General features: G+C 35.0%; 1 protein-coding gene and 1 pseudogene across 2 annotated transcripts; both read right to left on the bottom strand.

Moving 5' to 3' along the window:
- Positions 1-12,649: 12,649 nt before the first annotated feature.
- LOC143246704 (uncharacterized) lies at positions 12,650-59,080 on the bottom strand. Its single transcript, XM_076493790.1, has 4 exons — positions 58,740-59,080; positions 18,600-18,803; positions 15,579-17,487; positions 12,650-13,750 (listed from the first exon to the last, which is right to left on the bottom strand). The coding sequence occupies exons 1-4, from the start codon at positions 58,786-58,788 to the stop codon at positions 12,976-12,978; spliced, it is 2,937 nt and encodes a 978-aa protein (XP_076349905.1). The 5' UTR covers positions 58,789-59,080; the 3' UTR covers positions 12,650-12,975.
- Positions 59,081-86,578: 27,498 nt separating this feature from the next.
- Positions 86,579-135,769, bottom strand: LOC143246702 (two pore potassium channel protein sup-9-like; annotated as a pseudogene). Its single transcript, XR_013026100.1, has 3 exons — positions 135,528-135,769; positions 134,476-134,795; positions 86,579-87,861 (listed from the first exon to the last, which is right to left on the bottom strand). The product of XR_013026100.1 is annotated as a two pore potassium channel protein sup-9-like (transcript).
- Positions 135,770-144,179: the final 8,410 nt, after the last annotated feature.

Here is a 144,179-nt window from a genome sequence, read left to right as displayed (position 1 = left end):
CTGCAGGGCGTTCTTCTTTTAAAAAGAAAAGAAGATAAACGTTCTGAATACAGTAGTAACTGTGGGGTAATTACACATAACACGTCTGAATTTTGACATCAGTTACTATCACTAAAATAGCCACGCGATCACCACAAGTAAGATGACTTTGTTGGATTAATTACACTCTAGTAATAATCATAAAATCAAAATATCCACCATAATTTATTGGGTAATTCAGTTCTTTTCAGCAAAGAATAAATCACACAAGTTAGATACACAGAATAATTTGTTGGGTAATTCAGTTCTTTCCAGCTAAAGATAAACTATAAATTCAAATGTTCGATATGAATCGAATATAGAACGATACTACGTAAGAACCTAAAAGTCGAATAAACATAATAAAACAATTTCAACGTATTTGAATTTAGCTCTCTCGAGCAAAATGAATGAAGTTTCTTTTTTTAAACATAATTCTTGTTAAGTTTTCATAGAGTCATAGCAGATACATAAACAATGATTATTGTTGGGGTAACGGTGGTGGAAAGAAGGGGTGACATCATTAATTATTTTGGGTATTTTGTGTTTCTAGTCTACACTTTCCCATTATTTACTATCATTCATCACTCAACTTCGTTGGGTAATGTTCAACCTAGCATTACTCTTATTAAACAAGTATAAGCTATGCATGACGGCTTTAAATTTTGTTAATGTATTTAAAAAATCTGAATAACCGTGGGAACATTTGTTGGCAGCGGTCAGAAGTGACAGTCGTGAAATATGAACACGTTTAACACTTCCTTTGTAGGTCGAATACAAGTTTTGTACATCATGACTGTTGTGCAGTGAATTTTATTAGTGATCAAGAAACAGATACGAAATCTCACGCGCGCATAATTATTTTTACAAAATTTAACGTGTTTTTGAAAATTGTAGAAGTTGAACATTTTTAAAAAATGGATTTTAGTATTCAAGTAAGCTAGTCGTGTGACTGGCGAAACATCTATACGGTCATATTAGAGCGGAAGTTATCAAATGATTACTTTAATATTGTTTGGTGATCGCGGAATGTTTGATGAAATTGAAAATTGATCGTTTTGGAAACGGTTGTGTAACAGCCCTTTCAGGCGCCAAATATTCATACATTCAGATGAAGAACACGTGTTATTATCAGAAATTTAGGATCTCCAAGACGGAGATAATAGCTTTTACTTAATGGCATCGAAAAACATACATATGGATCAGATTGGAGGTTCAGAACCATCCAGAAAGGGACCTGCAACAAATCTTACCCTAGGTATGGAAAGCAAAGTGTGATGTCGTTTAATAGGTGATGATTCATGAACATAAGGGTCAGTGGTAAAAGGATCTACATGTTCGAGGAAATAGCAAAAGGCCATAAAAAGGATAACCGTTTGGTACCAAAAGTAAGAGCTCAATAACACATACGTCAAGCAACTGGTGATGTTTATTCTGTCGGTATAGAGATATATTGTGAAGTTACACACACACACATACTGTACGAAATAATTGTCCTTGTACATTAGACAAATTATAAAGAGCACTTACGGAGGGATGGTGTGTTTTCGACCCAACATTCTTAACACGGTAATTTTTGCAGTAATAACTATATTGTGGGAATATTTTCAAGATGCACAGTCGTCAGATGGGATAGGACATGGTATGACGTACTCAACCCAGTGTGGGTGTTTTCAGTATTAATAAACTAGAATGGTTAAGTGATCAATGAGTAAATTCGGATCAAACATTTCATTGGTAGATTAGAAGCTGTCTGACACATGGGTTGTCCCTTGTTCTGACTTTCACTTATGTCATTGGACCAAATTTCACATCGTGAACGTTTGACGCATAATTAAAAATTCACTGGTTATATTTGATTCCACATGTATTACCCATTAAACAGGTGAGAAAAATATCCAATGTCACCAGTTATTACTTACAGCCTACACCAATCATGCATTAAACACAGAGAAAATATCTAACGTCACTAACTAACCTCCCCCCCTCCGGACAACCTTCAAGAATTAGTCATAAACACACATAAAGATCATAGTGTCGTGAACCGCCCATTACAAGTTCCACAAATAATATGTTGAACAGGTAACGAAATTCACAGTGTCATTTAGTACCCTAAATGGAGTTAAGCCCGCTCCCCAGTGGCACAGCAGGATGTCTGCAGATTTACAACGTTAGAACTCGGGTTTCGATACTCTAGGATGTCAGAACAAAGTGTGTAGCTTTCTGTTTAGCTTCAACCACAATTCGGCTCTTTTGTTCAAAGGCCTGGCATGGCCAGGTGGGTTAATGCGTTCGATTCGTAATCTGAAGGTCGCAGGTTCGAATCCCTATCGCACCAAACATGCTCGCCCTTTCAACCATGAGAGCGTTATAATGTGACGTTATAATTCATTGTTAAAAGAGTAGACCAAGAGTTGGTGGTGGGTGGTGATGACTAGTTGCCTTCCCTCTAGTCTTATACTTTGCGCAAAATTTATAAACAAACAGACAATTCACACAGACAATAAAATATTGCTTTTAACGCCTTCTGTGTTACATGAATACAAATCTGACGTCTTGCCATGATTGAGACAACTTTGTAACAGAGATGACGTCCTGCTCTACCAATTCTGTTTTCAAACAGTATCTGATGACAAGTGTTAACAGGAGAGCTAAGGGTGTAATTAACGCTCTTTAAGAACGGGCATCTAACCCCTTTTTTCCAGGTTTGTTGCCCAAATATTTTAGAAAGTTAATTTAGGTGAACTGTGAGATGTTAATGACATCATTGACCCGTCTTCCTCTATGATAAACAAGAAAACCTTGATAAGAATCGTAATAACCTCGAAGGGAAACGCCTTGAAATTCTCAAGAGTACAAGTTTTTTGATGCATCAATTATTTTAGTACTTTTTTCGTGCACCAGTTTCAGAAAAACGATATATATAACATAATAAATTTTCTAAGACAGAAACCAATTCTTGCCTATAGGTGGTGCTCAACAAAAGTTCTGTCCAACCGAATGATATCTAATAGCAAAATGAGATTCGTCCTATTTGCCCGACACAGCCGGGTGGTTAAAGTGTGCTCGACTCGTAATCCGAGGATTGTGGGTTTGAATTCCCGTCGCGCCAAACATGCTCGCCCTTTCAGCCGCCGGGGCGTTATAATGTTCAGGCAATCCCACTATTCGTTTGTAAAAGAGTAGCCCAAGAGTTGGCTGTGGGTAGTGATGACTAGCTGCCTTCCCTCTAGTCTTACACTGCTAAATTAGGGTCGACTAGCGCAGATAGCCCTGGTGTAGCTTTGCGAGAAATTCAAAACAAACATTCGTCCTTCACCGTTTACCTCTAATTTCTGGGCAAAGTGCCAAATTGAATTTCACCTCGGTTCTACATGCTTTTCGCGTAAATAAAAATCAAACAAACTTATATAGGAGAGAGAAGAGTCTTACGTTGTAATAAATAGTGTATTCGTTTGTTTGTTGAAACTTGCTCAAAGCTAACTGAAAGCTGTCTTCGCTAGTCGTCTCTAATTTTGAAGCGATATATTAAAGGGAAGGCAGCTAATCATCACCACCCACCGCCAACTTTTGGGCTCCTCTTTACAAGTGAGTAGTACGATTGATTTGATTTGTTTTGAATTTCGCGCAAAACTATACGAGAGTTATCAGCGCTAGCCGTCCCTAATTTAGCAGAGAAAGACTTTAGCGAAGGGAAGTAGTCATCATCACTCACCGCCAACTCTTGGGCTACTCTTTTACCAACGAATAATGGGATTGACCGTCACATTATAACGCCCCCACGGCTGAAAGGGCGATCATGTTTGGTGTAACGGGGATTCGAACCCGCGACTCTCAGATTACGAATCGAGTGCCTTCCTCGCATGGCCATGCCGAACTACAGTACGATTGACCAGCATATTATAGTGATATTACGGCCAACTTGTTTGGTTACGTGATTCGAACCTTCGACCCACAGATTGCTTGTTTTAACAAAGATTGGTTTATTTTACTGTAGTTCAGTATTGAAACAATCAAGACACCATTTTTCATCAATGCGTTGTTTGTTTGAAGTCAAGCACAAAGATACACAATGAGCTGTCTGTGTTCTGCTCACCACGGGTATCAAAACCCGGTTTTTGCATCATAATCCGAAGAAATACCGCTATGTCACTGGAGGGAGGCGTTATTAATACGTAAAGTACTTTTGCAGACCTCTCCTCTTATTCTTTTTTTCGTTTATCTTAAAGTTGCAGATATAAACGCCATATTTACATTATCGTAATAACGTGATTGTAGGATATGGATAACATACAAAGCACGTGATTTGGAAACCGCGTCTTAAGTTGTTAACTGATTCACACATACAATTTTAGCAGAAAATACCTCCGAGTTTGAAGATATAGCGCAACAAATATTATTAGAATGTATGATACAATTAGGCCCGAGGAAGTCAATTTTAAAGTTCCTCATTCGATGATCTTACTACAATAGAATTGTATCGATATGAAAATCTCTCGAACAAAAGCTGATTTCACATTTCTTCTTTCTGGTCAAATATAATATGTTTTTTTTTTTTACTTACTGGTCAGTTCTAGGAGTTATCTAGATGAAGCTTTGGCGTATTAGTTAAACAACTTTTATTTGCTGTTTTTGTTTCACTACATTACTACAAACATTACTCTTTTAGAGTGTCAAAGATTTATTTACAAGCTGTTGAAGCATATTTTAAATCTGATATGACGTCATGATACAAGGGTTTAAAAAAGGTGATTCAAAGGAACAAACTTGCGTAATTTTATCACTTTATTAAATCAAAATATTTCTGATTTATAAAATTCCGCAAATTTATGCGAAACACATAAGGCTATTATTGTTTGTTTTTTAGTTTCGCGCAAAGCTACACAGGGACTATCTGCGCTAGCCGTCCCTAATTTAGCAGTGTAAGACTACGGGGAAGGCACCTAGTGATCATCACACACCGCCAACTCTTGTGCCACTTTTACCAACGAATAGTGGGATGGACCGTCACATTATAATGCTCCCACAGCTGAAAGGGCGAGCTTGTACGTTTTAAATATTTATGTAGTTAAACAGTACGGGTAATAATCATTTCGAAGTTTTCTAATGGTTTAATTTACAAATTATATTTACTACAAGACGTAAAAATGTACGTTGAATAATTTTCTAGAACTTAAACTATCTTGTGAGCAACCCCTAAGTAACTGCATTTCGTTTCTGGTATTTATAAGGTAGTCACGATAATCTAATTATGGCTAGAATTTACGAGAATTTTTGTGTGTGCATTAGGAATGATGACAAGAGGTTTCTGACTTAGGTTTACGATGTACAGAAACATTTAGATGTCGCTATTTAAATTATGGTTTACCGTTCTTAAAACTATACTCAGAACAAAAGAATTTTTTGAACGAGACAATCCACAGAGAAATCTCTTTATTTATCAATTACATGCCCTTTACAGAAATCTGTAAAACCTTTAGACAGATTTGGAAGTTACGATTAACTGATGGCCATAGATAGCAAGCAATTAAATAACAAACCTTTTTCTTTGAACTTGCTAGATATATTCAACAGGCTTTATTTATATGAGAATAACAAACTGTTGCGTAATGTTAAAATAATGCTACCTCTATAGTTTATGAAAGTACTGTTAAGTGACGTACTGGACTTCGTTGAGTGACGTCATAATACGCCTAGTCCCTGTAAGTTTCGGGTATTTTTTAGTAGCATCAGCAAGTCTACGCCTGTATGATCATTAAAATGCATGCGACGTAACTGTACGCCTTCATCTGTACCTTCGTGCATCTGTTAAGTCACAGTACCCCTAACCCTTGTAGCTCTTGGAATTTGTTAAGTTACGTCACAGTACCCCTAACCCTTGTAGTTATTGGCATTTGTTAAGTTACGTCACTGTACACCTACCCTTTGTAGTTGTTGGAATCAGTTAAGGTATGTCACAGCACACCTATCCCTTGTATTTGTTGGAATCTGTTACGTTACGTTACAGTATACCTAACTCTTGTAATTGCTGGAACTTGTTGAGTTACGTCAAAGTATACCTAACCTTCGTAGTTGTTGGAACTTGTTAAGTTACGTCATAGTACACCTACCCCTTGTATTTGTTGGAACCTGTTACGTCACAGAACACCTAACCCTTGTAGCTGTTGGAATCTACTAAGTCACGTCACAGTACACCTAACCCTTGTAGCTGTTGGAATCTACTAAGTCACGTCACAGTACACCTAACCCTTGTAGCTGTTGGAATCTGCTAAGTCACGTCACAGTACACCTAACCCTTGTAGCTGTTGGAATCTGCTAAGTCACGTCACAGTACACCTAACCCTTGTAGCTGTTGGAATCTGCTAAGTCACGTCACAGTACACCTAACCCTTGTAGCTGTTGGAATCTACTAAGTCACGTCACAGTACACCTAACCCTTGTAGCTGTTGGAATCTACTAAGTCACGTCACAGTACACCTAACCCTTGTAGCTGTTGGAATCTACTAAGTCACGTCACAGTACACCTAACCCTTGTAGCTGTTGGAATCTGCTAAGTCACGTCACAGTACACCTAACCCTTGTAGCTGTTGGAATCTGCTAAGTCACGTCACAGTACACCTAACCCTTGTAGCTGTTCGAATCTGCTAAGTCACGTCACAGTACACCTAACCCTTGTAGCTGTTGGAATCTGCTAAGTCACGTCACAGTACACCTAACCCTTGTAGCTGTTCGAATCTGCTAAGTCACGTCACAGTACACCTAACCCTTGTAGCTGTTGGAATCTGCTAAGTCACGTCACAGTACACCTAACCCTTGTAGCTGTTGGAATCTACTAAGTCACGTCACAGTACACCTAACCCTTGTAGCTGTTCGAATCTGCTAAGTCACGTCACAGTACACCTAACCCTTGTAGCTGTTGGAATCTACTAAGTCACGTCACAGTACACCTAACCCTTGTAGCTGTTGGAATCTGCTAAGTCACGTCACAGTACACCTAACCCTTGTAGCTGTTGGAATCTGCTAAGTCACGTCACAGTACACCTAACCCTTGTAGCTGTTGGAATCTGCTAAGTCACGTCACAGTACACTTAACCCTTGTTGCTGTTGGAATCTTCTAAGTCACGTCACAGTACACCTAACCCTTGTAGCTGTTGGAATCTGCTAAGTCACGTCACAGTACACCTAACCCTTGTAGCTGTTGGAATCTGCTAAGTCACGTCACAGTACACCTAACCCTTGTAGCTGTTGGAATCTGCTAAGTCACGTCACAGTACACCTAACCCTTGTAGCTGTTGGAATCTGCTAAGTCACGTCACAGTACACCTAACCCTTGTAGCTGTTGGAATCTGCTAAGTCACGTCACAGTACACCTAACCCTTGTAGCTGTTGGAATCTACTAAGTCACGTCACAGTACACCTAACCCTTGTAGCTGTTGGAATCTGCTAAGTCACGTCACAGTACACCTAACCCTTGTAGCTGTTGGAATCTACTAAGTTACGTCACAGTACACCTAACCCTTGTAGCTGTTGGAATCTACTAAGTCACGTCACAGTACACCTAACCCTTGTAGCTGTTGGAATCTACTAAGTCACGTCACAGTACACCTAACCCTTGTAGCTGTTGGAATCTGCTAAGTCACGTCACAGTACACCTAACCCTTGTAGCTGTTGGAATCTACTAAGTTACGTCACAGTACACCTAACCCTTGTAGCTGTTGGAATCTGCTAAGTCACGTCACAGTACACCTAACCCTTGTAGCTGTTCGAATCTGCTAAGTGACGTCACAGTACACCTACTTCTGTACCTCCAAAAATACTGTTAAACAATATCTAAACGCTCCCCCATCCCTACCCCCTAATCAAGAGGAGACAAAGATAACGTCACGGTTCGCTTACCCCTCATAACTCCTGGAAACATTTAAGTAAAACACAGTGAACTTATTTACTACCACGTTTACATTTAAGAAACTGATAGTTAATATTACAGTAAAACGTATTTCTGTACTTGTTGGAATTGGTATTAAAAACGTAATTTGGTGTACACTCTTGTCACCGTTACGTAACAATAATATAAAACTGGATACATCTCTACCTGCCGGAAATGTTGTTAACAAAGTTTCAGTGTATATAAACACGTATGAGTTAGATCACGACACACATACACTCTTGTAGGCATGATAGAGCTAAGTTTAGTTCATCAAATCCTAACTCTGTCATGGATTAAAATATTAAGGGACACCAATTTAACGTATGGATAAAAATGTTAAATAAGGAACATTTACGTGTAGCTACGATCCATACGTTTCTATAAACCTGTACTTGCTGATAATAGTATTAAGTAACGTTTCTATAGATCTGTACTTGCTGATAATAGTATTAAGTAACGTTTCTATAGATCTGTACTTGCTGATAATAGTATTAAGTAACGTTTCTATAGATCTGTACTTGCTGATAATAGTATTAAGTAACGTTTCTATAGATCTGTACTTGCTGATAATAGTATTAAGTAACGTTTCTATAGATCTGTACTTGCTGATAATAGTATTAAGTAACGTTTCTATAGATCTGTACTTGCTGATAATAGTATTAAGTAACGTTTCTATAGACCTGTATTTGCTGATAATAGTATTAAGTAACGTTTCTATAGACCTGTACTTGCTGATAACAGTATTAAGTAACGTTTCTATAGACCTGTATTTGCTGGTAATAGTATTAAGTAACGTTTCTATAGATCTGTACTTGGTGATAATAGTATTAAGTAACGTTTCTATAGACCTGTACTTGCTGATAATAGTATTAAGTAACGTTGCTATAGATCTGTACTTGCTGATAATAGTATTAAGTAACGTTTCTATAGACCTGTACTTGCTGATAACAGTATTAAGTAACGTTTCTATAGATCTGTATTTGCTGGTAATAGTATTAAGTAACGTTTCTATAGATTTGTATTTGCTGATAATAGTATTAAGTAACGTTGCTATAGATCTGTACTTGCTGGTAATAGTATTAAGTAACGTTTCTATAGACCTGTATTTGCTGATAATAGTATTAAGTAACGTTTCTATAGATCTGTACTTGCTGATAATAGTATTAAGTAACGTTTCTATAGATCTGTACTTGCTGATAATAGTATTAAGTAACGTTTCTATAGATCTGTACTTGCTGATAATAGTATTAAGTAACGTTTCTATAGATCTGTACTTGCTGATAATAGTATTAAGTAACGTTTCTATAGATCTGTACTTGCTGATAATAGTATTAAGTAACGTTTCTATAGATCTGTACTTGCTGATAATAGTATTAAGTAACGTTTCTATAGACCTGTATTTGCTGATAATAGTATTAAGTAACGTTTCTATAGACCTGTACTTGCTGATAACAGTATTAAGTAACGTTTCTATAGACCTGTATTTGCTGGTAATAGTATTAAGTAACGTTTCTATAGATCTGTACTTGCTGATAATAGTATTAAGTAACGTTGCTATAGACCTGTACTTGCTGATAATAGTATTAAGTAACGTTGCTATAGATCTGTACTTGCTGATAATAGTATTAAGTAACGTTTCTATAGACCTGTACTTGCTGATAACAGTATTAAGTAACGTTTCTATAGATCTGTATTTGCTGGTAATAGTATTAAGTAACGTTTCTATAGATTTGTATTTGCTGATAATAGTATTAAGTAACGTTGCTATAGATCTGTACTTGCTGGTAATAGTATTAAGTAACGTTTCTATAGACCTGTATTTGCTGATAATAGTATTAAGTAACGTTTCTATAGATCTGTACTTGCTGATAATAGTATTAAGTAACGTTTCTATAGATCTGTACTTGCTGATAATAGTATTAAGTAACGTTTCTATAGATCTGTACTTGCTGATAATAGTATTAAGTAACGTTTCTATAGATCTGTACTTGCTGATAATAGTATTAAGTAACGTTTCTATAGATCTGTACTTGCTGATAATAGTATTAAGTAACGTTTCTATAGATCTGTACTTGCTGATAATAGTATTAAGTAACGTTTCTATAGATCTGTACTTGCTGATAATAGTATTAAGTAACGTTTCTATAGATCTGTACTTGCTGATAATAGTATTAAGTAACGTTTCTATAGATCTGTACTTGCTGATAATAGTATTAAGTAACGTTTCTATAGATCTGTACTTGCTGATAATAGTATTAAGTAACGTTTCTATAGACCTGTATTTGCTGATAATAGTATTAAGTAACGTTTCTATAGACCTGTACTTGCTGATAACAGTATTAAGTAACGTTTCTATAGACCTGTATTTGCTGGTAATAGTATTAAGTAACGTTTCTATAGATCTGTACTTGGTGATAATAGTATTAAGTAACGTTTCTATAGACCTGTACTTGCTGATAATAGTATTAAGTAACGTTGCTATAGATCTGTACTTGCTGATAATAGTATTAAGTAACGTTTCTATAGACCTGTACTTGCTGATAACAGTATTAAGTAACGTTTCTATAGATCTGTATTTGCTGGTAATAGTATTAAGTAACGTTTCTATAGATTTGTATTTGCTGATAATAGTATTAAGTAACGTTGCTATAGATCTGTACTTGCTGATAATAGTATTAAGTAACGTTTCTATAGACCTGTACTTGCTGATAACAGTATTAAGTAACGTTTCTATAGATCTGTATTTGCTGGTAATAGTATTAAGTAACGTTTCTATAGATTTGTATTTGCTGATAATAGTATTAAGTAACGTTTCTATAGATCTGTACTTGCTGGTAATAGTATTAAGTAACGTTTCTATAGACCTGTATTTGCTGATAATAGTATTAAGTAACGTTGCTGTAAATCTGTGTTTACCGACAATATGGTTAAAGTAACGTTGCTATACACCTGTATTATTGACAGTAGGGTTAAGTAACATTGTTATATTTCTCGTCTAAAATGTCAACTTTGGCACAAAACACTGCTGAGACTCTAAACAACTTAACACTTTCTAACTAGTTAAGTAAAATATAATTTAACAACTTTTCGCCATTTATAACGAATACACACACACACACACAAAGTAAGTACTACATAAAATTGCACGTATTCTGCAAAAATCTCTTCCTTTGGCTCAACGCCCTCTATAACAAGATAATGAATGTGTGCCCGCCTTCTCTTTCCTTTGTCAATAAGCATCCACTCCACAAAGACAGGTATTCCCAAAGTGTTTACCTTGAAGTGCCCTAAAACTTTAAACACTCTGGCTAAGGATCCCACCTAGTAATTTAATAAGAAAAATTTAAACAATAGCCACTTTGAGGTGCCGTACTTTCACTTCAATTTGTTCTCTGATAACTAAAAACGTCAAGCATAACTAACATCATTTAGTCATATCTATTGTAATAAATAAATTATCCACTGAAAATATTGCTATGTTCGTCGTGAGAAAAGTTTTAGAGAACAGATTTCTACATGTGCTGAGACCCCTTTCTCCTGATAAATTGTCTCGAGGACCCCAGCTTGGGCGCCACTACCAAATTCCTGTTGCAGGCGACCACGTATGTCTGCAGTCACTTCTTAATATTAGACAAACCCGCAAATGTACTGGTCGTCAATTAACCAGAGATGCTAGTCTTTCATATTGTTTATTTTTAAAAAATTATTCTTACTTGTAGTATAGAAATAATTCAATACCTATCAATACACCATATTCAGTAGTATATTGCAGTGAAGCCTATTTCTGATATAGACAAATCATTTCCTAGCTAAGCCTAATCTTTTAATATATATGCAAAAACGGCTCGTTTGGGTTGAGAAAATATTTTACGTCGTTTTTCTCACCCCAAACGAGCCGTTTTTACATATATATTTCTCTACAAGTGGGGTTTTCTCGACATCACTAATCGTTTAATATTTTTGTTTAGTTCTGTACATTTTATTGTAATAATTCTTGAAGTAAGTATTTAAAAATACTGAAAACATAAATTTATATTTTCAAAATTAGGTAGTTATTGTTTACAGAATGATTTTTTTTGTTATTTTGTTTTGTTTTCACAAATGTGCATGTTTTATCCTAAAATCTTACGCCTAACTGAAAAAATGTTTAACGGTGTTTAATACCCACACCAGCCGTATTGACGGCCGTTTTTATTTCAAGTGGGTTTCTCGTCGTCACAAAATATAAAATCTATTTTAATACTGAATAATTATCATAAAAAATACTAAAATTACTTCGAGTTTTATGTACTTTCTTCTAGAATGAAGAGTGTGATTTACGTGCACTTTCATTGTGATAATACTTAAATAAAACTTGAAAAATCCTAGGAGTGGAATTTAAAGTGTTTAGGTCTAACAAACGTATTTTTATCCACATGTCATTTACATTTGTGAAATACAGAAGCAAACTTCGAAACAATGTCTTAACCTTAAGTTGATAGTGATATTAAAGGTTATTGTGGTTTTACTCCTTATGAAATGTCACCAGTGTTCCTGATGGAAGTGGGAGGGTCGAGATCGAGAGACTTCCTGGGTCACAGCTGTGACCTTAATCACTTGTCCATCAACAGTAACAACAGAGAGATTATCTTTCGTTAAATCCTTGACCTGTTTTAGTACTTGCAAAATACAGAACGATTTGTTTGTTGAGTTACCAGGAAAAGTAATAGGACAAAGAAAATAGACGGTCAGTTTTTACTTTAAATATATCCATACGAAACAGAGGTTTCTTGCACTGTTCCAAATCAAAGAAAGAGCTGAAATACGTAAAACGTTAACCCAAAACATAAGAGATAAAAAAAATAGCAGGTTTCTAAGTAAAGGGCATATACAACAGTAGATAGAGGGCGCTGGACTCTGTCTAGTACCGAACCTTTTTCACTACAAACACGTAGGGCTCTAGCACTTTCACGAGAATGTTTATAATATCGTTAGATATTTTACAGTACTAACCACAACCATATTCAGTTACAAATCGATTTTTTTTTTTTTTACCCATCTTCCCTGTAACCAGTGTTCCCCACCCAGGGATAATGCTTCGGACATTTCTGACAGGTCTTCATATATCGTATGCCTTCTTTGTCCCACACATTGCACACTGTGGGATTGCTGCACGGAGGGGAACGGTCATTTTTTTTACACTGCCAGGGTTCGAAACTGTTTAATTTAGACTTGGGTGTGGGTTTTCGCAGCCACTGGATGAGCTGCCAGTTGGTGATCAACCAGACGTCGTCTTTGCTGAGGATGTCGTCCAGGAACTTCATGAACCCTTTTCTGTGGTGAGCGTTAGTGAACCAGGCCGAATGATAGAATAAACCGAACGGAGCCCGGTTGGTGTTGTAGTGACGGTTGAAGTTTTGGCTTAGAAATTTGACAATTCCTTCTTCATCCTGAGAATTCGAACAGGCATCGGCCATGGAGCAGCGACCACCCTTCAAGTCCACCCACATCACCATTCCTATCTCCCAGAGTCCAGGAAAGGACTTGTTCGGGCAAGGAGTAATCATACATTCGTGGTTGATAGCGTAGTCCAGAGTGTAGGGCCAGAACGGTGGGTTATTCTCGAACACAGGCATTGAAGAATCGTAGGTGAAATTGGCATCGTATAACATCTCAAACATATTGTTCCCACCGATCTGTAGGAAAGGTGCCCTCATTCCTCGGATGTCCTCCATCTTAACTCCTCCATAAAGATGGAGGATCTCACGTTGGCCCTGTACTTCTTTGAACCAACTGCTTTTGGAAAACTTTTCACCATAACTGTGACTATTTGAAACGAAACGAAAAACAATTTTTTGTGAAAATATTATAATTATTATTACTTATCTCCACTAGTAACTTATATTAAGTAGTATCATAGTAAATATTTCAAAGCTAGGGAAAAATCGGACCAGTTAAATTAAATAGATACGGCTAACTCGTTTTGTTTTTTTGAATTTCGCGCAAAGCTACTCGAGGGCTATCTGCGCTAGCCGTCCCTAATTTAGCGGTGTAAGACTAGAGGGAAGGCAGCTAGTCGTCACCACCCACCGCCAATCCTTGTGCTACTCTTTTACCAAACGAATAGTGGGATTGACTATCACATTATAACACCCACACTGTTGAACGTCTGGTGTGACGGGGATTCGAACCCACGATCCTCAGATTACGAGTCGAGCGCCTTAACCACCTGGCCATGCCGGGGCCCGAACTTGTTTTTAACCTTTAAGAAGGCAAGAATTCCTTCCTTCCAACGTAACAGAATTAAAAACTATGGTTTCCCCTTTATTATATTAGAAATCTTCTTTATAATACTGAAACTGTTACAGCTGATTTAAATAAGGGGTCTAGGCATCGAAAAATGTAGCGAAACTTGAACCTGTTTTATCAGACACCCAAGGTGTTCTTTAACGAAGGTTAACAAAGTTACACACAGTTATCCAAAATATTCTTAAACACAAGTTTCTCTAAGGTATATCTTAAACACATGTTTAACCAAGGTATATCTTAAACACATGTTTAACCAAGGTACTCTGCAACACGTCTTTACCTAAGGTGTTCTTAAACACTGGTTTCTCTAAAGTATTTCTTTAAGACATGTTTAACCAAGGTGTTCTGTAACACGTCTTTAACCGAGGTGTTTTCCCCCAGCTAGTACAGCGGTGAGTCTACGGATTTACAACGCTAAAATCAGAGATTCGATTCCTCTCGATGGACTCAGCAGAAAGCCCGATGTGGCTTTGCTATAAGAAAAACACACACGCACACGCCGAGGTGTTCTGGAATTATTTTCGCGACTTGCCCAAGTTAACTCGGGATAATCATTTCCAAAATAACCAGGCACGAGAGTACTTTGTTTAGTGTCGCTTATATTATTTTATTTATTTGTTTCAGAAATTTGGCAAAGTTACACAACAAATACTTGCATATAGCCCTTCTTAATTTTGAAATTGTAGAATAGGTAGTTAGCTAATTAACATAACTACCGCGAAACCTAAGACTACCCTTATCCGACCGAGCATATGTGGTTATTATCTTCACTTTTATAACGCAACCAAGCCACTAAAGTCTGGAGTTTCCTTTTTGTAGCAACGACAAGTAATGAAAATAGGAGACCTGCACCTGCTTTGTGTTCGGATAAATTACCTTACTTTGACCAGTAAGGTTTTATTAATATTTAGGACAGAAAAAGTAGTGCAATAGCGTTTTGAAATTGTATTCCAACACGCAAAATTAATAAATAGAGAACGTTAACATGCGCAGGAAGTATTTAACTTAAGTTTTGGAGATGTCGGATTTTTCTTTTCTTATTGATTCATTGTTTTCCCAAGAATTGCTCATTTCAATGAACGTTTGATCTTTAAATGTAACTGAAGGCGTTCGGGATCTTCTAACCATATGTCTTTTAAGACAGTATTTGTCTCTCAATGATTTGCTCTAGCCTTCTAACCATTTGTCTTTAAGACAGTATTTGTCTCTCAATGATTTGCTCTAGCCTTTCACAGCAAGACTTTCGACTCAGATTTACTTATATAAAATCTTAAATTTAATATTAGATTATGGAAACACTGACCAATAGTATGTAACTTCAGAAGGAGAAAATGCAATAACATACCTGATGGAGTGGGACGCCATCTCGTGGCCTTCAGAGTAGAGAGTTTGAACTTTCCCATAATCTGTCCACTCGTGAGACACATAAAAAGTTCCCAATATGGGACAACCATTAGGGTTTCTTCGTCCAGTAAATATTTCTTTGTATAAATCGTAATTTAAATCATTCACGGCATCATCAAATGTAAGAAGAACCACTTGTGGAACCTCGCTTACCGGGAGGTTCTCTGGGATGTCTGTTCCTCCGCAACGGCAGTCTGGAAAACGGCACGTGTTAGGGCTACATCTTATTGCTGCCGCTAGAGGAGTTGGTGTAGGATACATGGATAGGGGCCTGGCAGGGAGGGTAGGTAAAGAATCTACACTCTTAATGTGCGACTGAGTAGTAGCAAGTGGAGTTATCATAGTGGGCGTGGTACCATTAGTAGTTGTAGAAATGGTTGTTGTTGCTGGCTTAGGAATCGAAGGTCTACTTGGTTTATGGGAACTGACCCTAGAGTGTGAAACCTCACTTCTTGGTTCGTAGTCATCAAAGTACTTGTAGTTGTATTGGTAAGAATCATCAGAGTTCTTGTAGTCGAAGAGAGGAGAATTACTATCCACAAGAACACCTTCCGCCAGTGGGGTATTGGAATTTTGTGATGAAGTATATTTGTTTCTGGGTTGATTATAAGTATGTTGATTGGGAGTATTTGGCAAGCTCAAAATGGTAGGATTAGTGCCAAACTGAGCGTCCAAATTATCTGGACCAGATAAGGACTGTCTTGGTCCACTATAAGCAGGACGGTGGTTCCTAGAAGGTTGGTCGTACAGTTCGTGAAACCTCTCGGGAGGGGTAGTGGGTTTCGAATTTGGCGTTTTGATGTCAGGATCTTTGGAATGACCATTGTTATTCAATAAGGAATCCACAGTGTCAGGATCTTTAGAGTGACCATTATTTCTTGATAGAGACGAAATTGCATCTGGATTTTTACTTTGTCCATTATTTCTAGATAGTGGTCGGAGTACATCTAAATCTCCGTGTTTACCATTGTTTCTACTAAACGATGGTAAAGCTTCTTCATTGGCTAGGAAGCTGGATTCACTATTGTAAATTGCATGTTCGTCAGAGTCACGAGGGATATTTCCACGGTTGCTAAAGGATGAAGCAACACCAGATTCGGGACTGTTGCTGTAAGCCAAAAGAGTGTCCGGATGTTCCTTATTCCCGTTGTTAGTGATGATATCTGAGAATATTTGGGAACCATCAAAATTATCAAGAACAAGAGAAGGATTATTTTCTTCTATCCTGGAATATGGATTTACATCTAAATCCTTGGATTTACCATTATTTTGGGTTCCACGTACGACTGGTCCTCTAGGTAGCTCTTTGCTATTGTACATCTGATCGTCCACGTCTATGTCTATAACTTTACCATTGTTGTCCAAACGTGGTTTAATAAACAAATCATGATCAGATACAGCTGTTGACCGGTTACTTCCAAAGTCTTCACTACGAACTCTTATTTGAGGTTTAATGTCAGAAGGCATAACTTCCTTATTTTTGGAAGAGTCTTGGGTCCCATGATATCTAGGATCATAACTGTTTTGGGATGACTGGTTGGTCTCATCCAGACTTTCAGGGTATTCACTGGCATATTGATTCTGACTGTTCTTCTGTTTCAGAACAGGAACCTCCGAAGAAGGGGGATTTAAAGGCAGAGGAAATGTTGGAGGTGGTGTAGTATTATTTGTAGTGGTGCCTGTTAGCAACCTAGTTATGTCTAGTCGCGAGGCAGGTATTCCCCTCTGTGGCTCCCTAATACCGGATGCTGGTCGTTGATCGCGAGACGATCCTTCCTTACGCCTGTTACTTAAGAAGACATCACCATTTTGTCTCAAACTCTCACTGTCCTGTTCGTTTGTCGTAGATCCTAAACGTATGATAAAAAAAAATCCTTCATGAACCACTTATCTTAAAGGTATTTCAAAACATTAACATACATGATGGGGTTAGATAATATTTAATTATCTGAGTTCACATACAAACGTTCAGGACGACCTCCAACACTGACGGAACATTGGGAGTGAACAATTTATCCAACAATTTTACCATAATGGACGTAGCGTATATGTAAGTATCGATGTATGTTACCCAAACTCACACTTTTAGTATTCAACATTCATACAATTAAAAAAAGTTAATTAGGCCCGGCATGGCCAGGTGGGTTAAGGCGTTCAACTCGTAATCGGAGGGTCGCGGGTTCGAATCCCGGTCCCACCAAACATGCTCGCCCTTTCAGCCGTTGGGGCGTTATAATGTGACCGTCAATCCCACTATTCATTGGTAAAAAGAGTAGCCCAAGAGTTGGCGGTCGGTGGTGATGACTAGCTGCCTTCCCTCTAGTCTTACACTGCTAAATTAGGGACGGCTAGTGCAGATAGCCCTCGTGTAGCTTTGCGCAAAATTCAAAAACAAAAAACAAAAATTAATTGTGGAATGTGCAAAAACCACTTCTTTATAATAGAACACAATTTAAAATAAAGCTGTTTCTCTTCACCGTGACATCTTTGTTGATGTAAGAGAGGAACCGAATTTCGTAAAAACTGTTATTTTTCCAATAAACGGTTTCACTTTTAATGTATAAAAACTTGCAGTTTAAATCAATAAGATGTACAAAATGTTGAACTCTGTACATTGGATACTTTTGATGTAATGAGTTACGATGAAAGTCAGGTCTCTTTCCCTGTGTATTACTTCCCATAAAAAAACATTTTTACAAATTGTCCACTTTATAAAATTTTGTTTCACTGTGGTGTGAATACCACAATTAATAATTACTAATACTAATAGCAGCCGTATGGGGGCGTTTCGTCTTTTCACTTTTTAATATCGAATGGAACCATGGAGTGGACTGTAAGGTTGTATATTATACTGTCCTTTAGTGGTAAACATAACTTACTGATACAATTCAACGGCTGTTTATAAGTTAACGTAACATAGTACTACCACTAAACTTGTTGTTTATGACTAAACATAACTTACCACTGCCACACTTGCTATTTGACGGCCAATCACAGGTCTGTAGCTCAGTGCTGAAGTATAAGCCTCCCGTACAGCTCTCGTGCAGAGCGTCTCCGAATACACAGACGTAGTACTTACTACAGTCCTCTGGGTCTGGGTAGTAGCCAAACTGATCACCGCAACTAAACAGTGGTTCAGGTTTGCCACTAAACGTTGGCTGCATACCTTATAGAAGAACACACCAAACTTAAAATAATAAATAGAGAAGAACACATAAAACTTAAAGTAATAGATAGGGAAAAACACACGAAACTTAAAATAACAAATAGGAAAGAACATACAAAACTTCAATAACAGACAACAGTGCAAAACACCTGTATATTGTCAGTAGTCAAACTATTAAATAAAGGAGTTATCTAGACAACAGTGTAAAACACTTGTGTACTATCAGTAGTCAAACTATTAAATAAAGGAGTTATCTAGACAACAATGTAAAACACCCGTATATTGTCAGTAGTCAAACTATTAAATAAAGGAGTTATCCAGACAATAGTGTAAAACATCTGTATATTGTCAGTAGTCAAACTATTAAATAAAGGAGTTATCTAGACAACAATGTAAAACACCTGTATATTGTCAGTAGTCAAACTATTAAATAAAGGAGTTATCCAGACAATAGTGTAAAACATCTGTATATTGTCAGTAGTCAAACTATTAAATAAAGGAGTTATCCAGACAATAGTGTAAAACATCTGTATATTGTCAGTAGTCAAACTATTAAATAAAGGAGTTATCTAGACAACAATGTAAAACATCTGTATATTGTCAGTAGTCAAACTATTAAATAAAGGAGTTATCTAGACAACAATGTAAAACACCTGTATATTGTCAGTCGTCAAACTAATAAGAAAAATGTTCTTTTCTTCTGCACTAAAAGTTGTATTTTTTTGTATTTCTTGAATTATGTTTAAATATCCTAATTTATCAAAGTGAGTTGCTATGACAGCGCGATCACGTGTTCATTTGAATTAATTATGTATTATTATTATTGATTTGAACATTCTGTTGTGATGATGAACAACTGTAGGAGCGTCCTCGATTCTCCTACTGGTTCTGCAGATTGGAGTAGGGAATTTCTGTACCTGACCTTGAGGAGGGTCACCTGATTGTAGTCACACGCTTCCTTCTCAGCATAGGTAACTTTCACCAGGATTAACCGTCTAAGTAGATTCCCGGAATTTTGACCACCTGATGGGAAGGGGTGGCAGAACAAGCTAATGTCGTGATTTTGTTTTTTTCAAGAATGTGGTTTACTCCTGAAAACAGCCCAGCCTTGTACAAAGTTGAAAACAACGTTATTACAGTCAATAGAAGTCTTGAGAGTTATTCCTCTGTCTTCGAGGATGATCGGTTAGACTAAGACTCCTTTTTAACTTGCCACCATTTTCTCATCCAAGCTATAAATAAACACCCCTAAATATATTATTAACGACTTTCATATTGTTCTTTACCAGACCTGTTATTTGTGTGGCAACATTATAAACTCCGCGTAAACAGTAAAGGATCCTATTTGAACAACAAATGTGTCATCGGTGAGATTGACCGACCACAGTTTTGTCTCAGAATACAGCCAAGAATATCGTGAGAACAGTAACCCCTGCTATGTTGAGGAAAATGTCTTACAGACCATGGCGTCGCATAATATTACGCAGCAAGAATGAGGGACAGCACATAGATACACTGGATACATAAGATATATGGATGGGTAGGGACTTACGGGCCACCTTGTACACAATGTTTCGGAACATTTCTTACCGAGCTAGAATCGATAATACTGTACGATAAACCATAACAAATTTTAAAGGTTTAAATAATATATTAATATGTAAGTTTTCCAGTTCTTTAAAGCTGTTTCCCGCTAATACAGCAGTAAGTCTACTGATTTAAAACGCTAAAATCAGGGATTCGATTCTCTTCGGTGGACTCAGCAGATAGCTTGATGTGGCTTTGCTGTAAGAAAGCACACATACATCTTTCAGGCTGAAATTACAACACTAACTTAAGCGCGTAAGTTTGTTTTTACGCTAATACAAATTAATTTAATGATAATATAATAATAAATTCGCAAATGAGAAGTTACAAAGAACAATGGTTTGTCGTTTTCAGGTTGAGTCAGTAGCTTTCTGAGAGGTTCGGTTAGTTTTAGAGTCCTTTCGTACCTGAAGAAGACAGAACAACGTTCTGTCAAAACATGACTTAGTTTACCAAAACATAAACCGATTCATTATTTTCATAAATCGCTGACTTATTGCGCATGCGCTGTAGATGAGAAAGTGTGTTTCGTCAACAGTAACTTTTGATTTGTCAAGTTTTTGATCATATTTAGTCTCTGATCTGCTCAATTGGATTGACATCTGGGCTTTATGGAGACCATTGTATCAGTTGAATGACTCCAGTCACTTCTTTCTAAGCTAAGTAATTTCTACATAGGTTGAACGGGGGTTTGGGGTCATTGTATCAGTTGAATGACTCCAGTCACTTCTTTCTAAGCTAAGTAATTTCTACATAGGTTGAACGGGGGTTTGGGGTCATTGTATCAGTTGCATGACTCCAGTCACTTCTTTCTAAGCTAAGTAATTTCTACATAGGTTGAACGGGGGTTTGGGGTCATTGTATCAGTTGAATGACTCCAGTCACTTCTTTCTAAGCTAAGTAATTTCTACATAGGTTGAACGGGGTTTGGGGTCATTGTATCAGTTGCATGACTCCAGTCACTTCTTTCTAAGCTAAGTAATTTCTACATAGGTTGAACGGGGGTTTGGGGTCATTGTATCAGTTGAATGACTCCAGTCACTTCTTTCTAAGCTAAGTAATTTCTACATAGGTTGAACGGGGGTTTGGGGTCATTGTATCAGTTGAATGACTCCAGTCACTTCTTTCTAAGCTAAGTAATTTCTACATAGGTTGAACGGGGTTTGGGGTCATTGTATCAGTTGAATGACTCCAGTCACTTCTTTCTAAGCTAAGTAATTTCTACATAGGTTGAACGGGGGTTTGGGGTCATTGTATCAGTTGAATGACTCCAGTCACTTCTTTCTTGGCTACGTAATTTCTACATAGGTTGAACGGGGGTTTGGGGTCATTGTATCAGTTGCATGACTCCAGTCACTTCTTTCTAAGCTAAGTAATTTCTACATAGGTTGAACGGGGGTTTGGGGTCATTGTATCAGTTGAATGACTCCAGTCACTTCTTTCTAAGCTAAGTAATTTCTACATAGGTTGAACGGGGTTTGGGGTCATTGTATCAGTTGAATGACTCCAGTCACTTCTTTCTAAGCTAAGTAATTTCTACATAGGTTGAACGGGGTTTGGGGTCATTGTATCAGTTGAATGACTCCAGTCACTTCTTTCTAAGCTAAGTAATTTCTACATAGGTTGAACGGGGGTTTGGGGTCATTGTATCAGTTGAATGACTCCAGTCACTTCTTTCTAAGCTAAGTAATTTCTACATAGGTTGAACGGGGGTTTGGGGTCATTGTATCAGTTGAATGACTCCAGTCACTTTTTTCTAAGCTAAGTAATTTCTACATAGGTTGAACGGGGGTTTGGGGTCATTGTATCAGTTGAATGACTCCAGTCACTTCTTTCTTAGTTAAGTAATTTCTACATAGGTTGAACGGGGGTTTGGGGTCATTGTATCAGTTGAATGACTCCAGTCACTTCTTTCTAAGCTAAGTAATTTCTACATAGGTTGAACGGGGGTTTGGGGTCATTGTATCAGTTGAATGACTCCAGTCACTTCTTTCTTAGTTAAGTAATTTCTACATAGGTTGAACGGGGGTTTGGGGTCATTGCGTTCTTGACAGTAGAAACCTTTACCAATAATACACTAACAATCGGGTATACCATGACAATCGGGTATACCATGACGGATCTGATGGTACTTGTACTGATCTGTTATTCCACCTATTTTACAAATAACTCCTCTAGACTCAGCAGGAAAACATACCTAAACCATTACACTGTCTTCCCCATGTTTGTTGGTAGGTGATATAAAACACACCTAAACCATTACACTGTCTTCCCCATGTTTGTTGGTAGGTGATATAAAACACACCTAAACCATTACACTGTCTTCCCCATGTTTGTTGGTAGGTGATATAAAACACACCTAAACCATTACATTGTCTTCCCATGTTTGTTGGTAGGTGATATAAAACACACCTAAACCATTACACTGTCTTCCCCATGTTTGTTGGTAGGTGATATAAAACACACCTAAACCATTACACTGTCTTCCCCATGTTTGTTGGTAGGTGATATAAAACACACCTCAACCATTACACTGTCTTCCCCATGTTTGTTGGTAGGTGATATAAAACACACCTAAACCATTACACTGTCTTCCTCATGTTTGTTGGTAGGTGATATAAAACACATCTAAACCATTACACTGTCTTCCCCATGTTTGTTGGTAGGTGATATAAAACACACCTAAACCATTACACTGTCTTCCCCATGTTTGTTGGTAGGTGATATAAAACACACCTAAACCATTACACTGTCTTCCCCATGTTTGTTGGTAGGTGATATAAAACACACCTAAACCATTACACTGTCTTCCCCATGTTTGTTGGTAGGTGATATAAAACACACCTAAACCATTACACTGTCTTCCCCATGTTTGTTGGTAGGTGATATAAAACACACCTCAACCATTACACTGTCTTCCCCATGTTTGTTGGTAGGTGATATAAAACACACCTAAACCATTACACTGTCTTCCTCATGTTTGTTGGTAGGTGATATAAAACACATCTAAACCATTACACTGTCTTCCCCATGTTTGTTGGTAGGTGATATAAAACACACCTAAACCATTACACTGTCTTCCCCATGTTTGTTGGTAGGTGATATAAAACACACCTAAACCATTACACTGTCTTCCCCATGTTTGTTGGTAGGTGATATAAAACACACCTAAACCATTACACTGTCTTCCCCATGTTTGTTGGTAGGTGATATAAAACACACCTAAACCATTACACTGTCTTCCCCATGTTTGTTGGTAGGTGATATAAAACACACCTAAACCATTACACTGTCTTCCCCATGTTTGTTGGTAGGTGATATAAAACACACCTAAACCATTACACTGTCTTCACCATGTTTGTTGGTAGGTGATATAAAACACACCTAAACCATTACACTGTCTTCCCCATGTTTGTTGGTAGGTGATATAAAACACACCTAAACCATTACACTGTCTTCCCCATGTTTGTTGGTAGGTGATATAAAACACACCTAAACCATTACACTGTCTTCTCCATGTTTGTTGGTAGGTGATATAAAACACACCTAAACCATTACACTGTCTTCCCCATGTTTGTTGGTAGGTCATATAAAACACACCTAAACCATTACACTGTCTTCCCCATGTTTCTTGGTAGGTGATATAAAACACACCTAAACCATTACACTGTCTTCCCCATGTTTCTTGGTAGGTGATATAAAACACACCTAAACCATTACACTGTCTTCTCCATGTTTGTTGGTAGGTGATATAAAACACACCTAAACCATTACACTGTCTTCCCCATGTTTGTTGGTAGGTGATATAAAACACACCTAAACCATTACACTGTCTTCCCCATGTTTGTTGGTAGGTGATATAAAACACACCTAAACCATTACACTGTCTTCCCCATGTTTGTTGGTAGGTGCTATAAAACACACCTAAACCATTACACTGTCTTCCCCATGTTTGTTGATAGGTGATATAAAACACACCTAAACCATTACACTGTCTCCTCCATGTTTGTTGGTAGGTGATAGAAAACATACCTAAACCATTACACTGTCTTCTCCATGTTTGTTCTATGTATTCAAGTACTTTTCATCTTTCTTCAGCTGGACAAAAACCCACGTTTTGAAGGAAGTATTTCAAACTTGGACTCCTCCGTTTATAACACACTTTCCCAATTATCAAGTGTCCAGTTATGTATTGTTATCGAATTATGTATCTTGACAATACTTGGAGAATGAAGTAAAGGATTTTTTTTAACTGCTACACAACCAAATAGTTGATTCTCGTTCAGTCTTCTTGCTACTGTAAAACTGGACACTTTTCTATCATTTGGTACATGGTAGTTTATCTCATGCTTGAGATCAGTAGCAGTCTTCCTTTTGTCCTGAAGACTGTATAAACAAAGATATTTAACATCAGTATAATTCAGTTTAGGTGTTCTATCTTTTCCTTTTCTATCTCCAGATTCACCTGTCCTGGTCTCGTGATCAGTGGTGTACTTGACAGTGTTTAGGGACCATTTCAATTCTACAGTAATTAGTTGGAGAGTCCAACCAGCATCATGTAAAGCTTTCATATGAATTTTCTGCTCTGATAACAATTCTCTATGCTTTTTGAGTCGTTGGATGACAACTAAACCTAATACATAATGCTAAACACTGGTTTTATCAAGGTTTATTTGTGGAGTGCTGTTAAATTGATTTCTTCTACCATATACCGGTACCACATGTTAGCTTCTTACTATATAGTTAAGACACTGTATGTGGTACCATGACAGTTACTTCAGACCCTAATTTTGATCAGTATGTTCATTCAACAGAAACCTTATGACATGTTCTTGGTACAAGTATATGGTAATTACAAGAATGATAAGTATTCTCACTCTGATTCATTAAACTGTCAACATGGATCAGTGGATCATTACCACAGTGATGAAACTTATATCGTGCTATTTGTTGTGTTCACCGAGAGGAATCTAACCCCTTAAACTTATTGTAGACTTACCGCCGTACCAGGGAACACTTTACGTTATGTAATAACATGTGAAGAATTAGTCCCGTAAGTTAAAATACAAAAATTCTCTTGTCCTATCATTTCTGCAGAATACTCTATTTTTAGCAAGAGTGGAATCATGAAGTGAATATTTTTGAACCACGTTTGTTGCTTACTTAACCAATACAGATATATATAGAATATAACTGGTCTTCCATCGTATATATTTCAAACGTTGTTAGTGTCTATATATCGACTTATTAGGATACTACAAAGGGTATTTTTATGGTTTTTCTTCAGAAAATATGGAAGTAAAATATGATGACTGTTCCCCAAGATAATAAAACTACACTTTCCTGAAACTCTAGTTCGTAAATCTATGAGTTTAGTAATCCTTCGAAGAATACTTATTAAAAATAAAGGGAAGAAAAGTCAGAAGTTAATAAATATTGAAAATAGATTAATTTATAAATTTCTTAAGATTCATGATCCCCTAACGGATAACACCAACAACTTTATTTCTTAAAATTATTATTCAAACAAAATCCACAAAACTTTCTCTTTCAGCTTTGGAAAACCAACTCAAAGTATTAGAAAACTAACGAAACTGATTAAACCTCAACACATCCTATTGTAAAACAGCAATTCAATCTATTCAAAAGCTAACCGAACCTGTTAGAAAACTAACCCAAGGTACTGGAACACTGACGGAACTTGTTCAAGAAACAGCTCAACCTGATTAAATAACCGAATCTATTGGAAAACTAACGTATATTGTTGGAAAAACAACTCAGTTTATTGAAAAAAATACCGGTATATATATATATATATTAGTCAAATAAAGTGTTAACCAAAGATCAAACACCAGTATTCATTCAATAAAGTGTTATCTAAAGATCAAACACAAGTATTCATCAAATGAAGTGTTAACCAAAGATCAAACACCAGTAGTCATCCAATAAAGTGTTATCTAAAGATCAAACACCAGTATTCATCCAATAACGTGTCAACCAAAGATCAAACACCAGTATTCATCCAATAAAGTGTTATCTAAAGATCAAACACCAGTATTCATCCAATAACGTGTCAACCAAAGATCAAACACCAGTATTCATCCAATAACGTGTCAACCAAAGATCAAACACCAGTATTCATCAAATGAAGTGTCAACCAAAGATCAAACACCAGTATTCATCCAATAACGTGTCAACCAAAGATCACACACCAGTATTCATCCAATAAAGTGTTATCTAAAGATCAAACACCATTATTCATCAAATGAAGTGTCAACCAAAGATCAAACACCAGTATTCATCAAATAACGTGTCAACCAAAGATCAAACACCAGTATTCATCCAATAACGTGTCAACCAAAGATCATACACCAGTATTCATACAATAACGTGTCAACCAAAGATCAAACTCCAGTATTCATCCAATAAAGTGTTATCTAAAGATCAAACACCAGTATTCATCCAATAACGTGTCAACCAAAGATCAAACACCAGTATTCATCCAATAACGTGTCAACCAAAGATCAAATACCAGCATTCATCCAATAAAGTGTTATCTAAAGATCAAACACCAACATTCATCAAATGAAGTGTTAACCAAAGATCAAACACCAGTATTCATCCAATAAAGTGTTATCTAAAGATCAAACACCAGTATTCATCAAATGAAGTGTTAACCAAAGATCAAACACCAGTATTCATCAAATGAAGTGTTAACCAAAGATCAAACACCAGTATTCATCAAATGAAGTGTTAACCAAAGATCAAACACCAGTATTCATCAACCACATTCCTCCGGTAAGTTTACGGACTTATAACACTAAAATCCATGTTTCCGTGTTAAGCCTTGCATGGGCAAGTGGTTGAGGCACTCGACGTGTCATATGAGGATGGTGGGTTCGAATCCCCGTTACACCAAACATGCTCGCCCTTTCAGTCGTCGGGACGTTATAACGTGACGGTCAATCACACTATTCGTTGGTAAATGAGTAGTCCAAGAGTTGGCGGTGGGTGGTGGTGACTAGCTGCCTTCCCTCTAGTCTTACACTGCTAAATTAGGGACGGCTAGCGCAGATATCCCTCGTGTAGCTTTGCGCGAAATTTAAAACAAACCACAACCATTCAGTATGATAGATCTAGTAAAGTATTTGGTCTATAGTAAGAAAGAAACAAACAACAATATAATAATGCCCATCCAACATGGTATTAATCAAACATGAAACTCGATTTTTCATAAAGAAGATTATTTGAAAAGCAAAAATTGATAACTCAAGACCCATAAAACAACAAAACAACGTCAGTGACAACCTTATGAGACAGTTAAAACCATGGTGAGCAAGCTTACTTCATGTTGGCTTCTAAAGATATAAGTATGCTAGCTTAATAACCATTTATATGTTTCGTTAAGTAAAAGCTCTTACTGTGTGTCTTACCAGAAAACACGAATAGCATTTAACACCCTGGTAAGAGTTCAGATTTACAAGACGACTAAAGAATTCAGATACTTCTGTAATTACGGGCCCCGGCATGACCAGGTGGTCAGGGCACTCAACTCGTAATCTGAAGGTTGCGGGTTCGAATCTTTGTCACACCAAACATGCTTGCCCTTTCAGCTGTGGGGACGTTATAATGTGAAGATAAGTCCCACTATTTGTTGGTAAAAGAGTACTTCAAAAGTTGGTGGTGGATGGTGATAACTAGTTGCCTTTTCTTTAGTTTTACTCTGGTAAATTAGGGACGGCAATTAGCGCAGATAGTCCTAGTGTATCTTTGCGCGAAACTCAAAACAAACCAAACCAAACTCCTAGCAACTAACTGTAACTCCTGCAATAAACCTCTTACTAAAATCTCAAACAATTCTACTGACCTGTACCCACACCTCTCTTCACTCTGTATCTGTTATTTCTTTTTTGTCTCAAGTAAATGAATCATACAGAGATTGAAAAACTCACCCATAAAGACACTTTCGTTTTCTCTCATTTTATTTCTTGTGGGTATTTATATACAAAGCACAAACATGTACAATAAAAATAAAAGGCTAGAAATAGAGATCAGCTCGGCTAACTGAACTCTTTTAATCCTCGTCATGGGTTAATTATTCTACATTCGGGAATAACCGAACTGGGGCGCTTTGTTCAAATGGGTCATCTCTTAATCGTTCGGTTGGTGGTATACACAGACTACGTCCGGTTAGAACGGTTTGTTGTTTGTTTTTGAATTTCGCACAAAGCTACTCGAGGGCTATCTGTGCTAGCCGTCCCTAATTTAGCAGTGTAAGACTAGAGGGAAGGCAGCTAGTCATCATCACCCACCGCCAACTCTTTGGATACTCTTTACCAACGAATCGTGGGATTGACTGTCACATTATAACGTCATCACGGCTGAAAGGGCGAGCATGTTTGGCGCGACGGGGATACGAACCCGCGACCCTCAGATTACGAGTCGCACGCCTTAACACGCTTGACCATGCCGGACCAACCGGTTAGAACGGAAGCTTTGCATATTTATACCAATGTAAGAAATAAAATGTTTATTTTTGATACCAGTTTCGATTAGAAGTCACTTCATACGTAATAATGCTTCTATTTATCACTATTTTATTTTTTTTATTACGAGTTAAAGCAGAACAAACACTTACGTTATTCAGTATCTGAAAGCCAAGGACCAGATGTTGTCTGGTGCAAGGAATCTTAAATTGAAGCTCCCCCTCACGGGTAAAATTGAAACGTATATCCAGGATAACCATGAGAATATTAAAAAAACAAAACAAATACAGCAAAAATTATTTATTGCATTCAGTATTAAGACTATTCTAAAAATAATAGTTAGAATCAACTAATCAACAGCGCCCACCGCCAACTCTTCAGCTATTCTAATCGAATGGGGACTTAACCATCATTTATAAAAGGTAACCTTGACCCCCAAATAGAAGAGCAACAATTTGAGGTCGTCCGGATTCGGACTTGGAATTATTGGGCTTGTGCTCGGTTTACGAAAACAATGTTTACCTCTACCGACAGGTGTCGCCTAATAATATTATATTTATTCTATCGACCTACACTGAACCTACAGTGTAATTTATAAATCTGAATGAAAATTACGTTATCAGAAATATCCTGTAACAGGCGCACAATAAATAAGGTTCGCAGTTCGAATCTCAAGTAATACGATAAAAAGTCGTAAAACTGTACGGAGATAAGTCATTCTTATCACGCGCACTTTAAATAAAGCATAAGTCAATGAAATATGTTAAAATATTTAATATCCCGATAACATCATGGATTGGTTTTAGAATAAATATTTTAAACGTGTACTAAACAATATTTATCGGCTGACCATTGTTGTCCACTTCCAGTTGTACAGTCTTCAGACTTATCACGGTGGCATTCTGGTTTCAATACCCATGAGGGAAGAGCACAGAAAGCTCACTGTGTAGCTCTGTGCTGAATTACAAACGTTTGAGTATTGGATATATTTCAAATACTCACACAAGGTCCTTTGAATCTTAACCCTAGAATAATACGTTAGTGAGTTTATTTAGTCCATTTAATGCGACTGCGCTAAAATTGTACCCTGAACAGGAAACTAACAGTCGATTAACTAAGCACAAAGCTACAGAATGGGCTAGCTGTGCTGTACCCATCACAGGTATCAAAATCCGATTTTCAGCGTTGTAAGCCTTCAGACTTTCCGCTGTGCCACTGGAGGGACTTTATGAAGTTGGTAAGCGGAATCAAAGAAAGTTCCGCTTGTTTTGTTATAAACTGTTTGATAATCGATGAATCTCGCAATGTTTTTAAGGGCCGAGCGTATATTGGTCGTAACTTTACTGGACTGTGAATGTGGAGGTTCATGGTTCGTGTCTCGTTTTCGCACAATGCGGTCGTTAAAAGAGTAACGTTAAAATGCGTCCATTCGAAGAGACATCATTGGTGTTTATCAAAAGATGGCAGTGGGTCGTGTTGATTAGTTGTCTTCCCTGTAGTCCATCGTTTCAAAATTAGGAGACGATTAGCGAAGATAGACTTCGAGTAGTCTCGTGATAAAGTAAAAAAAACAACAAAAAACTTACAATATCTTCATGATTATAAATATGTTTGTTTGTCTTAGTGCAAACCCACACTGATGAATCTGTGTCCACCGCGAGGAGTCGAACCCCGGACGTACATCCGTAAACTTACCGCTCTTCCGCCGGGAAATGTTATAAGTATGAATACATATGATAAATATATTTTGTATCATGAAAAATTATCTCGCACAAGTGGCAGAATCTTCTGAAACAACCTTCTAGCCCTTCTGTGGCGTCCTCTGGTGGATCAGCGATAAATTTACGAACTTTAAAGTCCTAAGTTTGATTTCCCACTGTAGATCTTTGTGACAAAAAACATCTAGTTAATGAAAGAGTAGTTCATGCACTATAAGTTATGTTACAACGTATCGAAATTTGTTCAGGAACATTAATGTTGTCTTGATATAACTTAAACATGTGTTACAACAAAAAAAATATTAATGTTGTCTTGATATAACTTAAACATGTGTTACAACAAAAAAATATTAATGTTGTCTTGATATAACTTAAACACGTGTTACAACAAAAGAAATATTAATGTTGTCTTGATATAACTTAAACATGTGTTACAACAAAAGAAATATTAATGTTGTCTTGATATAACTTAAACATGTGTTGCAGCAAAAGGAACATTAATGTTGTCTTGATATAACTTAAACATGTTTTACAACAAAGGGAACATTAATGTTGTCTTGATATAACTTAAACATGTGTTAGAACAAAAGAAATATTAATGTTGTCTTGATATAACTTAAACATGTGTTACAACAAAGGGAACATTAAAATTTTCTTGCTGTGGTTTCTACTAATACAGGCCTAACATACAACATTAAGAGTGTCACAACAGAACGAATATTAAACTAGGCTTTCTATAACCCCCACGAACAGCATGAGATCCCAATCAGAAGAAAGATGCATTTCATATTCAGACTGCGTAATGACAAACAGGTTTGATACAAAGCATCTGAGTTAAGATTAACCCCACCTACACAACACTCACCAATTGATATTTAACGTTTCTCATTTCTAACAGCTTTCACCCTATCTCGCTGGGCTTATTCACTCCTTGCTGGGCGGAGGTTAATGACCCTAGCGGACTGTAATATATGAAACCAGATAGTCACGTATAACAACAGGTGCCCAAACGAACTGGCAGCATGCGGATGAAAGAGCCAGGAACTGGGACAAAGGTTGTCACTAGGGCACAAGACCACGCAGAAGTAGGCATATCATCACAAATGGCCGACTTATACGTAGTACAAGACATTCGCAGATAGCGAGGTGAAAAACGAATACTTTCAAACGGTGTTTCTGAAGATCTATCTGTCCATTGTTTCTTCAGAATTCCCATCACACGAGTAGAGCAGAGAATCTTACGACATCAAGTAAAAAGTTTCAGTGACGTCATGTAGGTTCGTAAACGATTATCAGAGATCGACTCAGGAAACCGCTTTTTTTGTCACGTTTCGTGAGATTTTAACAGCTGAAGTTTCTGCTATTGGATTTTAACAAGCCAGTTCATTCTGTGAATATGATCTTATCTAAGACATTACTTTAACTTGTTAAATTAACGGTTAAAGTTTTGTTCGTTTGTTGTCATGCACAAATATGCTGTTCCAACCGCGGGCATCGAAACCCGATTTTTAGCGATATACGCCTTTAGACTTAACCTCTAAATCTTTAGGAACAACGATTAAATTTTTCGCTTTTGTGGGATTTCAACAGTGAAAGTTTCTGATTTTGTGGGATTTCAACAGTGAATGTTTCTGATTTTGTTAGATTATATCTGTGTGGTGGCAACGGGAAGCGAACCATGAAACTACAGTTCTATAGTTCAGAATGTCAACGATAGGTGCCGCCCTAGATCCACTTCGTTTAATGCAACAAGAATTCTGCACGATATCTCACGTTGTTCAAATAATACATAAAATACGTTAGCAGATAAAATGTTATGTTATCATTAACCATATTAAATAGTTTATGTCACGTTTTATAGTAAGTTTAGTGTTCCATTAGTGTAAACAATAGTAAATAGTTTATGAAATCATTTTATCCACAACTTTATCAAGGACTTAATGTGGTAAGTAGTTTGAACGTAAACAAATTGTTTGTCAAAGAAATTGAGAGTGAAACTTTTATGTGTTAAACAATTTTAGTGTAAAAACGTGTGTTAAACAGTTTGAAGGCAAACATATTATGACCTAACCAGTTTGCATAATAACGTACAAGAAAACAAGCGATTTCTTGTGATGTTATAAATAATATACTGAAAACTAATAAAATGGGTTGAGTACAATGTATTACAACTATTTTCAATATGCAAATAGCGAATCACTTGAAAACCATAGCCAATCTAAAGCCGAAGTGGAACAGAATGTATAAGAAGTAAATTTTGACATTGTTTATCGTACGTAAATAGCGTAGTGGTATTCAATTTGAAAGGTTTATAATATTTATTTCTGACGCAGAATAGTTTTATACAGTGAGACCTTAAAGATGTGTTCAGATTTTGGCTTTAGAATCTGCAAGACAAGAAGAATATAGGTTGTATTTAATGTCATTGGAAAAATGAAATATGGATCAACTTGGGGTACCAAGACCATCCATAAAGAAACTTACAACGATTCCTACTCCTGCTGCATTAAGTAAAGTGCAGCGATTTGTAACAGTGAGAATTCAAGAACATAAAATTCAGTGTGAAAGGTTATCCACGTGCCACAGTGGCAATATAAACAAGAAAAATCTTAGTTTTGAAAAAGACGCAAGTCACGTGTATACAAGTTGATTCCACAACATATCATCTGAACTATCTCATATCTCAAGTAGCTGGAGAGTGTAACGGATATTAACGCCATGATGGTAAGGTTAATTCAAGGAATAATTGGTGCTAAGCTACATGAATAACATTATGTTATTAATTCATACCAAAACATAACTAGAGTCTAGACCACTACTATGTCTGCCATATCATAGCCTATCTCATGAGCTTCAGTATCAGGTGAAAAATTCGTCGGCATTGTTTATGGTAGGTATAATGTGGTAGGAGTGTTAGAAGATACCAGAATAAACCAACCGTGCTCTGATGCAGGGTTCACAGCGGTCCCTGTGTCCCTATCAATTTTACCCTTATTCCTAACCCGATTACTTCTATAGTCATTCCAAGGGAATGTATCCGAAAAAAAATGGAAACCCACTCTTAGTATCCGAGTACACACGCAAAGTTTAAACTCATGGGTAGGAACATGAACACAGTTTTGTAACTGACCTTTGAGGAAGGCCGAGGTCGCATAATATGACGATAGGCTAATCCAGCAACCTTGAAAACCTAAACTTAGACTTCCATCGTGTCTGGAATGTTTGTACCATTAGATAAGGGTACCCCTAAGATAACCCGAGTCCACCTGCCAAGTTTTGTTCCGCAAACTCCAGAGTTAAAGGTTGTTGTTACTTGGCTCCGGGAATGATAATATTCTTCTAGTTAACGTCCCCCGCTGGTACAGCCGTAAGTCTACGATTTACAACGTTAAAATCAGGGGTTCGATTCCCCTCGGTGGAATCAGCAGATAACACCATGTGGCTTTGCTGTACGAAAACACACACACCTTCCGGATAATAATAAGTTTAATTCAAGTAGAAATAATAAAAGAAAGTAATTCTAATTTCGAAATATATTAGATATAGTTTGTAATAATTACATTTTCTCAGTTAGTTTACATTACAACACTTGTCGTTCATGAAACTAATACTGCCAGAGCTAGGGTTACTGTTATGTCTGTTCTATCCCAGGAGGCGTGATGAACCCTCATATTGAATGAAAAGCCTCACATACACTTTATATTTCACATACAGTGTACAACTTTACAGAGGATTATTGAAAGACGTACAGTCATCAGATAGAGAAGGGTTGGAGATTACAACGTGGCCTCTAATGACGTACCGATGTTACAAAAACGTTTTAATATAATATATTTGTTTATTTTTGATACCCTTTTACCAACGAATAGTGGGATTGACTGTAACATTATAACGCCCTCGCGGTTGAAAGGGCAAGCATGTTTGGTTGTGATCGGGATTCGAACCCGCAAACCTCAGATTACGAGACGCACGCCTTAACACGCTTAGGCCATGCCGGGCCCTAGTAGACCTTATTGAGAATGGTTAATATCCGATAACTTGATACACAAAACGACAGAAAATGTTAACAAACTTAGAAATGTAGAATCGGTCTTAAAAACGTCACGGTGTCCATTGTTGATAGACGTAACGCTAGAAACTTCTCACCATCTTTTCGTCACCTCTATAAATGAAAACCTTTTCGGAAGAGGGTCAGGTAGAGGTTATAGATGCCTCCCAGACCTAGACCGGTTTTGTTCTATCAAACTACGCGATCTAAAGACGAATCAAACCACAATAACTGTTTAATATGAAGCTCACGCATTTCCTGGTGATTTCTTATAAACCTTCTACAGTTGTTGTGAGGCAGCAACCTTCGAGTGTTCTTTTCTAAAGCTACACTACACTAAACCTCCTTGACCGCAAATTGGTCTAAGGTTTTGTTCCACTACTTGTTTCCCAAAAATAAGACACGCCGATATCTACATAGGAGTCCACACCAAGATAATCCCGGGTTTTACTTCTAGCCATCATTTCAGGACACTAAGAGTTTCGTTATATTATTCTCCACTCACCACTGTCGCAGGTTCGAATACCCGTCGCGCCAAACATGCTCGCCCTTTCAGCCGTGGGGGCGTTATAATGTGACGGTCAATCCCACTATTCGTTGGTAAAAGAGTAGCCCAACAGTTGGCGGTGGGTGGTGATGACTAGCTGCCTTCCCTCTAGTTTTACACTGCTAAATTAAGGATGGCTAGCGCAGATAGCCCTCGTGTAGCTTTGTGCGAAATTCAAAAAACAAACAAATAGCCAGCTCATAAAATCCCCCTATCGGCAGAAAAGTAAGCATTTACATGTGTGTTTATTCAGTAAAACTTATTTTAGTAGAAAACAAGACCAAGTAGATCCTAGCTGTTCATTCAGGAATTGTCTTTTGGAAGAACGAGGTTTTCGGTAGAATAATATATCACATGACCGTGTCTACCTCGTAGCTCGTTGTCTGAACTACTACAAAGTAAAATTATATCGAGAACAGATCCAAAGATGGTACACGTGACACAAGGAACGCAGTAATAATTTGAAAAGAACAGAACAGTTTCTCGGAAAACACGGTTTATGCAAGGTCATTGCTACAAATAGAGGGTGCTTTTAAGAAGAAACAATGGTTCTGCTGGGGTACCAAAGTACACCCTAGTGGGTTAATGGGTATTCATGCCTATTAAAGTGACGAAAACCTCACCTTTCTTATTGTACACACACCCTGCTAGGTGTAATGGCTTTATTTTCGTATCTAAGAGGGTCTTATATGATATACGAGTGAAGTCGTACTTAGAAGACTTTCCATCTGCCAGTACGAGATACAAACGCCTATAACTGAGTTTTTATTATATGTTGAGGGTTAATCACTGGCTTACTATCCTTCCACGTGTGTTTGCTACACACGTGAAGAAGAGAGCTATTCTACTCAATGTGTGTTATTTCCAAGTTAAAACCCTGTCTTTAGTCCTTGTCATGTTTTTAGCCTATATTTTCTCTCTCATTTTCTTTCCACTGCGGAAATGTGATGACTTTTAAAGATCTACATACCAGCCTCACAGGTTTTATAATATTTTTTTTTACTATCTACACTGTGCTGACGACAGGAATCGAATGATGGGCTAGGTACTGATAGCCTATAGTGCAGCTTTGTGTTTATTTGAACACACAACAACACGGCCCGGCATGGCTAAGTGTGTTAAGGCACTCGACTCGTAATCCAAGGGTTGCGGGTTCGAATATCCATCACACCAAACATTCTCGCCCTTTTAGCTGTGGAGGCGTTATAATGTAACGGTTAGTCCCACTATTTGTTGGTAAAAGAGTACCCCAAGAGTTGGCGGTGGGTGGTGATGACTAGCTGCCTTCCCTCTAGTCTTACACTGCTAAATTGGGGATGGCTAGCGCAGATAGCCCTCGATTAGCTTTGCTCGAAATTCAACAAACAAACAAACAAATTTAGTAGTCTGTGTACAGTTAACTTTAAGGAAAAACAAGTGTTTAACCTTCTTTTGGAAGGTTTAACACTTAAAGAATGGTTTGGGGATAAAAACAAATAAAACATAACCTTGAAGGCTGTGACTTGTTAAACTTCCGAAATTCACAGTTTAAACTTTTTATATAGTGACAAATAACATTCACCAACAATTGCCTCTCTTATTGTAACAGAACGATTATATTGACGTTAAAAACGATAAAAAAAGGTCACCGTTGGGGTCGCTGCGGTGTTCACTAAGGAAGATGGCAATACATTTTTAACTTATACACGTTAAAACAGTTTGTTTAAACGATTTTCATCGATTTTCATCATCATAAACTTCCTTCTGACTCTATCGATGTCTCAGATTCCAAGATGTCTGAGAAATCCTAAACGCGACCAAACCTAGAAATATGTTCTTTTCACTACAGCTTTCATTGGTTGGAATTATTATAGAACTTTGTTTGACGATTTCAGTTTTTCGAATGAAAGTATACGTGTCGTAGTAACCACAACTCACTATTTGTGATAAATTATTTTAAATGTAGATGTTTTTTTACATGTCTCTTAATTTCACTATTACACGTTAAAAATTAAAGGTAACGTTTGAGATCTGTCTTATGATTATTATAGTTTAATATTTAATAAACCATCAGTTGTGTTAAGTTAAACGGACGACTGAACTCGTGGCAAGTAAAAGAAACTTTCCTTGTCTTATGTCAAGTGAACGAGGCTTCACACCCTTGTACCAAGTGAAAGAGACATAATTTAGCTTGTATCAAGTGAACGAGGCTTCACACCCTTGTACCAAGTGAAAGAGACATAATTTAGCTTGTACCAAGTGAACGAGGCTTCACACCCTTGTACCAAGTGAAAGAGACATAATTTAGCTTGTACCAAGTGAAAGAGACATAATTTAGCTTGTATCAAGTGAACGAGGCTTCACACCCTTGTACCAAGTGAAAGAGACATAATTTAGCTTGTACCAAGTGAAAGAGACATAATTTAGCTTGTATCAAGTGAACGAGGCTTCACACCCTTGTACCAAGTGAAAGAGACATAATTTAGCTTGTATCAAGTGAACGAGGCTTCACACCCTTGTACCAAGTGAAAGAGACATAATTTAGCTTGTATTAAGTGAACGAGGCTTCACACCCTTGTACCAAGTGAAAGAGACATAATTTAGCTTGTATTAAGTGAACGAGGCTTCACACCCTTGTACCAAGTGAAAGAGACATAATTTAGCTTGTATCAAGTGAACGAGGCTTCACACCCTTGTACCAAGTGAAAGAGACATAATTTAGCTTGTATTAAGTGAACGAGGCTTCACACCCTTGTACCAAGTGAAAGAGACATAATTTAGCTTGTATTAAGTGAACGAGGCTTCACACCCTTGTACCAAGTGAACGAGGATTCACACCCTTGTACCAAGTGAACGAGGCTTCACACCCTTGTACCAAGTGAAAGAGACATAATTTAGCTTCACTTCACACCCTTGTACCAAGTGAAAGAGACATAATTTAGCTTGTATTAAGTGAACGAGGCTTCACACCCTGAAAGAGACATAATTTAAATTGTATTAAGAGGCTTCACACCCTTGACCAAGTGAAAGAGACATAATTTAGCTTGTATTAAGTGAACGAGGCTTCACACCCTTGTACCAAGTGAAAGAGACATAATTTAGCTTGTATTAAGTGAACGAGGCTTCACACCCTTGTATCAAGTGAAAGAGACATAATTTAAATTTTATCAAATGAAATAGACATGATTTAACTTCTATCAAGAGACATGATTTAATTGTTTCAAGTGAAAAGTCATGATTCAGATGATTTAGCTTGTATCAAGTTATTAGATACAACATTCATCACGTCAAGTGAAAAAGGCATGCTTAGATTGCTTTCAGTGAAAGTGGCAAAACGCAGTTATTTATACAACACAATAAATATTATTTGGCTTCTCCAAAACGTATGGGACATGAGAAGAAATCGTCACTCCAATAAATTATTAACACTTAAAACTGATGCGACACACTTTACGTTTGAGCAGAGCTTGCCCCACAAATTACCGGTCTGGGCTGTGGACCCCAATATCGTTGGTTCACTTTCCATTAGCGCAAACATAAGTAAATAGATCGTGATGTACACTTTATTGTAGGTACACTACAAATGTGGTCTTATTACTCAATTAGAGTCAGAGGTGCATGAAGTTGACTATCTATTGTCAATGACAATTAGTCCTCTAGTAGCTTTCTGTGAACAACAAACTACATTCAGTAAAATAGTTATGACATTATCTATCCTAGTTACAAGTGCTACGACCCAGCCGATCTTAAGTGAATAGATGAAAATATAGCCCGCTTCAAGTGAAAGAATGAGTTATTTGAAAACAAATAGATATATTGACGGAAACTCTCGAACCTACTTCTTGTAAATAAACCTGGCCTATCCTCAAACGAGGGTTGTGTTAAAACTTAAAGATCTCGGTAAATAGACATTACTTAACATCGAGTGAAAGTGTTGTCAAGATCATGGGCGCCCCCAAAAAAAGGACAAGAGGGGGCCTTTACCTCTTACATTTCCCATACATTTGCACGTATATTATGACTTAAGCCTAACATCATAGCTAAACTAAGTATTTTTAGCAATTTTTTATCACAATTGTAATAAATTTATGTTCGCATTTAAGCACACACACAAGACATATTCTGGGCCCGGCATGGCCAGGGGGGGGTCAAGGCGTTCGACTAGTAACCTGAGGGTCACGGGTTCGAATCCCCGTCGCACCAAACATGCTCTCCCTTTCAGCCGTGGGGCGTTATAATGTTACGGTCAGTCCCACCATTCGTTCGTAAAAGAGTAGCCCAAGAGTTGGCGGTGGGTGGTGATGACTAGCTGCCTTCCTAAATTAGGGACGGCTATCGCAGATAGTCCTCGTGTAGCTTTGCGCGAAATTCCAAAACAAAGAAACAAGACACATTATTTTAGTCTTTACTTACATTGTAAAAGGTAATCCCGTACACACCTGTTTCACTCCCCGCCCCTCTCGAAAATATTTCTGTGGGCGCCCATAATTAAGATATAAATTAACCTCAAGTTAAAATTCTGATAAAAGGAGAGACACGACTTAGCCTCAAACAAAAGTGTTTGTTGAATACATTGAGTATCCTTAGCATATTAAGCGAAATGTTTTAAATCAATGTTCGAAGTTATTTGAGAAAGGATTCTGTTTATCGCTAAACCTCCCACCAAATCGTTACTTCGTACATATAAAGTACTAACATGTCGAAGAGCGTGGGATTTGTCCTACGCTTCTAAAAGGTTAGCAATCCAAGAACGTTTAAGCCTTAAAAGAACCTTGTCCCTCTTTTGGTGACCTAGTCATTTATTTATTTCTTGTAACAAACAATCACAAAGCGCCCTCACCGGGAGAAACTGAAAATACTCCTTAATGGCGTGTTTCAAGTAACAGCCTTATTAGAAAGTTATTTAGCAGCAAATTTAGTTTATTTACAACGAACATCTAAGACTTCCCAATGTTATAAAGATTTAAATTTCCTGTTTATTCAACTGCCTGAAGGCATAATTAGAGATTCACTGAGAAGTTCCTCCATCGCCTCGACTGACTGAACTTGCATGGTTTTCCGTTGTAATTTCTTGTGCGTCGTGGGTGTTTGAATACGAAATACGCTTCGGGATATCGTGAAATGTACTTGAATCAAAATAACTGTACAGGCAGAACTCGAACTTAAAAAGATCGATATGCATCTTCGACATCTTGAAAAAGTATCCCACACGGTTAGATCAATAAAAGTTTAATACGTTTGATATATATTTTATGTAGTGCTATATAAAGTAAAATTATATCACATATATATATATATAAGGTAAAAACATAGCTTAGTTGTTAAGCGATGGATATTAAAAACAAAAATTTAACTTTCGTGTTAAATTTGATTCTGGGATTATGATACGTGTTGTGAGTTATTCCATACACTCGGATATTTATTATAAGCCCAGAAGGCCCGGCTCAGCCAAGCGCGTTAAGGCGTGCGACTTGTAATCTGAAGGTCGCGGGTTCGCATCCCTGTGGCGCCAAAGATGCTCGCCCTTTCAGCCCTGGGGGCGTTATAATGTGACGGTCAACCCCACTTTTCTTTGGTAAAAGAGTAGCCCAAGAGTTGGCGATCGGTGGTGATGACTAGCTGCCTTCCCTCTAGTCTTACACTGCTAAATTAGGGACGGCTAGCGCAGATAGCCCTCGTGTAGTTTTGCGCGAAATTCACAAACAATCTATAAGCCCGGAAATTAGAAGATATTCAACTATGGGCTATAAACTGTGTTATCGATTCTAGAAGGTATGAAGCTGTGCTATAGATTCCAGAGGATATTAAACTGGGCTACAAAGTAGTGTTATAAGGTGTAGAAGATATTCATTGGTGAGCTATAAAGACATGGGTTGTAGCAGACACTGCTGACATTGTATACCTTACATATCAATTTCTGAGATGGAATTTTAAATAAAGTAGAACTTAAATATTTTGAGAATACCCATGTAAATATAACTTAAATAAAACAATGTCTATATGTTTTTACAATACAGTGTAAAATATCATCTTTATTAGAATCAATTTTGGTTTTGAACACCATTGTTCTATGGAGAATAAATTCCTATTAAGGCAATCCGTGACTTTCTTAGTGAGTCCAGTAGATTTGTTAGAGTTCATTAAACTCTTGGAAATATGTATATTAATAGTTATTAATTAATATATTTTTATTACTGCTTTAATAAGAGTGGTAAGTTGTACAGTTTGTACCATGTTTTGAGTATGTGATATGTATCTTGTAGTAAATATTAACTTCCATCATTTTGAAGTTAATACGTGATATGTATCTTGTAGTAAATATTAACTTCCATCATTTTGAAGTGATTTTACATTTTAGAAACATGTAAGTTGAAATCTCTAACAGCAACAAAAATAGTTTAGACAACATTTTAAATGATGCTAGTTATTGACAACTTAAGTTGTCAAAATAAATGCTATTAAAACACACAAAACCTGTTTCACTATGCAGTTTCTTTAGGGACTAGATTTTAAAAGTTATTTTATAACTATATTTATATATGTATTACACTGTGATATTATAACTATATTTATATATGTATTACACTGTGATATTATAACTATATTTATATATGTATTACACTGTGATATTATAACTATATTTATATATGTATTACACTGTAATATTATAACTATATTTATATATGTATTACACTGTCATATTATAACTATATTTATATATGTATTACACTGTCATATTATAACTATATTTATATGTGTATTACACTGTCATATTATAACTATATCTATATGTGTATTACACTGTCATATTATAACTATATTTATATATGTATTACACTGTGATATTATAACTATATTTATATATGTATTACACTGTCATATTATAACTATATCTATATGTGTATACACTGTCATATTATAACTATATTTATATATGTATTACACTGTCGTATTATAACTATATCTATATATGTATTACACTGTGATATTATAACTATATTTATATATGTATTACACTGTGATATTATAACTATATTTATATATGTATTACACTATAATATTATAACTATATTTATATATGTATTACACTGTGATATTATAACTATATATATGTATTACACTGTGATATTATAACTATATTTATATATGTATTACACTGTGATATTATAACTATATTTATATATGTATTACACTGTCATATTATAACTATATTTATATATGTATTACACTGTGATATTATAACTATATTTATATATGTATTACACTGTGATATTATAACTATATTTATATATGTATTACACTGTCATATTATAACTATATTTATATATGTATTACACTGTGATATTATAACTATAATTATATATGTATTACACTGTGATATTATAACTATATCTATATATGTATTACACTGTCATATTATAACTATATTTATATATGTATTACACTGTGATATTATAACTATATTTATATATGTATTACACTGTGATATTATAACTATATCTATATATGTATTACACTGTGATATTATAACTATATTTATATATGTATTACACTGTGATATTATAACTATATCTATATATGTATTACACTGTGATATTATAACTATATTTATATATGTATTACTGTGATATTATGACTATATATATATATGTATTACACTATATATGTATGTACACTGTGATATTATAACTATATTTATATATGTATTACACTGTGATATTATAACTATATTTATATATGTATTACACTGTGATATTATAACTATATTTATATATGTATTACACTGTGATATTATAACTATATTTATATATGTATTACACTGTGATATTATAACTATATTTATATATGTATTACACTGTGATATTATAACTATATTTATATATGTATTACACTGTGATATTATAACTATATTTATATATGTATTACACTGTGATATTATAACTATATTATATATATGTATTACACTGTGATATTATAACTATATTTATATATGTATTACACTGTGATATTATAACTATATTTATATATGTATTACACTGTCATATTATAACTATATTTATATATGTATTACACTGTGATATTATAACTATATTTATATGTGTATTACACTGTGATATTATAACTATATTATAACTATATGTGTATTACACTGTGATATTATAACTATATTTATATATGTATTACACTGTCATATTATAACTATATTTATATATGTATTACACTGTCATATTATAACTATATTTATATATGTATTACATCATATTATAACTATATTTATATACACTGTGATATTATAACTATATTTATATATGTATTACACTGTAATATTATAACTATATTTATATATGTATTACACTGTCATATTATAACTATATTTATATGTGTATTACACTGTCATATTATAACTATATCTATATGTGTATTACACTGTCATATTATAACTATATTTATATATGTATTACACTGTCATATTATAACTATATTTATATATGTATTACACTGTCATATTATAACTATATCTATATGTGTATTACACTGTCATATTATAACTATATTTATATATGTATTACACTGTGATATTATAACTATATCTATATATGTATTACACTGTGATATTATAACTATATTTATATATGTATTACACTGTGATATTATAACTATATTTATATATGTATTACACTGTGATATTATAACTATATTTATATATGTATTACACTGTGATATTATAACTATATTTATATATGTATTACACTGTCATATTATAACTATATTTATATATGTATTACACTGTGATATTATAACTATATTTATATATGTATTACACTGTGATATTATAACTATATTTATATATGTATTACACTGTGATATTATAACTATATTTATATATGTATTACACTGTCATATTATAACTATATTTATATATGTATTACACTGTGATATTATAACTATATTTATATATGTATTACACTGTGATATTATAACTATATTTATATATGTATTACACTGTCATATTATAACTATATTTATATATGTATTACACTGTCATATTATAACTATATTTATATATGTATTACACTGTCATATTATAACTATATTTATATATGTATTACACTGTCATATTATAACTATATTTATATGTGTATTACACTGTCATATTATAACTATATTTATATATGTATTACACTGTCATATTATAACTATATTTATATATGTATTACACTGTGATATTATAACTATATTTATATATGTATTACACTGTCATATTATAACTATATTTATATATGTATTACACTGTGATATTATAACTATAATTATATATGTATTACACTGTCATGTTATAACTATATCTATATGTGTATTACACTGTCATATTATAACTATATCTATATGTGTATTACACTGTCATATTATAACTATATTTATATATGTATTACACTGTCATATTATAACTATATTTATATATGTATTACACTGTCATATTATAACTATGTTTATATATGTATTACACTGTCATATTATAACTATATTTATATATGTATTACACTGTCGTATTATAACTATATTTATATATGTATTACACTGCGATATTATAACTATATTTATATATGTATTACACTGTCATATTATAACTATATTTATATATGTATTACACTGTCATATTATAACTATATTTATATATGTATTACACTGTCATATTATAACTATATTTATATATGTATTACACTGTCATATTATAACTATATTTATATATGTATTACACTGTGATATTATAACTATATTTATATATGTATTACACTGTGATATTATAACTATATTTATATATGTATTACACTGTGATATTATAACTATAATTATATATGTATTACACTGTCATGTTATAACTATATCTATATGTGTATTACACTGTCATATTATAACTATATCTATATGTGTATTACACTGTCATATTATAACTATATTTATTTATGTATTACACTGTGATATTATAACTATATTTATATATGTATTACACTGTGATATTATAACTATATTTATATATGTATTACACTGTCATATTATAACTGTATTTATATATGTATTACACTGTGATATTATAACTGTATTTATATATGTATTACACTGCGATATTATAACTATATTTATATATGTATTACACTGCGATATTATAACTATATTTATATATGTATTACACTGTAATATTATAACTATATTTATATATGTATTACACTGTCATATTATAACTATATTTATATATGTATTACACTGTGATATTATAACTATATTTATATATGTATTACACTGTCATAGTATAACTATATTTATATATGTATTACACTGTCATATTATAACTATATTTATATATGTATTACACTGTCATATTATAACTATATTTATATATGTATTACACTGTGATATTATAACTATATTTATATATGTATTACACTGTGATATTATAACTATATTTATATATGTATTACACTGTGATATTATAACTATATTTATATATGTATTACACTGTAATATTATAACTATATTTATATATGTATTACACTGTAATATTATAACTATATATATGTATTACACTGTCATATTATAACTATATTTATATATGTATAACACTGTCATATTATAACTATATTTATATATGTATTACACTGTCATATTATAACTATATTTATATATGTATTACACTCTCATATTATAACTATATTTATATATGTATTACACTGTCATATTATAACTATATTTATAGATATATTACACTGTGATATTATAACTATATTTATAGATGTATTTTTTTACAAAAATGATAGTATCTTCCTGTGATACTTATAAGAGAAGAAACACTGAGACAGTACCAGTCTATGATAAACATATAAAACATCCCCTTGTGAAGGATGTGTAACCTGGCTGTGGCATTCAATTTAAATTGTATTTACCTTAATTTAACTATATAGTTTGATTTACTACCTCTCAACCAGATCATTTATACACCTACATGCTAACGACTACAAAAGTTAGGTTTCGATACATTCGCCACAATATAGATATCTCATTGTTTAACTTTGTACTTAATGACAATAAAAATAAAAACAAAGCAATTTGTGAATTCCATTTTAAGTAGATTATTACATAGTTTCACGATTATATGTTATTTTAAAGATATATAGATATAAATGTACACACACGTACAGCGAGAGAGAGAAATAGTGATGAACGGTCTGGAGTCCAGGATTTTAGAATTTGAGGAGCGAAAGAGTGACAGAAAGATATGTTTGGGATAATTTTTTTTTTTTGCTGTCTTATTCTCAAAAAAAAGGCAAGAGAAAATAAAATAGAAATCTCTAAAGTGTGTGGTTTTGAATTTCGCACAAAGCTACTCGAGGGCTATCTGTGCTAGCCGTCCCTAATTTAGCAGTGTAAGACTAGAGGGAAGGCAGCTGGTCATCACCACCCACCGCCAACTCTTGGGCTACTCTTTTACCAACGAATAGTGGGATTGACCGTCACATAACGCCCCCACGGTTGAAAGGGCGAGCATGTTTATCGCGACGGGGATGCGAACCCGCGATTCTCAGATTACGAGTCGCACGACTTAACACGCTTGGTCATGCCGGGCCATTCTAAAGTGTGACTTTTATTTTTGCAGAATGTTCACGGGAAGTTTTATTTATATTTTAATAAAATCCAACTCATTATGACGTCTCACCTTTCGCAGCTTTTAAATTTCTCGGTTCTTTAGCTGATTGGATCCAAATTGAAGGGGACTAACTATGCGATTGGTTTATTGGTTGTTGTTGTTTTTTTTATATTTCCGGCGGCCTGGATCATGAACACCTCGTCTTTTCTAGACTTAAACGTTTAGCGGAAATTCTTGGAGAGACGGATATCCCTCGCCGCCCCCTACCGTTGGCGTCGTTTATGATACATTTATTGTCTTGGTGTGATTTATTTTAAATTTCTCGCAAAGCTACACGATGGCTATCTGCGCTACCGTCCCTAATTTAGGAACGAAAAACTGGAGAGAAGGCAAATAGTTGTTACCACCCACCGCCAACTCTTGCGCTACTCTTTTACTAAATAAGAGTAGGATTGACCATACATTATAACTCACGACTGAAAGGACGAGCATATTTGGTGGGAGGGGGTTTCGAATCCGCGACCCACCAGATTTCGAGTCGAGTGCCCTAACCACCTGGCCATGTCGAACGTAATTATCTCAGGATAATATGAAAGTCCAACCAGTTGAGAAATAGCTCTGGTCCCAAAGTTGCCATGGAAACATTGCAACAAGAGACTCGATTCCTGTTATAAGACTGAAGTTGTGGATCCCGCTGACAGCTAGCTTATTAATTATAGTGGCAGATTGCCAGAATTGACGACCTTGGCGATAGGTCAGACGTCTTTACAACTCATCTAAAAATTAGCTTAAAACCCAGGGTGAGACTCCGCCCAACTTCTCTGCTACGTAAGCAAACACTCGCTTCGATACATGGCCCAGATTCAGTCGTTCCAACCCAACAATGTACCCTAATCCGTGAGTAATTTGTAAAAGTGCGGTACCACATGTTAACCCATTTTCATCAACCAACCGTTATCTTGCAACTCAGCGATATACTCACTATTACCCGGTCGCTGATAAATAGTCTTCTAGAGACAAAAGTTGCAGAAACTGCAAGTGGTTAGTTAAGTGTATCTACAGACGGACGAGTCCGACCTTGACCCAGTTCCGACCAGTTCGCGATGGGGCGAGCCACTTAGATACCGGCTGTATATCTGAGGGCATAGTAACGTTCGCGTACTGGTTCTTAGTGAGGTGGAATTGTGACTTTTCAGTTAAATTATTCATTATGTTGTAATTATACAGACCGACAAAGTGTAAACTAAAATATTTGACATCTATATAATTCTATATGTTGACATCTATATAATTCTATATGCTGATATCTATATAATTCTATATGTTGACATCTATATAATTCTATATGTAGAAGTCACAATGAAATTAAAATAGGAGACGTATACTCAATTACCATTACGAAGAAAGTACTTCACTGTTGTTTACACATGATTTTAGTAAAATAGAAAGGGTGTGTGGAGGGTGCACTTATAGTGGAATAGAAAGGGTGTGTGGAGGTTGCACTTTTAGTGGAATAGAAAGGGTGTGTGGAGGGTGCACTTTTAGTGGAATAGAAAGGGTGTGTGGAGGATGCACTTTTAGTGGAATAGAAAGGGTGTGTGGAGGGCACACTTTTAGTGGAACAGAAAGGGTGTGTGAAGGATACACTTTAGTGGAACAGAAAGGGCGTGTGGATGGTTACCTTAGCAGTGAAAGCCGGGTGTGTGGAGGGTGCACTTTTAGTGGAATAGAAAGGGTGTGTGGAGGGTGCACTTTTAGTGGAATAGAAAGGGTGTGTGAAGGATACACCTTTAGTGGAATAGAAAGGGTGTGTGAAGGATACACTTTTAGTGGAACAAAAGTGTGCGGAGGGAGTGCAACACTTAGTAGAGGCTAAGAAGTGGCGTGATGGAGAACCCTTAGTGGAACAGAGCGGTGTGAAGATATACCCTTAGTGGAATAAAAAGCCGTGCGTGAAGGATACACTTTAGTGGAATAGAAAGGGTGTGTGGATGGCGCAACCCCTTAGTAGAGCAGAGGAAGTGGCGTGGATACTAACTTTAGTGAACAGAAAGGCGTGTGTGAAGGATACACCTTTAGTGGAACAGAAAGGATGTGGAGGGTGCACTTTTAGTGGAATAGAAAGGGTGTGTGGAGGGTGCACTTTTAGTGGAATAGAAAGGGTGTGTGAAGGATACACTTTTAGTGGAATAGAAAGGGTGTGTGGATGGTGCACTTTTAGTAGAGTAGAAAGGGTGTGTGGAGGGTGCACTTTTAGTGGAATAGAAAGGGTGTGTGGAGGGTGCACCTTTAGTGGAATAGAAAGGATGTGTGGAGGGTGCACTTTTAGTGGAATAGAAAGGGTGTGTGGAGGGTGCACCTTTAGTGGAATAATAAAATTCATCGAAACCACGAGAAGAAAGGGTGTGTGGAGGTGCAGTTTAGTGGAATATACAGGATGTATTACTTTTCAACCTAACGTATAAAATACAGTAATATTACGAGAAGAAATCACAACACTAGCAGTAGGTATTATACAGTAATATTAAGTAGTAGTAACGGATATTATACAGTAATATTAGGTAGTAGTAACAGATATTATACAGTAATATTAGGTAGTAGTAACAGATATTATACAGTAATATTAGGTAATAGTAACAGATATTATACAGTAATATTAGGTCTCAGTAACAGATATTATACAGTAATATTAGGTCACAATAACAGATATACAGTAATATTAGGTAGTGGTAACAGATATAGAGTAATATTAAGTAGTGTTAGGTAACAGTAACATATATTATACAGTAATATCAGGTAACAGTGACAGATATTACACAGTAAGATCAGGTAACAGTGACAGATAAAAGCTGTATTTATCCATATTGCTTACAAATTTAATGGAATAACTAATACTGGACTTCTGTCAGTACATTCAATTCACCAAATGTACAAAGAATGACCATATTTGGATCATCTCTGTTTATAAGGAACCAGCACTCGTCTTCAAGTGTTTAAGTGTTAGATCGTTAAATGTTAAATTACGTTCGTTAAAGGATAACCGAAAGAACCATTTGTTCATCACTGTATTAGGACCAGCATTTCTAGCTTGACCTTAAGTGCTGGTTTGTCAAGGACATCAGCTTTATAAGTGACCACAGGTTAAAGCAACCTCCGCTTCTGAAACTTATCAGATAATTGTCATATGGCTCTTCCTCCAGTCCTCCATCACTTTTTGTTATATTTCGTGCTGAAAATAACTGGTATTCAGGACTACATTTAAGTACATTTTGTTAGTAATTGAAATACAACGCTAAAATCAGGGGTTCGATTCCCATCGGTGGGCTAAGCAGATAGCTCGATGTGGCTTTGCTATAAGAAAAACACATACAGTAATTCAAATTGATGTCTATTAAAGAATAAACATTAGAACATAATGTTCTGCATGCAATTTGTTTCTGATTTAGGTTTAATAAAATTTATACGTTTAGGCCTTTCAATTTACTACAATAAATGATTTGTCTGTTATAATTATTTCCCCATATCCAACCCTAGAGGTCAGCAGCGAGGCTCGAGGTTTATAACAGTAAAAACCTGGATTTCGATACCTGTGATGGCCGCTGTGAGGATAACCCATTCTTTAACTTTAACATTTCATTTAAAAATGCAAAAATAATTAAATTTTTTAAGAACCTAAATTTCAATACCAATTCACCTTCTACACGGAACAGTTTCAAAAACAGAAAAAAGATAGAAAGACAAATAACCCTGTTTTCAAACAATAATTTTTATATTGGTCTTTTTCGAATGTTCAAACTTCGTATGTAAAGTAAAAACATTCAGAAATTATTGGCAGCTTTGAAACTTTAACCTTTGGTTCTACTCATAAAGAGACACCCTTACAACGAGCTGGAGAACTTGAGGGATCCAGTAGATATTTGAAATTATTGTTGTTCCGGGTTGTGTCAAAGTACAGGATGGACTATCTGCACACTTTCCACTGCGGGGAACTGGATTCCGGATTTTAGTGTTAAAGGCTATAACTTACTGCTTTCCCATCAGGAGAGATTTGAAAAGATGAGACATAAACTCTCAAATTTTTAGGGGGCGCTAAAATCGTGTTTTACATGGGAATACGATTATAAATTGAATTCATTCTTTATGTTCTTACTTTCCATACAATAAAATAGTGTTCGATGAGCTGTAATTAAAAACTGGTCCACCCATTATGTTGTCCACTTGATTAACCTTCTGTACAAGTATAAAACTGGACGATAGATTTATTGTACGATAACTGCAAACAAACGTGTCCCGTGCAAGCATACTGAGGAAGCCAGTTTGTGTTTTAAATAACTATTTATAATCAGCGAATCAGGGAGTCAACGAAAAGTTAACGGATTTACATCTTTTGTATTCTTCCGCTGTGGAAAAAAAAACGTAAATAAATATCGTGTATCTTTGCGCTGAAAAGCTAGGGAGAGAAGTACAGAAAGTTACAAAGTAGTTTATTTTTCAGTCGAGATCGTGAATGATAACCAGAGAAATTTCTCTGATACAGACGGACAGACGAAATATTGAGCGACAAAGAGCGAGAAGACGGTACTTCTTTTTTAGAAAATTTATCAGTTTTGTACGACACACGAGGGTGATCTAAACACACAATAGTCAGATGTTTGTCTGTCAGACTTTGAATTTCATGAACGGTTAACTGTAGGATGAAAAAAAATATGTATATCAAAGTGCTTATTTTTAGGAGCACTTTACAGTAACATTATTACAATTCCTAAAGTTTCATTTCGATATCAACATAGATCGTTTTGTATGTGATGAAAAAAGCTGAGAAAAATTTATTAAGAACAGAAATGTTTCTTTTTGTTAAGATTTTTAGGACAAACGATATCTCGTCAGTCGACTGATTGAAAGAAATATTTTAAAGATAGAAGCATGAACGGAAAAACACACAAAGAAACGAATGTTTTTGAGTATGTATTTGCTGTCAATATTATTTACATGTATGATTTTATTGTATCATGTAGAATACATTTGTTTGAAGTATTTGAATATCTTCCCTTTGACACTTCTTACAGAAATATCAACTGTAAAAAAATTGCTCATTTCGGTAGCAGCCTTTTCTTGCGTACAGTAAACTGACAAGGAACGGTGGCATCTTTCAAATAAAAATTCCCGCAACTCCTTAGCGAACCTGAATGCGCCTAAATATTTTCTTTTATTTTGGTATTAATGCATTGCACCTAGTGTTCTTTGCTGAAAAGCAGACGCAATGCATTTTTCCTTATTGAAATGCCCTCCAGAGGCATGGCGATATGTTTGCAGACTTATACTGCAAGAAAACGGGTTTCGATATCCGCGATAGGTAGAGCATAGATTGCACATTATGTAGCTTTGAACTTAATACCAATCAATCAACCTGAAATACCAAGCGGAATGATAAGACGGTTGTAAACGGCCCACTAGACAATCATATTAAGTATGCATTATGATTTAAGGGATTGGGTTGGCTACATAGTTCTGATTTATTCATCACTATTTTGGCATGGCCAAGCGTGTTAAGGCGTTCGACTCCTGATCCGAGGGTCGCGGGTTCGAATCCCGCTCGCACCAAACATGCTTGCCCTCCCAGCCGTGGGGGACATTATAATGTGACGGTCAATCCCACTATTCGTTGGTAAAAGAGTAGCCCAAGAGTTGGCGATAGGTGGTGACGACTAGCTGCCTTCCCTCTAGGCTTACAGTGCTAAATTAGAGACGGCTAGCGCAAATAGTCCTCGAGTAGCTTTGTGGGAAATAAAAAAAACAAATCATCACTATTTTTGGAAAGTTACCATGGAATTGTTCCTAGGGGCATCTGTAACATTTGTTATAGCTATACTTTTGTTTTGATACGGTACCACAAGATGGCGAATATGTACCAAGCTATATAAGAATCTCGTGCACTTTTTATAAATTACTGCGAAGCTAATAAGGCTGTGTGCCACCATCCATAAGACTGAACTACTAACCTGAGAAAAGGTAGCTAATCAGCAGCACCGCATTACACTTAGTGTAATGTCACTTATTGTCACTTTTATAACGCTTCAACAAATAGGAAGAAGAGAGGGAAAGTTGTTGTTTTTTTCTTGTATTGTAAGAATTCTATGCTGGCTCCGAAATCCAGAGCTATACCATAGAGCCAACCAGCACCATGTGTTGTGTATGCTAAACATTTCATTAACTATATATGCAAAAACGGCTCGTTTGGGTTGAGAAAATATTTTACATAGAAGAGCGAACAACGTTTCGACCTTCTTCGGTCATCGTCAGGTTCACAAAGAAAGAGGTAACTGACCGGAAGCTGACCACATGTTTGGAAGGGGTTGTGTAACTGAGTGTCAGAATGTAGAGGGCGGTGTTAGATGTTTGAATATATAATTTTTATTTATTTTATTATATTAATATAGGTATAAAGGCGTTCCTTTATATTGGTTTATTTTGGGTTTAAGTTGTTGTATAAGTAAGGCTTCTTTAATTTTGCGTTTGTTTGACTTCCAGTGTTCGAAAACGTGTGAAGGTGACTTTTTATGTTCTTTGAATCTGGTTTCCATTTTTCTACTTGTTTCTCCAATATAGAAGTCGTGGCAGTTATCACATTGTATTTTATAAATAATGTTGGTGTGGTGTTTGTCAGTGTAGTTTTTACATAGTATAGACCTCAGTTTTGTGCCTGGTTTTTGAATAAATTTGGTATTAACTGGAATGTCATATTTTGTTTCTAATTTTTGCCAAATGTTGGTTATTTTTCTGCTGATGTCAGGAATATATGGTATACAGCAGTATATGGTTTCGTGATTTTTTGATTCGTGAGCTGTATTTACTTCAGTTGGTTGATTTTGCTTTCTGTCTGCGTGTGTACGTATAATGTTTTCTACGGTTTGTGGAGGAAACTTATTGATGTTGATGAAGTATTGTTTTATTTTGTCTAATTCATCGTTAATTTTATCTGATGAGCATAGTTTTATGGCTGTGTTTATTTGGTTTCTTAGTATGTTGAGTTACACAACATGTGGTCAGCTTCCGGTCAGTTACCTCTTTCTTTGTGAACCTGACGATGACCGAAGAAGGTCGAAACGTTGTTCGCTCTTCTATGTAAAATATTTTCTCAACCCAAACGAGCCGTTTTTGCATATTTATTAGTAGACATCTACCTGTTGTACAGAAACGTGGTAGGTAGAACAGTACATTGGTAGACACGTACCGCTTTATTGGAAACAATAATTTAAGACAACAGTGTATTAATATACACCTTTCATTTTTATAAATAAACGTGTTAAATAACAGTTGATAACAACAATACATTAATATACACCGTACCCAAAACCACCAGTAAATTAACAATGATTTATGTAACAAACATCCAGGCTCCAACACGTGGATTTTTATATTTACATTTAATTCACGAAGTAAACATTTTATCGGCACCTTAGAAAAGGCAGTGTAGTAGAGAGCGAGAAAAAATAGTGCAAAGATAACCTCTCATCTATTGTACAATAACCACGAGAGATTTTACAACGTTTTTCTACACGTTAATTTAATTATCAAATGAACTCCTGTTCAGACCAAGTAAGTAAAACGACTTTATAATCACCCCTAATGAATACGAAATATGTTAAATATACATGTAAAAAGAGCAACATGATATGATATCTAACACTCAGGCGTGTGTGTGTGGATAAACCACAAACAGTAAACACAACTCAGGTTGTTTCCTCTCAGACTCCTCAGGCGGGTTTGGAATAAATAAACAAACAAATTTTATTTTCGAGATTTCTTCGAATTATGAGTCGGGTGGTTAAGACGCTCGACTCGTAATCTGAGGGTGGTGAGTTCGATTTCCCGTCACACCAAACATGCTCGCCCTTTTATTCGTGGTGGCGTTATGATGTTACGATCAATCCTAATATTCGTTGGTAAAAGAGTAGCCTAATAGTTGGCGATGGGTGGTGATGACTAGTTGCCTTCCCCCTAGTCTTATACTGTTAAATTAGGGACGGCTAGCGAAGATAGCCCTCGTGTAGCTTTGCACGAAATTCAAAACAAACATAACCCTACATGTTGTAGTTCATTTACCTAGTGGGAGGGGATGTTACATCACCTCCGGAAGTTCACCTAGACATGATGTTAATATGGGTATAGTTTTTCGGGGTCGCTGAACCAGAATCCAACAATGAGTTTTGTTATCCTGTCCTCATTTTGTTCATATACCCCCCCCCCCTCCACACACAGACACAGACGCTCACAAGCTTGTAGGACCAAAGGTAGATTTATTGGTGTTTTTAACGAAATTTAATGTCAGGGTATCACCACCTCCACAGCCCTTGCAGTAGGTTCATAAGTAGTTAGGGATAATGGTGGAGGGATAATCGGGCTGTTGGAGTCCCTGTAAGTGATGAGGAAGTCTTTAAACACTGCAGGGTATTTTATTCATTAAACACACTGTGTAGTCCAGATGTATACACAACAGAAGGAAGATATAGTACACATGAAGATCACCGTTATCATATACAGTTAACAACATACACAGGAAGTAATCAGAAACAGCGCCTGTAAAGTGTTAATATAAACTACATTTATAAAGTAGCCAAATGTCTGTCCTTTTGTCTGATACATGCCCTGAACAGTTAGTGGTCGGAAAACGAAAACAAAAATGCTTATTTTCAAGTGCTCCATTATATTATAACTATTATTTTATCGTTTTTTTGTTTTGGTTTGGTTTGTTTCGAATTTCGCGCAAAGCTACTCAAGGGCTATCTGCGCTAGCCGTCCCTAATTTAGTAGTGTAAGGCTAGAGGGAAGGCAGCTAGTCATCAACACCCACCGCTAACGCTTGGACTACTCTTTTACCAGCGAATAGTAGGATTGACCGTCAAATTATAACGCCCCCACGGCTGAACGGGCGAGCATGTTTCGTGTGACACGGGCCTCGTTTCTTGTAGTTTCTAAGGTTTCATGTTGACATCAAACAGTAAATGTTTGATGTGCTGAATGGTCAATCTGAGAAAAAAAGAAACCTTATCAAGAAGAAACGTTTTGTTCTGTCTGATGCTTAGATGAATCAACTCCCTGTAATCAAACATATTTAACTTTTCAGTCGAGAGGGCGTTATTATGTGGTGGCCAATCCCACTTTTGTTGGTATAAGAGTTGGCAGTTGGTGTCGTTCATTAGCCACCTTCCTTCTAGCCTGTCACTGATAAAATAAGAATGACTAAGCATAGTTAGTCCTCAATTAGGTTTGTGCAAAATTAAAACCAACCAAATAAATTGTGTGTGTGTGTGAAGACATTTAACGAAAATAAGAAACGGGGCGTTCTCCGGGAGCTGACTTAAAGAAAATTTTCGAATATTTTTTGCTCATTTCATATATATATATATATATACATATACATATGGATGATTATATTATACCCTGAAGAATAAATTAATTTGAGTATCTTCCCATAGTACTTTGTCACTTGTCAAAAAGCGTTCATATGGTAACTGTTTTCTTGCACTCAGTAAAATGACAGAAAATGGTGGCATCCAATGAAGAAAAATATTTGCTACTACTCAACGCATCAAATTCCAAACATTTCTGCCAACAAGTGAGTCTCCTCTGCTTAAAAACAAACTCGATGTAATTTTCGTTAGAGATAAAACACATGAAATGACAAAAAGACAGTTGTAAACAGTTCACTAGAAAATCATATTACATATTACACATATGTCTAAGATCCACGTCTTGGGGTTGACTATAAATTCACTTTTTATCCACGAATATATTTAATGTTCGCCCCCAGTGGCTCAGCTGTATGTCTGAGAACTTTAAACGTTAATATCCGGGGTCCAGTATGGCCAAGCGTGTTCCGTAATCCGAGGGGCGCGGGTTCGAATCCTGGTCGCATCAAACATGCTCACCCGCGGGGACATTATAATATGACGGTCAATCCCACTATTCGTTGGTAAAAGAGTAGCCCAAGAGTTGGCGGTGGGTGGGCGCGAAATTCAGAACAAACAAGCTACACATCTTCTACTAATTCATCACTATTCTTAGCAACAAACCATCATCTGCTGGTAACCCAATAGAGCTGTGAACACGATAGTGAATTATACAGTTTAAATGTCTTAAGCCTAAATTCTGACATAACTTTAAATATGTTTGGTGTACCCTTCATAATATTAAGTGTTGTTTTATTATTTGTTTTCGATTTTGATACGCCGAATGGTTTTTTGTATCAGTGAGTAATGATGGTTTACTCAAACTGTGTTAAACCACGTGCCTTTATAAAGAGGTACTGTCAACTGCTGACATCTTTTGGACAATAGCGAAACCACATCGAATATATACATACTAAATTATATGCTAGAACGTACTCTCGTCTGAACATGCCCACAGCCGATTGTTTGGTGACTGGAAACTTAGTGAAAAAATCAGAGGGGAAAACACGGATGGAAGTTTTGATAGCAGATAACTTAGTTTCGACACATTTGTGTAGTTTTCAGCTTCACGTTGTCTTCTGGCAGGAAACCAGTCGACAGTGGCTACGTGACGCTAGAATCTCGAAATTCATAGCACGTGGTGAGACAGTAACACCAACATTAGGCAGTAGCACGTGATGAGGTAGTGATACCAAATAGCAACTCGTGATGGTAATACCAAACAGTAACACGTGGTGGTGAAGTTGTAACATTAATTCATAAAACGAATCAAAGTATTAACATAAGGTACTAATATGAAGTGGGTTAGTAACTATTAGTAAGAGTTACTTGGTGAAGAAATAACACGTAGTAACACCAGCACGTAGTAATGTAGTATCACTAGGTAGTAACATGCGAAAACACAGCCAAAACGAAATTGCTTCTATATGACTCATACAACTAAACGTGTATGTATTTTTTACCATTAACATCGTAAAGTTTCTATCCAGCAATCACAACTCCCTTGATTTTCAACAAGTGTACCTTTACGAAGTTTGGTAATTTTCTGATACTATGACACGACATTTAAAAACATTCCATTCACATGTTGTTGTTTTCATATTTTGTAAGTGGTAACAATTTTTTTCACAAACCGCAGTTTAAACGCAATAGTAGAACAATTTTGTTAGAAGATAAACGAAAGAGGTCGCTAGTGGTGGAATTCGATATTTTTCACAAACATTTTTCCCGAAATAAATAAATAGCGCCAGAAATCTGTCACCGAATTATTTGTCACATGTTGTTATCAACTAGAAGTGAAAGGAATGTTTGTTAGAATACCAGTCTGTTTTAGTTTAAGTCTAGTAAAATTATTAACATTATTAGAAATTATGTTACACAATGCTAATGGAAGTAAGGTTTCAAAAGAAGTTACCAGTTTAATTACAGAATGTCTTTTAATGTTCGTACTGATTTTGTTTAAAGACAACAACAACAAATTAATTCTAATTTTTATTCTACTTGATTAATATTAATCGGATATAAACATATTTCCTTCAATTCTGCTTCGCAAAATATCGTGTACAGTAATTCCCCTAACTCTAGTTCCAGTATTATTCACTAGAGGGACTTACGAATAACAAAACGAGCAGCAGTTGACAGACAGCGAGCGTATCGTTGTAGCGAAACTTTAGAATTCAGTTTCCAGTTTTATTGAAATTTGTAACTTTAACGAAGCGATGGGTAACGTAATAGTTAATAGTAATAATAATAATGTAGAATATCATATCTTTGCAGTAAACCATATAGATATATATAGATATTAATTTCCATACCGAAAATATGAAATGAGAAATAAAGTAAACAGCAAACAACAAGAAAACTTACAGTTACCTGAATAGCAATAAGCTGGAATAAACTTACTCATCTAAACACTTTCGAATTCCCTCTGACGGCCGTCAGATGTCACTGTTCTAATGATATCTATAAAGAACCACTCACCATTTAAGAAGTATGTCAAAAGAAACAGAACTCCAGCAAACTGTTGCATTTTTTCACGATGTAGTGAATCGTCCGAACAGGTGGAGATTTTGGCTGTCACTTCGTTTTCGTCAAGTCATTTGCAAGACAAGTCGCGAGCTAGGTGCTAAGCATCTAACAGTTCCACGTTTTAACCGTCTCTTCTTTCTCTACATAAGAATGCTACCAAGCATATACAGCTGCTATTGGTAGCAGAGGGCTGAGGTCCGACCGAGTGGCCGACACTGGTAAAGTAGGATGCAGAATTTACAGCGACACCTGACGGCGAAATAACGCGACTGCTGGACCCATCTGATGGTGCACAGCGCCACGTAACGGTATTTGATAGAACCGGTTTCTGTGATCTCATTAAATTCCGTTAGAAAAACTGACGTCACGTTCACGTGACAACTGCAGTAATTTTATTTTTTGCGCCCTCTGGTTAACACGAAATCCCCCGGAGCTTCTGTATTCTGGTTTACTCTTAGAAATATTAATCTCGAAATATTTAGTGCACTGAAATGCAAGATGAACGTTCTAGTTTCACGCCATGATTTGCAAGGCTTCGTATCACGGATCAGTAGGTTTAAACCTTCCGTTTATCACATCAGTCCTTCTGTTGTAACGTCAGCTAACAAGGCAGAAGCGTCAAGTTTACTATCACTATATTAAAATGGGTGTGGTTACACTCTAACATCACGACCTTTTCAGATCTTCCTTTTATTTGTCAGCCTATTTAAGTAAACTGTAGACAAATTAAACAGGTGATGTTTACACCCTAAACAGAAAAACTGTGCTATTTAATTACACACTAAACAGGAAATTATGAGTTACTTAGGACCCATTAAACAGAGAAATGTTTTTTAAATGTGATTTAATCGAAGGCTTAGTATGTTCACGATAACACAAATGTAAAAAATGTGCACCAGTTACCATAAAATGTAGCACAAGTTTATTTATTTATTTATTTAAAAACGACGGTTGAATAAAAACAAGAGAAATGTTCATTGTAACTCATTTCCAGATAGGGATATTTTCTTTTATCCATTAAAACAAACAAACAAACGAAAAACTGAACGTGTTAATTTCGAACAACATACAGATACTTCATATTTAGCCCATATCGTTTTATACTGAAATATATATTGTGTTATACACCACTTGAGACTCATTTCTCGGTAGGCAGTTGTCAAAAATTGTGGAAATGGATCTCAGCTTCTGTTATTTCCCTGAGTTATTAAAAAATTAAAAAGACGGGATTAGTCTAGAATACATTTTACGTCAGAAAAGTTCGTTATAATAACCTTTAGAATCTGTGAATATGAGAGAAACCACCATGAGCTTTTTTCAAATTTTCATCACAGCTCACAGACTAAGGAAACACCTGTCCAGTTGATCAGCTTCAGTACACTTAGAACTGGTACAGCCTGGGCATCTAGTAGTGGCTAACGCGTGCGCAGTATATCAAACTAACATTTTTTTTATTATTATTTTTTTTACAGACACAGCTACATATGTCTTATTATCGATAATCTAACGTCTAATTTTAATTTATTTTTCAATACGTTATTGTAAACACATATTAACAATATTACTAGCATATATTTGACATTTAAAGGTTGTCAGTAAATAATATAACGTTTCCGTTACCGCTAAAATAAAAACACTAACATTTAATTTGCAGTAGTATAAATGTCACACGAAACATGCTCGTCGTGGGGGCGTTATAACGTGATGGTCAATCCTACTATTCGTTGGTAAAGGAGTAGCCCAAGAGTTGGCGGTATGTGGTGATGTCTAGCTGCCTTCCCTATAGTCGCGGGTTTGAATCCCCGTCGCACCAAACACGCTCGCCCTTTAAGCAGTGGGGGCGTTATAATGTGACGGTCAATCCTACTATTCAAAAACGGCTTTTTTGGGTTGAGAAAATGACCGAAGAAGGTCGAAACGTTGTTCGCTTTTCTATGTAAAATATTTTCTCAACCCAAACGAGCCGTTTTTGCATATATATTTCTCTAAAAGTGGGTTTTCAACATCACTGAATCCTACTATTCGTTGGCAAAAGAGTTGACCAAGAGTTGGCGGTGGGTGGTAATGACTAGCTGCCTTCCCTCTAGTCTTACACTGCTAAATTAGGGACGGCTAATGCAGATAGCCCTCGAGTAGCTTTGCGCGAATTTCAAAAACAAACAAACAATATTACCTTGCACAGTTAAGAATATAGATTCCTGTATTACCAATAGGCCCCTGCTGGTACAGCGGTAAGTCCTCGGATTTACAAGGCTAAAATCAGTGGTTCGATTCCACTCCGTGGACTTAGCACATAGCTCGATGTCGCTGTGCTCTAAGAAAACACTCACACGTTACCTATAATTAACTTTTAACGGTATTAAATCGCTTAAATCGTATTATTAACATGCAATTAACAATATTAATTCACAACGTATTCTATCAACAACTGACAATACGCATTTTCAAGCAAATTTCAAAAGTTTGTATGATCACCTACAATACTATCTGGTTAACGCATTTCATACAGTTCAGTAAGTTATAATCAATACGTATCTTGCTATTTCTGACGGGAACGATTCTTGACAATAACCTTGCAGCATAGTTTCCATTGCGGAAGACTCTGTCGAAAGTCTGTCACGTTCAAAACGCAACACACCTCCCTGCATGTTTCCATAATCTATTTCTTGTACGAGAACGAGGGTTTCCCAGCTTATGTTTTAACAGTCAGATCGCATAGAAATCCATATGTACTGCATCAAACGACATTAGCGGTATGTCTTAATATATAACAGCATGAATACTTGTTTCACTCATCTAGTTTTATGAGGTATGTGACACTTGAATGGCTATCTTGTGGAAGCAGCTAGTGTACACGAGACACGCGTATCCACTTCTTTCTAAACGGAAAACCGACTTGATTATCTTGCACACACTGTTGCCTGGGGTACATGGATAGGTTTTTGCCATTTATCATTGTGTTCGTGGATTCTCATCTGTTACAAGACGCCACACTATGCTTACTATATTTCATGTACGACTTACCCGAGGTTTCCCTTGTTATGGTCCTTGTTTACCATATTGATCCATACTACTTTTTTTTCCCATGTCATTAAATGCTAAGGCACTCTATTCGTAATGTGAGGCTCGTGAGTTCGAATACCCGTCACACAAAACATGCTCACTCTTTCAGCTGTGGAGGCATTAAAATGTGATGGTCAATCCCACCATAAGTTGGTAAAATAGTAGCCCAAGAGTTGGCGGTGGGTGGTGATGACAAGCTGCCTTTCTTCTAGTCTTACACTGCCAAATTAGGGACGCCAACTGCAGATAGCCCTCGTGTAGTTTTGCGCGAAATTAAAAAAAAAACAAACACACACTAAATACAAAAGGAAATTCTCGTCCTCCGATCTGAATATATCTTTATGATCTGAGTGTATGAATATTTTGCGACGGAAAGAACTGTTATACATTATTCTTAAAAGCGCCAGAAAAACGTCAAATATAGTTCTAATACATGTCGTTCCACCCTAAGCTAAATCGTTTTACTGTATCTTACTCGATTCTCCGTAAGTCTTTCATAATTAACTTGTTCAGTGTCTAGCTGACCTTCATATCATAGGTAAAGAAAAAAATATAACACACCAAATAAGGACAAAGAACAAAAACAAGCTGACGGTTTACAGTTTTTCCACTCCATTTTCCTCTAGGAAAACTGGTTATAAACGCGATTTGTGATTTTTTAATTAATAAATTTTTATTTATTAATATCATTTATTTATTTTATTAATTAATAATATGCGTTATTAAAATCATGCTAATTTGAAAGTATTCAAATAGAAATACGATCTTGTGAAAACTCCTAACTCGAGCAGCTATTAGTAATAACTTCCATAATAGCATTTCCTAGTAATAAAAAGAATTCTAATTGAAGATTGGACTTTTTCTTATTTTTCGTCTTAATAAACGTTACAACAAAACATATTTACCTACAGGATATTCAATATCTTACCGAATTAAAAGAGGTTTCTGCTTCGTGAGATAGACATTGAAGTTTTGGCGCCATCTGTTGTCTTAAAGGTACACCTTAAATGTAATAGCTTAAAGTCCGTGTGGCATCACGGGTTAGGTAATACTATAGACCTTCCGAAGGCCTTCATTTCTCCTAAACGGAAGTTCCGAAGTACGAATTTAGCAACTTATTTAGACAGAAACTTATTCTGAAATACGATTTTGGTTTACTATCGTTCAGTGAAAAAGTTACTTATATATATATATATATATATACAGCACGTGTGTATGTTTTTGTGTGAATTATATTTATGTACGTATATTCTATTTTTTTCCAGACTAAGCTGCCTTCCCTAATAATCCCACCCCCCACAGCTCGTTGCTAAATCAGCTAGTTTAATTTATTTAAATTTCTTTTTAAATTTCGCGCGAAGCTACACGAGGACTATCTGTACTAGTCATCCCTAATTTAGCAGTGTAAGAGTAGATGAAAGTCAGCTAGTCATCACCACTCACTGCCAACTCTTGGGTTACTTTTTTACCAATGATTAGTGGGATTGACAGGCCCGGCATGGCCAAGCGCGTTAAGGCGTGCGACTCGTAATCCGAGTCGCGGGTCGCGCCAAAAATACTCGCGCCCCCAGCCGTGGGGGCGTTATAATGTGACGGTAAATTCCACTATTCGTTGGTAAAAGAGTAGCCCAAAAGTTGGCGGTAGGTGGTGATGACTAGCTGCCTTCCCTCTAGTCTTACACTGCAAAATTATGGATGACTAGCACAGATAGTCCTCGAGTAGCTTTGTGCGAAATTCAAAACAAACAAGTGGGATTGACAGTTACATTATAACGCTCCAACGGCTGAAAGGACAAGCATGTTTAGTGTGACGAGAATTCGAACCCGCGACCCTCAGATTATGAGTTGAGCGCCTTAACCACCTGGCCGTGCCTGGAATCGAGCCCAGGCCTCACAGGTGAGAGGCAGGTGTCCTAGTCACTGGGCCACATGGTATGTTCTGTTAGGAGACAAGCTATCAGATTTATACAGTACTGGGCTCTGCATAGCCAGGTGGTTAAGGCACTCGACTCATAATCTCAGTTGTAGGGACGTCATAATGTAACGGTCGATCCCAATATTCGTTGGTAAAAGAGTAGTTCAAGAGTTAGCGGTGGATGGTTATGACTAGCTGCCTTCCCTCTAATCTCACACTGCTAAATTAGGGACGGCTAGCGCAGATAGCTCTCGAGTAGCTTTGCGCGAAATTAAAAAAAACCCAACAAACAAATAATACATACATGAGGAATCGGACACAGAATTTGAACATTGTCAGTTCATCAACTGACACCTGACTTTAACCTATGTTACTCCCCCCCCCCCAAATGTCATATCGTATGTCTGCGCAATCACACCGCAAGAAACCGGGTTTAGAAATCTGTGGTTGACAGAGCACAGACAGCCCATTGTGTAGTTGTGTTATCTAGTTATTTCAAACTGTTTTAATGTTGTGATTGATGTTAATATTTATAAACAGAAAACCTTAACGACTTTTCCATTGTTATGTGTATGTCTGTGTTTTCTTATAGCAAAGATACATCGGGGTATCTGCTGAGACCACCGTGGGTTATCGAACCCCTGATTTTAGCGTTGCAAATACGCAGGTTGTTATGTGGTCTACAATACTACTTACTACAGCTAACACCTTACTGCTTGTTCCACTGTTATGTGGTGTACAATACCACTTACTACAGCTAACACCTTACTGCTTGTTCCACTGTTATGTGGTCTACAATACTACTTACTACAGCTAACACCTTACTGCTTGTTCCACTGTGATGTGGTGTACAATACTAGTTACTACAGCTAACACCTTACTGATTGTTCCATTGTTATGTGGTGTACAATACCACTTACTACAGCTGACATCATTCTGATTGTTCCATTGTTATATGGTCTGCAATACTACTTACGACAGCTAACACCTCACTGATTGTTCCATTGTTATGTGGTCTACAATACCACTTACTACAGCTAACACCTTACTGCTTGTTCCACTGTGATGTGGTGTACAATACTAGTTACTACAGCTAACACCTTACTGATTGTTCCATTGTTATGTGGTCTACAATACCACTTACTACAGCTAACACCTTACTGCTTGTTCCACTGTTATGTGGTGTACAATACTACTTACTACAGCTAACACCTTACTGATTGTTCCATTGTTATGTGGTGTACAATACCACTTACTACAGCTGACATCTTTCTGATTGTTCCATTGTTATATGGTCTGCAATACTACTTACTACAGCTAACACCTTACTGATTGTTCCATTGTTATGTGGTCTACAATACCACTTACTACAGCTAACACCTTACTGCTTGTTCCACTGTTATGTGGTCTACAATACTACTTACTACAGCTAACACCTTACTGCTTGTTCCACTGTGATGTGGTGTACAATACTACTTACTACAGCTAACACCTTACTGATTGTTCCATTGTTATGTGGTCTACAATACCACTTACTACAGCTAACACCTTACTGCTTGTTCCACTGTTATGTGGTGTACAATACTACTTACTACAGCTAACACCTTACTGCTTGTTCCACTGTTATGTGGTGTACAATACTACTTACTACAGCTAACACCTTACTGCTTGTTCTACTGTTATGTGGTGTACAATACCACTTACTACAGCTAACACCTTACTGATTGTTCCATTGTTATGTGGTCTACAATACCACTTACTACAACTAACATCTTATTGATTGTTCCATTGTTGTATGGTCTATAATTCCACTTACTACAACTAACATCTTATTGATTGTTCCATTGTTATGTGGTGTACAATACCACTTACTACAGCTAACACCTTACTGCTTGTTCCACTGTTATGTGGTGTACAATACTATTTACTGCAGCTAACACCTTACTGCTTGTTCTACTGTTATGTGGTGTACAATACCACTGACTACAGCTGACATCTTTCTGATTGTTCCATTGTTATATGGTCTGCAATACTTCTTACTACAGCTAACACCTTACTGATTGTTCCATTGTTATGTGGTCTACAATACCACTTACTACAACTAACATCTTATTGATTGTTCCACTGTTGTATGGTCTATAATTCCACTTACTACAGCTAACACCTTACTGCTTGTTCCACTGTTATGTGGTGTACAATACTACTTACTACAGCTAACACCTTACTGATTGTTCCACTGTTATGTGGTCTACAATACCACTTACTACAGCTAACACCTTACTGCTTGTTCCACTGTTATGTGGTGTACAATACCACTTACTACAGCTAACACCTTACTGCTTGTTCTACTGTTATGTGGTGTACAATACCACTTACTACAGCTAACACCTTACTGCTTGTTCCACTGTTATGTGGTGTACAATACTATTTACTACAGCTAACACCTTACTGCTTGTTCTACTGTTATGTGGTGTACAATACCACTTACTACAGCTGACATCTTTCTGATTGTTCCATTGTTATATGGTCTGCAATACTTCTTACTACAGCTAACACCTTACTGATTGTTCCATTGTTATGTGGTCTACAATACCACTTACTACAACTAACATCTTATTGATTGTTCCATTGTTGTATGGTCTATAATTCCACTTACTACAACTAACATCTTATTGATTGTTCCATTGTTATGTGGTCTACAATACCACTTACTACAGCTAACATCTTACTGCTTGTTCCATTGTTGTATGGTCTATAATTCCACTTACTACAGCTAACAACATTTCCAATTACCTAAATAAATATTCATTTAGACTAATGATAAGTATGTCCAAACTGTGAATTTTAGGATTCTTGGATTGCAATATGTTGCTGAAGAAAAACGTGTTTCTTCCCTTGTAATTGCATAAAACGAAACCCGAGAGTTTATGGCTTATGTTGTTGACTAATCCGTGATGATGTGAAAACCCACTTGTAGAGAAAAATATATATGTAAAAACGGCTGGTATGGGTAGAGAAAACTCTATGTAGAGGAGCGAACAATGATGACCGAAGAAGGTCGAAATGTTGTTCTCTCCTTTACACAGAGTTTTCTCTACCCATACCAGCCGTTTTACATATAAATGTTGTTGACAAGTTGCCTTCTATTTAGTCTAAACTCCAAGTTAGATTCTGCGATGCATAGATAGCCTTTGTGTGGCTACTCACGAATTTCCTAAATAAAAAATAATAAGTGAGACATGTACTACTTTATCGAGTTTAAAATCATCTTTCTGATGTGATACTCAATTACTATTCCAATATATTTATCTTATATAAAACTATGACTTGCAGTAACACGGGAATAAATGTTACAAAACGTGACTTGACTCATAATAGTGACAACTTTCTCCTCAAATGAAATTACACCACTCGTAATAGTAATAACTCTCTTTTCCAATGCAATTACACTACTCATAATAGTGACAATTTTCTCCTCCAATGAAATTACACCACTCATAATAGTGACTTTTTCCTCCAATGAAATTACACCACTCATAATAGTGACAAATCTCTTCTCCAATGAAATTACCCCAATCATAGTAGTCACATCTTTTTCTTCCAGTGAAATTACACCACTCATAATAGTGACAATTTTCTCCTCCAATGAAATTACACCACTCATAATAGTGACAAATCTCTTCTCCAATGAAATTACCCCAATCATAGTATTCACATCTTTTTCTTCCAGTGAAATTACACCACGCATAATAGTGACAACTTTTTCTTCCAGTGAAATCACATCACTTATAATAGCGACAACTCTCTCCTCCAGTGAAATGACACTACTCATAATAGTGACAAATCTCTCCTCCAGTGAAATGACACTACTCATAATAGTGACAAATCTCTCCTCCAGTGAAATGACACTACTCATAATAGCGACAACTCTCTCCTCCAGTGAAATGACACTACTCATAATAGTGACAAATCTCTCCTCCAGTGAAATGACACTACTCATAATAGTGACAAATCCCTCCTCCAATAATATATTACGTTACAAGATCATTGGATAATGTATTACGTTACGAGATGATTGAATAATGTATTACGTTACAAGATGATTGGATAATGTATTACGTTACAAGATGATTAGATAATATATTACGTTACGAGATGATTGGATAATGTATTACGTTACAAGATGATTGGATAATGTATTACGTTACGAGATGATTGGATAATGTATTACGTTACGAGATGATTGGATAATGTATTACGTTACGAGATGATTGGATAATGTATTACGTTACGAGATGATTGGATAATGTATTACGTTACAAGATGATTGGATAATGTATTACGTTACGAGATGATTGGATAATGTATTACGTTACGAGATGATTGGATAATGTATTACGTTACGAGATGATTGGATAATGTATTACGTTACGAGATGATTGGATAATGTATTGTGAAGAGAATAGGGAATCGTATGAATTTCAATAAACACGAACTTCTGACAGACCAACAATGCTTTTAGCAGATACAAGATGCTCTATATTTTAAAAGTTGGTCATGAGAGGGCGAGTTTCTTAGAATATTTGCTGCAAGATATTTGATTTATAAATATAAACTGTCACGTGCTACTACCATGTGGCCACGCACAACAGTTCATCATCCCAGATTAATGTTCTACATCAAACATTCCAACGATATTGACTTGATTTATCAGTAGGCCCAATTACAGCAACCCTTAAATGAAGAGGTGGGTTAACGGAACAGATACATGTGTGTGTGTGTGAGTGGGGAGATTCAGTCATTATGAACGTAATGGACTGGAAACGGTATAAAGGTATTGGATAAAGACCGAATGTGAATAGAAAAGACACACAGCATATGAAAACATGTTCATTTTGTGGCATCTTTAGGCTTGCACACCACAAAAGTGGACAGTAATATTAGGAAATAATAACGGAGGTAGTCTGTTTTTAATATTACAATCCACCCTGTTTAACCGGAGGTAGTCTGTTTTTAATATTACAATCCACCCTGATTAACTGGAGGTAGTCTGTTTTTAATATTACAATCCATCCTGTTTAACCGGAGGTAGTCTGTTTTTAATATTCAATCCACCCTGTTTAACCGGAGGTAGTCTGTTTTTAATATTACAATCCATCCTGTTTAACCGGAGGTAGTCTGTTTTTAATATTACAATCCATCCTGTTTAACCGGAGGTAGTCTGTTTTTAATATTACAATCCACCCTGTTTAACCGGAGGTAGTCTGTTTTTAATATTACAATCCATCCTGTTTAACCGGAGGTAGTCTGTTTTTAATATTACAATCCATCCTGTTTAACCGGAGGTAGTCTGTTTTTAATAATCAATCCACCCTGTTTAACCGGAGGTAATCTCTTTTTAATATTACAATCCACCCTGTTTAACCGGAGGTAGTCTGTTTTTAATATTACAATCCATCCTGTTTAACCGGAGGTAGTCTGTTTTTAATAATCAATCCACCCTGTTTAACCGGAGGTAGTCTGTTTTTAATATTACAATCCACCCTGTTTAACCGGAGGTAGTCTGTTTTTAATATTACAATCCACCCTGTTTAACCGGAGGTAGTCTGTTTTTAATATTACAATCCACCCTGTTTAACCGGAGGTAGTCTGTTTTAATATTACAATCCATCCTGTTTAACCGGAGGTAGTCTGTTTTAATATTACAATCCACCCTGTTTAACCGGAGGTAGTCTGTTTTAATATTACAATCCACCCTGTTTAACCGGAGGTAGTCTGTTTTAATATTACAATCCATCCTGTTTAACCGGAGGTAGTCTGTTTTTAATATTACAATCCACCCTGTTTAACCAGAGGTAGTCTGTTTTTAATATTCAATCCACCCTGTTTAACCAGAGGTAGTCTGTTTTTAATATTACAATCCACCCTGTTTAACCGGAGGTAGTCTGTTTTTAATATTACAATCCACCCTGTTTAACCGGAGGTAGTCTGTTTTTAATATTACAATCCATCCTGTTTAACCGGAGGTAGTCTGTTTTTAATATTACAATCCACCCTGTTTAACCGGAGGTAGTCTGTTTTTAATATTACAATCCATCCTGTTTAACCAGAGGTAGTCTGTTTTTAATATTACAATCCACCCTGTTTAACCAGAGGTAGTCTGTTTTTAATATTACAATCCATCCTGTTTAACCGGAGGTAGTCTGTTTTTAATATTACAATCCACCCTGTTTAACCGGAGGTAGTCTGTTTTTAATATTACAATCCACCCTGTTTAACCGGAGGTAGTCTGTTTTTAATATTACAATCCACCCTGTTTAACCGGAGGTAGTCTGTTTTTAATATTACAATCCACCCTGTTTAAATAGTACTAAGACTACAGTGGATATTTCTAGGAGATTCTGCTTCCCATCCTGTTGTTGAAAGTACTTACCATTATTATATCATATTTCGTATGTTGGAAATTAAAACTAACTGTACTTGACAACGTATTTAAAATTTTAAAAAAAAGTTTAGTTTTATTTGGATTCATTACGTCCCTTCCAAAGAAGGGAAGACAGAGTTTATTCCCCATATTTTTTGACTAATTATATTTGTGAGTCACTCCCTTATTCCTGGACCGGTCATCTTGAAAGTTGGAAAAGAAAGTTTCCATAGAACAATGACCTCAGGTAGCTTTTATTGTATTTTATTTCATTAGACGTCGTTTCGATTGTAGAGGTCACAGGCGAAACATTATGAAACACTTACCGTGGTCTACAGTTTCCTTTAAACCAAATGAGATATGGCACAAAAACACTTTGCGATACGGTTCTTTCTCTCCACAGACTTGAGACTCGTACCTTTCTTGTGATTATACAGGGGTCAGAGGTGAAAGCAAATTGTAACGTACTCACCGCCAATTTTTTATCTACTTTTGTCTGATGGACAGTGAGATTTTAACTCCAGCTTTACTGGCCTCCCCACGGTCCCAAAGTGGATCATCATTTTATGTTAACGGAATCAGAACCATGAATACCCGGATTCACAATTCAGGTACCCTAACTACTAGGCCTAACTTTGTCCACCACATGGGTCTAAATAACCAGGTAAGAGGCTCTTAAGGTTCAGGTGCAGCCTTTCTAATGTAGAACTAACGACAAGTTGGAATAACCCTAGTCAGCCCTCGCCGCCTATGCGGTGACGGTTACTCTTAATTGAATAGCAGAACTGACTACCACAACTATAACATTTCCACAGTTGAGAGTTTTAAACCATAAGATCAACAACCAAGCACGCGCTAACTACTAGTCCATATTATTTATTTCAATATTTTAAAACTCTGAATAAATGAACATACCCGAGCCAACACAGGTTAATAATTATTATTAAAAAATTCAACTAGCACGTATACTAACCTATATGGTATGCATTAGAAGGGTAGGAGGCGCGAGATCGAATCTCCGTCACCAAATACCTTTCTCTTTCAGTTGTGAAGACATTAAAACTTTGGTAAAGAGTAGGAGCAGCCAGGTTGGCGGTGAGTGGTGTTGACCTGCTGCTTTCCTTCTAAATTAGATATGACTACCACCCAGCTTTAAGTGAAATTGAACAAGCAAACACACTATGCCTGCACATTATTGCAAGAATTATGGATGAAAAAAAAACCAACAACAAATAAACAAACAGATTAAATAGCGAGCATGTTTGGCGCGACGGGGATACGAACCCGCGACCCTCAGATTACGAGTCGCACACCTTAACACGCTTGGCCATGCCGGGCCTTACATTAAAAGCACTTCAACTAAAACGATAAAAACAAAATATGTTTTTTTTCTTGGATTATTAGTTTTCACAAATTAGAAACAACTTAAAGTTTAGAAAAAATACTCACTGAGAGAATAATTTGATTTTACATTTCAGTAATTCATTAAATTGATATAATCTATTTTATTTATTATTATCAGAAAGTCTCTAGTTGGTCCCCAGCATGGCCAGGTGGTTAAGACACTCGGCTCGTAATCTGAGGGTCGCAGGTTCCAAACCCCGTTGCATCAAACATGCCCGTCCTTTCAGCCGTGGGGGCGTTATAATTTTACGGTCAATCTCACTATTCGTTGGTAAAAGAGTAGTGGCCACATGGTATGTTCTGTTAGGAGACACAAGCTATCAGATTTATACAGTATTGGGCTCTGCATAGCCAGGTGGTTAAGGCACTTGACTCATAATATCAGTTGTAGGGACGTCATAATGTAACGGTCGATCCCAATATTCGTTGGTAAAAGAGTAGTTCAAGAGTTGGTGGTGGGTGGTGATGACTAGCTGCCTTCCTTCTTGTCTTACACTGGTAAATTAGAGACGGCTGGAGCAGATAGTCCTCGTGTAGCTTTTCGCGAAATTCAAAACAAACAAACAAGTCTCTATGTGTTTCAGAACGGCTGGTATGGGTATTGACAATTTTACTGATAAGGAAAGAACCATGTTTCGACCTTCCTAGGTCATCTTCAGGTTAAGAACCATACCAGCCGTTCTGAGATAGATTTTTATTTCGTGTGGGTTTCTCGTCATCAAGAAACAAGTCTCTAGTTTTGCACACATCAACTCACAATCAATCTAATAAAAAGTCCTTGAAAAAAACAGTGTTAACCGCTTCTCAATCGCTCTTCAGTAGATCTGCAGGCTTAGGACTGTTAAAATCTTGGTTCAATACCTGTGATGCAGTTTTAGGCTTAACAACAACTAAAAGTTTCGTTTAGCCACAATTGGAGATTTCGTTCTGGAAAGACATTTTTAAAATACACTGATTATTGTTTATGAAAAAGCAAAACAAACAAACAGACTCACGGGATCAAATGAAAGAATTAGTTTCTTTAAGTTGTTGTTAGTTATCATACATTTGTTACCTTTTTATTTTTTAAAAGACGCGTAGCTGACTTTTCCATTGTGTTATCGTACTGTGTAATTCTGTATACTGTTAAGAGATGAAGCTAGAGTGCGAAGATAGACAGCAAACTGCCAACAGTTGATAAAGCTCCAACAATTCGTATTAACATTATGCTATAGATAAACAAGAAGAACACGACACAGTGGAGCTGAGACTAGCTACAGTACCAAGCACAGTGGAGCTACGACAAGCTACAGTACCAAGCACAGTGGAGCTGAGACTAGCTACAGTACCAAGCACAGTGGAGCTGAGACAAGCTACAGTACCAAGCACACTGGAGCTGAGACAAGCTACAGTACCAAGCACACTGGAGCTGAGACTAGCTACAGTACCAAGCACAGTGGAGCTACGACAAGCTACAGTACCAAGCACACTGGAGCTGAGACTAGCTACAGTACCAAGCACAGTGGAGCTGAGACTAGCTACAGTACCAAGCACAGTGGAACTGAGACTAGCTACAGTACCAAGCACAGTGGAGCTGAGACTAGCTACAGTACCAAGCACAGTGGAGCTGAGACTAGCTACAGTACCAAGCACAGTGGAGCTGAGACAAGCTAGCCAAGCACACTGGAGCTGAGACAAGCTACAGTACCAAGCACACTGGAGCTGAGACTAGCTACAGTACCAAGCACAGTGGAGCTGAGACTAGCTACAGTACCAAGCACAGTGGAGCTGAGACTAGCTACAGTACCAAGCACAGTGGAGCTGAGACTAGCTACAGTACCAAGCACAGTGGAGCTGAGACTAGCTACAGTACCAAGCACAGTGGAGCTGAGACTAGCTACAGTACCAAGCACAGTGGAGCTGAGACCAGCTACAGTACCAAGCACAGTGGAGCTGAGACTAGCTACAGTACCAAGCACAGTGGAGCTGAGACCAGCTACAGTACCAAGCACAGTGGAGCTGAGACTAGCTACAGTACCAAGCACAGTGGAGCTGAGACTAGCTACAGTACCAAGCACAGTGGAGCTGAGAATAGCTACAGTACCAAGCACAGTGGAGCTACGACAAGCTACAGTACCAAGCACAGTGGAGCTGAGACTAGCTACAGTACCAAGCACAGTGGAGCTGAGACTAGCTACAGTACCAAGCACAGTGGAGCTGAGACTAGCTACAGTACCAAGCACAGTGGAACTGAGACCAGCTACAGTACCAAGCACAGTGGAACTGAGACTAGCTACAGTACCAAGCACAGTGGAGCTGAGACTAGCTACAGTACCAAGCACAGTGGAGCTGAGACTAGCTACAGTACCAAGCACAGTGGAGCTGAGACTAACTACAGTACCAAGCACAGTGGAGCTGAGACTAGCTACAGTACCAAGCACAGTGGAGCTGAGACTAGCTACAGTACCAAGCACAGTGGAACTGATACCAGCTACAGTACCAAGCACAGTGGAACTGAGACTAGCTACAGTACCAAGCACAGTGGAGCTGAGACTAGCTACAGTACCAAGCACAGTGGAGCTGAGACTAGCTACAGTACCAAGCACAGTGGAGCTGAGACTAACTACAGTACCAAGCACAGTGGAGCTGAGACTAGCTACAGTACCAAGCACAGTGGAGCTGAGACTAGCTACAGTACCAAGCACAGTGGAGCTGAGACTAGCTACAGTACCAAGCACAGTGGAACTGAGACTAGCTACAGTACCAAGCACAGTGGAGCTGATACCAGCTACAGTACCAAGCACAGTGGAGCTGAGACTAGCTACAGTACCAAGCACAGTGGAGCTGAGACAAGCTACAGTACCAAGCACAGTGGAGCTGAGACTAGCTACAGTACCAAGCACAGTGGAGCTGAGACTAGCTACAGTACCTAGCACAGTGGAGCTGATACCAGCTACAGTACCAAGCACAGTGGAGCTGAGAATAGCTACAGTACCAAGTCAACAAAACAGAAATTAAACTTTAAATAACCGGATCACAAAGTAACAATGTTAACTATAATAAAACAGAATTATTTTAGATGTTTTTTCAATAACAGTTTAGGGCAAAGCCCTACATGTCTTGGGAAGTTCATTTAGATCCTTGACGAGAACAGCAACCCTTATCCTTGAATCCTAAGGTTAATCTGTTATCGACAACATTTAGCGAAGGATAGGACTAAATTTATTTTCCAAGATTCAGGACCAGACGAACTTTTTATATAGTCCAGCGTAAAACTACATTCAACATTATAAAAAAAACAAAAAATAATAAAAATAATCAGAAAGAGCAATCCAGTGTTTGATTCACTAGAAATTCCACCAATAGTATAGTTACAAAAATAAACGGATTGGACCGATGAAAAAAAAAAAACTCTTCTGAAACGTTGAGTTGTTTGAATTTCACGCAAAGCTACTCGAGGGCTATCTGCGCTAGCCGTCCCTAATTTAGCAGTGTAAGATTAGAGGGAAGGCAGTTAGTCATCACCACCCACCGCCAACTCTTGGGCTACTCTTTTCCAACGAATAGTGGGATTGACCGCAAAATTATAACACCCCCACGGCTGGGAGGGGCAAGCATATTTGGTGCGACCGAGATTCGAACCCGCAACCCTCGGCTTACAAGTCGAAACGCCTTAACACACTTGGCCATGCCGGACCCCCGTTGATTTCATATTGAACGTAAAGTTACACAATGAGCTAGCTATCCATACTTTACCCATCACGTGTATCCAAACCTGGTTGTTAGTGTTTTGAGGCTTGACAATTGTCCTGGAGCCAGAGGTGGTGGGGTGTTTTAAAAGGTTTACTCTATTTGAAATTGACACAGACAATTTTTCGACAGTCGATTCTGACAACAACAAATGTAGCCAAACTAAAGTTACTGAGAAATATTTTTAATATATAAACTAGGTTTTCTAAAGAGTAGAATAAAGATATCGTTTTTCAGTTAGTAAACGTAACTTCAGTTGTTACAACTGATATAACTGCTGCTGTTAAGCACGGAGCTAACTAATACACTATCTGTGCTGGTAAGTCATGCTTAAGGCTCGGCATGACCAGGTGGTTAAAGCACTCAACTCATAATTCGAGGGTTGCGGGTTTGAATCCCTACCACACCAAACATGCTCGCCCTTTCAGTCGTGGAGACGTTATAATGCAATAGTCAATCCCTCTACTCGTTGGTAAAAGAGTATCCCAAGAGTTGGTGGTGGATGGTGATGACTAGCTGCCTTCCCTCTGGTCTTACGCTGCTAAGTTAGGGACGGCTAGTGCAGATAGCTCTCGAGTAGCGCGAAATTCAAATCAAACCAAACCAGGACTGGTTGATGAATACAGTTAGTAGTATATTACTAACGTCCATTATTGTTATTATATTGTACATGTACTGAATCTATTTAAATGAACAATTATTGTTTTTGTTTCAGATAAATCCAGTTGAGAGAGGTCGGTTTGTTCATTCCCTTTGCTACTGACCCATAGTTAAGAGAAAGGTCATTCAAGCCACAAACAAACTACCCTTTTGTTTTTATTACATTACCCCGCTGGTACGACGGTAAGTCTACAGAGTTACAACTTTAAAATCAAGGGTTCGTTTCGACTCTGTAGACTCAACATATAGCCAGATGTGGCTTTGCTATAAGAAAACACACGTATCTTTATTATAAGAACCATACAAAATCGTTCACAAGGACGGAGGAGGCTGTACTTAACAGTAATAAAAACTAGTTAATCACGACTCGTTTTGCTTGGAGTTTAAAGTGAAACAGGCCAAATAACATTGTATATAGAACTGACACTCACGAGCGAAGAATGAAACCTTTCAAAGTTCCTGATCTAACGTTTTGGTTGAAAGTAGTAATGCACGATATCAAAAGTAAAACAAACTCGCGGCGTAATACTAAAAAAACCTGTAATCCGGTTCAGTTGTAAATGGAAAATACATAGAGTTGCTACTTGGTTGAAAGATAACATACCGGTAAGTTAAGTGAGTCAAGTGAACAACGCCCTCTTCCAGCAAGAGGAAAAAGGACATGCTTGTGAAGGTAATACCTTAGACCCTCAGTGCCTGGCATAGTATTTCTTTCTTCTCTTAGCTACAAGAGGGCGTGCCTTCTCGTGATATGATTTGTTTGATTTGTTGTTGTTTCCAACGTTTAAAATTCGAGATTCGATTTTTCATGTTAGGCAGATCTCAGACAGCTCTTTGTGTATCTTAACGCTAAATATTACAAACAAATAAATAAAACAACTCTAATCAGGAAAACAAGATTCCTATAGAAGATGAAACACTGGCGTTGACTTTAATAAACGCATAATGTTCGACCAACTGAACAGCTTTACGCACTGATCAGTAAATTTAGTTATTTCAATCACTATGTAAACGGCATATATTTGACTTACAAATAGTTGGTGAAACTCTCTTGGTCAGAGAGGCTTGATAAATTGTCATAAATGTTTTTCCGAAATTTGAAACAATACGCGTACCTTTAAATTTCACGCTACAGCAAACGCCACATTCTACTGAGTACGAATAACACCCAAGATGACGAGGCATTAAAACATAAAACAACAAGAGAAAACAAAACTATCCTATCTTTAAAATGATCGTGCAGTAAAACTTAGTACCAGAACTAGAATAATAAAATATTCTATCTTCAAAACACCATAAAGAAATAGAATAAACATGCAAACTTTTAACTCCCCAAATAAAAATAGAATAAATATCCTACATTTTAAATCATCATATAAAAATAGAATAAACATCCTACATTTTAAATCATCATATAAAAATAGAATAAACATCCTACATTTTAAATCATCATATAAAAATAGAATAAAGATCCTACCTTTTAGATCATAACATAAAAATATAATAAACATCCTACATTTTAAATCATAATCATAAATCATTAAATAAAAATCCTACATTTTAAATTGTCATATAAAATTAGAATAAAGATCCTACCTTTAGATCATAATATAAAAGTAGAATAAACATCCTACATTTTAAATCATCATATAAAATTAGAATAAAGATCCTACCTTTTAGATCATAATATAAAAATAGAATAAACATCCTACATTTTAAATCATCATATAAAAATAGAATAAAGATGCTACCTTTTAGATCACAATATAAAAATAGAATAAACATCATACACTTTAAATAATCATAAAAAATACAATAAAGATCCTTATCTCATACTACCACAGAATTAGAATAAGCTAACCCTTCCTTAAAATAATGATACATCAAGAAAATAGCTGCCACGCCTTTACTTCACAGACAAATATGAGCTATGTTAATAATCTTTTCTTGGTGAATAATGGTCACTTAATGGATACTCTAACATCATTCTGTGGAATACTTATATAAAACAAATAATTCATTTCTGATAATATAATTTTGAAATAAGCAGGCTGTATATTTCGTTTTACCACAAATGTAGTAAAAACTTTACATTATTGGAAGTAAATTTTAGTGTATACTTATCAAGAAAATTAAGTTGCAGAACTTACAAACGTGGAAAACTAAACAGTAAGATATACCGTACCTAGGATTTAAATTGTTGTATATATTTAAAAATAGACTAAATGTTAGCAGATGCTACCTAGATGCTTCATATTTTAAAATATTGTGGTCAGAATACAATACTTCTCCTGTGGTCTGCTTTTATTATATTATTATTATTCATTTCATTATTTTATTCAGTAATTTTTTCTGTTTAAATTTCATTTCTACAGCTTGATGCAGACAGTAAATAATATTTCTTGTGTGTTTTAGAAACTTTTTCAGACACTGAATTTTAAGTTCCAGTTTCGTTTTCACACATAATGGTGGTAACAGAGATCACACATGACAAATAATATATTCAAGGTTTCTCTCATAATAATATAGTACCTGTTCTCTGCTTTATTAGTAAAAGTGTTAATACCTATACCAGCCGTTCTGAGATACATTTTTATTTCAAGTGGGTTTCTCGTCATTAAGAACTCGCTGTGTAGTTTATGATCTAGTCTTATTTTTCTGTCCTCTATGTATGGTAATATGTTGTATTTGGTCGAGTTGTTTGATATTATTATTTTCACATTATAAACATTAAAAACTGCGGACAAAGATATTAATTACAGATGACTTTAAAATTTTAATTTGATAATTGTAAATATGTAGCTTCAAACGGTTACGTATATTTTAATATACAATGCTTTTTTATTAGAAAGTGCCGCCAGCTTTGTTTATTAAACTTATTTCTATATCTTAATTTATTGTACAATTTACTTATTTTATGATCAGTAAAAAATATTTATATTAATTATAACCACTTCGACTGTGGCTCAGTTAGTAGAAAAAATTTGGTTTGAATTTCGCGCAAAGCTACTCGAGGGCTATCTGCGCTAGCCGTCCTTAATTTAGTAGTGTAAGACTAGACTGAAGGCAGCTATTCATCAACACCCACCGATAACGCTTGGACTACTCTTTTACCAGCGAATAGTAGGATTGATCGTCACATTATAACGCCCCATGGCTGAAAGGGCGAACATGTTTGGTGTGACGGGTATTCGAAACCACGACCTTCAGATTACGAGTCGAGAGCCTTAACCATCTGGCCATGCCGGACCTAGTAGAAGAAATACTTAGACTGTAATAATGGTGGTGGAAAATTTCAATGATTACAATAAACATTCGTCAAGGAATTGTTCTTCAAATAAAATTTTCTAGCATAAGAAATGAATCTACTATTGATGAAACCTGTTATAAAACAAATTACAACACGATTATTGAAAATATTTATTTTCAATTTTTATTTTAGTTTTTAAATTAAAACCAACAGATGGCGTGAAGATAAAGGAGAATAGAATATTACTTTGTTGAAATATTCATTCTCCATAATCATGTTATGTTAGTTACAAGAATTCTAGAACATACGGTAATACTACAAGTAATATGTTTAATATACAAAGATACTAAAACATACGGTAATATTACAAGTAATATGTTGTTGTTGTTCCGTTATGATATATCTTAACTTTTACTTTGTACAATATGAGACATTATTGTATGAGTCTAATTTTAATTTGTATTTTTCTTTCTATACGTAATTATATATGTTTGTAATACTGGTCGGTATTATCTGATTATAAACTGACAAAAACTGAGAACAAAACTGTTCGTCAGTGTAAATACAATAAGGTGTAAGCTTAAAAGATCCACTGTTCCTAAACATGTTAAATTATTAACTAGAGGAAGAATTTAAATGCATTACTGCTGCCCTCTTACGTGTGAGTTTATTACTACAATTGGATGAATCGTACCGTTAAGTTAAGATGGTATATTAATTATTACGTTAACAGTAAATCATATTAACCTTTTACGCTAGATGGCGATAAAAGAAAAATTCTTAAAAAATAATTTGTGCTAGCTAATAACACTAGATGGCAATACAATCAATATATGATAGGAATAATTTAGGCAATCATAAAAATATTCTGCTCATATGAAAGCTCGTTAAATTTTGTTTCAACACTATTGCTATGGCAACTGATAATTCTAAGTTATAAATATTTTCATGAAGTGATAGACACAATAGGTTGTTACAGAAAGTAAAGACAACAACTAATTGGTTAAGATAATTGTCACTTTCACCCTGGAAACGTTACAAAGGCGAGATACACATGGTTCACCATCTTCGCCACACCAAACATGCTCACCATTTCAGCCGTGGGAGAGTTGTAAGTTGTTTTCAATCCCACTATTCGTTGGTAAAATAGTAGCCAAGAGTTGGTGGTGGTGGGTCGTGATGACTAGCTGCCTTCCAACTGCTAAATTAGGGACGGCTTACGCAGATATCCCTTGTGTAGATTTACTCGAAATTCAGAAAACAAACAATCCACACTATTATTTTTACAGATATCTGCCAGCTACTGTGGTGAGACCTAGCGAGACCCTACACTACACGCTTTCCGGCGCTGTTGAGGCGTTCCTTTTTTACCCATACACTGATATCCCATTCCATTGCCCCAACATCTCTGGCGGACTTCAGCCGGTAGAGCACATTCAACACCCCCCGCCCCAAAGAAAAAAAAAACATCGCCTCTCACGTTGTTCACTTGATAAACAGCGCCACGAGTGCACAACGCCTGAACTTTAGCCCCACGCTGGTATAGCGGTATGTCTACGGACTTACAACGCTAAAATCAGGGGTTTGATTCCACCTGGTAGGCTCAGTAAAAAAAAAAGGCCCAGATAGTGTATTAGTTAGCTCCGTGCTTAACAGCAGCAGTTATCTCAGTTGTAACAACTGAAGTTACGTTTTCTAACTGAAAAACGATATCTTTATTCTACTCTTTAGAAAACCTAGTTTATATATTAAAAATATTTCTCAGTAACTTTAGTTTGGCTACATTTGTTGTTGTCAGAATCGACTGTCGAAAAATTGTCTGTGTCAATTTCAAATAGAGTAAACCTTTTAAAACACCCCACCACCTCTGGCTCCAGGACAATTGTCAAGCCTCAAAACACTAACAACCAGGTTTGGATACACGTGATGGGTAAAGTATGGATAGCTAGCTCATTGTGTAACTTTACGTTCAATATGAAATCAACGGGGGTCCGGCATGGCCAAGTGTGTTAAGGCGTTTCGACTTGTAAGCCGAGGGTTGCGGGTTCGAATCCCGGTCGCACCAAACATGCTCGCCCTTTCAGCCGTGGGGACGTTGTAAAGTTACGGTCAATCCCGTTATTCGTTGGTAAAAGAGTAGCCCAAGAGTTGGCGGTGATGACTAGCTCCCTTCCCTCTAGTCTTACACTGCTAAATTAGGGACGGCTAGCGCAGATAGTCCTCGAGTAGCCTCGCGCGAAATTCAAAAAGAAACAAAACAAACAAACATTCAGCAATAAAAAAAAACTTAATCAGAAATATTTGATAAAAATAGGAACTTATATTCACAACATTCCAGTAAACACCAAATGTGTTCAAAAACGAGGTACAAAACCGAAGTCCATATTATGTAAAAACTACGCTGACAAACACAACACGAACATAATTTATAAAATACAATGCAACAACTGCCACGACCGCTATATTGCAGAAACAAGCAGAAAAATGGAAACTAGATTAAAAAAAAACAACACCTTAACACGTTTTTGAATATTGCAACTTAAATAAACACAACATAACCATAGAAAACACCCAGATATTAAGTAGAGAAACAAATATAAATAAACGCAAAATAAAAAAAGCTCTACTTATACAGCAACTAAAATCAAAATTAAACCAATATAAAGGTACACCTTCATACCTATACTAATTACCTATATATAAATACCTATACAAAAACTTAGGCATTGGATTTTTAGATCCCAGCCCAAGCAACTTTATTGCCAGACCCTGATTCGGGTCGTTTGAGTTCATGTTCATATTTACTTTGACTTCTGCCTTTCGGGACGGGACCTGGCCGTTCTCTCCGGTGCTGCCTTTACCTCGGTCTAGGATAACATTAAGAATGACCTCCTTCACCCAAAAAAAAAGAGTCAAAAATTATTTAATAAATAAATAAATAAAACTAAACCTAATAACCTTTCACGAAAGGGGACGAAGAGGAACCACAACGTTCCTGAACACCCCAGTTGGAGAGAGAATTCTTACGATTTCTCTCTCTCTAAACTAAACCCCTGCCACGTTTGTTTGCTATACTAATTAATAATCTAACATTCACCTGCATCCCATGTGGTCTAGTGGCTCGGATAGTTGGCTTTCATACAGGAGGCCCGGGTTCAATTCCCGGCATTGGAAAGTTTTGGGCCCGGCATGGCCAAGCGTGTTAATGCGTGCGACTCTGAGGGTCGCTATTCGCATCCCCGTTACGTCAAACATGCTTGCTCTTTTATCCGTTATTATGTGACGGTCAATCCTACTATTCGTTGGTAAAATAGTAGCCCAAGAGTTGGCGGTGGGTGGTGATGAATAACTACCTTCCCTCTAGTTTTACAATGCAAAATTAGGGACGGCTAGCATCTGTGTTAGCCCTCGAGTAGCTTTGTGCGAAATTCAAAAACAAACCACCTGCAACGCCCCCTACAGTTCCGTATTCATTTATATTCTCGTCCCTAATACGTGTCCGTCAATGGTCACATTCAAACTCTCTCTTTCTTGACCTGAAGATGACCTAGGAATGTCGAAACGTTGTTCTCTCCTTATGAACAAAAGTGTTACTACCCATACCAGCCGTTCTGAGATACATTTTTATTTCAAGTAGATTACTCGTCATCAAGAAAAATATTAAAAATTAGTTAGATTCAATAATTATAATTATATAATAAATTTGATACACAATGATGTTCAATTAACTCTTGGTCCCGGCATGGCCAGGTGGATAAGGCACTCGATTCGTAAAAAGGCAATTAGTCATCACCACCCATCGCTAACTCTTTTATCAACGAAGAGTGGGATTGACCGTCACATTATAACGTCCCCACAGCTGGAAAAGCGAGCATATTTGGTGTGACGGGTGTTCGAAACTGCAACCCTCAGATTACGAGTTGAGTGTCTTATCTATCTGGCCATGCCGGCCCATACAACCAAGAAACCTGAAAATTTGTTTTAAAATATCGTTTCTATTATTTTTCCACCTTATAAGTCGCACTTTTATATTAATATTACATATTTCCAGTCGAAAGAGAAGAATTTATGCACGCCATCTTTGCAACCGTCAATATGTGTAAACCAATGAAGCACAGCATTTATTTTTCCAATAAACTAAAATGTTTGAAATATTTCGATCTTTAATTTTTGCTTTGCTCTCAGGTTTTTGATTGAATTTTTTCTTTAGAACAAAAATATAGAGGTCGTTATTTTAAATATTTAATTATAGTATCATGAGATAAGAGGTAATTCTTATACATAAAACCCTTTGGAATGTTTATGTGCGCTGTTTAAATGAATTACTTCGCTACATTCTTCTGGCTGAATATTACGTTTTCATAACTTAAAACATCGTCGAACGTTTATAGAATAGTAAGTTTTCTCTTAAATTATCCAGCGACTGTTTAATCGATTAGAAACGTATACAAGATACAATGTTCCAGGCTCTGATAGATCAGGACTTTTGCTTACAATATTCTTTAGTTGACATTCCTTTAATAAATAAGAGTTCTTGAGTCCCAATTTTTAATAAAACGTTTTATTGAAGAATAAACTTTTCTAGGATATGTTTATATATATATATATATTATCAAACACACCATACATGGAAATACATTCGTTTTATACATTCTTTATATAACATGTTTTAGGCCTATTCTTTACGTTATCGAGTAACTTCTTTCAACACGTTTCGTCAGTGTGCTTAAATAGGGTTAGCAAAAGTTAATATTTGTCAACGTTCAGGATTTTAGTTCATCGAATCAAAGAAATTAGGTACTTCGTCATTCAGAATTCTTTCTCTTTCTTCACTCAAATTACACATTTCATAAACATTTCATGAAGTCTCTCAGTTAATGTTTGTTTTGAGGATGAAGCAACAGAGGTCAGATTTCAGAAGAACGAGGAAAGTAAACAAATATAAATGTCATATCGTTTTTTTTCGTTTTTTTCCTAAATCTTTTAACCCAGCTAATTTAAGAAAGATAGACCTTCGAATAATTTTTAATATTAACTTTTAATTACAAAATAGGAATCAGAAAGTGTCAAGAGTATGATAAAAAAAATTAAGTGATAGATATCTACTAAACAATATTATTTTGTATCTATAATCCTCACAAAACCAACATAGGTTAGGCAACAACAATAAATAACTAAACTCTAATATACAGAACCTGGCCTTGAAAATAGTAACGCGTCACAAATTCTACAATGGGTCTGATATAGTCTTAATGAAACCCCTAAAAGAAATTTGAAGAATCAACAGAAAAGACGTGCTCGTTGAATTGCAACAAAAACAAAACCTTTGCAATTTTTTTGTTTCATTATCGAAGTTAACGATATTATTAAAAAAAGCTATTCTACTTTTCTCATTGAAGTAATTTTATAGAACTAAAAATATTCAGTCAATCTTACCATCCACAGAAACACGTTGTACTTAACTTCTCCTATCACAAGAGATGCAGAGTTACAACAAACGAGTTTTGGTGGGTGCTAATCCACAAATTATCAAACAAAAATTCAAAAGATTCATAATTATTAAGATAATATGTAAGCTAGTAATTTTCTGGTTAAAAGTCTGACTTTAACATTGTTTCTTAAAATATTATTTATGTAGATTTTCTAACAACAAAGATATCTGAAGTTTAAAAGGATTCATACTGGATTAGAGTTGGAAACGCATTTAAAATAGATTTATAATTATTTAAAAAAGCAACAAGTGGGTATGCAAAATTAAGAAACCAACCAATTAAAGTGTTCCGTTTTCCATCATTTGTTTATTTTTATTTGATCTATTGAACAAAATATTTTAAAGTACCTATTTACTTTAGAGGCTGTGTAATTCATATTCATCATTGTGTTTTCCATAATTTAAACTTATGATGTTTCAATGTTTTTACTTTTCTCTAAGCTGCTCGGAAAAGAAAAATGCCGCGAAGTTTTCATTATATGAATATATCCTTAACAGGACCGCGTTATGATTGTCTCGAATTAAAAAAAAAAAAGCATTATTTTCTCAATTCAAAAAACCCTTGTTTTGTCATATATAGATACGAGTATATAACATTTGTTGTATTAGAAATGTCCTTTTCATCTTTCTCGTGACAACTATTTCATTAAATTAAAAATTACAACATCCAATGAGTATTCTATACTCAATATTGTATTTAATATTGGGAAAATACTAGCCTAAAAGGTCAACGTTAAAATAACGTACAATCTGTTTTATCACTTTTAAACTCCAAGGTTTATCATTTATATGATCAGTTGTTACTTTGGTATTTATTAACTTCTCTTGAAAACAGATTACACATATATGATTGAGAATGGAAATAAAACAACAACCAATTATAGCCCACTCCTCTTAGGGATATTCCTTTATGGAAATTTCGTAGGATGATTCTCCTTCAAGTTTCGACAACAGGGAGCGCTTCTATTATAAAGCAGTTGACATGTACGAGAGGATTAGTGAATATCATTAAAAGTTTTTCTCAAAAATCCTCACAATCTAAAAAGAACTAAACAGAAATCACATAATATCCGTTATTGCAATTTCGTGTGATATATTTCCCAATGTTATTTACATATTTTAGAAATATAAATATATCAAAACATTAACACATACATATACACGCTGAAAAGCAAAGTATACAGAAAATAATAATAAATTAGTAAATCAAAAAATAAGTTATTATAAACGCCACCTTGTTTTGTGAGGTGCACTCTACTGACGTGACTGGTCGTGAAAATACGATCGTGGTAATAACAGATTGGTTGTAATGTTACGCTATGGTAACAATAAGATGCTTGTAATTTTACATGGTGAATTTGAATCGGAAAGCCCAAACAGTTATTCTATAACAGTGAAAAATAAGAATTGTCCGAGCCCGGCATGGCCAGGTGGGTTAAGGCGTTCGACTCGTCATCTGAGGGTCGCGGGTTCGAATCCTCGTAGCACCAAACATGCTCGCTCTTTCAGCCGAAGGGGGGCGTTATAGTGTTACGGTCAATCCCACTATTCGTTTGTAAGAGAGTAGCCCCAAGAGTTGGCGGTGGGTGGTGATGACAAGCTGCTTTCTCTCTTGTCTTACACTGCTAAATTAGGGACGGCTAGCACAGGTAGCTCTCGTGTAGCTTTGCGCCACATTGAAAAACAAAGAAATAAAGAAGAGTTGTCCGATAGGTTTAAGTAATTACAACAAAGGAAAAAAATGATGGCCCAAATTTGTACAACAACTTGTAAAAAAATGATAAATACAAACCGATATATTCAATATTCAGTCACAAATTTTTCATCGAAATTTTTCCAAAATTATTTTCTTATTGTTAATATTTTGAATAATATTCCAAACATTTATTGCTAGATTTTCAAAAAAATGATTACATTTCATGAACTTTTGGAACAGTTGAGATACAGCCAATATTAAGGGTAAAATAAAGGCTTAGCAATTTTACGTGAAAAACGCAGACATTATCATTTGTTTAACACCAGATGCCGTTTACAACTTTTTTTTTTAAAGATTGACGTATGAGACGAAAACCTATACCTGCAGTTCGAAACAACGTCTCAAACCGAGTTCAGTGAAGAGCGACAGCCGATTACAAAACTATGTAATGTTCTTGTAATTATATATTCTGAATTTCTAAAGTACAACTTAAACAGTTCAACGATAACATATTATAGTATGGTATCAGAAATGCTTCTATACCCATCTTTAGACTTTCTGTGTAAATTGTTTAAGTTGTTTTAGTGGATGTAATCAACACTGAAGCTGGATATCTGTCAGATAGAGGACCGTTTTTGTTTGTAACCGTCTAGTGGGTACACACTATTAGCATCTGCATCAACACTAATTGAACTGAAAATGTCTTCCCTCGTGTCCGAATCACCAAACACTTGCAACGGGAACAAAGGAAGATGTTTACCGTTGCTAGGAGGTCGTAAAGAGTGCCTACGTCTCGGTGTCCGCCTGCGTGAGTAGCAAGTGCACGAGCAAACAGAAGTAATGTCGTCAGAATCGGAAGTCCCTGGTCCACGGCCAGAAATAATACTACCATTTGCAGTTATAACATCTCCTTCTAAGCGCACGGCTTCCTGGGCTGCCGTTTGAGCCTCGGCTTCGTCTCTACGCTCGTCCTCAGTGTTCATGGTGAGGAATCGCAACACGAGAAGATTCATTGCAGCCGACACAACCGACAGGCCGAAAAGAATAAACACTAAACTAAAGGCCACGTACTCGGGTTTACTCTGGAGTGCACTTTCTTTTTGTAGAGCTACGTAATCTCCAAAACCTATCGTCGTCAACGTGATGAAACAATAGTAGAAGGCATCGAAATAATTCCAGTGTTCGTAGCGAGAAAAGGCGGCTGCCCCCGTGGTCATCACTAACGTAGAGAGGATGGACACGAGACAGATGAGATTGGTCTCTGTGACTTCCGTGTTCTTCATCTTGAGGCACCGTTTTGCATTCTCCAGAAGGTAGGCCACGAAGGTGTTGAGTCTTTCACCAATACTCTGAAACATAACTAAGCCTAACGGGATTCCCGCTAGGGCGTAGAACATGCAGAACGTTTTCCTCCCACGTAGCTGGTGTTGAGTGCCCGTATCCTGTGGATAAAAGTAGGGGAAAATATCACTGAAAGTTGAAGGTCGATCACTAATTTTATTGTTAATAACATTTTATGATACATTACTGAAAACAATCGTACAAAACCTGAACTTGGCCTTGAACTTGTAACGTTTAATGATTCATTATAATAACGTCGTCATTCAAATGGATATAATTATGTATCTCCTTTCCTATTTTAAGTGTTGTAACGTGTTCTTTGTTCTGTGATGTAACACTCGTGTACGGAGAAGTTTCTTTAGAAGTCACTTCCGATTCGACCACATCATTAACGTTAAAACAACTACTTAACGATATGTCATGTGAATCGAAGAATGTACAACTGTTGTAAATAAAAAACAAGTTACAATTATGTTGACACACTGGAAACTAATATAGTAAATTAAATGTAGCACGCTTTGTTTGTGCTAGCCGTCCCAAACTTAGAAGTCATATACTAGCAGCTAGTCAACACTACTGACTTTTGGGGTACTCTTTTCACCAACGAATAGGACCCAGCATGTCCAGGTAGTTAAGGCGATCGACTCGAAATCTGAGGATCGTGGGTTCGAATCCCCATCACACCAGACATGCTCGCTATTCAGCCGTGGGGACGTTATAAGTTTCGGTCAATCCCACTATTCGTTGGTAAAAGAGTAGCCCAAGAGTTGGCGGTGGGTGGTGATAACTACCTTCCCTCTAGTCGTATACTGCTAAATTAGACAGCTAGCGCAGATAGTCCTGGTGTAGCTTTGTGCGAAATTAAAAAAACAACAACAAACGAATAGCGGGCATGACCATGAGAATATAGCATATGCACGGCTGAAGGGACGAGTATGTTCGGTAATGGGATTCGAACCCATGACCCACAGATTGCTCTAACCACCAGGTCGTGCCAGCCAAATGTAGGACACAGTAGAGATGACGACTGTTCCTATTTCATAATGATAACTCAGGTTATGTATCAAACTTATTTCAGGTAAGCACATGTTACTGTGTATGAAAACAGTGACGCCAAAGCACTCTGTTTCATGGGACTCTACTAATTATAACCGTGAAATTAATGTTTATTTCCACAGTGTTCCAACAAATCTTGAAAAATGCAACCGTCGTGTCATTGCATGCAAAATAATCGACGAAAATGGTACAAAATGAACATTAGGGAGACGTAACTTTTAGTGTGTGTATGTGTGGTGTATATTTTGTCTTTTAATTAAAATATCTAATACTTTATCATAGCTACATATGTTGTTTGTTACAAAATGATAGCAGAGAAAAACGTGACTTCCCAGTAAACAAAAATGGTACACTTGTTACCGCGTTAAACTTGTAATAGTGTTGGTTTCTTGTTGCCAATCAAACCGTGAAACTTTTTAAAACAGGTATAATTTAACAGCTAACAATGTACGATAGAAATACATTTCTCATATCACATACGGAAAAAGCATTCAAGTGATACTCTAATTTTTGACTGAAAAAAGTCTTTAAGATATTTAAAAGATAAAATAATATTAAATTAAAATTAAGTAAGATAAAAGAAAAATTTCCATTTACGCTACCAGGGGTAAAGTGCGTTTGTCTGTCTTTTGGAACAGGTTTTAGCACTGCAACATGAAGGTGTTATAATAAGAAGGTGTGAAAGGTCATAGTTTTGGTTAAAATTACGTGATACTATCATATAGTGTGACCAGTGTATACATTCTGATACAATTCATAGATTTTTCTGTACGTAACCGACTCTGATATACGAAGAAAAGGTCACTTAATATATTGATCATTAGGCCTAACAATTGAGAGTACAGCAATCGATGTGAGATTGCTCAACGGAAATGGTTGAATGTAGGACGTCAAAAATTAGTTTTGTCTTCGTCAACAGGTAAGTTGTGATTTAGGAAAATATCATGCAATTGTGAGATATTAGTGTAGGTAACAGTAGGCCAGTAATAACGACATCATGAATTATAGGTTCAATTCCTGCGCTCACCTAATCACATTTAAAATGTTTTATAGTTGTTTTAAAAGTTGCATTTCGTTAGCATATAACTGATTACTTGGTGTGATATCACACAAATGTTAGGAAAGTTAAGCAAAAAATAATAATAAAAAACAATTGGAATCATTAAAAGTCAAGAAGAGGATAATACACCCTCAAGTTGTGATAATAAAATTATTATTTTTCTTTGGAATGAGTAGAAAATTCTAAAAAAAAAGGAAAAAAGCATATATTGTTTATAGACAAAACTCGAACATTGCAATACCCAAATGAAAATTTGGACACTCAAAATGTTTTTATTTATAAATGAGTAGATGAACTTTAGAAAATAAAAAAAATATATTGAATTTTATTAATTTAATATATTAATGTGGCTTAAATATTCATTTGTCAAAAAAAAAAGAGTTAAATGTTAGAGGAACTGTTTCTTGGTTTATCTTAAACTTTGGTACATGAAAATGTATCATACATACTAGGTGGTACAAAAACTTGTAGGCTCGGTATGGCCAGGTGGTTGAGGCACTCGAGTCGTAATCCGAGGGTTGCGGGTTCGAATACCCGTCACACCAAACATGCTCGCCCTTTCAGCCGTGGGGCGTTATTATTACGTTACGGTCAATCCCACTATTCGTTGGTAAAAGAGTAGTCTAAAAGTTGGCGGAGGGCGGTGATGACTAGCTGTATTCCCTTTAGTCTTAGACTGCTAAATTAGGGACATATAGCGCAAATAGCCCTCGTGTAGCTTTGCGCGAAATTCAAAACAAATCATTAAGCCTGTAACTGCTTGACAATGGCGTTTGGTTTTCTCCATACCATTTGTTTCACTTTACTAAAACTACGGATGTTTGGTGGTGAATAGAAGTATTGAACTGTGTTTTACTTTGTCACATTTTATAAATCGTTATGTAAAATTAATAGACTACAATACCCCAAAATACCTTCACAAACAAGAGATTAAAAACACGACTACTTGTGGCATAGTCTGTCACCCTCATTCTTGTGTTTTCCGTTAACCTCTAACCCAGACAGTGGTTGATATTTATTCAAGTAAATAATGAATATGTTAAATTTAATTGGTCGAGTTTAAAATTTTTAATACATGTATAACAGAGTGCGCAACTATTCATTTGTTTATACTGGATGTCACTTCATATCCGTGTTTGTTTCCACCTCAGTCGTTAGGTGAGTAATTAAAGTAGGGTACAGCGCAATCTAGCGTGTTAAAATCCCTATATTTTGTTTGGCAACTGTGCTACAAGATATTCGATATTATTTGTGTTTGTTTTTCTTCTAGCAAAGCCACATCAGGCTATCTGCTGAGCCCACCGAGTGGAATCGAACCCATAATTTTTGCGTTGTAAATCCGTAGACTTACCGCTGTACTAGCGGGAAACATTCGATATTATAAAAAAAAAAAAAATTGTAGAAGCAGATATACCAGTAGACAGTAGATAAAATTATAGAACGTTTTGCAGGGAATTCAACAGGAAAAGCATATACTCTGTGAGATATTCAAAGGAGTGTTAGTGAATCGTATCTGGAACTGTAGGCACAAAGTGAGCATTATGAATGGTTATGTCTATATGACTTCTTTTGTAACGTTCGAATATTGATTACTCAGAGCACAAGGAAAGCGTCCACGTTAGGTTTTTTTAAATGCTAAATAACTTGTTTCAGTTCCGGGATTAGTTTGTTTAGAATTTCGTACAAAGCTACTCGAAGACTATCCGCGCTATCTGACCCTAATTTAGCAGTATAAGAGTAGAGGGAAGGCAGCTAGTCATCATCACCCACCGCCAACTCTTGGGCTACTCTTTTACCAACGAATAGTGGGATTGACCGTACGTAATAATAACGCCCCCACGACTGAAAGGGCGAGCGTGTTTGGTGTGACGGGTATTCGAAACTGCGAGCCTCGGATTACGAGTCAAGTGCTTTAACCACCTGGCCATGTCGGGCCCCTAAGAAATGGCAAGGTAATAGAAAGTGAGAAAAATTAATACAAAGATAACCTCTCACCTACTGTACAATAACCAGCACAGATTTTAAAACCAAATACAACGTTTCTTTGCACGATAATGTAACTATCAAATGATCTTAACTCCTGTTCAGAACAATATTCATTTAACGTAACGAGAGAAAAAAAAATATTCGAGTAAGGTGACGTCATCATTATCAGAAAAGCCTAGACAACAATGTAATTGCAAAAACAACGTATGACTCGTATAGATTTACGTAACAAAATTTCTCACAACTAACACTTTTAAACAATTGATTAAATTAAATTAAATATTATGTCACAAAATAAAGTAATAACACGTACACTAAATAGTTTTGTGTATCCAACTTGTTTTTTACAGATAAGCTGTCAGTCCACTGTTTATTTTTTCAAATAATTTTAAGTGCTTTCTTGTTTTTCCTTGGTATTCGGATCATGTTTTGGGCCAGCAGGGTTAGGCCCAGCGCTGACCTCTTCCTCTGTTTCGGGAATTATTTGGTTTGCACTGTTACTGAATCCATTACTCACAGTATGTTACATTCTATCCACAGTTTTAATTATTATATCCTTTCTTGAACCGTGTCTAGTTCATGGGGTAATATTAACTTCTATATTGTTTCATTAGCTTCTGGCCAGGTGGTTAAGGCACTTGACTCGTAATCTGAGGTCGCGGATTGGAATTGCCGTCACTCCAAAATGCGTTATAATTTCGATCAATCCCACTATTCGTTGGTAAAACAGTAGCCCAAGAGTTGGCGGTGGGTGATGATGACTAGCTGCCGTCCCTCTAGTCTTACACTGCAAAATTAGGGACGGCTAGCGCAGATAGCTCTCGTGTAGCTTTGCGAGAAGTTCAATTCAAACAAACAAACGATCATTGGCTTCACTTAAGCATGATGGAATTCCAGTGTTCGTCACACTACAGTTTCACTCAGCACTCGCACACTCACATACTCTTATCTTTACATACAAAACAATTTTTAAAACAAAGCTACATTTGTGTCTATGATTCAGTTGGTCCAACACTGTTTGGCCTGTAAGTTTCTTATTTATGTTGTCTAGAGGTGAGAGGTACTTAGGGTTTGATTCATCACTCTAGTTTACTCATCGGTTCATTCTTATTAACATTCTTATAGTATTGGAGCGAGTTATGTTTCGTCTTTACTTCAAATACAGCACTTGAGGATGCCGAAGATGACGTCATGCGCTCGTCAACATTTGTCGTGATGTTCCATGGTTTGAGTAAAGGTAAGAGTTGGCAGCTGTACCGACCGAGTACATTACGTGACTGGTAATGTTTGATTGTGAAAATGGAACTCAAATTAGATAAAATTTTTTGTTTGAATTTCATGCAAACCTACACGTGAGCTATCTGCGTAAGCTCTCCCTGATTTAGCAGTGTAAGACTAGACGGAAAACAGTTAGTCATCACCACCGACCGTCAACTCTTAGGTTACTTTTTTTTTTATTATTATCAACGAATAGTAGGGTTGGTCATCACACTTTAATTCACCCACGGCTGAAAGGGCGAGCATGTTTGGTGTTACAGGGATTCAAACCCGGTACCCTCAGATTACGAGTCGAACGCCCTTATCACCTGGCCATACTGGGCCGACAAGTTGGATAAACGAATTAATATATACTTAAAGTTGAAGTAACGATAAAGAGATTTCAGAATATTTAAAAAAGTAAGTCTGAAAAGTCGAAAATAGTTCAATATGATTACAGCTTTAATCAGCTATCTGTAGAAGCGGCCACCCTGGAAGTGAATGTTTTAAACACATACACGGTGTTATATAAACAACGATATGCGTCGTTTAGTAGTGTTAAACTTAGACATTTGTTGAAGAAATAAGATATTTAAGTTTGTATAAATGTAAATAATCTGACAACACGTGTTTGAATGCCTGTTTGATTCAGATATTTGTGAAAGACTACTAACCACCTTTAATTTATAGCTAATACACTAGAGGGAAGGCAGCTAGTTCAAAGCATCCATCAAGAGTTTTGGTTATTAGTATCATGTAGTAGGGATATTACCGTCAATCTTATAAAGTATCCACGGGTCTTATGGGTAGAGAGCGATTTTGAAACAACGGGAAGAGAACCATGGACATTCGAATCATAGATCAGCAGGGTTTTTGATAAAATAACAGTTCGTTCTGGTAAAATACAAGTGGTGATATAAAAGTAAATATTTGATACATTAATTAAATCATAAAACCTAACAGTAGAGAAGCTTATATGTGGTAAGCCAAAGCGTAGGTTATCAGTAATTTATTTTCATTTTCTATAATCCACTAGAGGTCAGGTACACTTCGCGATCGGGTGAGTTTGCTACTGTTGTACAGATGAAATATTGATTTGTCGTAGAAGTCACGAGGACAGATACCGTTTAAACTATGTTTGTAGCCGAGTGACGGTAGGTGGAGTCGAATTGAGATGAACAAAATATTTTAATTTCTGGAAGAGAAATTCCGACAAATAATTTTGTTGAATAGCAGGAAATACAAGTGAGCTGCTGTAGTTATTTTGTATGTCTATTAAAGTTCATATCTATCAATAAATCTTGGCAAACGGATTCAGTGAAAAGCTTGATATGCAAAAATATTATAATTTTCTTGAGCTAATTTGAAACTGGGGATGATAAATGAAAAATTATACTTATGTCAAAATAAACAGGTTTTTGTTAGTGCTTAAGATATTATTAGAATTCTGAATAAGTGTAATTTATTTTATTTTTTAAATAATTAGTACCTTCGAAAGGTTAATATTAGCACCAATGGATAAGACATTAATTATAAAATATGAATTATCAGGCGAACAGTGGATATAGAAATTGTTTATCGGGCTAAACCATAATTATTATTGAAATATACCAGTTGGAGAAACGAAAATCACATCGGGAACTTGGATTTCCTGAAGAGGACCCAGCATGGCCAGGTGGTTAGGCCGCTTTACTAGCGATCTGAAGGCCGCGGGTTCCAATCCCTGTCACACCAAACATGCTCGCCCTTTCAGCCGTGGGGGCGTTATAATATGACGATCAATCCTACTTTTTGTTGGGAAAAGAGTAGCCCAAGAGTTGGCGGTGGGTGGTGATTAGTAGGTGCCTTTCCTATCGTCTTACACTGCTAACTTTGGGACGGCTAACGAAGATAGCCTTTGTGTAACTTTGTGCGAATGGTGGTGAAACTTAACATAGTGTCCGGACATAACAAACATTGAATTCTTATATTTGTTCTCAAGACGGCTGGTACGGGTATTACCGGACATAACAAACATTGAACTCTTGTATGTGTTTTCAAGAGGGCTGGTACGGGTATTACCGGACATAACAAACATTGAACTCTTGTATGTGTTTTCAAGACGGCTGGTACGGGTATTACAACTTTAATTAAAATAAGGTACAGAACAACGTTTCGACCTTCTATGGTCATCTTCAGATAGTGAAAACTACGCTGACAAACACAACGCCAATATAATTTATAAAATACAATGCAACAACTGCCACAACTTCTGTATTTCGAGAAACAAGCAGAAAAATGGAAACCAGATTAAGAGAACAAAAAAGTCACCTTCACACGTTTTTGAACACTGCAAATGAAATAAACGCAACATAACCATATAAAACTCCCAAATACTAAGTAGGGAAACAAACATAAACAAACGCAACATCAAAGAAGCCCTACTTATACAGCAACTAAAATCAAAATTAAACAAATATAAAGGAACACCATTAGTACGCTGATAGTCCAATGGCACAGAAGTTTGTCTGCGGATTTACAACGCTAGAAACTGGGTTTCGATACCCATGGTGGGCAGAACACAGGTAATCAATCCACTCTGTAACATTATGCTTAATTACAAACAAACTGGGTTGCAGTGTTCTAAATCCAAAACTTAATCACACTTGCTTTATAATCATAATAACAGTACAATCAAATTAAGTGCCACCTGAAGGTTCAGTGGTAAGTCTGAAGGCTTATAACGCTAAAAATTAAATTCTGATATCTGAGGTACGCAAAGCAAAGATGGCCCATTGCAATAGCTTTGCGCTTGATAAAAAAATAAATAAATATATTCAGCATATAATGTAGACAATGTTAAATAACAACAACAACAAAAAGCATGCTTTACCCTATATTTGTTGAATTTCGTACAAAGCTACTTGAGGTTTACCTGCGTTAGCCCTCCTTAATGTGGCACGGATACACGTAGTAATTTGGTTTGGTTTATTTTGAGTTTCGCGCAAAGCTACACGAGGCCTATCTGCACTAGTCGTCCCTAATTTAGCAGTGTAAGCCTAGAGGGAAGGCAGCTAGTCATCCCCACCCACCGCTATTTCTTGGGTTACTCTTTATTAATGAAAAATGGGATTGACTTTCACATTAAAACACCCCCACTGATGAAGGGGCGAAGATTCAAAGATCAAATTCGAACTTGCGACACACAACTTCCGAGCTGTGTCCCCTAACCATCAGGTTTACGCTTTACCGACGTTATGATTATAACCTAAGTACACTACTAGCGAAATTAGATTGTCAAATATAATACCAGAATGACCAACCCTATTATAATACTGAAGAGGACCCCATAACAAATATTGGTTAAAATAAAACAGCCTAAAGTTGTTGTTTTTGTGTGTGTTGTTGTTGGTGGGTTTTTTTTTGGGGGGAGGGGTTATTGGCTTGCACATCCTACATCTTTTTTCTATGTTTGTTTTGCACAACCTGTATTTTGAATAATACTTGGAATGACTTGTACGATTTCTCGACGTTACCTGTCAAATCCTTGTTTGTATATACATATTATGGTCTAACATTATAAACACCTGTACCCATCGAGGCTGTAATCAGCTAGAAGGAAATCGTTATTACTGATATAACTTCTTTAAAAAAAGAAAACAAAAAATGACTAAACTTGCATACGACATTCTCATAACGAGAGGTGTTATTACAACCATATGCCCTGAATATTATTATGTCGATATAGTGTTTAACGACACGTGCACGTCATGGTAAACAGATGTTGACCTAATTTTAACTGAAATTAATCTAACACGTCGATATTTAAGCTTTGGCGCCATAACGCGTCTCGCTGTCATTAAGGATTGTTTTGTTTTTATTAAAATCGGGCAGCACCCAACCATTACACCCTACTATTAAGATCAGGCAGCACCCAACCATTACACCCTACTATTAAGATCAGGCAGTACCCAACCATTACACCCTACTATTAAAATCAGGCAGCACCCAACTATTACACCCTACTATTAAGATCAGGCAGCACCCAACTATTACACCCTACTATTAAAATCAAGCAGCACCCAACCATTACACCCTACTACTAAATATTGATTTTTGGTTTCACTTTTCTCAAACAGAGTAAAAAAAATATGTAACTAAAACTCGGCCACGTGAGACATAATAACAAAAGTTTTAATTCGATTAAAACAAGATGGCACGAAATCAGTATCCTCCTAGTGGCCAGTTTAATCATGCATTTAAATTTTTATTTGTTTTTTGTTTTAAACATAGAGTACAAACAGTATACTGTCTGCAGTTTTTAGTTGTTATTAAGCGCAAAGTTACACGATGAACTATCTGTGCTCGTTCAACCATAAGTATCGAAACCCAATTTTTAGCGTCGTAAATCTACAGGCTCACCGCTGCAACCATGAAGTAGTGGAGGTCACACCGACTTTATATAAAAGTTAATTTAGATGGCTTCGTAAGATTTAGATGAAAAGGTTTGTGTCAGAATATAATAAATACGTTTCTCTGCATGTTTTTCTTCTTTTTTTTACGGGTTCGAATACCCGTCGCACCAAACATGCTCGCCCTTTCAACCGTGAAGGCGTTATAATATTACGGTCAATCCCACTATTCGTTGGTAAAAAAGTAGTCCAAGAGTTGGCGGTGGGTGGTGATGACTAGCCTCCCTTTCTCTAGTCTTACACTGCTAAATTAGGGACGGCTAGCGCAGATAGCCCTCGTGTAGCTTTGCGCGAAATTCAGAAACATTTTTTTTTTTTACTTTGCGGCGTTTTCTAAGCGTTATTAAAGAAGATTTACGTTTGTGATATTGGATATTTAGATAAAAAATAAAAATCAATGCTGTTATTCCCCGACAGAGGTCGTGATAGTTCGATACTTCTCGGTGAATTATTGGAGAGCATTCAAGTTAAGAAATTCGATCGACATAAGAAACGTATTAGAAACTTCAAAAAAAAAAAGAGAGAAAACTTCAGCAAACATTAATAACAATACAATAGTTACATAAATATCTATTTTCGAAAAAACGTCTACGATAGAAACTCTTCAATAGCTTGGTTGTGAAGTTGTGCTTTTTACATTAGTAATAACCTAAAATACGGTATATATCAGTGTATAAAACAATGCCTGTTTTACCTCTAGTTTTAGGACGCCCGATAGCCCTCGAGTAGCTTTGCGCGAAATTCAAAATAATTTATTTCGAACTACTGAAGTGTCAGCATGTTACCGAACTGAGAAATACGCGTGAAATACACTGTATCGTTCACTGTCGATACACTAAGGTAAAATATGTTCAACCTTTAAAAATTTTGTTTCGAAAAATATAAGATTCATAAAGGATTTGAGACTGATGCTTGGCACTGTCCTCGAAGCCCTGTCACACTAACCTAAAGGATTTGAGACTGATGCTTGGTACTGTCCTCGAAGCTATGTCACACTAATCTAAAGGATTTGAGACTGATGCTTGGCACTGTCCTAGAAGCCATGTCACACTAATCTAAAGGATTTTAGACTTATGCTTGGCACTGTCCTCGAAGCCCTGTCACACTAACCTAAAGGATTTGAGACTGATGCTTGGTACTGTCCTCGAAGCTATGTCACACTAATCTAAAGGATTTGAGACTGATGCTTGGCACTGTCCTAGAAGCCATGTCACACTAATCTAAAGGATTTTAGACTTATGCTTGGCACTGTCCTCGAAGCCATGTCACACTAATCTAAAGGATTTGAGACTGATGCTTGGCACTGTCCTAGAAGCCATGTCACACTAATCTAAAGGATTTGAGACTGATGCTTGGCACTGTCCTAGAAGCCATGTCACACTAATCTAAAGGATTTGAGACTGATGCTTGGCACTGTTCTAGAAGCCATATCACACTAATCTAAAGGATATGAGACTGATGCTTGGCACTCTCCTAGAAGCCATGTCACACTAATGTAAAGGATATCAGACTGATGCTTGGCACTCTCCTAGAAGCCATGTCACACTAATGTAAAGGATTCGAGACTGATGCTTGGCACTGTCCTAGAAGCCATATCACACTAATCTAAAGGATTTGAGACTGATGCTTGGCACTGTCCTAGAAGCCATATCACACTAATCTAAAGGATTTGAGACTGATGCTTGGCACTGTCCTCGAAGCTATGTCACACTAATCTAAAGGATTTGAGACTGATGCTTGGCACTGCCCTAGAAGCCATATCACACTAATCTAAAGAATTTGAGACTGATGCTTGGCACTGTCCTCGAAGCCATGTCACACTAATCTAAAGGATTTGAGACTGATGCTTGGCACTGCCCTAGAAGCCATGTCACACTAATCTAAAGGATTTGAGACTGATGCTTGGCACTGTCCTCGAAGCTATGTCACACTAATCTAAAGGATTTGAGACTGATGCTTGGCACTGTCCTCGAAGCCATGTCACAATAATCTAAAGGATTTGAGACTGATGCTTGGCACTGTCCTCGAAGCCATGTCACACTAATCTAAAGGATTTGAGACTGATGCTTGGCACTGTCCTTGAAGCCATGTCACACTAATCTAAAGGATTTGAGACTGATGCTTGGCACTGTCCTCGAAGCCATGTCACACTAATCTAAAGGATTTGAGACTGATGCTTGGCAATGTCCTCGAAGCCATGTCACACTAATCTAAAGGCTTTGAGACTGATGCTTGGCACTGTCCTCGAAGCCATGTCACACTAATCTAAAGGATTTGAGACTGATGCTTGGCACTGCCTTCGAAGCCATATCACAGTAATCTAAAGGATTTGAGACTGATGCTTGGCACTGTCCTCGAAGCCATGTCACACTAATCTAAAGGCTTTGAGACTGATGCTTGGCACTGTCCTAGAAGCCATATCACACTAATCTAAAGGATTTGAGACTGATGCTTGGCACTATCCTAGAAGTTATATCACAGTAATCTTCGGTAGTTCATAGGTCGTGATTTCTGTGGTGCACTATGACATGGAGTAATATATATAGTTACAAGTTGTCGTTGTAATATGTGTACTTATCAGTTCTTACCGCGCCAGAGAATGTTTTTTTTTTTTAATTTCAAAATATCTAATGTTTTAAGCCTGCAAAGTTAGGGCTTTATAAAAAATGATAAATTTGTAAGAAAAACATTCGCTGTTATGAAGAAACTTTGATTGTTGAGAAGTGTTCTTTCATAAACTTTGTTTTTTGAATGGGTTTTTAAACTATATATATATATATATATATAACTGTCTCTTTACTAGAACATTTAAAAATAATCTCATCAGGTTGTTTAAAAGCTAACTAGGAATGTATTTTTGTAAAGCTTCCTAAAAGAATAATTATTCTTTCAATGAGCTATTAAAAGCATCAACCATATTTATTAGATGCTCTTTGTTCTACTGATCTATGTTACTGGAGAAATAGTCGAAATCTATTAGCTGTGAATCCAGGCTTGTTCCCGAAGGACATCACCATGGAATCGTGTGCTCTTTAACTAGAGAATGAAAGAAAGAAACAGTATGAGACACCAATCTTTAAGTTAATATATATTTAGTAACATATTTACATTAACTTCCCTTTAACCGTCTTTCACTGAACACTTGGGAACAATTATTTCTGCAATATGAAACCATGACGGTTTCTTCACCCAGGATAACAATTGAATGAGTAATTATTTCAGTTAAGTCTTATTAACGACACTATTTTATTTGTGTCTTATACGATTAGTATATATCAAAGAAGCGTGGATATAAATTACTAGACATAATCTCTGATTAACAAGAACTCAACTCTCGTGCAGTGTTTACTACAAGACAGTTTTAACTCATTCCACAAGGTGTATCCATTCATATACTAGTTATTACTGCACAATTATCAGTTACTTCGCACAATGTATCCAGCCAAGCACTGCTTACCATGATATTAAACTTTAGTTTATATTGACGGTATTAAAATAATCCATTTTGTCAAGAATATCTATTTCATTAAACTTTACTCCAGTAATTGTTGAAACACTAGCGTTTGTTTGTTTGTTATTAAGCACAATCCTACACAATGGGCTATCTGTGCTCTGCCCATGACGGGTGTAAGTCTACAAAATATTAATGTTAAGTAAGAAGTGGTGTAATGCGTCAGAAGTGTATGAGGATGCGATATAGGATTCATTTACGAGTAGCTTTGTCCTTACTACTAATTACACTGAATATTGTAGAATTTGTACTGTTATCAACAGCGTTCAGTTTGTTGGGGTTAATGACGCCATCAAAATAGTAACTTCAGCACGTGAAAGAAGAGAAAAATCGAATAGCGTGTACTTCCCATTTTTACTATTAATTCAGAGTTGACAACACTGTTTGAGCTAATTCTCCATAGTTATTATTTCATATTATACAAAAAACGTCGCCAAGTTCAGAGAGATACCCAAGTTAAAGCCTGTTTAAAAAACAAACAAACAACACCCACACATTGCAGACGCAACAGGAAACTTAGATTTGATAAAATATGGTTTTATGTGATGTTTTTATAACGTACTTATTAATAGTTTTATACATTATACTAATAATGCGTCCAGCCCTCTTCAAAATCGGAAGTCATTTCACTAAAAGCCAGATTGATAGAAAATTCACGAGCATTCGAACAGTTAGTATAAACATTTGAAAGACCACTTGATTAACTTATAGTATCGCATTTTACGACGTATATAAACTGTACAGCTTTACAAACAACATAGCAAAACCGATCGAATCAACTTAAATGTTTTAGGCACACCAAACATTTTATCTTGGTTTTTAAACTTTCAAAAATAGTTTATATAGTTTATTGCCTGACAACGGATAAGCCTCTTTTCTTCCTAGTAAGAGTTTAAACAACAGTTTGAATTGGTTGTTCTTAAGCGTAAAACTAAACAATGGGCCATATCTGCTCTTCCTACGAAGGGTATCAAAACCAAACTTTTAGTACCATAAGTCTACAGGCCTATCGCTGAGCCACTGGGAGATGAGGGTTAGTGTAAAAGGAAAGGAAGTTACAACATTCCCCAGGCCTTCTTGATGACGAGAAACCCACTCATCTTAACCTGAAGATGACCTAGGAAGATCGAAACGTTGCTCTCTGCTTATCAATAAAAGTGTTAATACCCATACCAACTGTTCTGAGATACACTCCCCAGGCCTGTTATTGACTAATATTAAGTGTTGTTTACAAACAATTCGTTGCAAGATGTTAAGCAAGTCCTTTGGTCCCATCCTTTCTAATAAATAACCAATCGTTTCCATGAGAGTTTAAAATAATTGTAAATCACAATTATTTTTATGGCACCACCGGACATGGTAGGATTGTCAAGCTGACGTCAGAGCAGATTCACTATCACACGTTTCATCTGTCACACTTGTAAAATAAAAAGGTATAGGTTTTTCAGACAATTGGAAAATTGAACATTGTTTGCAGAAGACAGTTTTACTGTTAGTTAATGAAATAAAGTCAGTTTATTGGCTAAATAAATGGTATTACACTTTCTATTTACATCACCTATCCAGTGTATATGTTTTTCTCAGTGACTATGGATCATGTTCACACCAATATGTTTATGTTCATATGGCTGTTCTGATAAAATGTTTGTATATTCTTTAACGGATAATATTTGTTAATATTTGTATAAAACGGTTGTTTTGTGTAAACAGACATGACCTGTTTACAGTGTTACTCTGATAAGATGGTCATGTTGTTTAATTAAACAAACGTGACCTGTTTACAGTGTTATTCTGATAAGATGGTCATGTTGTTTAAACTGATAAGGCCTATTTACAGGAGGGATTCTAATAAAATGGTTGTATATTTGGTGGAATTATTTCAGCCATATAATACCAGCATATATATTTTCTGAATACAGTATATGCTCAAGGAACGCCGACTATTTAGGCCTGATGTGAAGGTGTGTCTAACCTAAATCGAAACTGAATATATAGGATAGTTTTTCTAACACGTGGGTTTCGTTTTCAAATAAAGACGTACTTTAGAAGACGTGAGTTTTCACGTATCTTCAGAAATACCAAAACTGGGTTGAGGAACAGGATTTGAAGAAATAACATTGTTATTAGTATATTTAAAGTGTAAAAGGGGTTCAGTTGTGACAGACTGTCTCGTGGTAAAGCTCCTGACATAGAGATCACCAGTAAGACTGACTGATAGTGAACGCTTGAACGTTAAAAAACAAACAAACGCACATACAGCTAAAAACTAAATATACAATTTAGCTCAAAGGATTCTTTAGAAATATAAAGTTATACAAGCTATCTTTGCTGTGACCACCACGTCAAGTAAAAGATAAGTATTATTTCTCATTATTGAAAACACGCGGTTAAAATCACACTTTTCCTGCATATAATTACGAACAGGACTGAAACCCCTTATGAAAGGCACAGCTGATTTTTTGTCCTGCACTGGTCTTTTCAACCTAATGCGCATGATGATTCAACAATCAATTCAGCGACCTCTGTTAGGGTCATATATAACTAACCTTAAACTACTGACCAAAGGATTTTTTTTTTCGTAGCCTTGAGCTACTGACAAAAGGAAAGACAGCTAACCAGCAATTCTCACCGCTATAAAACTTTGATTTGATATTTGAAAGTGCGGAGCATGTACAGCGGCTTTTCGTTGCGAGCCTTGGACCTTCCGGTCCACATAACGGCATACCAACTAGTGGCTCGACATTTTTCTTCTTTCATTATATACGTATCTGAATAAGTGAAAAGCGTAAGAAAGCATTGGAGCATTGGTTCGTAACCTGTTCCTATTCGGCGACAAACAGTCCAAGAAAAATAATACGTATTGAGCAAATTAAAGAAACGTAACGTTAGTAGTTCATAAATTCATAAGTTGAAGAAATGTTGTTGCTTGGCTTGTTTTGAATTTCGCGCAAAGCTACACGAGGGTTATTTGCGCTAGCCATCCCTAATTTAGCAGGGAAAGCGGCTAGTTATCACCGCCACCTCTTGGACTACTCTTTTACCAACAAATAGTGGAATTGACCGTCACCTTATAAGACCCCCACAACTGAAAGGGCGAGCATGTTTGGTAGGACGAGGAATCGAACTAGCGACCCTCGGATTACGAGCCGAGTACCTTATTCACCTGGCGATGCCGAGCCAGTGTTGCTGCGCGTGAAAATTCAATATTGCGTATCGTTGTTGTGCGTGAGCTGCCTTTGTATATAAAGATGTGTTTGTTTGTTTGTTTTGAATTTAGCGCCAACTCTTGGGCTACTCTTTTACCAACGAATAGTGGGAATGACCGCAACATTATAACGCCCCCACGGATGAAAGGGCGAGCATGTCTGGTGCGATTTGAACCCGTGACTCTTGGATTACGAATCGAACGCCTTAACTCATCCGGCCATGACGTGAGGCAGAGTACATGTTATTTATGTGATTTCTACCAATGCAGAAAATGCCTGGCATGGCCAGGTGGTTAGGGCGCTCGACTCGAAATCTGAGAATCTCGGGTTCGAATCCCCGTCCCACCAAACATTCTCGCCCTTTCATCCATGGGGGCGTTATAATGTGACGATCCATCCCACTATTCGTTGGTAAAAGAGTAGCCCAAGAGTTGGCGGTGGATGGTGATGACTAGCCTCCTTCTCTCTAGTCTTACACTGCCAAATTAGGGAGGGCAAGTAGCTTTGCGCGAAATTCAAAAACCAAACCGAAAAGTCAGAGCAGTATCGAAACGTGTAATCTGTTACCAGAGTAATCACAAAACAAATTTCGGTAATTCGAAAACTAAAACTTCTTTTTTCAACCATATGAACACTTTCGTTTGTTTGTTTTAAATTTCGCGCAAAGCTAGCCGTCCCTAATTTAGCAGTGAAAGACCAGAGGAAAGGCAGCTAGTCATCTTCACCCGCTTACGGACTACTTACTAACAAATAGCGAAATTGACCGTCATATTATAACGCTTCTACGGTTAAAAGAGCGAGCATGTTTCGTGTGACAGGGATTAGACCTCGCAACCCTGAGATCGCGAATCAGACGCCTTAACCACGGCGTAGTAATGAAACAAATAATTTTCAATATAAACTGAAGACTGTTCTTTTTCTGATATTTGTGTCTCGCGGTGAGTAGACGGACTGACAACGCTAAAATCCGAGGTTTGATTCCTCACGGCTGTCAGACTACAGATATTCCGTAGTGTATATTTACGTTGATTAAACAACTGTTTTTTTTTTTTGTTCGCTTGTTTAAGAACAAAGCCGTACTCTGAAGTTATCGGCACTGTGCTAATTACAAGGATCTAACCTAGAATTCTAATGTTAGTCATAAAGTTTATTGCTGAGTAACCATATGTGTTTTTAAGAGTGGGGCACCAATACTTAAAGCAGTCTTAAATAATTCGTCTTTAACTGTTATACAAAATTAGGATTGAAAATATAAGTATATTACTAAAGTTGTTTTGGTTTTTTCTCATTGTGATCACAAAAACGTAGATTCAGTTTGTCATCTGACTGATCCACTTCCTAGAGGATGCTTAGTTTTTTTTCAGTTTTGAGTTGCATCTTAGACGAAAACACATACAGATCGTTAAAAAAAATTACAATTAATACCACGTGTGTGGAATATTTGTTCTTAACTTAGATACTTAAATGTTCTTTGTATTAAAATGTTGTTTCTTCCAACTTTGCTGCATTTTTTTTTTGCTTGCTGTTTTTGCCCACAAGTGGCACAGCGGCATGTCTACGGACAACGCAAAAATCCTCGTTTCGACACCCGCGGTGGACAGAGCACATATAACATTGTGTAGCTGTTTGCTTTACTACAAAACAAAATAACTTTTTATACTATTTAAAACATTAATTACTTTGTATCACGACTATTGACTGACATCTGAATCACAAATAAGGAAGGAAATAACACAGAAATTCGAACAGATTAAAAGATAAAACACGAAATTCTCGGTTAAGTTTGTATACCTTAATGAAAATTATCTGTTGTTGACATATAGAAAACAAAAAAATGTCATACCTTTGTCAAAGTTAAAAATGAAATAAAACTAAAATTAAAAATATGGCGTAGTTTTCTCGTGTCATATCAGATCGCTAGTTTCTTATCTCTGGAGGTTCTGGAATCTAGACTATTCATGTGTGTTCTTTGATACGAACATGGGATTTAGTACACTAACCCACGCTAAATGAATCAATATTTCGATAGTGGTGTTTAAAAACAAACAAAAACACTGCATTGACACTCAAGTGTTGGTGAGAATGAAATGTTACTAAGTGGGGGGCATAATTGGAAGTATTTCGTTATTAAGTTTTGAAGTCCCGTCTTGTTTGCTTAACATGGACGTAACAACAAAACACAGCACCTGACGACCGCGTGGTTGATTAAATTCTGGCAAAGTGCCAATAAGCCTGTGAGCTGAAATTACTTTAGACAGAGTAAAACATGAAACGTCTACCACGTGGTAAGCTGATTTTGAGGTTTATGGTTGTCCTAACAACAAAATAAACCGCGATTAAAACGTGGAGAACTGAAAGGCCTAATGACAAGACGAACTTTTACAAATTAAAAACTAATCCGAATATTACACATTAATAAATAATCACTCAGACGGCCTGACTCACTGTTGGAAGTGAAAGCAGTCTAACCACGTCGAAATTCGCTGTATTACCTTAGTTCAGAGTTCTTACTTTCATTACTCTGAAAGTGTTTGACAGTGTTCAGAGTTCTTAGTTCCATTACTCTGAAAGTGTTTGACAGTGTTCAGAGTTCTTACTTCCATTACTCTGAAAGTGTTTGACAGTGTTCAGAATTTTTACTTCCATTACTCTAAAAGTGTTTGACAGTGTTCAGAGTTTATACTTCCATTACTCTGAAAGTGTTTGACAGTGTTCAGAGTTTATACTTCCATTACTCTGAAAGTGTTTGACAGTGTTCAGAATTTTTACTTCCATTACTCTAAAAGTGTTTGACAGTGTTCAGAGTTTATACTTCCATTACTCGGGAAATGTTTGACAGTGTTCAGAGTTTTTACTTCCATTTTTCTGAAAGTGTTTTATAGTGTTCAGAGTTTTTACTTCCATTACTCTGAAAGTGTTTGACAGAGTTCAGAGTTTTACTTCGCTTTTTCTGATGTATTTTGTGATGATTGACGCAGAAAAACGAAATGGCTATATTGTGGGTAACGTAATGAATGAAAGTTTGAAACAAGTTAACATGAAGCCATTTGTTACTGTAAGGGTACACAAGAACGTTAAGCTTTATTGTAAGGGTACACAAGAACGTTAAGCGTTACTGTAAGGGCACACAAGAACGTTAAGCTGTTACTGTAAGGGTACACAAGAACGTTGCTTTACTGTAAGGGTACACAAGGACGTTGCGTTACTTAAGGGTACACAAGGACGTTAAGCTTTACTTAAGGGGCACACAAGGACGTTAAGCGTTACTGTAAGGGTACACAAGGACGTTAAGCTTTACTGTAAGGGTACACAAGAACGTTAAGCTTTACTGTAAGGGTACACAAGAACGTTAAGCTTTACTGTAAGGGTACACAAGGACGTTAAGTTTTACTGTAAGGGTACACAAGGACGTTAAGCTTTACTGTAAGGGTACACAAGGACGTTAAGCTTTACTGTAAGGGTACACAAGGACGTTAAGCTTTACTGTAAGGGTACACAAGGACGTTAAGCTTTACTGTAAGGGTACACAAGAACGTTGTTGTTTGTTTGTGTGTTTTTAATCCAACGCTCTCGTCCCTCATATCATCTTAAAAACAAAATCACAGCTCAAAACGTTCAGAGACAGAATTTTGTTGTTATACATTTATATTTGTTAAAGTTATAAGACAAATTCAAATGTTAATTTTAGTGATTTCTGTCAAATGTAGTTTTTATTTTGGAACTAAACGTTGATGAAACCAAACACCTACTGCGATACTACATGTAATAGTGTTAGCAAAGACTTGTTTATTATACGATAGATAAAACTCACTTCCTTTCATTTGATACCAAACTTTATTCAACACATAAGTTATGCATATCGCTGTAAACCCGGAAATGCCAAATAAAACCAAACGCATATGACGACAAACTGTAAGCTGAGTGTACTACAGAAATACGTAATTAATAGTGACAATTTCACCGTTTGTGTGTATTTCCTCCCTTGAAATACGTAGTTCAGGAGGAGCTCCAGAAACAAAAACACGTGTTATTTTACTTCTGTGTTTTGATTAGAGGTTTTTCCATTACACTTGTCGGCACTCCAGTTATCATCGTACGCGAGTTAACGATTGTTAAGTGTTATAAGACCTAAGACTTTCCTTTTAGCCACCTTTGGTATTGAAACCCGATGTTTTAGCGCCTCAGACTAATCGCTGAGTCACGGCGGTGCCATTCCTAACATAGACACGGTGTTATACCCCGTGAACAAAGCCAATCTGTGGTTTAGTTTCTTACATTTCTCGTTCTTATTACTTTAACTAAAATGTAAACACTTGCGCTGGGAAGTGTGACAGTCAGAGGCCCCCACCCCATCTTCCACAGTTTGACAAGCACACTGGGACTAGTTAAAAATAAGTAAAATCTTCTTTTTGTAAAGATAATTTACTATAACAGAGGATGCTGTGTTCGTAAGACAGAAACCATGTCAGAAGAGGGCGTTGTGATCGATAAAACATAAAAAAACAAACAAAAATACACCCAAGTTATCTGGGGGTGATCGCTGGGGTCGATAAAACAAAGCTTCTTTGAAGAACTGAGGAGATGTGGTTTCCTGTCCAGTAGTTTATTTGTCAAACGACCTTATGTGTAGCACTAGAACTAAACCGAATTTGTTACTTCTATTAATGTAACTAGGAGCATTACAAGCGTTTCGCAAACAAAAAGAGCTGGATCTCTATTTATATTACCGCTGCCGATTTCTTATTGGAACTACCAATTGAACGTTCATTTCTTATCTCCTAATGTTTCCATTGGTTCAATTCTGAATAACAAATAAACATTGTTTGCCAAAAGAAAAAGGAAATGAAGGGTCGAATGCGTGACAGGAGAAACAGTATCTGGTAATATAAAATAAAGACGAAGAGATAAGATATGCTTGTCTAATATATATTTTATTATCAGGTAATTTAAATATCAGTGACAGAGCGAACCGGTAACCTTAAAGCCAACCTAAGAGAACAAGCGGACACAAGCTGTAAACGGCTGTTTCCCGAGAGACGTGTTTGTTTTCCCTGTCTCAAATGCAAAGTTATATAAGAGACAATCGTTTCTGTGGTAATCACGGGTATCGTAATCTGATTTTTACCATTACAAACCTTCACAGTTACCTCCGAGCAAATAGGGAGAACCATGAGGAATCAGATATGGTAATATTTAAAACTCGCGATGTGCCTACACCAGCACGTGTTGTGGTACGAACGTCGACGACAGTGCCACTTTCACTGAGTACATAAACCGTGTGCTGTTTAGAATCTTGATATAAAATAAAGACCAAAGTTTGGGAAATGTTTAGAGTTTGTGCTAAATCCTTGTTTCTTTATCAGGTTTAACGATTGAGTTTATACTCATGAAACGTAAGTAAATCACAGAAAAAGTCGATAATTCTAGAGTCATTATTAATTTGTGAATATAAAGTAACTTACTACTGTTCTGTTTTATTAAAGGATCCTGCTGTAATACATCACATTAGATAATGTAACTTATTACTGTTCTGTTTTATTAAAGGATCCTGCTGTAATACATCACATTACATAATGTAACTTATTACTGTTCTGTTTTATTAAAGGATCCTGCTGTAATACATCACATTACATAATGTAACTTATTACTGTTCTGTTTTATTAAAGGATCCTGCTGTAATACATCACATTACATAATGTAACTTATTACTGTTCTGTTTTATTAAAGGATCCTGCTGTAATACATCACATTACATAATGTAACTTATTACTGCTCTGTTTTATTATAGGATCCTGCTGTAATACATCACATTACATAATGTAACTTATTACTGTTCTGTTTTATTAAAGGATCCTGCTGTAATACATCACATTACATAATGTAACTTATTACTGTTCTGTTTTATTAAAGGATCCTGCTGTAATACATCACATTACATAATGTAACTTATTACTGTTCTGTTTTATTATAGGATCCTGCTGTAATACATCACATTACATAATGTAACTTATTACTGTTCTGTTTTATTAAAGGATCCTGCTGTAATACATCACATTACATAATGTAACTTATTACTGTTCTGTTTTATTAAAGGATCCTGCTGTAATACATCACATTACATAATGTAACTTATTACTGTTCTGTTTTATTAAAGGATCCTGCTGTAATACATCACATTACATAATGTAACTTATTACTGTTCTGTTTTAGTATAGGATCCTGCTGTAATACATCACATTACATAATGTAACTTATTACTGTTCTGTTTTATTAAAGGATCCTGCTGTAATACATCACATTACATAATGTAACTTATTACTGTTCTGTTTTATTATAGGATCCTGCTGTAATACATCACATTACATAATGTAACTTATTACTGTTCTGTTTTATTAAAGGATCCTGCTGTAATACATCACATTACATAATGTAACTTATTACTGCTCTGTTTTATTATAGGATCCTGCTGTAATACATCACATTACATAATGTAACTTATTACTGTTCTGTTTTATTATAGGATCCTGCTGTAATACATCACATTACATAATGTAACTTATTACTGTTCTGTTTTATTAAAGGATCCTGCTGTAATACATCACATTACATAATGTAACTTATTACTGTTCTGTTTTATTATAGGATCCTGCTGTAATACATCACATTACATAATGTAACTTATTACTATTCTGTTTTATTAAAGGATCCTGCTGTAATACATCACATTACATAATGTAACTTATTACTGTTCTGTTTTATTATAGGATCCTGCTGTAATACATCACATTACATAATGTAACTTACTACTGTTCTGTTTTATTAAAGGATCCTGCTGTAATACATCACATTACATAATGTAACTTATTACTGTTCTGTTTTATTATAGGATCCTGCTGTAATACATCACATTACATAATGTAACTTACTACTGTTCTGTTTTATTAAAGGATCCTGCTGTAATACATCACATTACATAATGTAACTTATTACTGTTCTGTTTTATTAAAGGATCCTGCTGTAATACATCACATTACATAATGTAACTTATTACTGTTCTGTTTTATTAAAGGATCCTGCTGTAATACATCACATTACATAATGTAACTTATTACTGTTCTGTTTTATTAAAGGATCCTGCTGTAATACATCACATTACATAATGTAACTTATTACTGTTCTGTTTTATTAAAGGATCCTGCTGTAATACATCACATTACATAATGTAACTTATTACTGTTCTGTTTTATTAAAGGATCCTGCTGTAATACATCACATTACATAATGTAACTTATTACTGTTCTGTTTTATTAAAGGATCCTGCTGTAATACATCACATTACATAATGTAACTTATTACTGTTCTGTTTTATTAAAGGATCCTGCTGTAATACATCACATTACATAATGTAACTTATTACTGTTCTGTTTTATTATAGGATCCTGCTGTAATACATCACATTACATAATGTAACTTATTACTGTTCTGTTTTATTATAGGATCCTGCTGTAATACATCACATTACATAATGTAACTTATTACTGTTCTGTTTTATTATAGGATCCTGCTGTAATACATCACATTACATAATGTAACTTATTACTGTTCTGTTTTATTAAATCCTGGATCCTGCTGTAATACATCACATTACATAATGTAACTTATTACTGTTCTGTTTTATTAAAGGATCCTGCTGTAATACATCACATTACATAATGTAACTTATTACTGTTCTGTTTTATTAAAGGATCCTGCTGTAATACATCACATTACATAATGTAACTTATTACTGTTCTGTTTTATTATAGGATCCTGCTGTAATACATCACATTACATAATGTAACTTATTACTGTTCTGTTTTATTATAGGATCCTGCTGTAATACATCACATTACATAATGTAACTTATTACTGTTCTGTTTTATTATAGGATCCTGCTGTAATACATCACATTACATAATGTAACTTATTACTGTTCTGTTTTATTAAAGGATCCTGCTGTAATACATCACATTACATAATGTAACTTATTACTGTTCTGTTTTATTATAGGATCCTGCTGTAATACATCACATTACATAATGTAACTTATTACTGTTCTGTTTTATTATAGGATCCTGCTGTAATACATCACATTACATAATGTAACTTATTACTGTTCTGTTTTATTATAGGATCCTGCTGTAATACATCACATTACATAATGTAACTTATTACTGTTCTGTTTTATTATAGGATCCTGCTGTAATACATCACATTACATAATGTAACTTATTACTGTTCTGTTTTATTATAGGATCCTGCTGTAATACATCACATTACATAATGTAACTTATTACTGTTCTGTTTTATTATAGGATCCTGCTGTAATACATCACATTACATAATGTAACTTATTACTGTTCTGTTTTATTAAAGGATCCTGCTGTAATACATCACATTACATAATGTAACTTATTACTGTTCTGTTTTATTATAGGATCCTGCTGTAATACATCACATTACATAATGTAACTTATTACTGTTCTGTTTTATTAAAGGATCCTGCTGTAATACATCACATTACATAATGTAACTTATTACTGTTCTGTTTTATTAAAGGATCCTGCTGTAATACATCACATTACATAATGTAACTTATTACTGTTCTGTTTTATTATAGGATCCTGCTGTAATACATCACATTACATAATGTAACTTATTACTGTTCTGTTTTATTATAGGATCCTGCTGTAATACATCACATTACATAATGTAACTTATTACTGTTCTGTTTTATTAAAGGATCCTGCTGTAATACATCACATTACATAATGTAACTTATTACTGTTCTGTTTTATTAAAGGATCCTGCTGTAATACATCACATTACATAATGTAACTTATTACTGTTCTGTTTTATTAAAGGATCCTGCTGTAATACATCACATTACATAATGTAACTTATTACTGTTCTGTTTTATTAAAGGATCCTGCTGTAATACATCACATTACATAATGTAACTTATTACTGTTCTGTTTTATTAAAGGATCCTGCTGTAATACATCACATTACATAATGTAACTTATTACTGTTCTGTTTTATTATAGGATCCTGCTGTAATACATCACATTACATAATGTAACTTATTACTGTTCTGTTTTATTAAAGGATCCTGCTGTAATACATCACATTACATAATGTAACTTATTACTGTTCTGTTTTATTAAAGGATCCTGCTGTAATACATCACATTACATAATGTAACTTATTACTGTTCTGTTTTATTAAAGGATCCTGCTGTAATACATCACATTACATAATGTAACTTATTACTGTTCTGTTTTATTAAAGGATCCTGCTGTAATACATCACATTACATAATGTAACTTATTACTGTTCTGTTTTATTAAAGGATCCTGCTGTAATACATCACATTACATAATGTAACTTATTACTGTTCTGTTTTATTAAAGGATCCTGCTGTAATACATCACATTACATAATGTAACTTATTACTGTTCTGTTTTATTAAAGGATCCTGCTGTAATACATCACATTACATAATGTAACTTATTACTGTTCTGTTTTATTAAAGGATCCTGCTGTAATACATCACATTACATAATGTAACTTATTACTGTTCTGTTTTATTAAAGGATCCTGCTGTAATACATCACATTACATAATGTAACTTATTACTGTTCTGTTTTATTAAAGGATCCTGCTGTAATACATCACATTACATAATGTAACTTATTACTGTTCTGTTTTATTATAGGATCCTGCTGTAATACATCACATTACATAATGTAACTTATTACTGTTCTGTTTTATTAAAGGATCCTGCTGTAATACATCACATTACATAATGTAACTTATTACTGTTCTGTTTTATTATAGGATCCTGCTGTAATACATCACATTACATAATGTAACTTATTACTGTTCTGTTTTATTATAGGATCCTGCTGTAATACATCACATTACATAATGTAACTTATTACTGTTCTGTTTTATTAAAGGATCCTGCTGTAATACATCACATTACATAATGTAACTTATTACTGTTCTGTTTTATTATAGGATCCTGCTGTAATACATCACATTACATAATGTAACTTATTACTGTTCTGTTTTATTATAGGATCCTGCTGTAATACATCACATTACATAATGTAACTTATTACTGTTCTGTTTTATTAAAGGATCCTGCTGTAATACATCACATTACATAATGTAACTTATTACTGTTCTGTTTTATTATAGGATCCTGCTGTAATACATCACATTACATAATGTAACTTATTACTGTTCTGTTTTATTAAAGGATCCTGCTGTAATACATCACATTACATAATGTAACTTATTACTGTTCTGTTTTATTAAAGGATCCTGCTGTAATACATCACATTACATAATGTAACTTATTACTGTTCTGTTTTATTATAGGATCCTGCTGTAATACATCACATTACATAATGTAACTTATTACTGTTCTGTTTTATTATAGGATCCTGCTGTAATACATCACATTACATAATGTAACTTATTACTGTTCTGTTTTATTATAGGATCCTGCTGTAATACATCACATTACATAATGTAACTTATTACTGTTCTGTTTTATTAAAGGATCCTGCTGTAATACATCACATTACATAATGTAACTTATTACTGTTCTGTTTTATTATAGGATCCTGCTGTAATACATCACATTACATAATGTAACTTATTACTGTTCTGTTTTATTAAAGGATCCTGCTGTAATACATCACATTACATAATGTAACTTATTACTGTTCTGTTTTATTAAAGGATCCTGCTGTAATACATCACATTACATAATGTAACTTATTACTGTTCTGTTTTATTATAGGATCCTGCTGTAATACATCACATTACATAATGTAACTTATTACTGTTCTGTTTTATTATAGGATCCTGCTGTAATACATCACATTACATAATGTAACTTATTACTGTTCTGTTTTATTAAAGGATCCTGCTGTAATACATCACATTACATAATGTAACTTATTACTGTTCTGTTTTATTATAGGATCCTGCTGTAATACATCACATTACATAATGTAACTTATTACTGTTCTGTTTTATTAAAGGATCCTGCTGTAATACATCACATTACATAATGTAACTTATTACTGTTCTGTTTTATTAAAGGATCCTGCTGTAATACATCACATTACATAATGTAACTTATTACTGTTCTGTTTTATTAAAGGATCCTGCTGTAATACATCACATTACATAATGTAACTTATTACTGTTCTGTTTTATTATAGGATCCTGCTGTAATACATCACATTACATAATGTAACTTATTACTGTTCTGTTTTATTATAGGATCCTGCTGTAATACATCACATTACATAATGTAACTTATTACTGTTCTGTTTTATTAAAGGATCCTGCTGTAATACATCACATTACATAATGTAACTTATTACTGTTCTGTTTTATTATAGGATCCTGCTGTAATACATCACATTACATAATGTAACTTATTACTGTTCTGTTTTATTAAAGGATCCTGCTGTAATACATCACATTACATAATGTAACTTATTACTGTTCTGTTTTATTAAAGGATCCTGCTGTAATACATCACATTACATAATGTAACTTATTACTGTTCTGTTTTATTATAGGATCCTGCTGTAATACATCACATTACATAATGTAACTTATTACTGTTCTGTTTTATTATAGGATCCTGCTGTAATACATCACATTACATAATGTAACTTATTACTGTTCTGTTTTATTATAGGATCCTGCTGTAATACATCACATTACATAATGTAACTTATTACTGTTCTGTTTTATTAAAGGATCCTGCTGTAATACATCACATTACATAATGTAACTTATTACTGTTCTGTTTTATTAAAGGATCCTGCTGTAATACATCACATTACATAATGTAACTTATTACTGTTCTGTTTTATTATAGGATCCTGCTGTAATACATCACATTACATAATGTAACTTATTACTGTTCTGTTTTATTAAAGGATCCTGCTGTAATACATCACATTACATAATGTAACTTATTACTGTTCTGTTTTATTAAAGGATCCTGCTGTAATACATCACATTACATAATGTAACTTATTACTGTTCTGTTTTATTATAGGATCCTGCTGTAATACATCACATTACATAATGTAACTTATTACTGTTCTGTTTTATTAAAGGATCCTGCTGTAATACATCACTTATTACATAATCCTGCTAACTTATTACATAATGTACTTATTACTGTTCTTTTTATTAAAGGATCCTGCTGTAATACATCACATTACATAATGTAACTTATTACTGTTCTGTTTTATTAAAGGATCCTGCTGTAATACATCACATTACATAATGTAACTTATTACTGTTCTGTTTTATTATAGGATCCTGCTGTAATACATCACATTACATAATGTAACTTATTACTGTTCTGTTTTATTAAAGGATCCTGCTGTAATACATCACATTACATAATGTAACTTATTACTGTTCTGTTTTATTATAGGATCCTGCTGTAATACATCACATTACATAATGTAACTTATTACTGTTCTGTTTTATTAAAGGATCCTGCTGTAATACATCACATTACATAATGTAACTTATTACTGTTCTGTTTTATTAAAGGATCCTGCTGTAATACATCACATTACATAATGTAACTTATTACTGTTCTGTTTTATTAAAGGATCCTGCTGTAATACATCACATTACATAATGTAACTTATTACTGTTCTGTTTTATTAAAGGATCCTGCTGTAATACATCACATTACATAATGTAACTTATTACTGTTCTGTTTTATTATAGGATCCTGCTGTAATACATCACATTACATAATGTAACTTATTACTGTTCTGTTTTATTAAAGGATCCTGCTGTAATACATCACATTACATAATGTAACTTATTACTGTTCTGTTTTATTAAAGGATCCTGCTGTAATACATCACATTACATAATGTAACTTATTACTGTTCTGTTTTATTAAAGGATCCTGCTGTAATACATCACATTACATAATGTAACTTATTACTGTTCTGTTTTATTAAAGGATCCTGCTGTAATACATCACATTACATAATGTAACTTATTACTGTTCTGTTTTATTATAGGATCCTGCTGTAATACATCACATTACATAATGTAACTTATTACTGTTCTGTTTTATTATAGGATCCTGCTGTAATACATCACATTACATAATGTAACTTATTACTGTTCTGTTTTATTAAAGGATCCTGCTGTAATACATCACATTACATAATGTAACTTATTACTGTTCTGTTTTATTAAAGGATCCTGCTGTAATACATCACATTACATAATGTAACTTATTACTGTTCTGTTTTATTAAAGGATCCTGCTGTAATACATCACATTACATAATGTAACTTATTACTGTTCTGTTTTATTAAAGGATCCTGCTGTAATACATCACATTACATAATGTAACTTATTACTGTTCTGTTTTATTAAAGGATCCTGCTGTAATACATCACATTACATAATGTAACTTATTACTGTTCTGTTTTATTAAAGGATCCTGCTGTAATACATCACATTACATAATGTAACTTATTACTGTTCTGTTTTATTAAAGGATCCTGCTGTAATACATCACATTACATAATGTAACTTATTACTGTTCTGTTTTATTATAGGATCCTGCTGTAATACATCACATTACATAATGTAACTTATTACTGTTCTGTTTTATTAAAGGATCCTGCTGTAATACATCACATTACATAATGTAACTTATTACTGTTCTGTTTTATTATAGGATCCTGCTGTAATACATCACATTACATAATGTAACTTATTACTGTTCTGTTTTATTAAAGGATCCTGCTGTAATACATCACATTACATAATGTAACTTATTACTGTTCTGTTTTATTATAGGATCCTGCTGTAATACATCACATTACATAATGTAACTTATTACTGTTCTGTTTTATTAAAGGATCCTGCTGTAATACATCACATTACATAATGTAACTTATTACTGTTCTGTTTTATTATAGGATCCTGCTGTAATACATCACATTACATAATGTAACTTATTACTGTTCTGTTTTATTAAAGGATCCTGCTGTAATACATCACATTACATAATGTAACTTATTACTGTTCTGTTTTATTAAAGGATCCTGCTGTAATACATCACATTACATAATGTAACTTATTACTGTTCTGTTTTATTAAAGGATCCTGCTGTAATACATCACATTACATAATGTAACTTATTACTGTTCTGTTTTATTATAGGATCCTGCTGTAATACATCACATTACATAATGTAACTTATTACTGTTCTGTTTTATTAAAGGATCCTGCTGTAATACATCACATTACATAATGTAACTTATTACTGTTCTGTTTTATTAAAGGATCCTGCTGTAATACATCACATTACATAATGTAACTTATTACTGTTCTGTTTTATTAAAGGATCCTGCTGTAATACATCACATTACATAATGTAACTTATTACTGTTCTGTTTTATTAAAGGATCCTGCTGTAATACATCACATTACATAATGTAACTTATTACTGTTCTGTTTTATTAAAGGATCCTGCTGTAATACATCACATTACATAATGTAACTTATTACTGTTCTGTTTTATTAAAGGATCCTGCTGTAATACATCACATTACATAATGTAACTTATTACTGTTCTGTTTTATTATAGGATCCTGCTGTAATACATCACATTACATAATGTAACTTATTACTGTTCTGTTTTATTAAAGGATCCTGCTGTAATACATCACATTACATAATGTAACTTATTACTGTTCTGTTTTATTATAGGATCCTGCTGTAATACATCACATTACATAATGTAACTTATTACTGTTCTGTTTTATTAAAGGATCCTGCTGTAATACATCACATTACATAATGTAACTTATTACTGTTCTGTTTTATTATAGGATCCTGCTGTAATACATCACATTACATAATGTAACTTATTACTGTTCTGTTTTATTATAGGATCCTGCTGTAATACATCACATTACATAATGTAACTTATTACTGTTCTGTTTTATTAAAGGATCCTGCTGTAATACATCACATTACATAATGTAACTTATTACTGTTCTGTTTTATTAAAGGATCCTGCTGTAATACATCACATTACATAATGTAACTTATTACTGTTCTGTTTTATTAAAGGATCCTGCTGTAATACATCACATTATAATGTAACTTATTACTGTTCTGTTTTATTAAAGGATCCTGCTGTAATACATCACATTACATAATGTAACTTATTACTGTTCTGTTTTATTAAAGGATCCTGCTGTAATACATCACATTACATAATGTAACTTATTACTGTTCTGTTTTATTAAAGGATCCTGCTGTAATACATCACATTACACAATGTAACTTATTACTGTTCTGTTTTATTAAAGGATCCTGCTGTAATACATCACATTACATAATGTAACTTATTACTGTTCTGTTTTATTATAGGATCCTGCTGTAATACATCACATTACATAATGTAACTTATTACTGTTCTGTTTTATTATAGGATCCTGCTGTAATACATCACATTACATAATGTAACTTATTACTGTTCTGTTTTATTAAAGGATTATTACTAGAGAAATTCAGTTAAAAATACTGAATTGATTTACTTAACACACTAACTGAGAAAAACGTTATTACTAGAGAAATTCAGTTGAAATACTGAATTGATTTACTTAACACACTAACTTAGAAAAACGTTATTACTAGAGAAATTCAGTTGAAATACTGAATTGATTTACTTAACACACTAACTGAGAAAAACGTTATTACTAGAGAAATTCAGTTAAAAATACTGAATTGATTTACTTAACACACTGAGAAAAACGTTATTACTAGAGAAATTCAGTTAAAAATACTGAATTGATTCACTTAACACACTAACTGAGAAAAACGTTATTACTAGAGAAATTCAGTTAAAAATACTGAATTGATTCACTTAACACACTAACTAAGAAAAACGTTATTACTAGAGAAATTCAGTTAAAAATACTGAATTTATTTACTTCACACACTAACTGAGAAAAACGTTATTACTAGAGAAATTCAGTTAAAAATACTGAATTGATTTACTTAAACACACTGAGGAAAACGTTATTACTAGAGAAATTCAGTTAAAAATACTGAATTGATTCACTTAACACACTAACTGAGAAAAACGTTATTACTAGAGAAATTCAGTTAAAATACTGAATTGATTCATTAACACACTAACTGAGAAAAACGTTATTACTAGAGAAATTCAGTTAAAAATACTGAATTTATTTACTTCACACTCTAACTGAGAAAAACGTTATTACTAGAGAAATTCAGTTAAAAATACTGAATTGATTTACTTAACACACTGAGAAAAAACGTTATTACTAGAGAAATTCAGTTAAAAATACTGAATTGATTCACTTAACACACTAACTAAGAAAAACGTTATTACTAGAGAAATTCAGTTAAAAATACTGAATTTATTTACTTCACACACTAACTGAGAAAAACGTTATTACTAGAGAAATTCAGTTAAAAATACTGAATTGATTTACTTAACACACTGAGAAAAACGTTATTACTAGAGAAATTCAGTTAAAAATACTGAATTGATTCACTTAACACACTAACTGAGAAAAACGTTATTACTAGAGAAATTCAGTTAAAAATACTGAATTTATTTACTTAACACACTAACTGAGAAAAACGTCATTACTAGAGAAATTCAGTTAAAAATACTGAATTGATTAACTTAACACACTAACTGAGAAAAACGTTATGACTAGAGAAATTCAGTTAAAAATACTGAATTGATTTACTTAACACAGTAACTGAGAAAAACGTTATTACTAGAGAAATTCAGTTAAAAATACTGAATTGATTCACTTAACACACTAACTGAGAAAAACGTTATTACTAGAGAAATTCAGTTAAAAACACTCAATTGATTTACTTCACACACTAACTGAGAAAAACGTTATTACTAGAGAAATTCAGTTAAAAATACTGAATTGATTTACTTAAACACACTGAGAAAAACGTTATTACTAGAGAAATTCAGTTAAAAATACTGAATTGATTCACTTAACACACTAACTGAGAAAAACGTTATTACTAGAGAAATTCAGTTAAAAATACTGAATTGATTCACTTAACACACTAACTGAGAAAAACGTTATTACTAGAGAAATTCAGTTAAAAATACTGAATTTATTTACTTCACACTCTAACTGAGAAAAACGTTATTACTAGAGAAATTCAGTTAAAAATACTGAATTGATTTACTTAACACACTGAGAAAAACGTTATTACTAGAGAAATTCAGTTAAAAATACTGAATTAATTCACTTAACACACTAACTGAGAAAAACGTTATTACTAGAGAAATTCAGTTAAAAATACTGAATTTATTTACTTAACACACTAACTGAGAAAAACGTCATTACTAGAGAAATTCAGTTAAAAATACTGAATTGATTAACTTAACACACTAACTGAGAAAAACGTTATGACTAGAGAAATTCAGTTAAAAATACTGAATTGATTTACTTAACACACTGAGAAAAACGTTATTACTAGAGAAATTCAGTTAAAATACTGAATTGATTCACTTAACACACTAACTGAGAAAACGTTATTACTAGAGAAATTCAGTTAAAAATACTGAATTGATTCACTTAACACACTAACTAAGAAAAACGTTATTACTAGAGAAATTCAGTTAAAAATACTGAATTTATTTACTTCACACACTAACTGAGAAAAACGTTATTACTAGAGAAATTCAGTTAAAAATACTGAATTGATTTACTTAAACACACTGAGGAAAACGTTATTACTAGAGAAATTCAGTTAAAAATACTGAATTGATTCACTTAACACACTAACTGAGAAAAACGTTATTACTAGAGAAATTCAGTTAAAATACTGAATTGATTCACTTAACACACTAACTGAGAAAAACGTTATTACTAGAGAAATTCAGTTAAAATACTGAATTTATTTACTTCACACTCTAACTGAGAAAAACGTTATTACTAGAGAAATTCAGTTAAAAATACTGAATTGATTTACTTAACACACTGAGAAAAACGTTATTACTAGAGAAATTCAGTTAAAAATACTGAATTGATTCACTTAACACACTAACTGAGAAAAACGTTATTACTAGAGAAATTCAGTTAAAATACTGAATTTATTTACTTAACACACTAACTGAGAAAAACGTTATTACTAGAGAAATTCAGTTAAAAATACTGAATTTATTTACTTAACACACTAACTGAGAAAAACGTTATTACTAGAGAAATTCAGTTAAAATACTGAATTGATTTACTTAACACACTAACTGAGAAAACCTTATTACTAGAGAAATTCAGTTAAAATACTGAATTGATTCACTTAACACACTAACTAAGAAAAACGTTATTACTAGAGAAATTCAGTTAAAAATACTGAATTTATTTACTTCACACACTAACTGAGAAAAACGTTATTACTAGAGAAATTCAGTTAAAAATACTGAATTTATTTACTTCACACTCTAACTGAGAAAAACGTTATTACTAGAGAAATTCAGTTAAAAATACTGAATTGATTTACTTAACACACTGAGAAAAACGTTATTACTAGAGAAATTCAGTTAAAATACTGAATTGATTCACTTAACACACTAACTGAGAAAAACGTTATTACTAGAGAAATTCAGTTAAAAATACTGAATTTATTTACTTAACACACTAACTGAGAAAAACGTCATTACTAGAGAAATTCAGTTAAAAATACTGAATTGATTACCTTAACACACTAACTGAGAAAAACGTTATGACTAGAGAAATTCAGTTAAAATACTGAATTGATTTACTTAACACAGTAACTGAGAAAAACGTTATTACTAGAGAAATTCAGTTAAAAATACTGAATTGATTCACTTAACACACTAACTGAGAAAAACGTTATTACTAGAGAAATTCAGTTAAAAATACTCAATTGATTTACTTCACACACTAACTGAGAAAAACGTTATTACTAGAGAAATTCAGTTAAAAATACTGAATTGATTTACTTAAACACACTGAGAAAAACGTTATTACTAGAGAAATTCAGTTAAAAATACTGAATTGATTCACTTAACACACTAACTGAGAAAAACGTTATTACTAGAGAAATTCAGTTAAAAATACTGAATTGATTCACTTAACACACTAACTGAGAAAAACGTTATTACTAGAGAAATTCAGTTAAAATACTGAATTTATTTACTTCACACTCTAACTGAGAAAAACGTTATTACTAGAGAAATTCAGTTAAAATACTGAATTGATTTACTTAACACACTGAGAAAAACGTTATTACTAGAGAAATTCAGTTAAAAATACTGAATTAATTCACTTAACACACTAACTGAGAAAAACGTTATTACTAGAGAAATTCAGTTAAAAATACTGAATTTATTTACTTAACACACTAACTGAGAAAAACGTCATTACTAGAGAAATTCAGTTAAAAATACTGAATTGATTAACTTAACACACTAACTGAGAAAAACGTTATGACTAGAGAAATTCAGTTAAAAATACTGAATTGATTTACTTAACACAGTAACTGAGAAAAACGTTATTACTAGAGAAATTCAGTTAAAAATACTGAATTGATTCACTTAACACACTAACTGAGAAAAACGTTATTACTAGAGAAATTCAGTTAAAAATACTCAATTGATTTACTTCACACACTAACTGAGAAAAACATTATTACTAGAGAAATTCAGTTAAAAATACTGTATTGATTCACTTAACACACTGAGAAAAACGTTATTACTAGAGAAATTCAGTTAAAAATACTGTATTGATTCACTTAACACACTGAAAAAAACGTTATTACTAGAGAAATTCAGTTAAAAATACTGAATTGATTCACTTAACACACTAATTGAGAAAAACGTTATTACTAGAGAAATTCAGTTAAAAATACTGAATTGATTTACTTAACACACTAACTGAGAAAAACGTTATTACTAGAGAAATTCAGTTGAAATACTGAATTGATTTACTTAACACACTAACTGAGAAAAACGTTATTACTAGAGAAATTCAGTTAAAATTACACAATTGATTTACTTAACACACTAACTGAGAAAAACGTTATTACTAGAGAAATTCAGTTAAAATTACATAATTGATTTACTTAACACACTAACTGAGAAAAACGTTATTACTAGAGAAATTCAGTTGAAATACTGAATTGATTTACTTAACACACTAACTGAGAAAAACGTTATTACTAGAGAAATTCAGTTAAAAATACACAATTGATTTACTTAACACACTAACTGAGAAAAACGTTATTACTAGAGAAATTCAGTTAAAATTACACAATTGAATTACTTAACACACTAACTGAGAAAAACGTTATTACTAGAGAAATTCAGTTAAAAATACTGAATTGATTTACTTAACACACTAACTGAGAAAAACGTTATTACTAGAGAAATTCAGTTAAAAATACTGAATTGATTCACTTAACACACTAATTGAGAAAAACGTTATTACTAGAGAAATTCAGTTAAAAATACTGAATTGATTTACTTAACACACTAACTGAGAAAAACGTTATTACTAGAGAAATTCAGTTGAAATACTGAATTGATTTACTTAACACACTAACTTAGAAAAACGTTATTACTAGAGAAATTCAGTTGAAATACTGAATTGATTTACTTAACACACTAACTGAGAAAAACGTTATTACTAGAGAAATTCAGTTAAAAATACACAATTGATTTACTTAACACACTAACTGAGAAAAACGTTATTACTAGAGAAATTCAGTTAAAATTACACAATTGATTTACTTAACACACTAATTGAGAAAAACGTTATTACTAGAGAAATTCTGTTAAAAATACTGAATTGATTTACTTAACACACTAACTGAGAAAAACGTTATTACTAGAGAAATTCAGTTAAAAATACTGAATTGATTCACTTAACACACTGAGAAAAACGTTATTACTAGAGAAATTCAGTTAAAAATACTGAATTGATTCACTTAACACACTAACTGAGAAAAACGTTATTACTAGAGAAATTCAGTTAAAAATACTGAATTTATTTACTTAACACAGTAACTGAGAAAAACGTTATGACTAGAGAAATTCAGTTAAAAATACTGAATTGATTTACTTAACACAGTAACTGAGAAAAACGTTATTACTAGAGAAATTCAGTTAAAAATACTGAATTGATTCACTTAACACACTAACTGAGAAAAACGTTATTACTAGAGAAATTCAGTTAAAAATACTGTATTGATTCACTTAACACACTGAGAAAAACGTTATTACTAGAGAAATTCAGTTAAAAATACTGTATTGATTCACTTAACACACTGAAAAAAACGTTATTACTAGAGAAATTCAGTTAAAAATACTGAATTGATTCACTTAACACACTAATTGAGAAAAACGTTATTACTAGAGAAATTCAGTTAAAAATACTGAATTGATTTACTTAACACACTAACTGAGAAAAACGTTATTACTAGAGAAATTCAGTTGAAATACTGAATTGATTTACTTAACACACTAACTGAGAAAAACGTTATTACTAGAGAAATTCAGTTGAAATACTGAATTGATTTACTTAACACACTAACTGAGAAAAACGTTATTACTAGAGAAATTCAGTTAAAATTACACAATTGATTTACTTAACACACTAACTGAGAAAAACGTTATTACTAGAGAAATTCAGTTAAAAATACTGAATTGATTCACTTAACACACTAACTGAGAAAAACGTTATTACTAGAGAAATTCAGTTAAAAATACTAAATTGATTCACTTAACACACTAACTGAGAAAAACGTTATTACTAGAGAAATTCAGTTAAAAATACTGAATTCAAGGCACTAAGAAAACAAAAAGGTTATACCAATGATATTTTTAGCTAAAGAAAGATTAAACAAATACGAAAGCTAACAAATCATGTCTTAGTTTCGTCTAAATGATTTACATTAATATTTTACCAAGGAAACAAGCTTTAAACAACTTCAACCTTAATGTGTGGTTAATTATGGATAATTATATCCACATATTTCAGTTACAAATACCCATATCATTCATAGACTTCTGGTTAATGAAGTATACCAAACGAGAGATGACTGTGTTATCAACATTATTACTTTAGATATGAACTATATATATCTACCAAGAGATGACTGTGTTATCAACATTATTACTTTAGATATGAACTATATATATCTACCAAGAGATGACTGTGTTATCAACAGTATTACTTTAGATATGAACTATATATACCAAACGAGAGATGACTGTGTTATCAACAGTATTACTTTAGATATGAACTATATATACCAAACTATAGATGACTGTGTTATCAACAGTATTACTTTAGATATGAACTATATATACCAAACTATAGATGACTGTGTTATCAACAGTATTACTTTAGATATGAACTATATATACCAAACTATAGATGACTGTGTTATCAACAGTATTACTTTAGATATGAACTATATATACCAAACTATAGATGACTGTGTTATCAACAGTATTACTTTAGATATGAACTATATATACCAAACTATAGATGACTGTGTTATCAACAGTATTACTTTAGATATGAACTATATATACCAAACTATAGATGACTGTGTTATCAACAGTATTACTTTAGATATGAACTATATATATCTAACGAGAGATGACTGTGTTATCAACAGTATTACTTTAGATATGAACTATATATACCAAACGAGAGATGACTGTGTTATCAACAGTATTACTTTAGATATGAACTATATATATCTAACGAGAGATGACTGTGTTATCAACAGTATTACTTTAGATATAAACTATATATATCTAACGAGAGATGACTGTGTTATCAACAGTATTACTTTAGATATAAACTATATATATCTAACGAGAGATGACTGTGTTATCAACAGTATTACTTTAGATATGAACTATATATACCAAACTATAGATGACTGTGTTATCAACAGTATTACTTTAGATATGAACTATATATACCAAACTATAGATGACTGTGTTATCAACAGTATTACTTTAGATATGAACTATATATACCAAACTATAGATGACTGTGTTATCAACAGTATTACTTTAGATATGAACTATATATACCAAACTATAGATGACTGTGTTATCAACAGTATTACTTTAGATATGAACTATATATACCAAACTATAGATGACTGTGTTATCAACAGTATTACTTTAGATATGAACTATATATACCAAACTATAGATGACTGTGTTATCAACAGTATTACTTTAGATATGAACTATATATATCTAACGAGAGATGACTGTGTTATCAACAGTATTACTTTAGATATGAACTATATATACCAAACGAGAGATGACTGTGTTATCAACAGTATTACTTTAGATATGAACTATATATATCTACCAAGAGATGACTGTGTTATCAACATTATTACTTTAGATATGAACTATATATACCAAACTATAGATGACTGTGTTATCAACAGTATTACTTTAGATATGAACTATATATACCAAACTATAGATGACTGTGTTATCAACAGTATTACTTTAGATATGAACTATATATATCTAACGAGAGATGACTGTGTTATCAACAGTATTACTTTAGATATGAACTATATATACCAAACGAGAGATGACTGTGTTATCAACAGTATTACTTTAGATATGAACTATATATATCTACCAAGAGATGACTGTGTTATCAACAGTATTACTTTAGATATGAACTATATATACCAAACTATAGATGACTGTGTTATCAACAGTATTACTTTAGATATAAACTATATATATCTAACGAGAGATGACTGTGTTATCAACAGTATTACTTTAGATATAAACTATATATATCTAACGAGAGATGACTGTGTTATCAACAGTATTACTTTAGATATGAACTATATATATATCTAACGAGAGATGGCTGTGTTATGAACAGTATTAATTTAAATAGTAACTATATATATATATATCTAAAGAGAGATTACTGTGTTATGAATAGTATTAATTTAAATGGTAACTATATATATCTATCTAAAGAGAGATTACTGTGTTATGAATAGTATTAATTTAAATGGTAACTATATATATATATATATATCTAAAGAGAGATTACTGTGTTATGAATAGTATTAATTTAAATGGTAACTATATATATATATATCTAAAGAGAGATTACTGTGTTATGAATAGTATTAATTTAAATGGTAACTATATATATATATATATATATCTAAAGAGAGATTACTGTGTTATGAATAGTATTAATTTAAATGGTAACTATATATATATATATATATATATATCTAAAGAGAGATTACTGTGTTATGAATAGTATTAATTTAAATGGTAACTATATATATATATATCTAAAGAGAGATTACTGTGTTATGAATAGTATTAATTTAAATGGTAACTATATATATATATATATATATCTAAAGAGAGATTACTGTGTTATGAATAGTATTAATTTAAATGGTAACTATATATATATATATATATATCTAAAGAGAGATTACTGTGTTATGAATAGTATTAATTTAAATGGTAACTATATATATATCTATATATATCTAAAGAGAGATTACTGTGTTATGAATAGTATGACATCATAGTTACAATATATATATAGGTGTCACAGGTATATTATATATATATGTACATATTCTATGACTTCTTTATCTTCTGACGTCTTTTCTCCTTTTAAATGTCACAGGAACTGTAAATGGTTGTGGTATATGCTTATTGACATTTCTTGTAAGTTACGCATGACGTAATCACATGGTTCAGTTATCTAAAACACATGACGCCTTATCTTCAGTTAAGTGCATTACTGAGTTCAAATATATCGTAGTCACTGTGGTATTATGATATGACGTAACACGCTACACGAACGTAATTTATCTAGCTTGCAGTTAGCTCACATAGTTTGTAAAATGCAGCATAATTGTAGACAAAGTGTGGTGTTAAAGTAACTTTGGTAGAATCCATTAACAGTTAAAATCGTAGTATTTCTAGTTTTGTTTGCTCATAATCTCTAACCAACTCACTAAACATGATCCACGTGATTAGCATTCACTGAAAGAGACAGATGGATGAACGGATAGGATATTTTGAGATAAGACAAATATATTGGTTTATTTAAACACAACCTTTTAACACAGTGTGTTGTCAGTCCTACCTGGAACTTCTCCAAAAACCCACGAGATATTAATGACCATTTAGCTTGACCTTCCACGTCCACAAGTACGATAAAATGCGTTAACTACGACAAGAAACCATTAAATAGAGTACTTGAAGTAGTTATATCGAAAACAAATCGATGGCTACATGTACTATGTTCTCTCTTCTAAGCCCCCAAGTTCTATTTCCATTAAACATTAACCTTTGCTTGCGAGGTACCGGACTACATTCATCCATTTACAACTCAAACAGATCTGACAAGAATATTAGAACCTGTAGCGATCCCACAGGTACCTGTATATGAAGAGAGTATATATACACACAAACACTAGGATAAGTATGAAACGTATTTATGATTACATCTCTGTTGTTCAGGGATATTTGTTGGTTTTCTTCTGTTCTTGCGTATGTATGATATATAAAGGTCGGACAATAACGTCAATAAACAGTGGTTGTGGTCACTTCTTTCGAAATGTCATCTTTCTTGTTCTGATTTGTTATTTGAATATTTTCGTGTATTTTGTTTAATATTTATTTGTATTTGAAACTCTACGTACGTTCCCCATATTATTACATTGTTTTTAAAAGGGTTTGGGTTCTTTATATTAATAAAAACTTTTAAGAATGTTTTCCTTCTCCGTATAATATCCATACTGAATGACTTATGTGGACTTATGAAGTTCTGTATAATGTTGTATAAAAGAAGAAAAAAAATATTGTATTATACTATTTAAGTTTAGATATTTGTTTGGTAGAGGGCGCATGACCCAACATCTAGAAATTTTATGAAAATGAAGGTTTTAGACGTTTTATAAAATACGTAGACGTAATAGTATAGTTTATGTGCCATATTTGATGAAGCAGTGAGTTAGTAAGTTACTTACTCCATTATACACACACGCAAGTTTTTGGTTCTTTGATTCAATTAGTAATATAAACAAATAAATTAGCTAACGTGTTACCTATCTATTAGTGAGAGGAAATTTAACAAGTTTATTTATAAGCTAGGCATACCACTAATTGCAGAATTCGTTTTCAGAATGATGTTTGTGAAGTTAGGCCTACAAGTAAAGTATCCCGTAGCAAACATGAGAAAAAAAGTTAATCTGTTATCGTTACATGGATCACACTTGGTGTTAATTTTACCAAAAAACACAAAAGAACACCTTACAACAGTGTTGGGTTTGAGAATTTTAAGTTACTACAATAATACGTATTTTCAAAGACTTCACATTACGTTATAAGTAAGACATAAAACTAACGTGCGTAAGCTGTATCAGATGACCTAGAATCTCAGACTATTGACATTTGACACACGATGTCGTCAGATCCATCAGACCGACTACAAACTAATGTTGCTTCTAGAAAACTTCCTTCTTCTCGAACTATCACTTTGTAAAATAATTTTTTAATTTTGTTTTTTTTAATTCGCGCAAAGCTACAAGAGGGCTATCTACGCTAGCCGTTCCTATTTAACAGCGAAAGACTAGAGGGAAGGCAGCTAGACCTCACCATCCACCGCCAACTTTTGGGCTGCTCTTTTACCAACGAATAATTTGATTCACCGTCACATTATAACGCTCACACGGCTGAAAGGGCGAGCGTGTTTGGTGTGATTGAGATTCGAACTTGAAACCCTCAGATTACGAGTCGATCGTCCTAACCGCTGGTCATGCCGGGTCAAAACTATTTTGACCCTTGACCCCATGAATTACAAAAGCTGCTTCAAGTAATAGTACATCATTCAATGGTATCAAGTTTATGGTAGTTAGAGTTTTTTTATAGCATTTTAGTGAAGTGACAACTCGCGAACAAACAACCGACGAACCAAATGGAAAATCTCACCATATTAGGTGTAACAAATTTCCCAAGTTGGAAGGTACTTGCGCACAAACATGTACTTTCGTTTCTCATTACTTTTATATTATTCCAATATCGAACCGTGTGCTAATTACTCCAAAGTGTTTGTTTCTTTGTGTGGAATTAATCACAAAGCTGCACAATGGGTTATCTGTGCTCTGCCCACCACAGGTATCAAAATCAGATTTCTAGCCTTGTAAGTCATACCGCTGTGCCACTAGAGGGCTACTGGAAAGTGACACTATTATTTTGTCTCATTGTTTATAAAATCAGGTTAACTACGGGTTTTCGAGGCCAACACGTTTCTCAGTTTCTGTGACTCGAACTGTAAGGTTATTTTTGATTATTTATTCTGAAAGAGTAGCTGAGACTGTCTTTGCTCCATTGTATTATAGACATATAAAGAGTTGCATGTCAAGAACTCGTATTCACGGTTCCATATATCGTGACTTGTTTAACCAAGGTAGATATCACAGTCTCGAAGAACGCGTATTTCCAGACTAAGGCTTCCACTATGTTACATAACGGTCACTCGCTTTAACGAGGTTGGTCATCTATAATATATATTTACTTTAATAAATCAATATAGCATTTCAGTTTTTGATATAATAAAACATATAAACGGACATTCAAAGTTTCACTTTGTATTAAAATATAAACTTCACCATAGACGGCTTATGTGATGTTTACACATTGACTTTCCACGCTCAACATGAACTGTGTAAAATTAATATCTCTCTGCCCTGCTAGGTTCAACAGGTATTCTGTTATATCGACATCTCTGCCCTGCTAGGTTCAACAGGTATTCTGTTATATCGACATCTCTGCCCTGCTAGGTTCAACAGGTATTCTGTTATATCGACATCTCTGCCCTGCTAGGTTCAACAGGTATTCTGCTATATCGACATCTCTGCCCTGCTAGGTTCAACAGGTATTCTGCTATATCGACATCTCTGCCCTGCTAGGTTCAACAGGTATTCTGTTATATCGACATCTCTGCCATGCTAGGTTCAACAGGTATTCTGTTATATCGATATCTATGCATTGCTAGGTTCAACAGGTGGTGTTTTATTATGTTGAACTACTGATTTATATCTACGGTATATTTTTGGTTGCTCAGAATGTACCCATGAAAAGTAAACGTACACCAATCTTCTTATCTGATCACACGAATACGTGGAGGTCTAAAGTCTGACAAAACACTTATAACCGTACTTTCAGCTTGTGATAGATTTAGAGCACCATGGTACTATTCGTCTTGCTTCTTTTATCAAACCTTCTGTCGCACATGCGTTATATATATATGTGTGTGTGTGTGTGTGTGTGTGTGTGTGATTGTCAAATACTGTTTCTCTCCACCCAACGCCAGTAGTTGGGCTACTCTTTTACCAACAAAAAGTGGGACTGACCGTTGGCTGTCACATTATAACGCCCCCATGGCTGAAGGGAAGTCAAACACCTTACGTTCCTGACTTCGATGGAGTCCATCTCGATTGTAAAGGATGGTTGGATTTATGGACACCTTGTGTGAAAATAGTAAACAACAAAATGAATGTACTAGAACCGGAATTTTAACACTTTACATCTCACAGAGTGAGTATAGAAACAGAGTATTCTCACTGTCATACCTTTAGAACGATTGGTTTTCTATAGGATCAGAATTTATGAGGCACATAACGATTCTATGGTTTTATTTAACGAATTGTCACAAGACGTTTCCATTGGTTCTCTGTTGACACATAAAACATGACCTAAACGAACGTACAGTAAGCCTGCTAAGTTGTACGCTCTTATAATCACAATTTCTACAAATTATAGCCCCCGTCCCTTTATACAACGAATTCCCAAGTCTTAAATCTAAAACTGAAATCATTTCCACTGGTCAGCTGAAGGACGAACCTTGACCAGCTGTAGTCAGATCTGGTATCACTTCTAGTTTTATAAGTCCACAATTCTGCACGCAGAGCGGTTTGTAACGTGTAAGGTTATCTTTGCCCACCGCGGGTACTGAAACCCAACTTTTAGCGTCGTTAGGCGACATATTTACTGCTGATCCACTGGGTTACGGGCATAAATCAGAAGAATTATGATTGTCATGTTTAAAGCAAATTTAATAGGTTTTGAACAGACGTTAAAAGCTGTAATCAATATTCCAGTGAAGTGATTTATGGATATTGACATGTTCTAGTATGGTGTTTACGTAATTTAGGGTTCAAGTTAAGGGTTTTAAACGTTCCAGCTGATGTTTGTTTTGACCGTCGAACGGTTGAGCTACAAGAAACAAACACTTCTGCAGGGGCTTAAAATAACAACACTGATTACGGGTCTTCATATAACACTCATTCTTAACACAAAAGAAGGAGTGATTTCAGTTCAAAGGTTACAACTAAAGGAACTGTATGATTTACTCAAAGTAGGATGTCATTCGTTTTTAGGCCTAAGTTGGTTACTTGTAAATCTCATTCGAAGTTGACGTAGACGACAGGTCATTCATTCTAGGATATCTGAAACTGTTGATAACGAAGATATGAAACTTATATAGTGGTGTGATTATTGGTAACAGTGATATGAAATGTATATAATGGTGTGATTATTGGTGACAGTTGTATGAAACGTATACATTGGTGTGATTATGATATCTAACACTCTATGTGATGGCGCTTCACCGTATTGAGAGGTAAGATAGAAATATCAAATATATAAAAAGGCTGTTGCGAAAGTGGGGGGTGCATCGATATATTAAACCCTATTAACAACAGCACTTTCCCATATTAAGGGTGAAGATAAAAATGTCAAACATTATGAACGACCGGACTTTTTGACACGAAATATTGGTACGAAGTAATCGTAACCTCCTATCGCAGTTTGATTTTATAAAAAAGTTATATCAAAACAAACTAGTTTTATAAGATATACAGATGACCCCTGTTTAACTAAGTGTTCTACCTTTCGAATAATTCATAATTTATTTGCGATAGATAGAGTTGTGTTGGTAAAATTAAAACACTAACGTTTCGACATAAAGTCTTACCTATGGTCGTCAAAACCGTGGTTGCAAAGTAAAACGCCCCAGCGAATTTCCACTGTATTCCAGACTTGTGTGGTACACTCTTTATCATCACCGTCAACCATATTCTGTAGTCCTCCTTGCTAACGTTGTATTTTGTAAGCAGAATACCCTCCACGTGCTGGAGCGCCTCGCGCTGTTCGACCTCGTTGTCCGATTCTAGCGCATCAAAGATGGCGGCCCCGACCAAGAGGTAAGTGAAAGTGCACACAATGAGAGATAAGGTCCTAACGTTCTGCCTCTTCATTCCCACGTAGGTCAGAAGAAGGGATAGAACACAGGTGCTGAGAAATCGAACAGGAGGCTTTGAATAACCGAACAAAAGTTCAAGCCGTAAGTGTTATTAACGGAATGTTCCTCATAACACAAACACAGATTACAGCAATCTCTAAAGTTTCACACTTACACCTGTACTTATCTGGAAAATTTTCACCATTGTCATTTAAGTGGACAGATAGAAATACTGTAGACTTCCTTGCTGTTTTGATGACGACTTGGTTTTATAATAACACGAAAATCATAAACTAGTGATTAATGCCTGTATACCGTACTAGTCAGCAAAAACTAATAAAATAACAGTTACGGAAACTATCACTGTAGATACTAGAACTGCAGTTTCACTTATTTAATTACAACGTTTTATACAGTTCACTTACGGACAATAGATACATATGTGTACATATGGTAATCTTCAATAAGAATGTCGACACAAATGTGACTTTTAGGTTATCATGGAAGAGAGTTCTATGAAACTGACGTGTTTACACGTGATTGGTCAATATAACACAACTTCGTGAAGTAATACAAGTCTCACTAACGTTAAGCCTAAATTTAACGGAAAATAACTTTTCTTTTACATATTCACTTATGTTATTTAAAATAACGCCTGATATAAAAGATTGAAGATTTACCTTCTTGGATTAAATTGGGTTCGGTAACACTAAGCCTGATAACAATATAACCAAACTTTTACCCCTCTGAATTCATTGGGCCATCTTAGCCTAAAACAACAATACCTTTTAACAATAATCCAACCATTTTGTTTTGTTATTTTTGCTGATGGCGTTGAAGCTTCAGAAACTTGAATAAAATTTGAATTACTCCCACGGGAAAACCTTAAGTTCAACATTAAGATAGACGCTGTACTTGAAACAGGCTTGAAAACACAAGAGAAACACATCAATAGAAATAAAACCCATCTGCATCTGGTAAACAAGCCACGAACCTTTCAAATCAAGATGCCGTTATCTGGACGTCTAGATCACGTCTCGACCAGAGACAGCTCTTACCCTCCGAACAACCCCTTGAGAAGGTTGAACGCCTTCTGACAGTCTTTACCCGCGGCACAGAGACGCCACCTACGTGAGATCGCCGTGTCTTTCGCGTAACTTTATTAAACGTCGGAGATGAACGAAAATCAATTTGAACTGTCGTGATAGTGTGTAAATGCTGGATATATATAGAAATCAGTTTTAAAGAGAAAACCGAAATGTTTCTTTTTGTCAAATATTAAAATAGTCGAAATTATTTTAAACTGTTTCCCTACAAGTCAGAAAATAAATTCATGAATTTAAAACGTGCTACTTACATACCTGTTCCGATAATATATGTCGCCGTTTCAACGGCGCATGGAAAATACGTTAACGTAACCAGCCACCTATAAAACTACATTCTGAGTAATTTAAAACAAAAGAAATTAGTGTACGTCTAAAAAACATTATGAAGTTTTACATAGTACTATGTGACGTTGCTAAAAAGTAAGAGCCAGCGTTCTGCTGTAAAAGAAATTATTTTGTTTTGGAACAACACTTTGAGCTGAGAGGCAAAAACAGAATCAAGTACGTACAGAGTAAAGGTCATAACTTTCATAATATATAACGTAATTCATCCGACCTGGAGGTATCATAAATTGAGTATTGTCTCTCATGTAACAGATGCTGTGAAGATAAAATATTATGAGAAAAGTGCTACTCTTAATGCATTCTGTTGTTGGCCGGATTGTGTAATTTAAATTATTATTCGAAATATGATATAATATCATGTATTTTATTAATTAATTAATAATTCTTCGCCAGCTTAACATTTAATATGGTTTAACGTTTCAGATACAGTGGCATTGTTTTGAGTATTGTTTAATGTTTGTTTCGGGTACAGCTTGGTATTGTTTGAGTATTGTTTAATGTTTGTTTCGGGTATAGTGGCATTGTTTGAGTATTGTTTGATGTTTGTTTCGGGTACAGCTTGGTATTGTTTGAGTATTGTTTAATGTTTGTTTCGGGTACAGTGGCATTGTTTGAGTATTGTTTAATGTTTGTTTCGGGTACAGCTTGGCATTGTTTGAGTATTGTTTAATGTTTGTTTCGGGTACAGTGGCATTGTTTGAGTATTGTTTAATGTTTGTTTCGGGTACAGTGGCATTGTTTGAGTATTGTTTAATGTTTGTTTCGGGTACAGTGGCATTGTTTGAGTATTGTTTAATGATTTTTTCGGGTACAGTGGCATTGTTTGAGTATTGTTTAATGTTTGTTTTGGGTACGGCTTGGTATTGTTTCAATATTGTTTAACGTTTGTTTCGGGTCATTGCTTGAGTATTGTTTAATGTTTATTTCAGGCACAGCTTGGTATTGTTTGAGTATTGTTTAATGTTTATTTCGGGTACAGCTTGGCGTTGTTTCAATATTGTTTAATGTTTATTGCATGTACATATAATATTGTTAATCCTTTAAAAGAAGCTCTCTAATATTCCAAACACTGATAAAAATAGATATAGAAGTTTTTAGAACGTGGTAAAGTAGATTTAAAAAAACAATATTTGAACCTATTGAAATATTGTAATTATCTGCTGTTATGTTTTCCACAAACTTGTATTTACATTTTACTCATATTTTCTAACTGTTTTAAAGTAATTAAATTAAACCTTATTCCATCTTCACATGGTTTTGGGCCCGAGGTTGGAAACTTAAGTTTACTAAGTTTTTCGTAAAAACTGACTTTTTCCGTGGTTATAGCCAGTTTTTATTAGTTCTTCATTAATACAATTTTAAGATTATTGTTCTCTTTATCAACCGTATTAATGGGTAAGTCCCCCTCTAGTACAGCGGTAAGTCTACGGATTTACAACGCTAAAATCAGGGGGTTCGATTCCCCTCGTTGGGCTCAGCAGATAGCCCGATGTGGCTCTGCTCTAAGAAAAACACACACACATTATTGAGTAAACAAGATGCAAAGCTCCACCTGATGGAAGTATAAAACTCCATGTTTTCTAAGTTAAAAAGAAACAAATATAATTATGCTTGTGGAAGAAAACTGTTTTATTTTCTTCGATATATTTAACCAGGTTGTCCGCCGTCTCTTCCATGAGAACCGACGGAGAATGTTTCACTGTTCTGATAAACTTTTCCTGTATGGTGATAAATGAAAAGTACGTCAGTGTCAGAAAACCAGTAGCTTTGTGAGTCCAAACAAGAAGGCAAACAAAACCAGTAGTTTTGTAGAGCGAACAAACACGTAAGAAAGATTGTGATAATTTTACAAAAGTGCTAATGTTAAGACTTATAAAAAAAAAACCAAAAACGACAAAGATTTATGACTTTACGTTCGAGAAATGCGGTGCTTCGTTATTTCTTACAGAAATATACGTTACACAAGCAAAGTGTTAGCTTTAGTCCCGCCTTTTTATTTATAAAAATAAAAAAAATTGAAACGTAAATTGAAAAGAAAACTAGAACTAAGATATAGGGTGTTCGGAAAGTCACTGTGCAGTTTTCTCTGTTAATAAATATATAAGTGTACAGTGACTTTTCGAACACCCGGTATATAAATACATTATTTTGACGATTTTCCACAGTATTCACAGTACGATAAAGTGTTATATTGGGAGTTGGTTCCCTGTGAGAACTTGACAACCTGAAGAGAAAATCACTAGATTTGTCATTTGTCGTGACAGTGTAAGAATGTTTTTGGTCGCTACTTCTTTTTAATTTGTTATATGACAGCGTAAAATTTGTTTAAACAGCGTTTTTTTTAATTAGAAGTTTTTCGAGTTCAACCTACTATAGAAAAAAAATCAAAATTAATTCGATCTTAAGACGAACGTTTTTAGTAAATAATGAGATGTTAAAGCTGTTACTGAGTGTGTGCGTGTGTTTTCTTATAACAAAGCCATATCGTGCTATATGCAATGTCCACCTGAGGGAAATCCATGATCGTAAATCCAACGGGGGACGTGCCAAAGAGATAAACTGCTCGTAAAACAAATTTTGGCAACCTACGTGGCGACGTCTATAGATTTAAACCTGTAAAGAAAGTATTTAAAATACATCATTCAGTCAAACAACTACGAAACCTGTCTACATACAGTAATATTCAGTCTCGTGTAGTTCTAGAAAATTACATGCGAAACAATTTACGTTTGGATGACGAGCGATTTGTTTATCAATAATTTATTTGGTTAGCACCAAATTCCTGTGCTTTTGGTATTCAAATTTCACCGGGTAGATTTTTGGTTGAAGGGTTCTTTGAAATCCTTTTCGAAGAAGGATATTAATTTAGCAAGGTTTTTAGATAATTTTGGATAAGAGAACTTCAAAGTTCTCCACGAAGTGAAAGAACTCACACAGAGAACGTTTACAGCGTGAACGGACACTGATAGCATGCTACAAGCTAACTGGGACAGCGTGAACGGACACTGATAGCATGCTACAAGCTAATTGGGAGAAAAGAACTTATATACTTACGAAGAAGAACCTTTTTAACCCAGAAAGTCATATGATGAATCTGGACGTATTTCTTGATACAAATGGTAACATGATAAATAAGTTTTAAAGTTTACAAGACTGACAAGCAGAGGCTACTGTAGGATAGAATTTCCGTCTGGCCCCAAATATATACGAACATTACTGTACAATACCCTATTAACACCTGATCCCAGAAGATTAATGACGCTTACATTGTATTACGGTAGAGGTAACTACAACCCATGGGTCATGCCGATCAGCTAGTCGTGTGTGTGCTCGTTATTTTGGTGCTAGTAACAAACACATAATTCACGAACCTCAGAATTAACACTCATTTTCAATATGATAATAACACCCATTTTCATTATGATGATGGCCACAAAGCTCAAAACAGATTATTCTGATTTGCTCACATAACTATAATATCTCCTCGTGCGAATCCAAAGAAATATCGTGCCTTTGCTCTGCATTGAAGCTGAGAAAGAGCAAGCCCAAATTGAAGCCGAGAAAGAGCAAGCCCATATCGAAGCCGAGAAAGAGCAAGCCCAAATTGAAGCCGAGAAAGAGCAAGCCCATATCGAAGCCGAGAAAGAGCAAGCCCAAATTGAAGCCGAGAAAGAGCAAGCCCATATCGAAGCCGAGAAAGAGCAAGCCCAAATTGAAGCCGAGAAAGAGCAAGCCCAAATCGAAGCCGAGAAAGAGCAAGCCCAAATTGAAGCCGAGAAAGAGCAAGCCCAAATCGAAGCCGAAAAAGAAATCCCTTGGGAGGTCATTCAGGTTTCAGCAAGACATGTGACAAAATTATGAAATTTCTTTTGACCAAAAATTATGCAAGATGTTTCCCAGTTTTGTAAAAGTTGCCATACATATTCAGTGATGTCGAGAAAACCTTTGTGAACCTGACGATGACCGAAGAAGGTCGAAACGTTGTTCGCTCTTCTACGTAAAACATTTTCTCAACCCAAACGAGCCGTTTTTGCATATATATTTGCCATACATATTGATCGGTTGGAAAACATAACCAGAATATACCTGTTGCTCCTTTGAAACGTATCTCAGCTTTGGAAGAACTTTTCAATCGTGATTATGTTAAGCCAAAAATATAACGTTTGTGTTAAACATTTTCATATACTGTATAATTTTATGATCATTAGGTTATTTGTTTTGATTGGGTTATGTACTGTCATGGTTTTTGAAATTGACAACAATACAATGTATATACACATGCATAACATCGTAGTTACAAATTGTCTACTGCTAATATTTAAATCTCTGAGGAGGGAGGTGTAACAGATTTAATGTTACATATCTATGTTTGTTTCAGTTGTGTGTAACCTGTATTGTTAAGTGTGCATTGCGTAAGTTTCACCTGTTCTCTAAATTTGTAGATCCGCCAGAGTAATAATCAACAATATATATTTTACGAAAACACTAGCGCAAGTTTGAATATAGTTGAGCCTGATGAACTTTATAGCACTTCGCTTAAATATTATAAACCGCTACAGTCAGTATACTATAAGCCTCGGAAGCTATAACTGTAACAAACACTTAACAGTAAAAAAACTACAGATATTAAATTTGATAAGGAATGTATATAGATTTCGAACGTTACGACCCGTTCAACCTCAGAGAATTAACTTCGAACAGTAGTATTTTTGTGAGGACATTTAAGTGTCTTCGTCGGTAAAAAGTAAGCTTGTAAACCGCGTTAAGTTAAACAAGAAAAGAGCTAGCTGGTATTCCCGTCAAACGAAGTATATATGTGTATCAACATAAAATGAATTCTTTCGTCATAGACGTGAACCGTTGATAAAATATTCAGTTTCAGACCATATAAAAGACTGAATATTGTTTGTGAATTTGGAAACTGTTTGTATATAAATCATTATTTATCATAACTGTTTGCAATAACCATTATTATACATTGTATTATTGTTTGTATATTAAAATATATTTGTGTTTAAAAAGAAAATTGTGTACGTATATCAATCTTATTGGCAAATATCATAAAGTTCATACATACCAAAATTCAATTAACTTACAAATTAAAATTAAAATTCCGTTTATTTGAAATATAAACTGAAATTAAAATGTTCGACTATTTGAAATCGTAATACGTAACGTGTGTAACATAATAAATCGGAGACTTGTCCAAGATAAATTATAATACGTAACAATGGTGAATTTAATGTTGGGGTGAACAGTTTGGTTTGGTTTGTTTTGAATTTTGCGCAAAGCTACACGAGGGCTATTTGCACTAGCCGTCCCTAATTTAGCGGTGTGAGACTAGAGGGAAGGGAGCTAGTCATCACCACCAACCGCCAACTCTTGGGCCACTCTTTTATCAACAAATAGTGGGATTGGTCGTAACATTATAACGCCTTCACGGTTGAAAGGGGGAGCATGTTTGGTGTGACGGGGATTCGAACCTGCGACCCTTAAATTATGAGTCTATTGCGTTAACCACGTGGCTATGCCGGGCCGGTGGGTGAACAGAATTTTATTTGGTGAATATAATGTTGGGGGTAGAGGGAACAGAGTTTATATGTCCAAAGAATTTTTTTGTTTTTTTATAGAATTGTGTTTTCTTACAACAAAGCCACATCGGGCTATCTGCTGAGTCCACCGAAGGGAATCCTAACCCTGATTTTAGCATTGTAAATCCATAGACTTGTCGCTATACCAGCGCGGTTCGTGTTTTATAGAAGTGAATCTGGGAAACATGTCCTAAATGTATCTGTAATCAGTACGGGGAATGTGGGTTAGGGATGAAGCGCAGTATATATATCTTGCGTTTCGTATCTAAGTGGCGAAACGGGCTTCTCTGTTCTCATATCATGCAGTCATCAGATTTTCCATATCTGAAATAATGTTACTGTTTGTGAACACTGCTTCTAATTATAATTCGTCTCTTCCTTTTTCTATGAATTTATTGTTTTTCTCTTCATGTCAATTTTCTAGCTGTTAATTATATCCATACATAAAACTCAAACTCAAGAATGATACTGAGTTAATGAAATTTAAAAGGGAAACCGTTAAATGCAGTATTAACTGTGAGTTCATTTAGAACCGGCCTTGGCCCGACACGGCCAGGTGGTTGAGTTACTCGACTCGTAATCTTAGGGTCGTGGGTTCGAATCTCCATCACACCGAACATGCTCACCCTTTCAGCCGTGGGGGCGTTAATAGTTACAGTCAATCCCACTGTTCGTTGGTAAAAGAGTATCCCAAGAGTTGGCGGTGGGTGGTGATGACTAGCTGCCTTCCCTCTAGCCTTACACTGTTAAATTAGAGACGTCTAGTGCAGATAGCCTTCGAGTAGCTTTGCGCGAAATTCAAAAGAAACTAAACCAGAACCGGACTTCTTAGTGAAAGCCACCTATGTTTAAGCCAGTTAACATGGAAACTTCTTTCTCAAAATATGTTTTGACTCAAGAAACGTTACGTAGTTGGTTCAGCCGTTAGCAACGTCTTCTAGAACTAGTAATGACAATACTATTGGCTGGTTTAAGTACCACTTTTCATGTGACTAAAACCGTGTAGTTTAATTACCTATCGTGACGTGACTAAAAGTAACGGTGATTGATTGTTTAGAATTAAGCACAAAGCTACACAATGAGCTCTGTCCATCAGGGGTGTCGAAACCAGGTTTCTAGTGGTACGTGTCCATAGACACACCGTTGCGCCACTTGGAGGATCGAAAGTTAGGTAGGGTAAATGTATCGTTCAGATTAATCACCTATCGTCACGTGACTATAAGGTAAACAAATTGTTTGGAATAAACTTTTTCTTTCCCTAAATGAACAATCAGTGAATTATTATTTTTTTTTACAAATTATAATTGTAAACAATATTCTAGTAACCTTGTTTTTTTAAAAAAAAACTCTTAAACTCGGGTTCTTTATTTGCGTTAAACGTTTGATCGGTTTGGAAAGACACATCACTTCTGAAAATAATTATACGTATAACTGTGTTTGTGTCTGATAGATGTCCAGTGTACTGACTGGTATTATTGGGTTGGTATGACCAGATGGTTAAGGCACTCGACTCGTAACGTGAGAGTCGCGTGTTTGAATCCTCGTAGCACCAAACATGCCCTTTCAGCCGTAGGTGCGTTATAATGTGACGGTGAATTCCACTATTCGTTGGTAAAAGAATAGCCCAAGAGTTGGCGGTGGGTGGTGAAGACTAGCTGCCTTCCCTCTAGTCTTACACTGCTAAATTACGAACGGCTAGCACAGATAGCTCTCGTGTAGCTTTGCGCGAATTTCAAAAACAAACAAACTGTTATTATTGAAATTGTAAAACTCGTTTACATCCAGAACAGTCATATAGCTTTATAGATCGGTTCCAGAACAGTCATATGGCTGTATAGATCGGTTCCAGAACAGTGACATAGCTGTCTGCTGTGTAACTTATAGATCGGTTCCAGAACAGTCATATAGCTGTCTGCTGTGTAACTTATAGATCGGTTCCAGAACAGTCATATAGCTGTCTGCTGTGTAACTTATAGATCGGTTCCAGAACAGTCATATAGTTGTCTGCTGTGTAACTTATAGATCGGTTCCAGAACAGTCATATAGCTGTCTGCTGTGTAACTTATAGATCGGTTCCAGAACAGTCATATAGCTGTCTGCTGTGTAACTTATAGATCGGTTCCAGAACAGTCATATAGCTGTCTGCTGTGTAACTCATAGATCGTTGAGTTGTGAACGAACTGTAATAAAAGATATAACAGTACAGAAGTTCAGTACGATAAAAGATTATCAAATTGTTGGTCACAGTTGACTAAACCTGGCAGAAAAAGTGTGCCCATTTAGGAGTTTAGAGAAATTAACTTGGAAGTGAAATCCAGTAAGGTAATAATTTTCGTCATATATTAAATTGTACGACGAGTATACTTAATTATTTTACTCGATAACGCACGTGGAA

Source organism: Tachypleus tridentatus, chromosome 3 (genome assembly GCF_004210375.1).
Source record: "Tachypleus tridentatus isolate NWPU-2018 chromosome 3, ASM421037v1, whole genome shotgun sequence".
Lineage (NCBI taxonomy): Eukaryota > Metazoa > Arthropoda > Merostomata > Xiphosura > Limulidae > Tachypleus > Tachypleus tridentatus.
Note: the sequence above shows the minus strand (reverse complement) of the source record. Positions and strands in the feature narration are given on the sequence as shown.

Excerpts from the sequence above, each read along its gene's own strand:
- LOC143246704 (XM_076493790.1), bottom strand. The coding sequence starts at position 58,788 with ATGCAACAGTTTGCTGGAGTTCTGTTTCTTTTGACATACTTCTTAAAT. Across the intron at positions 18,804-58,739 it reads TTTGACATACTTCTTAAATG|GTATGCAGCCAACGTTTAGT; the intron begins GTGAGTGGTTCT and ends TTCTTCTATAAG. Across the intron at positions 17,488-18,599 it reads AAATAGCAAGTGTGGCAGTG|GATCTACGACAAACGAACAG; the intron begins GTAAGTTATGTT and ends TCATACGTTTAG.